General features: G+C 43.7%; 1 protein-coding gene across 1 annotated transcript; it reads right to left on the bottom strand.

Annotated features, from left to right (window-relative positions):
- Positions 1 to 38927: 38927 nt before the first annotated feature.
- On the bottom strand, positions 38928 to 95690 carry Npr3 (natriuretic peptide receptor 3). Its single transcript, XM_038323250.1, has 6 exons — positions 94421 to 95690; positions 84004 to 84126; positions 74144 to 74310; positions 46968 to 47103; positions 42446 to 42540; positions 38928 to 39056 (listed from the first exon to the last, which is right to left on the bottom strand). Exons 1-6 carry the CDS (start codon positions 95172 to 95174, stop codon positions 38928 to 38930), a joined length of 1404 nt encoding a protein of 467 aa, XP_038179178.1. The 5' UTR covers positions 95175 to 95690.
- Positions 95691 to 144179: the final 48489 nt, after the last annotated feature.

Raw genomic sequence — 144179 nt, 5'->3', positions numbered from 1 at the left:
TTCTTTCCTTTTTGTTAAAAAAAAATGAAACTCACTGGCCACAACTCTGATACAAATGATGGGATGGTTCCTTTAAGTGAAGACCAAAAGGAAAACAAGAAAGCTGCAGAAAGTAACTCAGAAGTTCTGGCTTCCGTACTTCCCCCCACACTCACATATATACACTCATGCCTATGCACACATGTATACTCATGTACTTGCACACCTACACACTCTTTCTCATACACACACTCACTGACTTCCATACCTTTCTCCTACACCCTCGTACACACACATGCATCCAGTCACAACACTGGATTCCATACCTATGCTTCCACATAAGCACGCGTGCACACTCCTATACATATAGACAAATACTGAATCCCTCCTACCCCCACACCTTCACACATGCGTGCATGCATAATGTACACAGGCACAAACACATGCACACATAATGTACACACACTGGCTTATGTGCCTTCTCATGTACTCAAACATTGCACACATATACTCTCACACAAACACACACACACATGCACATACATTTACATACACTGACTTCCACAACTCCCTCTGATATCCCCCCAGCAGTTACACACACTGGCTTCCATACTTTCTTCTATGCCCATACCTGCACACACATACACACTCGCATACACCCATACATGTGTATATTCACATATATTGACTCCATACTTCCCTCTTACAGCCTACTACACACATACACTCACACACACTGGCTTTCATTCCTCCTTCCTCCATGTAAACACACACACACACACACACACACACAAGAATGTACTACAGACGGGCAATAATTCTCAGAGCCAAGAATCGACGTCACTTTCTTCTAGTGTGGGAAAAGCCATAAACTGTCCTGGGGACCTCTGTGGACATTCTCTCCCTTCCTGGCTGGATTCCTGCAGCCTGAGCTAAAACCTAAAAGGAGGCATTTTCCTTCTTCCTACTTTATCTTGAGTAATTTCTTGATGAAGCTGTGTTGGGTCCTCCCCTGGGGCCTCTGAATTTTATCTACTTGCATTTTTCTCCCAATGACTGCATAGTTTATAAGTCCTAGCTTGAACATGAACACGTGGGTTCCTGTCGAAAACAACAGGGAAGGTTTTTCTCCTGCTGAAGGTGTTGTTTTATCTTGAGAGCATTGGGGAACTCCAAATAGAAACCCTCATAGGTGTCTGGGCCCTCACCCAGCAATATAAGGACATAGTCTGGACCTCACACTGTCCTGCACCTACTCCCATGCCCCCAGGAGAGGCAGACGATATGAGCAGAGAAGGAGGCAGCATACCCACACGACAGTGGTAATGGGATTGAGAACACAGTGGGTCGAGGTTGCAACCCTTGTGCCAAGCCGCTGTTCCCACTACATAGCACAAACTCCAGAATGGCAACCACAGCACATTAGACCTCAATATGAAGCCCATCTCAGAGCACGGGGGATTAGGGGGAGGCTTGCACAGCTAGAACTGGTGGCCCTGTGTAACATTAGTTTTGTTTCCCTCTACTGCAAAATTTATTTGAGCATAAAACAATTGGGACATTTGAATGACTCAGCTGGCAAAGGTACTTGCTGCTAGCTATGAGAATTTGGACTTGATCCCCTGGACTCACATGGTGGAGAGAACCAACTCCTACAAGCTGTCCTCTGACCTGCACACATGTGCCATTGCCTGCACATACATGCATAATACAAACACAATGAATAAATGCTTTAAAATGGCTTTTCTCAAAAACATGTATAGGTTTAGAGAAAGAGATGGACATGCATAAGAACAATTAGCTGTGTGTAACGGGATCTTGTGTTGTTAGGCTCCTTGTTCAGATGAAGGATTACTGGAGCAAAGGTAGAAACATCCTCAGGACTCTTGATGGATGCTAACAGATTGCTTTCTCAAAGACATGACTTCCATAGCTATTAGGAAGTCCCAACAAGACACGTACCACAGCTCTGTAAATGCTGCTACTCCTCACAGCTTATTGCTATACCTATAGATCAGAGCATTGCTCAGCCCACATCAGAGAAGTTTCTTCTTGCAGTAGAAGATAGAAATCCACAACAGGACAACATAATGGGCAGAGAATGGGACTATCACACCTCTTTCCCCGGGCTCAGGGATCTATGCCAAAGAAGAGGCGGAAAGATTAGAGCCAGGGATGCTGGACAACTCAGCATCCAAACACAGGCTGGTGCACGTGTGAGCTCCCAGAGACTGTGACAGCGGGGACAGGACCTGCACCAATCCAGACAGAATCTCAGCCTGGATGGGCACACGCTCCTACCCCTCATCCTACCCCAAATCAAGAAGCTCTTTGCAATTGGTAACTGCTGGGAAAGAGAGAACTGGTTTTCGTCAATAGGTCTATCCGTCACACTTCAGGGCCAAACCTCACACTCAGAATTAATGGCCAACAAACAGATTCCACGAATTTTGTTAACTTGTGTGCCTTTCTGGTGTTTGGTTGGTTGGCTTTGTTTGTTTACTTGTCTTTTTGAGAGAGAGAAAGAAGTGAAGTTGGAAGAGTATCTGGAAAGAGTTCAGGAGAGGGGAAATAGTATTATCAAAATGTATTGTATAAAATGTTTTTAAAAATAAAGAGAGAAAGTTTTCTGTATTTTATCTGAAAATAAGCATCTAAAATGAAAAATTATTTTACTGTAGGCTAAAATATTACTTTATATACTTTTTGTATGTCTGAAATATTTTACAGCTTATAAAGAATTTCTAAAATGTTAGGTATGTTTTCTAATATTGTCATGCATGGGGTAGTATTTTAAAATGTGACCTTTGGGGTTGATCTTAATGGAAAAGGCCATATTCATAAAGAAAGAAGAGAAAATAAGAGTTTTCAACTTGGCAAATATAGATTTAAAGTATGCAACATATTATATGTTCACAAATATGAAATAGTGCAAAATTAATAACACCTATATTAAATTTTTTAATTGAATGCAATTTACTTCCTTTTTTGTAGTGATTAGCTGTGGGCTGGCTTCCCCGCCGCCCTATGCCCCAAAAATAATTACACGGAAACTGTATTCTTTTAACACTGCCTGGCCCTTAGTTTCAGCCTCTTACTCACATCTTGACTAACCCATATCTAATAATCTGTGTAGCACCACAAAGTGGTGCCTTACCAGGTAGATTCTAGCGTACGTCCATCTTGGGCTGGAGCTTCATGGCATCGGGCATCTCTCTGAGGAGAGGCATGGCGGTCTGCCTCACTTAGGAGAGGCGTGGCAATTGTCTGAGCCACCTACCTCACTTCCTTCTTCCTGTTCTGTCTACTCCACCCACCTATATTCTAACCTATTAGGCCAAGCAGTTTTCTTTATTAATTAACCAATGAAATCAAAAGATAGATAGAAGACACACCTACATCACTTTTTTCTTTTAGAGGTCACTTTACTTTTTGTTGTTGTTGTTGTTGTTGTTTGACTGGGTCTCTTAATTTGAACTCCTTGTGTAGCCAAGGATGACCTTGTACTGACCCTCAGGCTCCACCACCCGAGTTCTGAGATTATAGGCAAATATCACCATCCCCAGTTTATGCAGTGCTGGGAATATAACCCAGGGCTTTGCCCATGCTAGACAAACACTCTGCCAACTGAGCCGTGACCCTAGTCCCAAGGCTGACTTTAATATGACCCATTAAACCCTCCTGCCAGGTGTGTCATATCTTTGAACTTATTAGCACAGGAGAGAGCATTCTGAAGAGAAACACCATTAGCACAGGCTGTAAGGATCAGCAATTAATGAATAGGATCTCATGAAACTGAGAATTTTCTGCACAGCAAAACACACCATCTTTCTGACAAAGCAGCAGCCTACAGAATGGGAAAAGATTTTTAGCAGCTACACATCTGATAGGGGGCTAATATCTAATATATATGAAGAACTCAAGAAACTGGGTTTCAAATAATCCAATTTAAAAATGAGGTACAGATATAAACAGATTTCTCAATAGAGAAATCTCAAATGGCAGAGAAATACTTAAAGAAATGTTCAGCAATGGATGAGTGTACCCCTTACCCCACAACCTCTCAGCAAAGGTTATCATTGGTGTTTTTGATTTTAGCCAATCTGACAGGTGTAAGATGGTATCTCAAAGTTGTTTTGATTTGTATTTCCTGGCGATGGATGAAGAAAATGACTGAGCCCCACATTGGAGCACCGGACTGAGCTCCCAAGGTCCTGATGAGGAGCAGAAGGAGGGAGAACATGAGAAAGAAAGTCAAGACCGTGAGGGGTGCGTTCACCCATGGAGACGGTGGGACAGAACTAACGGGAGATCACCAACTCCAGTTGGAATGGGACTAATGGAACATGCGACCAAACCAGACTCTCTGAATGTGGCCGATGGTGGAGGCTGACTGAGAAGCCAAGGACAATGGCGCTGGGCTTTGATTCTTCTGCATGGACGGGCTCTGTGGGAGCCTTGTCAGCTTGGTTGATCACCTTCCTGGACCTGGGGGGAGTTGGGAGGACCTAGGACTTAACATAGAGTAGGGAACCCTGATGGCACCTTGGCCTGGAGAGGGAGGGAGGGGGGGGATGGGTGGAGGGGAGGGGAGGGAAGGGGGGAGGAGGAGGGGAGGAGATGGAAATTTTTAAATAAAAAAAAAATAAACCATGAAAAAAAAAAGAAAGAAATGTTCAGCATTCTTAGCCATTGGGGAGATGCAAATGAAAACTACTTTGAGATTCCATCTTATACCTGTCAGAATGGCTGAGATCAATAACATAAGTGACACCTCATGCTGGTACGGATATGGAGTAAGGGGAATGCACTTCTATTGCTGCTGGGGAGTGCAAACTTGTGCAGCCACTTTGGAAATCTAACTACATTTTCATTCGGAAGTGGTTATCAGTCAGAGACAGCTTCTGGGTTAGGGATGGGGGCATGTGTCCACTTTTCTTCTCTGCTCTAGGACTGGATCTGGTGAGGCCCTGTGCATGCTTCCCCAGTCTGTGTGAGTTCACTGGGCACTGGTCCTGTTGTGCTTAGAAGCTTGCTTCCTTAGTGTTCTCCATCCCTCTGTACATTCAGTCTTAATAAGATTTAATCTCTTTGCAGTTAAAGCCAGCAAAGGCAGAGAGGCATGGCTACTCTAGCTACTGAGAAGAAGTGACAGTCACATGCCCAGTAGTATCTTCATACCACTGTCTCTAAGGCTCCAAGAACAATGAGCAGGATGGGGTGGAAAGAATGGATGAATGGATGAGCCTGTGGATAAGAAAGAAGAGCTGTGAGATGCTATCCTCTGGCATGATGTAACCAGGGCAATCATGGTGTCATGACAACGGTGACTGCCAACAGCACCTGCACAAGACTGGTCCTGTTGCTAGCCAACCCCAGATCAAGGAGCAGCCCAGTTGCCCCTACTCCTTCCTACTAAAATGCAAACCATTGATGGATTCCGTGGAAGGAGCAGATGTTCACAGAAGCCACTGATGAACTCACCGTGTTCTAACAAACAGTATCGCATGGGCGCACACAAGCCCTGGCAAAGCACAGAGCATCACAAGCAAAGCAGAGAAGTGAATGTGGGAGAAGTCCTTGTGGAAGGGAGTGGTGGGGTGAAGGAATAGGAAATAGGAAAGGAATTGACGGTAATGATAATCAGAATGAGGGTCTGTGTGTGCGCGCGCAATTCCGGGAATGTTTCCCTTTTAAAGAAAAGCTTCCTTGAGTGTCATGAAACCAGGTAGACAATACGATTCTGCTTTGTGATATGAACTGGAAACAGTTGGCAGGCAGAAGAGAACCAAGCTAAATCAATGAGTCTTGTTTCTTTCCCCTTCTGCCCTATAAGTGTTACTAGGCAGCTTTCAGGATGAACAAAGTGGCATCTCAAGTTCAAGTAGCTGGTTGCCTATGCTCCTCTGATTGATGTCTTGAAGGTCATCCCACCCTCATGACACACTTGCTGGAACTGTTCTATGGATACAAGTTCTGCTGACATCAGTCTAACTTCCTGTGAGGTCATAGGGCTTAATAGCCCCCTTTGTGGGATAATAGTGGTACCAGTCCTCAGTCTCTGAATTTGCAAATCTTCTATAAAACATCGTGATAGTGTCAATGGATATTGCTTAATTGTGTTTGCTGAAAATTCAGAAGGAAATCTGCAAAAGTTCATGCAATCATTCTCAAGAAAGTGCAGGTTGCTGACAGATATTTGTATGTGGATGGATGTTCGACAGGAACCTCATTCTGCCGAACTTAAAATTTTTATTTTGTAATTAAGGAAAAATATACAAGTGTTGATATCTATAGACTCTTAGGTTAAAATATTCACAAGGAATATTAAATTCGTCATATGAAGTTGGAGGGCATAGGGGACGATGTCATCAATGACATGATGAATCTGCCACACTCAGAAGAAAACGTTGGCTCCTTGTCCCTCTCTCCCTCCACCCATAGCTGTGCTCTCCTCTGAAGAGGACTTCACTCCCAGGCAGAACGAAGAAGCCAATGATGCCACATCACTGCAATTCTCCCGATGCTCACAAGGTCAGGAATAGAGAGTTCCTCCACCAGAGGGTTCACATTGTTCTCTGTTACCCCAAAGAGCCCCAGGGCCCCTCTAATAGCCTGTGAACCATCTCTCTACCCAGAAAGTGGAACACTTTGCTTATCCACTGGTAGCAGGGGGAGCAAGATCCTTTCATCTGTTCCATCTAACATAGATGTAAGGGGAAAGTAGATGGTCCCTAAAGTCATATCAGATAGCCCAGGCTAGCCTTGAACTTGAAGCTTGAATCATCTCACCTCAGCCTTGAGACTCTCATTTATTTAAAAAAAATATTTTTAATCTATGCATTTATATTTACCTGTATGATTATCAGTCTGCATGTAGGCACATACATCACATGTGTCTGGTGCCCTCAGAGACCAGAAAAGGACATCCGATACCTTAAAACAGGAGTTGTAGGTGGTTGTGAGCCTCCATAGGGGGCTAGGAACTGAACCCGGGGTCCTCTGCAAGAGCAAGCAAGTACTCCTACACAGCCGCTCCATCTCTCCAGTCCCAGAGGACCATGTGGTCCCTGCACACTAGGCACAGAAGATCACTGGAAACCTATGGTTTACCACTGAAGTTTTTCCTAGAGGGAACTTCAGAGACTCGTGACACAATGTGCAATAAAGCTCAGGGTGGATGTTTCTTACACAGGCATCACTAAACGTCAGTGCACACTGTAAATGTTTGAAGGGGCTACTAAAGCACACATTGCGGCCTAGTAAGTTTGCACAGGGCACTAAAGATGCATGTTTCTCACAAGTTTCTCAGACGATGCTGATGTTGTAGGGACCATAATTTGAGAACTAATATCAAAGGGATTCATGATGGCTCATTAGATAATATAACAATGTGACTACTAGGAATTTGAGTCTCAATTCGGTAACTTTATTTCATGATGGAGTCTATTCCATTTGTACATTGTAGCCAGTGGTATTCCCAAGTATAAGCTACCTGAAATCTATCAATGTATCCTGATTAGTTATCAAGGGTTTGTTGTTCAAAGAGACTCAACCAATGGCCCACGAGGAGAACGGTGAAGTTCAGTGTCAAAGGCTTGTTCTCTAAACCAAAGCAGAAGTCAGCAGCAAGTGGCTCATCCTGACCTGGCCTCACTGCCCTCCCATCTTCTGCAAAACAGTGCAAGTCACAGCCAAGTCAAGTGCGCCCCTGTTAGAAAGATGCCAGCAAAAGCAGACAGAAAAGACATCAACTTTAAACTCACTCTGCTTTCATCTCCCAAACAACACGTTCTTTTTCTCTGGTTCTTTCGGTGTGTTTCTAATGGAAGTGAAATTCTTCTCTGGCGTCCAAGAAAGATTTATGACTGAAACAGAACAGGTTTACCTGGCAGTGAGTGCAGGCGGGACTTGTTCTCTCATACCAGGCCCAATTGCGCTTTATTTTGCAGATTACTAATATTAGGCCGGTTAATCATCACACATTTCCTTTTATTAGGTGAGGAGTTACATTCTTGAAACCACTCTCAGGAAAATAATCCTTTCCTTCCAGACCACCCTGAGCTGTAGACTTGGGTTTCGGCAGTGGTAACATGGCTGGGCCATGTGGGCAGACGTCCGGGCAGCCTGAAGACATCTGCTGAGCTGTAGACTTGGGGTTTCGGCAGTGTAACACGGCTGGGCCATGTGGCAGACGTCTGGGCAGCCTGAAGGCATCTGCTCTTCAGCCTCAAGCCCTTGGAAGTGGTTGGGGAACTTCCTCTTGTTTTGTTCAGTTGGCCCAAAGGTCGTTCCCACTACAAACACCATGAAAGTGTTGGTACCACCAGAGTACCAGTCTTTATTGCTTCCCTCCCTCTGCACAGAGCCACCTGGGCAGGCAAAGCCTACAAAATAGGATGCATTCAATAAATTTTATTGGAAGGCACTGATTCAGGCAAGTTAGAGCCAAGCCGAGTTTTGTACAAAATATTAAATTGTTACAATACACTAAATTTCATTCAAATGTATCTAATTTTAATAGATCTTCTGTAGGTTGGTTGTTAGCAAACTAATAACCAGTTTGCCATAGAAACAGTTGTGGTCATATTGTGAGCCTGTCCCTGATGCCTTTTCAACTCCCACTGTGCCTGGAGAGTTAGTACTACACCAAGAACTACAGGGAAACCTCTCAGGCTTTTCATCAACTTTGCTTTAAACAACAGTCACCCAAGTTACAGACCAGAACTTCAGGCTACTCAGGCCTCTGTTCATTGATTCATCTCATCCAGCCGTAGCGGTCGTTGGCAGGACTCCCAGCAAAAAAGTAGGGGAGAGGGTACCAGAGGTAGCATGGAGACTCCAGGGGAGATGACACGAAGCCATGGTCTTCTGTGGGCCGTGGCCAATAGTCAGATGCTCACACATTTACGTTGTATGGTTCCCGTCTCTGCAGGGTGGCAATGGTTGGAAGAAGGACAGGGGGTGAGGAAGACAGAGGAAATAAAGGTGCTCTGCCTTCAGAAGCAGTGATGCCAGTGACAATGAGCAAAGCCTTTGACTTGGTCCCTATCCACCAAAAGAAAGAAGAAAGAAAACTTCAGAGTCTTGAAATAGCAAGTGGGAAAGGGCAGATGGGGCTCTAGCCTTCCTAGTAGCTCAGGGCCATGCACCTCCCTTGGAAGTGGAATTCTTCATTAAGAAATTCCCTCTGCTTCTGTTATGGATTCGGAAAGGGAAAGAGGAAAAAGAAGAGAAGAGAGGAAAGGAAGGAAGGAAAGGGGAGGAGAGGGACGAGGATTATAGTAGGAGGTGAGGAGAGGGAGAGGAGAAAAAGGAAGAGAGGGACATAGGAGAAGAGGGAAGAGGAGAGGAGAGGAGGAAGAGAGGACAGAGAAGAAGGGAAGAGGAAGGAGAGAGGAAGGAGAGGGGAAGAGAGAGGAGAGGAGAGGAGAGGAGAGGAGAGGAGAGGATGAGGAGAGGAGAGGAGAGGAGAGGAGAGGAGAGGAGAGGGACAGGAGAGGACGGATGAGGAGCAGGACAGGAGAGGAGAGGACAGGAGAGGAGGGGGAAGGGAGGGAAGGGGAAGGGAGGGAGGGGGAAGGGAGGGAAAAGAGACAGCACGCTTCCCATATCATACTCACAATGAAACAAAGAAACAAATACATGTGGCCAGCAAATCCTTACAGGATCAGTTTCACCAAGAAACTGAGATAATCTGTACATCAATCTGAGACCATAGAAGTGGGCACATGTTTTGAAAACCACCTGAGTCTAGTACCCTGATGCTCTGCAACCTTAGACTCTAACTAGACCACAACTAGCAACTGTTTGATCAGCTCCTACTTTATGCCCGTGCCCCAAACTTAGGGTGTGTAATATTGGTGCAACCCCACAGATCGTGAAACAGTGGTAGATCAGAAAACTCGTTCCCCAGCATGGAGCCTCTGGGAGCTCGCTTTCCTCTTACTCATTGGACATAGCTAAATGTGCTTCAGCTGATCAGTCCTCAGAAGGAGCTCCTGGGTGCTGAACTCTCAGAATCCCCCCTCTCATCCTCACCCCCAAGCCAGGCAGAGAGCTCTCCTGCCCTAGGACACCACGCCAGTCTCAGCCTCACACTGAGAACAGGACTGAGATACCTGTCCCTGACTGACTTCTGACTTCCAGAGAGAGAAGAAAAGGAAAGATGAGAGAGAGGGAGGGAGAGAGAGTGGGAGGGATTCTAATTCAAATTGCTTCCCTCCCTCCTTCCATTCCTCCTTCCCTCCCTCCGTCCCTCCCTCTGTCCCCTCTCCCTCCCTCGCTTTCATCTGTCCTTTCTCTTCTTTCCATTCTTCCATCTTTTGCTTCCTTTTCTCTCAGTTTTCCTTCCTTTCCTCCTTCAAAAAATGTCTGAGAATCACATGCGTTCTCTCAAGCGGGTCAGAGAGGGACACTATATGTAGCAATTTCAGCATGCAGAGAGCCGCATACTCTAAGCTTGCAGACACTGAAAACTGCAGTCTGGCATTCCCAGCATAGTGCTTGGGAAGGAATCCTTACAGACAGTGGTGGATGGCTCCGGCCTCCGGCCTCCTTAAGCTCCGTTTACATTTCATAGTTTTTCCTGAATTTTCTTCAACTGCGTCTCTATACATACTCTCTAGTCCATAAACTGTTTCGGTGAAACTTGGATCACATTTGATTTGATTCCTGTAACTGCGAGAATCTGAGACAACCCATTCATTTCGAAGCAACCCTCTCTATTTGAAAACCTTCCTATGCCAAGTCTCTGTCAGGATCCTCAATCACAGCACCCTGGTGCCCTCTGCTAATCATGGTGGCCTGCATCTTCCAAAAATAGCAGATGCTGAGACCCTGCTTGCGGCTGCTTGGTTTCATTACTCCTTAATAAACCCTTGTTCATTGAACAAGCCAACATGAATCTCCTATAGCTGAATCTGAGAGGAAGGCTAGTAACACTGGAAAGTCCGAGCCTTCCCTGACTATTCTTTTTAATAATGCTTTATTTGTTTTATTCTTTTTTTAATATTTTTGGGAAATTATAATCACACCATTTCTACCTTCCCGTTTCTCCCTCCAAACCCTCCCATGTCCCTTCCCCCTCCCCATCATGATCTTGCACATTTGTGGCCTCTTATGTTGTTACATTTGTGTGTATGCGTGTGTTTGTGTGTGTGTGTGTGTGTGTGTGTGTGTGTGTGTGTATCTTCCTAAACATATAAATACAACCTGCTCAGTTTGTATAATGGTACTTTTATATGTGTTTTCAGGGCTGACCATTTGGTATTGGATAACCGATTGGTGTGTTCTCCGCTGGAGAAGATTATGTCTCCTGCTCTCAGCATTCCTTAGTTGCCTGTAGCTCTTTATGTGGAGCTGAGGCCTCTTGAGCTTGCCCAATCCATGCAAGCCTGCTTTTGGCATTAACTTTGTTCAGTCCGTGTTTAGGCAGCCATGTCGGTGGGACTTCATGGGTGTAGCTTCTAAGAGACACAATGTCACAGCTAACCCTAAGTTCCTCTGGTGCTTACTAGACTTAGCAGTAACTTCGTTCGTTCGTGTGTGTGCATATGTGTGTGTGTGTGTGTGTGTGTGTGTGTGTGTGTGTGCCTGTATGCACACACAGTGTGTGTGTGTGTGAAGATCAAAGTACACCCTCAAATGTTGGTCCTGTTTCTGCTGCTTGTACTTCAATCTTGCCATTGCTGGGATTATATGTGCAGGCCATTGTACCAGGCTTTTGTGGGGGTTGTAAAACCAAATTTAGGTTGTATGCTTGCAAGACAACTGCTTTATGAACCATGCTGTCTCCCCAGCCTTGACGTTTACTTGGTGCTAAGTGAGTGTGGAATTTCATGAAGGGAGCATCAAGACTATGTTTGAATGCTCTTGCCTTGTAGTATTATGACATCTGCTAACGGTTGTGAGCCCAGCCACTCTCAGAATCCTGAGGAATTGCTCACTGGCCCACTGCTCCCTAGAGTTCTACTTCAGAAATGATGGGGATGTGACCAGGATGTAGTCGCACCTGTGGGAACACCTAGCACAGGATTGGTTGCCCCCCGGGAGGAAAAGAATGGCTAGCTTCTCAGCTCTCTTTGGAGTGAGGAGGGATACAAAGGCCCTGGAAGCCACCTTTCAGAAACAGTCTTTCCTCTTAGGCATTGAGCCAAGGCGAAGAACATTCTGTGAATCTTTACTCCTTGTCAGCTTGGCCAAAAGCCACGGCTGTGGGCTAGAGGAGTGTTTTCTGTTTTGTTTGGTTTGTATCTGGGTGGGCACAGGCCTTGCAAATCTCATGACACTAGCGAACCAGTTTTGCAATCCTGGGTGGTTTCTCTGGAGTAGAAACTCTCCAACCTGTTCCATACAAACTTCCAGTAAGTCTGTCTCATCTCAAACTTAATCAGTTGGCCTTTGTAACCAGCCACTCAGCTAGTTGAAAAAGAATTCTCTATACCTCTCTTCAGAGCTCATAAGGTGGCTGTGGTGAGCAGATTTTTCATGAGCGCCTTGTGCCCAAACTGTAATAGTTGGTCAGTGAGCAAGTACGGGTGCATTCCTCTGAGCTCACCCCTCCTTCCCTGGACTCAGGAGTCCAGCAGTGACATTAGTACCTCCTGCTTCTCTTCCTGAAGATAACATCTTCAGACAGTAACCTTGTTTAACTTAAACAAGCCTTCTGCCCTCAGCAAAGGGAAAAGTTCAGTAGGAAATCCGCATTTGCTGTTGGGGAGGGCAGATAGGGACTACGGATGACTCTAATTCTCAAGGCTGCTTACGAAGCCTGCCTGAGCCAAGTTTTCATAGAGGGGGAGTAATCACTAGCAACTTCATTCCCTTGGGTCAGTAACGAGTGCTGGTGTTTTGTTTCCTGAGATGACTTGGAAAATATGAAGAGCTTTCGCTCCTCTCAAACAGAGCCCTCCAGCAAGCTGGACTAGTGAGGATTACCTGATTCTATTTAAAAAAAAAAAAAAAAAGCCTGAACACCAAATTATTCTATAACACTTTTCACGTATTTGTCTGGATAATCCACATAAAAAATGGTTCACATATAAAATAAGATTAAACACATGTAATAAACTATATAAGTATAATATATTGCATACATAACCCAAGCACAAAGTATTTGCCTGAAACAATTCACCCTTACTACAATTCTATTAATTTTGTTTTATTTACCCTGTTCCATTCTATTAAATAATAGTCCCTGTCCTATAAAAGCCACCAGTGTTGAGGTGTGTGGTTTCAGTGGAAGAGAGCCTGTCTGGCATGTGCCAGGTCCTGGGATTCAGCCAGAACAACCACAACAAAGGCCACAGCTTGTGACCCCACAGAACTGATGTTCTTATCCATGACCTAAATATGAAAACACTCTGGAAGGGGGAAAGGGTACATGTATCACAAGCCTACAAACCTCCTACATTCTGGGACATTCAAATACAACTAAGGATGTCATATTGCTCAAAACATTCTCATTAAATAACTCTATTTATGAGATAAATATTTATGAGTGCCAGCACAGTGTGCCTATGTTGCGTCTGGCATGTCGTATATTCCACCCCAGTGCAGAGAGGAGAAGAGATGATATGGATGCGGGAAGGGGTGATGAGCTCAGGAAAGCTCTCCTGGAAAGGGGGAAAGGGTTGTCAATGCCTCTGTGTCTGAGGCTTTGGTCCCATTCCCATATGGAAGTGGGGCACATCCAGGCTGAAGGCTTCCTCAGCCCACCCAGGGATCCTAGCTGTCCCCTTTCCCATTCCTTGTGGCCAAGGGACAGGAACGAAATTGCTCGGGACAAGTGAAAAGGCTAAGTCAGAACCTCTGGGCGGGCCTGTGTGGATGCGGGCCACCACCTCTTTCCCTCTGTAACCCTGCTCCACATGCTGGAATGTTCTCACATTCTCTTACTTCTGCTTCCCTTCTACTTGGCCATTTTATTTTAAATTCTACTTTAAAGAAACTCCTTTTTGACCGCTCGCTCTCTCTCTCTCTCTCTCTCTCTCTCTCTCTCTCTCTCTCTCTCTCCCCTCTCTCTCTTTCTCTTCAGGACTATAGACGAGAAAGGGCTCCCATCAGAATTCTCACATAGATCTTTCCGGTTGTATCTGAAATAGACAGCCTCTCTCTAGCCGGAAACATACATCACAGAGGAGGGGAGACCTTAAGCAGCTGAGGACCGTGACCATGAGCTGTGCAGACAATAGTTGGTGTAAGAGATTAAAACCCCCGAGAGAGAAGGACCACCCAAAGAGACGCTGGTGAGACTTGGGATGGAGTGGAGAAACCCTAGGCAGGGCTGTTGTGTCTTTTGTCCCACTTATCCCTAAACCTCAGTGGATTCCCTTCCCACCCCTCAGACCAGTTATTCTTGCATTCAGAGAGCCAGTAAATTCCCTATTTGCCTTTTGCCTAATTCCAGCTGGGTTTCTGTAAATTGGAAAAAAAAAAAAGTCTTGACTAATACACCCCTTAATTTACGTGTTTTGTTTTGTTTTATAACTCAAAGGTGGTGTCTTCCATTTATGCTGAGGAACGGGTCTTGTTTAAGCTGACTCCTGGCTCTGGAGTGTCTGGTCACCGATTTCCACACACCGTTGTCGGTCGTGGGGAGAAAACACGACTTTAGTCAATTTTTGGAAACAGCTAGTTTCTCCATGACAAGAAAGAGAATTGCAGTGACCAGATCTCATTCAGAAAAAATAGATTTTTAAATTTTAAGAAACTGACTCACATTCTTTTGAGTAAATTACCAATCCTTTGGAGAACTTTAGGCCTTCTTGTCCAGAATATTAACTGGCTAAAAGAGGAGCTGATTGAGACCTCAGGAAGAGCAAAAGAGAGCTCCAAATCTAAGTGACATTGTCTGGTTATTACTGGCCCATTCCCTGGGGCTATGTCCCTGGTGTCAACACGGCTGTAGATGCCTCTTCTGAAAGCATGCAGGCTTCGCACTGTCAGCCACGGCTGGACTCAAGAATCCAGCCATTTGCCTCAGCACAAACTCACTACACGCTGTCAGGAAACCAAAACAAATCCGGCCTTAGTAACTATTCAAAATATTCTTGTAAAAAGAGGAAAGAAACATGCCAATGATCAGAATGCTGGCATTAGACCTCCTGCACAGCTCAGAACTTAGGCCAAGGGTTTTCTTCTATAAAGAGAAGTGAGCAAGGCTGACAAGACCGGGGGATGTGGAAGTGGGGTGGGAGTCGAGTCGGGTGGTAGCCAAGATGACCAGAGCACGCCACATCCCACAGCCAGATGATTGTGGGGGGAGGGGACTGACTTTAATGCTTCTTCTGACTGAAGCAGGTCAAAGTTCAGAAAACCTAGGGCTAGGAAAGAACCCTCGGTATAATGATCAAGTGTCATGCTCTAATTCATCAGAGGACACACAGGTTGGCTCATTGTGGCCAAAGAAGAGCTTGGAGAGTCTGTCTGTGGCCCTGTTCTCAGTGAACAGACAGCATGCATGACTCTTAACCTAAGCCATAAGGGGCAGGGTGCTCCTTACCCAAGAACTTCTTCACAGTACAGAAGATGGGCAGACTTCTAAAACAACCTCGTTTTCTGAAATCATAGGACTCTCCAAACCTCACTTGTGGCTCCAGGAGCTGTCTGCATCTGGCACCTCCCTAGGTAACATGGGCATTCCCAGGCATGGAGATCCGTGAGGTCACAGGGATGGTAGGAGTGGCACCTTGTACTCTTGATCTGCCTCCCTGGGAGTGATACACCATGTTGGAAACTGCAGATGTGACCAGTGTCGAAATGCATCTGTGACATTTGCTAGTTACTCCCAGCTCCACGCAAAGAAACAAGTTCATCAGTCCAAGTGCAGCCATCTGGATACTGCTGCAGCCCTAAAATATCATCTCGATGGGGTCTCTAAATCTCACTCCCATATCCTGCTCTGACTTCTTCCTCCTTTCCACCGCCCATTGGCATTTAAGTGGTAAGCTTCCCCTCCTTGGCACAGGTTTCTGTGTATCATAACTAAGTTCTCTTTTCCTTATTACTTATACTGAAACTCTGTAATTTAAATGGTATTGATAAACAGGTACTTATATCATCTCCTCTAAGGCTTAGGGAACATTTTAGAAGAGGGAACCAAAAGAATGTAAGAGTCAGACGACTGGGAGAAAGACTATGAAACACCATCTTCTGCTCGTTCACAGCTCCCAGCAACTGCAATTGGCTGCACCTGACCTGCAGAGGACCTCCTCTCAATAATCAGTAATGGATCAGGGAGGGGCTCAAAGGGCCGTGCCCCTCCCTATGGAAACTATTGGCTATCGTTGCATATCCAGGGAGGGGAATCGTCCTGCACTGTGTATCCACTGAAGAGTCCACCAGATTCCCGGAAATAGTTACACACCCTGGTCATATAGACTATCCTGGTTAAACTCAGTGGGACACACACAGAGACACACAGACGCAAATACAAAAGCCATGAACACACATAGGAAAGGGAGTTATAGGAAGGAAAAGAGATTGCAAGGGTGGAAGAAAGATCAAAAGAAGGATGGCTAGGAATAATCAGAATGCATTCTATAACTATATAAAGCTTTGAAAAAAATAACTTATATTTTAAATTTTTAAATTTTGAAATCATAATAATTACATCATTTTCCCTTTTCTTTTCCTCCCTCCAGATCTTCCCATGTACCTCCACCCAGTTGTCTTTGAAATTTATGATTTATGACATCTTTTTATTTCTTTGTTTTTATGTACATGTTTATGTGTACATATATTCCCGTATACGTAAATATGACCCGCTCAGTCTATAAACGTTATTTGTATGTCTGTTTTCAGGGCCGACCACTGGTATTGAACAGCTAACTGGCAGGTTCTTCCCTGGGGAAGCCTATTTCTCTAGCATTTTTTCTAAGTGCCTCTAGTTCTTCGCCTAGAGTTAAACGCATAAAAACAAGGAAGCAATTTCTATTCCGCTAGAACATGTTTATGCGCAAAAGCCTAAAGAACAGAAGAAAAAACCTCTCGAAGCAACAAAGTGCAATGCAAAAGTAAAGACAAACAAACAGAAAAACCAAAGAAAAAAGAACGGCCCTGAAGGGCTGGGGATGACAGCTCAGCTGGTGGACGGGTGTTCTGACCATGCCGGAGCCTCAGGCTTCTGCTCCAGCAACCGCATGAGCGAGGAGTGGACGGCTCATGCCTGGAGTCCCAAGCACATGGGAAGTAAAGGCAGAAATACTGGAAGTTTCAAGATCACCCTCCACTACAAAGGCAGTCGTGACCAGGTTTGGACTAGCGGAGGGATGCAGCGGGGGCTGAAAGGTTGGAAGAATCAATTCTCTCACCAAACTCTAAACTCGAAAAATCTCAACTTTGCAAAATCTTGTAAGTCTAATAAACACAAAAATTTCCATTTATAATATAAAGTCAATCAAGTTAGCAGTTTTGCATTTCTAGTCTAATAATGTTGCGTTGCCACTCTAAAAATGCAATGAATGCCTTTTGGCGCAACAGAAGAGACTAACTCACACAGAGAGAAGTTCACTACAAAGTCACCTTACTATATTTCACAGAATTTCTATCCCCTTCACACTAGTATGTGAAATAAAACTGGAGCTAATTGAGCACCCAAATGACTTGCTAATACTCTGATTACATTAGTCAAAAATTTGAACTATTTGCTGGTATAAAAGTCCTAAGGATGGAAGACAGAGTTCTAAAGACAGCACCAGGAATATTACTTTCAACCTAACAGTGACCCACAGTGAAATATCACCTGCCTGGATCTTACTCCTGTGAGAGAATTTAGTCCTTTGTCGGGGTCCCATGGACAGATCCTAAAGCAACTGTCCATGAGCCTCGTCTTTGGCATCTGTATCCTTGCATTAACCTTCTCTCCTTGGGTTTTGGTAGTTGCCTAAATCTGCGGCTTCTATAGAGTGTTGCTGGTGTCTCTCCATAATAAGTTGGGAAGAACTCTGTCTCGCCAAATGGCTTGCTCCCTCTCTGACTCTGAAGAAGGAAGTGGGCATGTTATAAATCTAGAGGGCAAGGATGGGAAGGGGACCTCTAGCCAACAGCAGGATGAAGCTAAGGGCACTCAGTTTTACAGCCACTTGGAAAGACTCTCTGCAACAGCATGAGTAAGCCTGGAAGAGGATCCCTCCTCTCCATCAAGATGGAACACAGCCCAGCTGCTACAACTGATTGTTGCATCCTGAATCCAGAGACTGTGGACAAGTCCTTGATCAGACTTCTAAATCTCAGAAATCACAAGATACAAGCATATGCTGTTTTAAGGTGCCCGTGTTTGTGGCAATTTTTGCATAGCAATGACAACGAATACAGGGCATGTCCGTAAAAGAACACACTGTCCAGACATGTGTGCTTGTTCTTATCCCTGTGACGTAGTATGCTGGATCAGCCAATTACTCAGCTGAGCTGAGATTCCAGGCAAATCCCATGGAACAGTTTCATGTCCAGGGATGCCCTTTGCTTCTCTGCACCTAAATTTCCTCACCTGTTAAATGAGGTGTTTGTGACTGGGAAATACCAAGGAACTTCTCAGGTCAAGAGGGCTTAGTTTCTCTGCTTCCAAAGGAAAATGATACCCTTGATAGCTAGCAGGGAATTAGCCTGCAAGTGACGGAAGAGAACTGAACACGTACTGAAGATTCACACAAACTTCTGTTCTGGAGAGACAGTCAGAAGACGCACATATGGACAGCCCTTAGAATCCAGTGAACAGCCACAGGCCTATATTAGCCTATCATCCAATGGTCAAGAGGTGACAGCAGAACTTCCAAGCTCCTTTTTATTTTTTTTATTTTTTTTATTTTTTTTTTTTTTGGTTTTCGAGACAGGGTTTCCCTGTAGTTTCTAGAAGAGCCTGTCCTGGAACTAGCTCTTGTAGACCAGCTGGCCTTGAACGCAGAGATCCGCCTGCCACTGTCCTCCCGAGTGCTGGGGATTAAGGGCGTGCGCCACCAACCCACCCGCCCGGAAAACCAAGCTCCTTTTTTAGACAACACTCTCAAAAACCTTTTGTTGGAGGAGGTCTACTCAAGTTTGGGGTTTTGGGGTTATTTTTCTAGTGAAATTTTTAAAAAAAAGCTACCCTCAGGTCCAATTCTGAGAAAATGAGTGTGGAATCCCACTTCACACACACACCCCTTCCCTAATGACAGGCATGGCTTCGTTATTAGACCGCTGTCCTGACTTCTGGGCTGGCAGGAAGAGCAGAGCCAATGTTCTTAGAAGTAAGGCCGGAGCAGCAACACTCCTGCGAAATAGTTTTGTGGGTCTCCTTTTCCTGATGCTACATAAAGAAAGGCTTTCAATGGAGCTGTGGTAAGAAGGTTGTAAGATTTCAAAGTCGGTGGGGGGGCATAAATGACAGCATAAATTCTCAAACCATAGTGAGCTGAATGTTGGAAATAGAGACATGTTCTTTGCAGTGTGAGAGGAAAAAAAAAAAAAACTCCTGCTCATTAGGGCCTTAGAATGAATCTACTCTTACAAAGCCTAATCCATGAATAAACTAAGAAATAGAACTTTGCTGAAAAAATTCCTCATGGATTTACAAGTTGCTATAAGTCCCTAAGGAGCAGAATTTGACCTATAAAGCCGCCTGGGGTACACAGGTCTGTACAGTGTAGAGTGAATTTGGGATCTGACATCTTTCCACACAAAAGAGTCTACTGATACCAAATCTGGCTCTCTGTCCCCTGTGTTAAATAGCACTTAGTGTGGATTTAAGAGTAACCTGATGCTGATGGCTTAAGAAAAGGGGAATTTTAAGAGACTGCTGGAAATGAAGAAAACAGAAAAGGCCATCTCGAGTTCTTAAAACCCTGGGACGTAAAAAATCATTGAACTGAATTTCTCCTCATCTGAAATTCATAATTATTTGAAACTACTCTATAAATATCCAAATTATTAATTACTTAGAAATATAAATATAAAAGATATATAATACACACACACACATAGATTATATATATATATATATATATGCCTTTTCCCCTCGTGTCAAATGAAAGAAAAAGTGTCAAAAGGCCAGTCGATAAAGGGTTTAATAAATGTACATTTAATTTTATCTCCCACTCTCTTCTTCATTCAAGTGACACATAGGAAGATTTGGTCAACTCTTTGCCAACTCTTGGGATTTTGTTATTAACTCAGTTAAATGCTGAATGCATTTTTTAGGTTGAACATGCCGAAGCACAATAGCAAACTTAGCTTCCATTCCACCTTTAAAAGGTCAGGATTGGGTTCATTATAGTTTTGGTCATAGCGAAAAATATTTCCCTATCATCAACACTATATTGAACTGTTATCTAAAGTGCCTTTGTTTTATGCTTTAATTACAGTGGGGATTTTTTTCAAAGCAATTCTTCAAATGTGAGCACATACATTCACAGGTTCAGCTGCCTCAGTGGGGTGCATAATTTTGAGAACAGCTTGCCTCCTGACGTGACCAAAAAGTTGTCACAGCCCTATACCAATTTATTTTCAGAAGACAACAAGTTTCAAGATCAGAAGCATTTGGCTGTATTTGACTGAACTATTTGCTTGTTTTAGTCAAGCGTGGTGTGACCCACTGTGATGCCTGAGAGCTCTCTCCCAATAAAATAAAACTACCATCGATCATGAGTCTACATTCACCCTGTACTTTCTGTGTCTACCCAGCAGGTAGTGAGGAAATAGAGGAGCGTACTAAAAGTGTGATTGTCATGGTTTAGAGCCACACAGAGGAAAAGCACATGGAACTGACTGGAAACACCAGACAATCAGAGGCATGCCCCTCTCTCCTTCCTTAGGAATTCCACAATGCTGATGGGAACATGAAGTTGCCAAACTAAACATACCACATTTTGGATTCGATGGTCAACTGCAAACAAAATCAGATAAGTAAGAAAGTTATTTGAGATGAAATGTTTGTGGTCATTCCTTAAAGACCCTAAAAATGGTCTTTGTGTACCCCAAACTAAGCTAGCCACCCGAGCAGGAGTGATGAGCACAGGGATCGGGAGGGACTTGGCGACTGTAGCTCTAGTCTAACCTGGGAAGATGAAAACCGTGGCATATGAGTCTCCAAAGGACTTGGAGATGAAGTGGGCTTCCCCTCACTGGGGATGCTAATAAAGAGGCGTGTAAGGACAGCTCAGTGGCTTATGCAATGAAACCAGGCAGAATTCGGTGATGAATGTTAGCTGAGTGGCAGTGTTGGAGAGAACCAAGCATGAATATTCTGCAGGCTTTCTGCTCCTGAGCAGAAAAATTTAATTTGGCAAAATGCCTTTGCAACCTGAGTACGATTTGAAACCTCAACACTGCCTTTGAAAAGTAGAGCAGGGCTGGCCCACGGGTGACTAATTGGATTACTTGTACACAGCCTTAATTCCAGGGATTATATGGAGACATGTGAGAATGCTCTCACTACCCCGCCCACGACACTCAGATGCCCACCTTTGAAACAATAATAGAAGCAACAAGCGGTAAGAACGTGGAAAACCTGGAGTTCTTGTGTGGTGTTGAGAGAATGGAGAAAGGTTCAGCCTCTATAGACCACAGAGTGGAGTTGTCCTGAAAATGTCTGAAGTAGAACTGCTCCGTGACCCTAGAGCGACCCTATAGCGACCGATTATTGAGAATCCATCCCAAGAACTGAAGCGAAAGAGGTCTGAGAGCTGTAAGTGCAACCTGTGTTCACATTTGCAACCGTTCATGACAACCCAGAGATGGACTAGCTCAGATACCAAGCAAAGATAGAGTGAGAAGAATTGGGGATATATGTATGTATGTATTTGTATAATATATGAAGATTAATCACTTTTGGAAAGAGGACAGTCCTGTCAGTTACTGTGACATGGATTAATTTGTGAGCATTGTTGACAGTTTAAGTCAGGCATAAAAGAACACGTGCAGCGTGATTCCACTTAGATAGATATTTAAATGAGAGAAAATGGGCCAGGATATCTCTTGTGGGTGACTCAAGATGACATCTTGCTCCCTGCTGGGAACCAAGCCCAGATTTATCTCCCGAATGAGGGAAATACAGTGGGATTACCTTGATGCTTCTCCTAGCCACTTTTCTCTTTTGGAAAGTGTGGCTCCTTTAAGCCCCAGTGACACTCTCTAGAGACCACTGGTGCCCTCCAGCATTGGCAGTGTCTGGGTGACCTACAAATAAATATTCATATCTCCTCAACTGGTCCAGACCCAGAAAGTTTAAAAGTAAATCTTCTGCTCTCTTTGCCAATCCCAAATTATTTTAGATTCTAGAATCCATAGTCTATAAGCTACTTTGCAATTAAAAGAAGCTTCCTGTCAAGTCTTGGATGTTCCTTCTGAAATATCACTCGATTTCTTCCTTTAGAAGGAAGGAGTTGGCCTTTTATTGAAACAAACTATTATTTCTTTCCTCCAAGAAATCTCAAGAGTGGTAGTTTGGGTCATGGGTGTGTCAAGCCTGGGGCCAGCAAGCTGGAAGAATTAGAAGTCTCATGAAATGACAGCAAAACCAGTGGCTAAGTCAGGGGAACTGGTACACATGCAGAGGGGAAAAGAACCCATGCTAAGTGCAAAACAGAGTTGCTTATCGGTGGCATTCATCCTCCTGAAGCAAAGAATTCCATGTTTCCCTGAGAGGGTAAAGAGGAGAAGGGCAGTTAGACCGAGGTGACTCACCGCAATGCCCTCAGAGGCTCCTCTGAGTTCACCGGGAGACCCTCGCTGACATTCGTGGCTGTGAATTATGGTCATTCCTCAAAGGTAACAAGAGAGGGTCTGTCAGCTGTGCAATTCCTTTGCTTTGGCAGGACACTTTGGAGTCAAGAAAACATTGGCTGGAGTTCAAAGGCCAAGATTTTGGACCAGCTGCCACTGTAATTTTTCAGAAATGTGATGACTGTTCCTCAAGAAATAGTTTCCTAAGGAGGCTGCAGGAATGCCCCCCGAACATGCCCGACTACAGGAATGCCCCCCCGAACATGCCTGACTACAGGAATGCCCCCCGAACATGCCCGACTACAGGAATGACCCCTGAACATGCCTGGCTGTGGGAATGCCCCCCCCCGAACATGCCCAACTACAGGAATGCCCCCCCGAACATGGCCGGCTGCGGGAATGCCCCCCGAACATGCCTGGCTGTGGGAATGCCCCCCCCGAACATACCCAACTACAGGAATTCCCCCCCGAACATGCCCGGCTGCGGAATGCCCCCCAAACATGCCTGGCTGCAGGAATGCCCCCCTGAACATGCCTGGCTGCAGAATGCCCCCCAACATGCCCGGCTGCAGGAATGTCCCCCAAACATGCCTGGCTGCAGGAATGCCCCCCAGATATGCTTGGCTGCAGGAATCTGCCGGAATGCCCCTCAAACATGCTCATCTGCAAGAATACCCCCCAAACATGCCCAAGGGGGACTTAAGGAATGAAGCCCTTGCGACCTCCAAGCTAAAGGGGAGAGAGCTCCAGGTCGTATGTGGAATCTGACTCATCAAACAAAGTGGTTGTTTCGAGACACAGGCATGTGCTCTTTATCTTCTAAAGGACAGATGAGCACAGCTGTGTAAAACCCTCCCTATGTTATCTGTATAGGCCTTCTCTTAAAGTCAAGCTCTGTGCAAAGTGTAACAAGCTAAGCTTCCTATACTGTCCAGTAAGGTATGTATGTAAGGCTAGGAGAAGCGTGTGAACATCTGAATGGCAAGCCAAAGTGCCTGATGGTTAGTGAGATCCAGGGTGGATTCTTCTCACTTTCTTAACTAATCCTGGACTTGCATGTGTATACCGAAAAGCATTTTCATATTTAATAATTTGGGGAATCATTGAAATTTGAACGCCTAAGTCTATGGCTTGGCAAACAGCACAATCTCGGTCCTTTTTAAATACAGTGTAACACAGTATCTAGACAAACAACAAAGCCGTGCCAGGGTTGTCGAAAGAAAGATTACAGTGTGCCCGAGTTGCTCAAGCAGAGAAGATAGGGTTTGAGGCGGTGAAAAGCTGGGTTTTAAATACAGTGTACTGAGTCAGAAATACCATCGTGGAGGCATATATGCAGAGCAGTGTCTGTGACGAGTAGGGAATCAACCATCTACAGAAGGCAGTGGGGCATGTGTATGAAGAATGTCACGACAGCACTATTTTGCTCACCGAAAAGGTGTGGAAGGACCATTTGCCTACATCTCTTTAATAATACTAACAAAAATGCCAATGTTTTGAGGACATTAGCTACACTACAAAATAACATCCTAAAAATATGAGGTAAATCATTAATTTGCTGTCAATTAATTTGTTAACAATTTTATATTCATTTTACTAATCTAATAGAAATAAAAGTAAGTATCTTAAAATCCTTCTGCTCTTTAAGAAATGTTGATGGTGGCTGGTTAATTCACAATAGTTTCCAAATGGAAGTTAATGCTGAAGTGTTTTGTTTTAAAGAGAAATCATTACCATTAATTTCAGGGAATCCTGTAAAACAAAAAAGGCCCTGCTCAACAATGCACTTATATTCGTGACATAATATAAACATAATGTTTAAAATATCCAACAGTAATGTTCAAGTGGTAAGGACTAAGGCTTTACTTGGAAGGCCTACTATGCCTCAATTATTCTGAATTTTTATTTTCCTATATTTTTATCACATTTACAACCATGCTTTATATGTGGGGTATTGGCTATCAGATGGGAATCTTTAGATTGAGGAAGAGGTAAGAGACTTGAGCGATTCATCAGTGGCATTCCAATTGTCATTTTCCAGGTAAGCTCAGGTTACTCCCCTTCCTATCCAACAAGGGCTTCTGCCAAGACAAAAGTTTGTGACTCTTAACTGAGGCCATAAAAACATTTTGGTGTTTAAAGATATCTGTTTAGAGAATCAAAATCTCTGATGTCTTGGCAAAGCCCTACAACAGAACTCCCTTTAGAGCGATTGCAGAACGAGGACATTCCTCCTGACTTTGGAGATTCTTTTCAGAGTTGGAAGAACCTCTCATTCCTCAGCTCACTGAGCGGAAGACGGACTTTGAAGCTCTGTGGCGTAGACCTGACTTCCTGCTTCCTAGTTGAAAGCCTATGAACAGATCACTCAACATCAAAGCACACAGCTTTCCTCCTCTCTGAAAGATGGACGTTGTCAGCATGCCGAGTCAAGCCGGTAACAGGAGGAGGAGGATGGACGGCAGTAATGCTAATCCCCCCATGACCAGGTGTGAGAGGAAGTGCCATGATTTTCCGTGCTGATTCCTGTGGTGTAAATATTGATATGATTGGCCATTGTAGAGATAACAAGGTGATATGGCTGGCATGGAGTTGGGAGGGGATGTACTGTCACTTACTATTCCTACTGTAGATATTGGAAGATGGGACTCTTTCATACAGCAAATGTAATAGAAAAAATGGAAATTAGAAAGCAATGTGTTTTGAATTTTTATTACCTTAGCTTTTCATAAAACTTACTTAATTATAGGTATAATTTCAATACCAACCAGCTCACAAAATTCCTAAGATTGTAGTCATTTGTACTCATAAGGCAGTATGATCAAAACCAACAAATTCTCAAAGAAATTCTGAATAAAAAATAGCTTGGAAACACAACTTCCTTGGATGTGAGAAGGTTGGATGGGTAGAAACAAGGAGAAAACGCAAAAGGCATCCACTCCGATAAGCAGGAAAGTAGAATGGGGGACTTACTTTTTGACTCTTAAGTCAAGGAGCCAAGTTTAGAAATGTGTCCATCTGTTCTGTGGTTTGAAAAAACCTGCAACATAGAGATTGCTGGTGTGTTTTCCTTGGTGCTATGATTCAAATGAGCTCAGTCATGATCTGTTCTGTTAAAGAATCTGCTTGGAAATTGTGGTTAAAATGTCAGTGTTTGGGCTGGTGAGACAGTTCAGTTAATGAGGATTTGCTTTGAAAGCGCAGGGACCTAAGTTCAGATCCCTAGGACACACAAAAAACCAAGCACGGTGGTGTATGTAATCCTAGCCCAGGGACAACAGAGACAGAAGGATTCCCTGGGGCTCACTGGTCAACTATTCTCGCCTAGTCAGTGAGCTCTAGGTTCAATAAGAGACAGAGGTGGTGGGGAGAGGCTGGTGAGATGACAAAGACTCCAGCTGCCGAGCCCGACAACCCGCGATCAGCACCCTCGCCATGCAAGGAGAGAGCTGATCTCTGCAAGCAGACCTCTAGCCTTCACACGTGTCATGGCGTGTGCATGCAGATACACCCACACACACACACCCAAAATAATAAATCATGCTTTTAAAATGTGGGGAGAAATTGAGGAAAACACCTGGTGTTGACCTGTGCCTCCACGCTCAGGTAAAACGCATGATGCCCAAGTCCACACATGTCCACATGAAAGCATACACCTCACACACAGCCACACAAGTTAAATATTTTGAAAATCCGCTAAGAACTTCGCATGAAAGGGGCAATGACCTGAGATGGTTTTACCTCTTCAGCATTTGGATCAAAGGCTTACGTGCGGCTACAGTGCTTCCAAGCCTTGCAACATCCTCATTCCCTTTTTGATTGCACAAAGAGGGAAACTGAGGATCTGAAGTAAGCTATGCTTGGGAGACCACCACCTAATAAACAGAAGGAGAAGAAGTAGAACTCACAAGCCCCTCTGCAGGGACGGGGCTCACAAAGCAAAACATTATTGGGTGCATGTGTATGTGTGTGGGGGGTGCATGAATGTGAGTGTGTGGGTGCATGCACCCATGTACATCGATGCAAAGGCCAGAAAAAGATATGGATAGAATGTCTTTCTTTTTTAAAAATCATTCTCCATCTTGGCATCATGGGTCTTTCATTGAACTGGAAGTTTATCATTTCAACCAATCTGGCTTTCTGGAGAGTTCCCAAGATCCACCTGTCTCTGTGCCCCAATGCTAGAGTTAAAAGCATACATACCCATGCCTGGTTTTGTGTGTGTGTGTGTGTGTGTGTGTGTGTGTGTGTGTGTTTGACAAAAATGTCCTCACATTCTCCTACTTGCATAGCAAACACTATTAATCCCGAACCATCTTCCCTGTTCCCTAGGTTAAATATTAGCGTTACAAAAACCATATTGGACTTTCTTTGAGTCATAACTCCCCACTCATAAGAAGCATTTTGTTTTGGAACCGGTACTTGACTTGACAGAGAAGCTGAAGGAAGAGAAGCAAAATCAAAAAATTCTATGGCAATTGGCAGCTTGAATGCTGAGAGGATGCTTGGATGCTCAGCAGGATGCCAAGAGAAAACTATAGACAAGAAGGATGCTGTGAAGGCCTGCAGGCTTGTCTTATTTATGCACTCAGAGATGTGAGCCCCAAAGCCCTAATATAAATAAGTAAGGAAAAGTGTCAGAACATTAAAAGAGCAGGGGTTTTAAAAAATTGGAGAGCCCTGACTCCATCCATAGGCATTCCTCTCCTTTCTAAGAACTGTCTTTTCAAACAAAATGAATCCACAGACCATCCATTCATAGCCCTCACTAGAGTCTGGGCGGCAGGGAAGCTTACAGAAGAAATTCAACTTCAGGTGAAGAATGAGCTAGATTAGGAAGCAAATAGTTGCTAGGCAGGAAAAACAGTGGGAAATATCATCTAAACAGGCATGGTGGCATAGGTCTGCAATTCCAAGGTTTGGGAGGTGAGGACAGGAAGGATCAGAAGTTCAACGTCATCTTTGGCTATGTAGCAAGTTTACAGCCAGCCTGCATTCGGCCATCTCAAAAATTAAAATGTCTCACAAGAAGGTAAAAGGGCATTTTCTGGGCAAGAAATAAACCAGTTCATGTAATCGAATACAGCACAATTCGACTGAATAGAGAGACGATGAATCGGTAAGTGCCACAAGGCACGCGGTATCAGAGTGGTGGAGTACGCAGTCTGACCGCGGTATCAGGGTGGCAGTGTACAGAGTCTGACCGCGGTATCAGGGTGGCAGTGTACGGAGTCTGACCGCGGTATCAGGGTGGCAGAGTACGCAGTCTGACGGCCGAGCACGTGAGCCAGGAGGCTCCTGGTATCAAATGCAGCAAGTATTTTAGGAATGCCAATGCAGCAGTGGTGTGGGAAATAAGAGGAATGCTTAGAAAGGGAGAAATAGTCTTCTTCCTGCTTCTTCGGGATCAAGAGAGACAAAGATCTCACTGAGTGCTGGTGAAATGAGGGGGCTGGGGTCCTGACTGAATAGAGAAGGTGACAGAAAGGAAGAGCGGTCACTCATGGAGAACAGAAAATAACCACCGTTTAGTAGACTAAACAGATTGGCCAAGCCACCATCTTGAGCCGTGTGCCAGACTAAAGACTGTAGCTCTGGCCACTTAATCACTTGAAGACCCCGAGAAGGTGACTTCACTTTCCTGAGCATCAGTTTACATATCTCTGAGGTGAGAAAAAAATCGATGTGGCCCTCCACCTTACTACAGTGCCGAGCACCGCGCCCCCGTGTCTGCACTCTGTGCGCTGGCACCCAGTTACCGAGCTTCGGGCAAGGGGGCTGGAGGTTAAAATACACAGGCACACACAGACAGAGAGACAGCGACACGGGTCATCCTTGAATTCCCCAAGAATGCCCCCTTTATTGTGTTCAGGGGCAGATTAGATAGCCCCGCCCCAGCCAAATCCACCAGAAACCACTCTCCTGCCATCAGGAACTCCTGAAGGCCTCATGCGCAGAACAGCTGTAGGCACTCAGATCAGGAGATTACAAGAAATTCAGGATCTGGGGTCTCACTGCTCCCAACACTACAGAGCAAGGGAAATGAATGAGTGGACACAAGTACTCAGCCCAACCCCGGCCTGCAGACAGTCCTGGGTAGAACATTTAGCGGCATCCTATAGAGAATGGCAAGTGCACTACACACTTTCTGCTTTCCTTCTGAGTGAACGGCTGAGAAGAGTCTAAGCCAGCAGACATGAGGTGGCAAGCTCTGTTCAATACGCTCTCTCTCTCTCTAGACATTTGCCTGGAAGCATGACATACCTTTAAAATCACCCAGGACACCTCTGGTTTGGGGATGTCTTTCCTGATGTCCTTCTCAAGCCTCCCCCTGGCCAACCTCTGTACCACCAGAGAGTGCGTGGCATGGCCACTGTGCTCATGGCAGAGGGGTTGGAATGGCCTGGAATGCAACCTCACCCTAGACTGCTTCTAGAAGAGTAAGTGTCATCACCACCCTGGCTTTGGAGCTGCTGGATTTGGGAATCGAAGGGCTCGCTGGCCACCAGAAATCACACGGCCTCCCCTGTAGAGTGGTCTCTCCCAGCCTGCATACTGCTTCTCATCTCTTGGTCCCTTGGAATGTAATATGTAAAAATTAAACCCTTTGTCTACACTGAGAAGCCTACTTTTTGGTAAGACTCTTCCTTATTAACATTTTTAAATATGTTTTAATTGAAACAGAACTATATCATTTCCCCCCTCCCTTTCACCCCTCAAGCCCCTCCTAGACACCCTCCATAAAATCCCCCCCATGCTCCCCAGCTTGTTGATAGCATATTTATCTTTATTGTTGCTACAGGTACGTATGTATAAGCATGCGTGCATATAAATGTAACCTGCTGAGTGATCTGTTGTTTGTGTAGCTAGCAGGCTGACCACTCTGCACAGAACAGTTAAATTAGGGGCCTTACTTTTCTGAATGAAGGGTGTCGGCTACACTTAGCAGAACTTTGCAACATTCACATTGCTGAGTCTGAGTGCGAAGGATCATCAATAGAATCAGGTTTGGGAGTCTCATTGCCAGATGGTGGCCTTTTGCGATCGATCGATCCTTGGTGGCCTCAGAATATGGTGATGCTATAGGGACCTAAAAGCAGGAGGTGGAGTTTAGTTGGATTAAATAAGTGACTGGGTGTGTGTTTGGGGTCGATGGCTCCCCTTGGATCCTTCTTGTATTCCTCTCCTCTGGTTCCTTTGAATGCCTATCTCTTTCTCCCATACGTGTCCTCTGCCATGATGTCCTCCGCCATGATGTCCTCCCTAGCGCGTCTAGGAACTGGACTAAGAAACAATGGGCCGAGCCCTCTGAATCCACAACCAAAAGAAATCTTTCTTCCTTCCATTTCCATCAGGGAATTTGGTCACAAATGCACAAGCATTAGTCTCACAGAAGACCTGTAGCAAATCATAGCTTCCCGGGAGTGAATTCTGACAGGCAATCCAAAACTACCTCAGCAGCAGTGGAGGATGGGAACCGGAGGCAGAAGGCAGGTGTGGCATGGCCCATGCCTTCAACATTGGCTCCTTCCCTCTGACGAGAGAACTCATGTTTGGATGAAAGCGTTCTATCCCTCTCACAGTGTATCGTTACCACCGTCTCCCCTTTCAGTTCTTTCCCTTGCCTCCTTCAGAGGTTCATCTCATTCATCAAGACATAGAGGCTACTCGTCATCAAACCAGACCGAAAAGAAGAGCAACTGACTGTGACTTTTACCAGAAGGGACCCTCCTGGCCTTGAAAGCCTTCCAGATTACTGCTGCTTCACCTAATGTCATGGAAACAGACAGATAAAATAATTTTGCTGAATGTCTTACAGGATGCCAGGCTGGTGTCTAAGTCCAAAGTCACGGCAAGCTGGTGTCAGTATTGAGTTCACTTTTCCCACAAGATCACACAGCTCAGGGGTCTGAGCCAGGCTGTGAAGCAGGAAGGACACGAGTGGCCCAGAAGCCAACAACAGCTCTAGCACAGAGCGTGTTGCACACAGGCCTTTGCTCACACCCACTTCTGGGCTTCTTCTTCTCCGGTGCTTGGGCGTTTCCACCTCTGGTGATTGGGAGAATTACAGCAGGCCAGAAAAAGCAATTCCTTTCCTTGGCTCTATTCTGATGCTAAGAGATGATTCGGAAAGACGCTGCTTCTTAAAGGTGTGCCACCCGTGGTACCTGTCACATTAGTAGTTGAGACTTAAGTCAACACTAGATGCTCATGGTTTAGGGTTGGGACACAGCCCTAAAACAGTGGTGTTTAGCTCCCCTTCAGGCTCCTTGATAAGACATAACTCCATGGTCCCAAGAAGGCATACTTGGCCTATCTAGAGTTGTTGTCTGCATATGATGTTTAGAGAAGAGTGAGTGGTAGGGATACAGGGAAGGAGTCCAAGAATCCATGGCCCCAAAGTAACAGTTTCTGTTTCCTAGAGAACTTCTCCCTGCTTGCGCTTCACTCCTACCACGCCTTTCCACACTACCTCACTCCAACCAACATCCTGCTAGAGCATCACCTCAAATGCACTGCCAGTGTGAGTAGCGTCTGTGGCACCATTCAGGGACCTCACTGGCCATGGTATCAGAACCAAGGGGACACTGCTCCAGTCATGCCAATCGCTATGGTGACTTCCCAGAGGCTGAGATAGCCCTTTTTCAGCCCAGATGAAGCTAGAGACATTAAAGGGTGGTCACGCTGCCTAGTACACTGGACCTAAGAGCCCTTTGGACAACAGAATTGAAGGTCTCTGTGGGTGATGGGCATATAACATGAGTCCGTGACATCAGTTGGAACACATGATGTCTCAAAATGAGCAGGTTCAAAAAGCCTGGTTATTCTCCATGCCACCTTCTTCCTGTACTGCAGAGTCTATGTATTCAGGGTTTGGCACTCTGATGCCATTCTATATATGTGAGTTTCCTCTTGTGGGGCAGAAATTCTTGAGTCCTTTCATGAATGTCGTTCAAACATTATAATCCATCATACCCATTAATTGGTCTTTTACTTCAGCTTATTCAAGAAAACAGAAAATTCTCAGAAAACTTGAATATATGCAATATATGTTAGTCAAATTATAGACGGACAACTGTTTCTGTAGAGTATATTTTTAATGAGAACATATTATTATATTTGGAATATGCGGTATTCTTGCTCAGTAGAAACATTTACAAGAACACATACACATTTATATCCAAACCCCAAATGAAGTAGATTGTTTAAATGACCAGTTTTGCACCAGAAATAAAATATATTATACAAAACAGGGCTATGTCCACAGTCATGAATTCTCACTTTCTACACAAAACAACAATAAATTAAATCACATTATACTCAGAGAGTTCTACTTACATTAGATAGTAAGCTGTATGTGGCTAGTGCAGCTATCTACCAGACTCAGGGTAGGTTTGTATTGTTTGGTGGTCCTGTATTTAAATCAACCATGAGTGACATAGCTCAAAAGACACGGGCTCTGGGATTAACCTTCTGCAGTGCCTAGCTTGTGACCCCCTGGTTTCAGCTATGCACAGGGAACAAAGCTCTTATTCTTAGAACCACAGCACCTCCAGCCTGTTGAGAACACTTCATTGCTGACTTACGCACTACACCACACTGAACATTTTCAGACACCGGCACCAAATCCTGAATAAGATACTTCATGTCAAAATCCACATTTTCTTCTCTCTTTGCAGAAATAACTTTCTCTACCTGATAATTGCTATATACTAGGACAGCTTTGTTCTAGAAAATAAAAAATGAATTTGGTAGGCTGTTATGATTCATGCTTGGTAAATAGATCCCTTTGTTCCTGTGCATATAAATTTATGTCTTTAACTATGAATCAAAGAAACATAACATGTTTTTTTTTTAACTCTGAGGTCTACGTGTTCAAATCTCTCCACTAAGAGCCATCTCACACCTGATACACCAAGAATTTTTGTAACATATGGATTTTTAACCTCCTAGATGCATCCAGTAGGGATCTGAGTCCTTTGTGTCTCAAGAAACATAGGCACTAGTATATTCCAATTTATAAACACTATTCTTTCTCTTTTATGTGTGTGTGTGTGTGTGTAAAAGAACTGCACAAGTAACTCAGCTTCAAGAAAGCAATGGTGTCACTGGAATCGGCTTCCGAACCCACTCACTGTCTGTCTCAGGTATACAAGGCCTCCCCTTTCACTCCCACCACCTGCCTTCCATTCCTACAGCCAGTCCCAACCAGAAGAAAAGAGGTAAGCTAGGGACAGAAAGGGTGCATTGTGCCTTCAGGAACAGCACAGGAAGCTGGTAAGCAGAGCAGGAAGTGACTTGGCATTCCAGAGCTTTTCACTCAAGGGAGAAAGGAAACAAGGCCACCTGCTCTCCTTCCTGAGGATTCTCCCTTTCCTCCATGAGTTAGTTCTGAGGGTAAAGAACTATTTTCAGGTCTGTGGAACTAACTGTAGCTCTGGTTCAGGAAAAGCTGTGCTGGTTGTTCGTACAGACAACATAACATTGAAGGGATTCCTTGTGAAACCTCTGTTTGGGAGGAAAGCACGACTCCACACAGAATGCTTTTACTTCCGACTCCATCTCTCTCCCAATTCTAAGACAATAATATCAGCTACAAAATTGTGTTTACTTTCCAACACCATAACTATATTGTTTCCTTTAGCTTGTTATGACTACATTTTGACTAGGTGAGAAAAATACTATTAAGATATCCCCCTTTGAAATCTTAATCATTAGATTTAGGAGTAAAATGCTATAGACTGACTTAAGAACTAAAGTCCCATTGAAACTTATTACATAATAGTTGGCTTCCTGGCCGTTACGAATGACATAATGTCAAAGCTGTGGCTTTAGCAGTTAGGAATTTAAGTCCCACAATACAATACGGAGAGTTTCTTACCCCAGGGCCACCACAGAACCGACATCTATATGCTCAGCAAAGGTTTACCAGCTCCGTGGTGTTTTCAAAACTTACTGTCATTTGGGCAACTCATATGAAGATTTTTTTTTCTGGCACAGAGTCTCACTGTGTAAACACAGCTGACCTGAAACTCACAATGTAGATCATGCTGGCCCGAAACCACAAAGATCTACCTACTCTGCCTCCCAAGCGCCTAGCCCATGTAAAGATGTTTAAGGAAGAAAAACTACATAGCAGACATGTAAATGACCTTAATCATACTAGAATTGCTTTGAAATGATAAGAAATGACACCGTATTCCAGAAATGCCAAAAGTCACCCTTTTCTCAAAGGCTAACTCCCTCCTCATCTTTAACATCCTACCTGGGGAAATGCTATTAAACTTGGAACAAGTCCTCTAGCTGAAGTAGAAATAAAAGGTATTTGCTGTAACAACACTGCCATTAATGTACCACTATATAAATTCAAGAAAGGTCAGAAATATTTACACCAAAAAGAATATAGCCATGTAGAAGACTTTCCCCAACACCCCCTCTCCCGTAACTAATACGCAGGTTCAAAAAATAAACCTTAGAAAATGAATATCTCTGAAATATATGGAAAAGATTATTGAGAAAGTAAAAGAGGGAAATGAGCTCTCTGGTTCAGATAACTGAAGCGGTTGCAGTCGTAATGTGAGTTCCCAACCATCGGACACCGCTTTCCTGAGTTCTACCTCACAAACTTCACAAACTCTCGTCCTGCATTAGAATTTTGAAATCTACCTTTTCTTGCCTACTTTTTCCACTCTTTTTGAAGTCGGCACTTTTCCTTTAGCGGGCCTAAATGAAGAATCGCAATGAAGCCCCCCCACCCCACCCCCGTTGTTCACGGCTAATTCTTTCGTCACGTGGTTTGTATCCCATTTCCTGAGCCATAAGAAAGAAGCCTCACACGGAAACAGCCCGTTCACTCTGACGTGAGACGCAACCAGCTGTGACACCGCCATTCCCGGGGAAGCAAGCACGAGCAGCTTCCAGAATTTTGCCCCCACTCAGCTTTCCTCTTCAGTTGACCTGAGTGAATGTGGCCTCCAAGGAATTATGCTATTTCTCCCCCCTAAACGGTGCTTACCAAGAGAGGCATGATTACCAGATGGTACCCTTGCTCTCTCCTCAAATGGTAAAGTGGGAACCCACATTTAAACCTCTGTTAGCACACAGGACTGAGTGCGAATCGGATACCCAGCAAAAGCTGGCTCAGTCCTTCCTAGGATGCACTTGTTTGTCCTACCGCACTGTGGGTAATTTGTGGTGGCTGCAAAACTCTCTGGGGCTCAGGGAACAGAGCAGATATCAACACTCCCTCTTCCAACCACGTTTCGATAAACTGAACTCCTTCTAATTTATCATTTCTGTGCTTCGCTGTCAAATTCTCGCCCTCGGTTTCTTCTGGAGGGAAAGATTGGCATGTCTGGGTATCCTCCGCTATACTCCACTGCCTTCCCTCTCTGGATTCTGAAGTGCATCATTTGGCCACAATTAGAAGGGGTGCAGCCCTCCAGAATTTAAAACCATTCACAATGAAAAATGGCTTAAAAATCAATGTGTTCCTTTAGAGTTTGCAAGCTGAACGTATTCCTAGATGTCTGCAGTCAAAGCCGCCATTAGCAATTAGTGCTTGTCCACAGCCACGGGAAAGAGGACAGTAGAGAAAGAGGCCATCCCTGTGCCACCATGGGTTTATCACACATTTTCTTTTAGAGTACAAGTGAAATTTAATCTTCAAAATGAAAAAATAAACACATTTCTAATACCAAAATATAAGATTAAAATACTTAAAAATAAAATGTTAGCAGGAAGTAGGGCTTTTTTTTACATCATAAAAGAAACATTTAGACTTGCTTTTCTTATATAAATCCTCCTAACTCACTAATATTTACAATTTCCAGAGTAGTTTTTCTGAGACACTGAAAGAGACAGGGAGGATCATTCTGGAGACACAAGGTCAGACCTGACCCTGGACACCGCACGCAGCCCTTGTCTACCGCAAACCTGTCCGCTGGCTCCAGGGAGCAGCCCTGCATTCTGAGGCTTGAGATTTTTTTCATTATATTGTCCTCTTATTGGATGTTAAATTCTTTCCAGGAATATTCTATTTGTAAAAAGTGTTTTATTCTAGCTACAAAACATTTAATTTCAGAAAAACCATATCTTTATATCCTTGTGTGAAAGGCTCCCAAAGCCATCAAGATATGGTGACGCCAGATTTTTCAAAACATAAATCTAATCCTATGCCCTTCCAGCAGTCAGAACACCTAATAGAATGGCGTTATAGCCTCAGATTTGTTTGCCATGAGATGAAAGGCTGGGAGGCAGATAGTGATTAATAATCATTCCTGAGCTTCTAAAGAAAATGTAGAGTGAATGACTACAGCTTAAAACAAAGGATTCTCCACGAGCGTCCTTTCTGCTCCTCTGATGTCTTTCCTTCCATCTATCTCTCAAGCATGACGAAAGTGAGGGATTTTCGTAAGCCACCGTAAGAACTACATGAGATCTGATGGAGTTCTTCGCGTAACTCCGATGTTTTCCTCCGTATTCCTCTTCTTCTTGCTGATTTCGCCTCTCAATGGTTATTCTGTATTTCTTCCTGTGTAAAAGCAGAATAAATGCAACAATAAAAACCTCACTTGGCAGCAAAATACTATGGTTCCTCTTACAAAGAATGCCTTCCAGGGACATCTGGGTTAGGGTCTGATAAATTAGAAGTGACCACAATATGAAACCCTGGTCAGAGATTAAAGTATGGTGCCCTGAGGCATCATTGTCTTATTCAAGGAGGAGAAAAATTGGCAAGCTTTCTTCCGACATACTGTAGAACAAGCCTTCCCCTTCTTCCCTAGAACCCTGTGGGTCCAGTCTTATCTCTTCTGCCCCAGAAGCTCTGCTTGACTCCCAGGATATGCCCCCAGATAAGATCAGATTAAGTGTACTGTGACCAAAGGAACAGGAACACAATATTGTTTCCCACAGAGAGCCACATACACTCAGACTCACATCTCCATGTGAAAATGAAGAAACCTTAGAAATAAGCCATGAATTCAGCCTTTGAAGATGACTAAAGAGGACCACCACCACCGCAACAAATGACCAAAACCTTGAGCACATGGACATAGTACCAGTTTATGAGCCTTGAGGTTGAGCCACGACAACAGCTAAGCACTTGACTTCTCCAAACACAGAACATATCCAACAGCCTGAATGAGAGACCACTGGGTGCTCCTTCCAGCCCTTCAAGGTGAACATGGCCACTTATTTCTAAATTGAAGGAAGTGTGAGGATAGGTTCATTCTTTGTCCAGATTTCCTCTTCGTGTTTACATTTGGTACATAATTCTCATGAATGGATTCCCGTGAATGGATCTGTGGTCCAGAGATCCTGGCAACTCTCTGGCCCATGGTGGCTAGAGTACAGTAGAAATCCATAACCCAAGATGACCACCAGACCCAAGATCACACCAAAGAATGGCTTTGATATTTAACCACCATCCTTCTTCTCTCAGAGAAGGGTGTGGGGCAAATCACAGGGAGTATTTGTGCAAAGACAGTAGACAAAGGGCCAAACATGCAGAGAGAATTTTAACATCATGAATGGTCCCTACCTTGAAGAAGTAGAAGGCCATTAGCAAACCATTCACCAAGTAGGGCCCCACCACCACGATCCTGTCACTGCTGATATTCGTCTAGGGCCACCTGCTTGAAAAAGAGACATCCTGGTCAGAGCTCATTTGGGGAAATAAGTAGAAATACTTGGTTTGGTGTTCATCTCCCAGTTGAAACAATTTTTTTTCCTCTGTGAAATACATACATGTGTGTATGTGTGTTGTGTGTGTGTGATGTGTGTATGCAATGCTTTCCAGAAAGCACTAGACCAATGCATTGTCATGTGACAGTGAAGAGAACAGCAGCAAAACAAGTTCTAAGCTAAGTTGAGACTGGGACAAATGACAGTCATCCTGGGCATTTGGGGAGATGAGCAAGAGGATTGCAAGTTGAAGGCAAAGCCTGAACTACAACAGCAGATCTATGACAGGGAAGGGAAAGAGGGAGAGGAAGAAGAAGAGGAAGGAAAAGGAAGGTTAGAAAGAATCACAGACAGAGAAAGAAGCACCGATCCGAGCAGGATTTGATGAGTCTGGAAGCTGGAGATTTCAGACACATCCACGTTCTGCTTGAGCTGAAAGTCAAGGAAGCTGCGGGGATGGACAAGGCACTGCCCCACGCTCTTCTGTTTCTCATGGGGGATGGTGACACTCCTAAGTGCTAGAAGGTCTGAGGAAATTGTACTGGGTCGGTATTCTGTTTTTAGATGTTTCTCCGTTCTCTCACCAAAGCCATAGTCCTCCATCTCCAAATGGCCTACATAGCTTTGTGAAAAAGCAAACCGTTTGGATCACTCCATTGGGAACTCAGTTCTAGAAAAATCAGCCTCTCCTGGTCCTTGCGAGTTTAGAGTAAGCCTGCAGGTCACGGCCTCATGGCTCCTCAGACCAAAGATGGGTATATTTTACTTTACATGTGGGGAAAGGGAGGCTTGGTGAGTTGAAGTAACTCTCCCCGTCCAAACAGGCAAGAAGCAAAGTAAGACTTTGGATCCATGCGTGGAGGCTACGTGGTCAATAACCTTCTCCATTAATTCTTTCGCATAACTAGTGTATAGACATAAATCCCTCAACATTAAAAGATGGTCCTGAGACACAATGACCATTCAATATAGTCACCTAAAATCACCAACTGGCCTGCAAGATTGATACTGCTTGTTCTTCCTCGTCAGAAGCCCCTCAGAGACAATCACTTCGGAAAATGTTCCTATCTCTGAGGAATATACACCTGCTTCTCTTTTTTCCATCCAGAAATTGGCTATAAATAATATGTTCAATGCTTATTTGCCACTTTGTAAGTTGCCAGGTATTTAAGAACATTACCTGTCCCATCCTGAAGATCTGGAGGTCAACTGTAAACTTTGAAATCAATAATGAGATTTGTTACAGTAGATGAATAAGAACAGTTAATAATATTTTTTCCTCAAAGTAGAAACCTCTAATAACTGAGAGATTGTAGAAAGAGATATCAAATCCAGATAGAATATATTATCATCTGGAAGAAAAGAATAAAGGAAGAAATATGGACACTTCTGATAAGGGAGGAAGGATGGCTATTTTGAGTTGTTCCCACAGGTTTGAAGACATCAGAAAAAGACATGGGAGCTTTTCCGAACACGAGTTCTTGAGAGCAACATGTGCTGGACCCACATGACTGAAGAAGAGGAGGAAAAGTGAATTAAGTCTCTGACTTACAATGATTTCAAGGAGAGCTATTGGTATGCTCCACAATTCTGGTTTCATCTATTCTCAGTTTCAAAGGGCCCCAATGGGTACTTGACATTGGATCGCATTTTGAACCGGCCTTCTTTCCAAAGTAATCACCAATAACCTATAGGAGACAAAAGTCAGACCATAAAAAGGGAAAAGCCAGCCGGGCGGTGGTGGCGCACGCCTTTAATCCCAGCACTCGGGAGGGCAGAGGCAGGCGGATCTCTGAGTTCGAGGCCAGCCTGGTCTACAAAAGCTAGTTCCAGGACAGGCTCTAGAAACTACAGGGAAACCCTTGTCTCGAAAAACCAAAAAAAAAAAAAAAAAAAAAAAAAAAAAAAAAAAAAAAAAAAAGGGAAAAGCCAAAGTTACCTGTTCCCTGCAAGCAGAGGCTGCTCATTTATTTTCTGGCTGCCCAGACAGGGAAAACTATATTAATTACAGCACTCTGGCATATGGCTCAAGCATATTTCTAGCTAGCTCCTAAATCTTAAATTAACCCATTGTGTATGGCCACAATGCTGTGGCTTACCAGGTAGTGTTCCAGATGTCTGTCTCCTTTGGCAGCTACATGGTGTCTCTCTGACTCCACTTACTCTCTCTATATATCCCTTCCAGCCTGGCTATATTCTGCCCTGCCATAGGCCAAAGTAGCTTTATTCGTTAACCAATAAAAGCAACACATGTACAGAAGGACATTCCACATCAGTTCCCAAAGGAGGCACAAAGCTCGTAGTCTTGCATGAGCTCCCCAAAACACGGCCTGATCTACACAGGCTACCTCTACGCATCATCACCTGCAGGAAGTGATAGCAAGAGCTTCAAAAAAGCATGAGAAACGGGAGGGGGCAGGGGCTTTCCTGCTGTGCACACGGACTATCACAGTGGCTCCTCATGGCAGCAAAGAATCAGGGTCACGTAGACTTGAAAAGGTATGGACATGACAGAGACAGTGCCTGGTGAGGCCTGTCTACACGGAAGGCTGCACCCTACCAATGCTGTCCCTAGGTATTCAGCAGCTGCTACAGCATAATGGGAAGGGTGGATTCTTTTCACTTCCCTATGAAACAATAGTCTATAGGCTCACAGATTCACAGCTTTTCCCTGGCTAATTCCACAGGGCCCCTGTCTGGCCTTCAGCCACTAAGGAGTCCACACTATCAGTCATGTGTGAGGCCCGTTTCCCTAAGGGATATGTGACAGAAACCATGTCACTGCATACCTGCTTAGGTTAAGCATGTGTCAGATACACAGGCCCCCTCACCCTTCAGTCAGATCGACATATAATTATAATACTAAATAATATAATTTAGAGTGATAGAAAGATGGCTTCAGAGGTAAAGGCCCCTGCCAATAAGCCTTAAGACCTGAATTGGATACCCAGACCCACATGTCAGAATGAGATAACAAACTCCTACAAATTGTCCTCTGACCTACACACACACAATAGACAGACAGGTGTAATTTTTAAAATTGTATCTTTGAAGAACTTTTTGGTTGACCTTTTGGCCAGTGCTATGTCCTTAGAGGTCACATTCATCTCTGATGAACTCACTTCTTGTGCTCTCCCATTATCAGACTGAACTCTGTTTCAGCTGTCACCTTAGTCCCCTGGATGATACAATTGCAGGGTCACGCTCCAGTTAAATGACTATTAGGTCAGTCACATGAGCCAATCTGGCAGTGCCTTCTCACACAGCTCCTAGGGGTTCTCCACTTTTGCCTGGGCACAAACTTGTGCCTCCTGGGTAGCCTGTGACATTTCTCCTCCCTCCTCACTGAGTGACAGCAGGCTCTTACAGGCTATATCAGCTCAGGGTCAAAACCAATTCTAGGTCCTCATGAAACACGACAGTGACTGGTAGGTACCGAGCCTACCCCAAGTGCTTTGCATGCAGCAACCTCACAATGAGATGGGATGAACCATCACTCCCCACTTCTCCAGAGAAGGAAGCCAGACTGCAGACAAGCTCTAGAACTGGGGCAATATAAAAATCATTCGGTGACCACAGCGAGAGGGCTCCTGCTCCCTCACAATCTGTCCCATACAAAGGCTAGGCATACCCCACAGAGAGGAGAGGTATCTTATGCAAGTGCCCACCAAAGCAACAGGAGTGATGCTGATCTTCAGAGTGGGAGAGCTGTGTCTGCAGCTGCAGCACTCGGGGAAGTGGCCCATGCATCTTGCCTGGGCAGCACAGTAGAACACAGTGGTATAGGTGTGGGTAAGCCTACTGGTCTACCCTGAGAGCATGAAAGCAGGAGAACCGGCCCTGCCCCTTGCTCATTGCCACATAGAGTGAACTAGACAGAGCAATGTCTGAGAGCTCACCCTGGTGATGAAATGGGAGGGGGAGTTGGCAGGCTGAACAAACCTGCAACCACCAGAACCAGAGCTATGAGTTGACCAACCCCAACAACCACCCCATCTATGATATGCTGGAGCACATGAAGGGCCACATCCTTCAGATTCAAAGCTGCAGGACCTCCGTGACACAGGGCAGCAACAGGATATGCAAGAGGAGCCCCAGTGAGGTCCCAACAATGACTAGCAACCTCAAACCAGACCAATGGCTCTTTTCAATGAACACTTACAAGTAAAGATATATGGACAAAGGATTTACTGTGTGACTCGCTGTATCACATTGCAGCTCCCATGACAAGATTGTTCTCTCTCTCTTTCTCCCTCTCTCTCTCTCTCTCTCTCTCTCTCTCTCTCTCTCTCTCTCTCCTTATATTTTATTGTTTCATTTTATTTTATTGGAGGAGTACAAGGGCAGAGAGTGGATAGGAAGAGAAAGGGAGATGAGTGGAATTGAGATGCGTGATGTGAAAGACACAAAGGATAAATAAAAAGAAATCTTTTTTAAAAAAGAAAAAAGAAAAAAAGAGTGATGGCCTTGACCTTGCAAGGAAACAGGGCAATCATCATCTGTTGAAAAACTATTTTTCAGCAGAAACACTGAATATTAATTTAATACCTATTTCTTCCTCTAAGAAGTCATGTGTTACTTTTCTAGGTTTCATGTCATATGGTTCTAATGATGTCATGAGGCCATCAAGGAAAATATTACAATTCCCATGTTATCGTTGAAGAAACTAGAGCAGAGAACCCTGCCCAGTGACTGCCACAGACTCATCTTCAGTCCAGGCAGACTTCTGTCCTGAGGTTCCATCTTTTGAAATAGTAACACCTGAAAATCCGAAACAACCACTAGGGGAAAAAAAAACTCTGGAAATGCAGTGGCAAGCAAGTTGCACTTCCTGTGCCAACTGGTGTCTTCATTACACAAGGCTAAGCAGTGACTCCTGACTGCTTGGAAGGTAGGGCTTCTCTACTGAGAATTCACACGGCAGCGTGTCCTGCCTTCCGTGTCCCCTCAGTGAACAGTGAGCGCTGCCTACCCGGAATGCCCATTTGTGTTTGAAGTTGCATTGGACACCAGGGCAAATACACCCTCAGAGTCCCCACTTGCCAGAGTGACCAATGTAGAAGTGTCCTTTCCTCACCTCTTGGGTGCCGGCTTCGACATCTGTCATGGCAACCACGGAGAAGTCCCCATACCGGTCCCCGTTGGCATCTATGGACACCTGCCCAGCGATACCTGCAGGAGAGGCAAAGAACTCTGCATTAGTAACTTACGGTACCTCTGCCTGCCAAGAAAATGGATTGATGGGATTTTTTAAAACAAATTCATGCCACAGGGAATCACATCAGACTGGAAGCATTTTTGTTGGCATTTGGAAAGACATTGTAATTTCATCTGTGTCTGCATTCCTAAATTCTTAACATTTCTCCATTTAAAAAAGAAAAAGAAATGATCTTTGGGGAATACTTCTGGGAAAAAAAAAGAACAGAAGAAGGCTAATGCTGAAGTCAGTGTGCTTACTCTAGAGTTTCGATTTTTTATTTTCTAAAATGTAGCAAAAAGGTAAAGATGTCTTATCACACATAGGTTCGGGTGCTCACTGGACAACTCTCATAAGGAAAGTCACTCTGGCCCAGGATTCAGTAGTATGCTTCATATAGGCAGCAAGAGCGGCTGGGGGGTCTGGTTGCTGGGTCCCTGGGGCCAGTGTCTAAAGAGCAAGTCTTCCTTGCCCAATGTGTGTTCATTCATTGCTCAATGTGTGTTCATCCATTGCTTATGCAAACACTATCCGGAAGATTCCTGGGTGCTGAGTTAGCACTACGGGGAAGGCTAAGTTAGAGCAGACAGATTCTTTGCTGGAGGAGGGGCCTGGACTGAGGAGTCAGCTTTTCCTAGTGGAATCAAACAGGTTGGGGCCAGAGAAGTAGGTGAGCGTGCTTGACACCAAGCTGAGCATAGGTCTTATAGGTTTGAACTCTGGGACCCACACAGTAGAAGGAACAAACTGACTCCTGGAAGTTATCCTCCAACTAACACACACACATACACACACATACACACACACACACACACACACACACACACACACACACACACACGATAGATAGATAGATAGATAGATAGATAGATAGATAGATAGATAGATAGATAGATAGAATAGAATTTTAAAGTGCAATTTTGGGTTGTTTTTCTTTTTTTTTAACTTGAAGAATCAGAATATTGAATTGCCATTTTGTCTTTCCCCACCTCTGCCACCGTGGCCAAGGCATTGGTCCCCTGAATCTCAGCCTCTACAACCAGCGTAAACAAGCATAAGATCACGTTCCTACCAAGAAGCGGTAGAGCTGAGATAAGAACACATGAGGTATCGCCAACAGATGTTTAAGCCACGCCAGCTGTTTTCCTCTATCTGTCGCTACTGCTATTATTATTCCTACAGGTTGTGTAGCCCTTAGCCAAAGGATGTGGGACCAGATAGGTTTCAGATTTCAGGTGTTTTCAAATTTCTGAATATCTGCATACACATAATGAGACACCTTGGGGATAGGATGCAAGTCTAAGCACAAGATTCTTTCATCTCTATACATACTTATACACATAGCCAGAAGGTAATCTTAATACAGTATTTTCTGTAATTTTTTGTATGAGATAAACATCCATTATGGGGAAGTTTCCATTTGTGGTGTCATTTTGACATGTACGATGTTCCAAAGTGGGGGCATCTTGAGCTTGAGATCTGGGGCTGGGGGATGCTATTATAAAGTTCTCATTATCATTACTGTGCCTGTGGTATCACAGAGAGTACTTGACGATGATCTACCATTCAAAGCACGACTCAGCACAAGTTAAAATGCAGCTAAAAAGAAAAACAAAAGCAGGGATTATGGGATTGTAAAATCCCATACACAGGAGGAAACCTGTGATTCAAAACACAATCAAAAGTGTAAGTTACTGACCTGGTTTAATTTACCAAGACCCTAAGGCAGGAAAGAACCAGAGAACCGTGAAGTTTCCAATGAAGTGTTTATGAACAGAGCCAGTGGGATAGAAGGCTGGAACAGAGCAGCCAAAGCACAGAGGACCCAGCCACTTTGACAAGCAATAATGGGTGCTCCCAGCAGCTAATCCCCAAAGGCCACCAGAGAACAGAGGCTGGTGCTAAACAGTCTGTATTTGCATCTTCCTTCACTAAGTAGAAGGATATATGCACCGGCCCTGTTCTAATCAGCATATTTGTTTCCTTTGTGGGAGAATTCTGTGCTGTTCTTCCTTGGTGCTGCACTCAGTTTGCTTCTCCCCAGATGGAGTGGCCACCCCAGGGAAATGTCCACTGAGGAGCATCCCAAGGGAAAGTTCCATCCTCTCGTGTGGTTTGGAGAGGACAGGCATTTGGATTTACTGTCCTTTGGGCTGTGGTTTGAAGGCCCACTGATTTTTCCAGACTTTGGGTTACTTTGCTGGAAACAGAATGGAGTTACCATTCATCTTGGGGTTTTTTTTTGTCTTCTTAATACAGGCAGGTTACAAAAGATGCACCTATCATAAACTTGTGCATCCATGAGAGGCTATAAAACTTCAAATTATATATATAGTATGTATATATGTGTAAATGTGCGTATGCGTATACATATATGTGCATATATGCATATACATGTGTATATACATATACATATTCATTCTCCAAACATTGTGGCTATCTGAGGTCTCTTGTCAATCTGCCCAGCAGCGTTAGGGAAGTGTGCCCTGAGGGATTTACAGAGTATTGTATATGATGCAGTGGTCCTGGGAATCCAGCACCTCATTACACCTTTAAGTGATTGTAATTCTGCCAAGAAGTGGGGTGAGAACTCTCAGGGTAGCTGCTTTGCAAAGTGAGACTTCACCTGAGAGTATCAAGCAGAAGGTGAACTCGTTAGGGTGACAGCAGAATTTTCCTGTGTATCAGCAATGGGTCCTTCTAACCCGGTTTTTATTTGCCCAGGCCTGAGCCACACACAGTCCTGTTTACCTTGCCCCTCTAACCTCTCACACAGAGGAAACACCGGCCTCTCCTTGGACCATTTATTGGAAGTCTGAGAGTTGATCATAGGTTTCACGGCTATAAAATCCAATTTGTCAAATAACATCCAGGGTATTTTTTTTTCTCCTGACAACTTAATGGTCACTTACAGCAAACCACTAAAATTAAAATTGTTTTTAATGTTAGGGAGGTTGAGTTTTTCTTCCACTCATCCACCTTAGAGCTCTTTGAGGGCTGCCTTCAAATGGACTACTGCTTAGCAAATAACATAAGCTCTCTGAAACCATTCAGACTCACGTGGGCCATGGTCTTTACAGTTTGGACCACATAAGATCCTAATTTTAGACTCAACTATACTATTCTTTATACTCTTGGTACATACTGACCACATAGACCTGACCCTAAAATGGAACCATGAAGACTGGCATCTGAGAAAAGTTAGCGCCTTGTCTCAGCTCTAAACAAGCTGTGTCCCAGCCATGTGGACACCTGCCCTTCTCTCGCCAACCTCTCTCAGAGGTGCCTTTGAGCATCCCCAGCTCTGGCTTCTGTCCCGCTGTCAGAAGACCCACCAACAAATGACCACACCGCGCGGTGAGTAGTAATAGCTAAGAATGGGATGTGCCTGACCAAGGTTGTGTCCCCACACACCAGTTTTCTCGGTGCATTGTGCACACATTCTGGGAAATTTGACTTTGTCCTAATATGCCCCCTGAATACCCTATTGATTTCTGCCCCTCAGTTGAAGCCGGAAGAGCCAAATGAGTTCATCCAGGGAGCTTGTTTACCCCCAAACAACTACTTGTCTAAAATGGAAGCTGTCACTCTTGTCTAGGGTAAAACATGGTGTTCACTGAACCACTTGTAGAGAAAAGAAACTTACCTGGGCTGCCATATCTACTACCCAGACAACCCTAGCTGGAGCACCACTCCTCCTTACTGTCCTTCCTTTTAATATCTGAGGACAAGCTGAAGCCATGGAACGTAGAGGGGACCATCCTATACTCCTCTCTCAAAGCTAGACTCGGCTTTGCTCTTGGCATTGAGAAGTCTCACTCACGTAAACACAAGTACAGGCATACTCCAGTCCGCAGAAGGGCTCACAGAAACAAATTAGCACAATGAAGAACTGGAAGGGCTCTTTCAGTTAGTTTACCCAGTCTCCCTTACAGAGCAAATTGGGGTACTAGAGGTCGCAGGCTCCTGTTTCCCGCATTCCCAGTCTGCACTCTGTGTTAATGGTTCTCAGAAGATGTTCGCCAGCATGCTACAGGTTATGTGCTACAGAGCAGCCGTAAGGCACACCATCTCCATGGAAACTATTTCAGCAGTTTCCAGGACCATGGGTCTGGTCCCACTGCATCTTGAGCTTTGTGTCCCTATCTCACTGCCCCTTATATTCAGTCGTCAGCCACATAAGCAAGGAGCAGGATGGTTAATGAAGTAGAATCTGCTCAACGCCATGTTCGCATGCATTGCATTGTTCGATCTTATTTTTACAAACCAGTGAGGTGAGTTGGCTTATTCTCCATACTTTCAAACTGAAATAAAATCAAGTCTGTTGTTGTAGTAGATAGCAACTACAGAAGCAGTGACTCACTTGGCCGCAGTACTGCTGCCATGGAAACTGAATCCCTACCTTCAAAAGTCCTGTTCCAGGTCTGCTGGATGATTTTCCCCCCATCCTTCTTGCTGTAGCCAGCTCTGAGAACTTCATGTAAAGCCAGAACGTAGAGGAGGATGGCATCATGGAACCCTTCAACAAACATGTTCACCTGCAAAGGAAACCCATTGAGTGAGCCTGAGAACCTGATGATTGATGTTCGTCCATGATGCAAGCAAACAAAAATGGTCCAACCTGGGTCTGTAGATGTGAGATCAAGGGAGGAAGTGGGCAGAATTATCAAAAGTAACTACCAAGAGTCTTATCACGTTTTCCTGGCACTAAGTAGGAAAAAACACTTCCTGAGAATTTACAGAGCAAACAAGAAATGCAGAAGTCAAAGAAACCATTCTGTTGTTCAGGTTAATTATCCCCCAGAACTTTGACCCTCTTTCATGCAATTACCCTTCTGCCCACATCCTTCCATCAGCCTCAGCACGGCATGAGTCCGACACCCCAGTGAAGTCTGCCTCCAGCTTCCACTGCCCATGTAATCCCTTTACATTCTGAGTATAGGCACACAAACAGAACAGTAGTAACTGGGCAAGCTGGGGCAGAGACGTGGGATTTAGGCCAGCCTACACTACATGTCAAGACCCTCATCTCAAAGGATCAAAATGAAACAAAATGTAGGTATCCATTTGTTCGTGCTCAACAAAACTGTTATCAACTGCCAACACATAACAAAGATACAAGAATGGACAGAGTGCTTTCTGCCTGCCTTGGGAGGGGGCAGCAATGTTTGCTCCTGCATTGGCAACAACACATCTGTCTCTCTTCCACCCGCTGCCAAGCTCCCAGGCGACAAAAATTGATTCAGTCTTGATATGTGATACATTTTATTTGATCTTTGGCTCAAGGAAAGGTATCCTTACTCTCCAAAACCTGGTTCACAAATGCCACAACACTGGCAATAAACTTAAGGGAAGTTGTTTCTCGTGTTGAGTTTTATTCTTTCATCTGTACCCATGTAGGTGGTGTAGAACCTTCTTTAAGGGTAATTGCAAGAATCACATGGCAACACAGCATAAAGTGTCTAGTGTGTGTCAAGCATTCAGCAACTTGTTTTATGGGCCATATGATGCTCTTGGTACTGTCCTGGAGTCTCATTCAGATACAGTAAGTAGAGCAGTTAGTGTTATAAATTGGGGGAGGATGATAAAGAGAAGCTCAAGAGCGGTGGCCAAAGCTGACCTGAATTCTGAAACTGAACAGATGTTTGGAAGGGTGGAAGTCTGGAGAAAGCACTCTGGGTTGAAAAACACGGCAAAGACATACCCTGACCACTACTGCATTAAAAACAACAGTTCTGCTCAGCTGAAGCGAGACACAGCTGCAAGAACAACCAGCAGAAACTTGGAAAATATTTTGTGCCTTTGATACAGAGTTTGTAAATTACCCAGTATTCCAAAATGGCATTTTCTCATTTTTTTTTCCAAGAGTCTGAGTCAATGGCAGAAAGCCAAGGCTACAGGAAGAATTGGGGATTCCTGGGAGGATGCTGGCCAGCGCTTGTGTGACAGACTGCCTGCCCTGTCCCTCTACAGAGGAAGAGTGCCTCCACTGACTTTCTGTATGGCCCGACTCAAGGGCGTATGGTGTCACAAATTGTGTCTCCCAGTTCAAAGACGCACACACAAATGGCGTCACCTGTTTCAAGGGCACACTCACAGAGGGCAGCAACACCCAGTTTCATTTGTCCCCATCACAACTCTTGCTGAGTCCTGTTTTGCACTATGGGAACAAGTATTTCAGATTTGCCAAAGCTGGAACCTGGGCGGCTCCAGTTCTGCCTTTTCTAGCTATGTTCCTACTTCTGGGCCTTGGATTCCTCATCTAGAAAGTGAAGGAAATGACAGTGCCTTCCTCCTCAGGTTGCTATCGATTTTCTCTGAATTGAGAAGTGTAAAGGACTTCACATAGCTTCTGCCACCATCTCCCCTTGTCAGCTATCATTGCTGCTACTGTCTAGAGATGAGGGATTACAAACCCAGCTGTTCTGCCTAGCTTCTAATTCTGAATAGCAGCATCCAACAAGCGAGCTATCTTATTGATAGCTCCATTTTATATCTGATGGAAAGTAGAGCTCCTTGTTCACACTCTGGTGCCCCAGACAGATCTCTTACGCCATCATGGTCATAACGACACCTAGTAGAACAGCACTGTCCAGGCTGGGCTATCCCACTAACCCTCAGGGAAAGGCGGACTATAGGACAGATTCAAGTTCACAGAGATCTTGTAGTTAGCAACTAGCTGGATCCACAGTCCACGCCTAACCCAGATACCTTGCTCAGTCTCTTAGCCTTCCGAGTCCTCATTTGTAAAGACTCGCCACAGCACTGGGTCGCCTCACAGAGATTTTTCTGGGGTTTAAATGAATTAGAGTATTAAAACACCAAAGAAAGTTCTGGAGGCCATGAAAGCCTTGGGCAGAAGTTGGTTCTTACTTTTAGCTGTTAAACTTAAGTCTCTGAAATGCTGTTTTCTTAGGCAAAGAATGCCTATAGCTAGATAGAAATAACATCTACAGTCAAGATTAATTTTCGCCTGGCCTTTGAATATGCTAATTTAATTTTCCAAAGGAATACAAAATTTTCACTTAGACCATGAAGTCATCATGATTCGAGAAAGCATGCATGCTGATGAATTTTAATAAGTATACTTTAGCTGTTAAATTTAATTCTCAATACACGATCATTTTTCCCCCACAAGTCTATCTTCTCTTTCGTAACTTTATAGAAATCATCTTGGTTTCCACCAGAGTGGAAAGTCATGGACTCATAGCTGTGACATGTGGGAAATGTAGGTGACTTCAGGAAGCACTAGGGTGCCCATATTTCCCTGAAGCTATTGGTTACTAATTGTTGGCTTTGGGAGAAGGAGTCATTTTCTCCAATGGCATAGCCACAGTCCAGTTGCCCGTGTTCCAGTAAATAACGTCCTACTCATGCTCATGAAGTAATCCTAATGAAATGTAATGGCTTACAAGCTTCAAAAGGTGTGGAACTAAAAAAGGAACTTATTGGGTAAAAGGGGGAGTTTAGCATCCATGGGAGGGGAAATAAGAGGGAGTAACAGTGTAGTTGAAAGTGACCAAAATACATTAAATATATGCATAAAATTGTTGGACTGATAAACCCTGGAAGGGGGGGGGGGCATTGTTTTGCTCAGTCTTCCTGAATTTCGTTCTTGCATGCCATGCTCTATAATTGCATGTTTCCTAGAGCATCCCTGCTTAAAATACAACACGAGCCCCTGGGCCTCATCCTTCTTACTTTGTGGATGCCATCATCTTCCTCCTGCTCTTTCATCGTCCTCCTCTCTAAATCCTCACCCAGGGACACCATACTGATGTTGGCCATTCAGAGTACTGGTCATGCTACCAAGCACCGTGCCTTAACTGGCCCTTCCTATTCCTTCCTTCTTGATGCAACCTCTCCTGTCCACAATAGGAAGGACAATTGTCTGCCCAAGAAGGATGAACTTGTGCTGCTTCTGTCCTAGCAAGTTTGGTGCCAAAACAGGACAGACAGGCTCTGGACATAAACTCTGGTCTGAAATCCCCTACTATCTCAATTTGCAAGTGAATCACAATTACCTCCTGCCCTGTCAGAGTGGCTGAGTATCTCCCTCTCCCTCTGGAGGAGGATGCTGACCCCGCTGAAGCTGAGGCACCCCGGCCTGCTGCGGAGGAGGCTTCATCGCACCTGCCTCATAGGCAAAACCCCAGAGACTGTCTTTTCTCGAGAGAACATTCTCACTCTCACACGTATCTTTTTTTTAGTGGGAGGGAAGCCCGTTAGCACATTACAACACCTGTAAATTGGAAGTGCAAAGGAAGGAGAAAAAAATGAGAGGGGGAGAAGAGTCTTATTTGTATCAGGAACAGTTTTCTTTGGACCTCCAGAGAGAAGGAGCCAGCTCACTTGATCTGACTCCCTGTCACTGGACAGAACAACCCTTGGACCTCCAGGCCCTGGTTGTGACAAATCACACTGTGGTTACCAATCACAGGAAGTGGGACTCCCTTGCCTAAGCAACTCATTGGGGTGTTCATCATCTGTTTTAGTTACTTAAATTCCCTGACAAAAGCAACCGAGGGGAGGAAGTTTTTATTCTGCCTCAGAGTCGGAAGGATCAGTTCATCATGGAGGCCAAGTCCTGGTAGCAGCAGCTTGAGGCTGTTAGTCACGTTACAGGTCCCCAGGAAGCAGAAAGCAATGAGTGCTTGTGTTTAGCTAGCTTCTTCTTTTGGATGTAACCCAGTGCCCAAGTCTGGGGAAGCTGACACTCTCCTTTAATGTGGCTTCGCCCACCTCAATGAGATAACCCTTCACGGGCATGTCCAGAGACTGGCTTAACCTAAATCATCTCTCCCGGGTGTGCCCGGAAGCTTGTCTCCTCGGAGATTCCAGCTCCACTCAAGCTGACAATCAAAACCCACCATCATGGCATCCTTTAGCCAGAAAATCCTCCCTTAGCATCACTCGCTGAGGTCTTAAATTCCTAAACGCAGTCACTCCCAGGCTAGATAATGAACAAGTTGGATTAAGAAAACATGACTGTTCACAGTCTCCACCAGACAGAATCACTGTCCCCCGCAGAGAGGCTGTACACATGGAAGTCATGACAGGGCCTCCTCTCTGCCAGCGCTACTAGCCACATTCCCTCATGGAGAAAGCCGAATGGAAATGATCATGTTTGTCCATTTTCAGATGAGCATAGATAGACTTAGTATTCACAGCACGACTCCCTCTGTTACACTGCACAGCATCTGCCCCGTTTCTCTCTGGAGGGCAAATTCGTGGGCAGGTGAACTCCTGGATGCTTATGAGTAAGTAAAGCATGCCGCCTGCCTCAAACACTGTATGTATCATGAGAGAGGCTGTAAAAGCAGAGTGCCTGAGCCAGGCGGTGATGGCCTTTAATCTCAGCACTCAGGAGGCAGATGCAGGCGGATCTCTGTGAGTTTGAGGCCAGCCTGGTCTACAGTGAGAGTTCCAGGACAGTCAAGGCTGATACACACAGATAAACCCTGTCTCAAAAGGAAAAAAACAAAAACAAAAAAAGAAGGAAAAAAATAGTGTCTGGACACAAAGAAAGCCCATAAAGCTCTCAAGTGGAGGCAGCTGGAAGAAGGCTCCCAAAGCGGAGCACCAAGCTAGACTGTCCTGGGGTTTGGCTTGTGGCATTCGCCTGAACTCAAGCATGCCACACGGTGGTTCTGTCTTCCTTACCACAAACCTTTGGTTCCCAATGCAAATGAGGAAAGCTGCGGGTGCTAATTTCTCTGGAAAAAGAGATGCCTTCTCACCTCTCAGTCGCTGAAGATCACATGGGGGAAAGTGGAATTTTGAAGGAGAGCAAGTAAGAGGTCAGCCATGGGCTGCTCTTCCCCCTTCATCTTCAACAAGGACAGCATCACCCTGTTGAAAGTTAGTTCTAGGAAGGCCCTGAAAGTGAGTCTTGTCCAATGCCCATGTGCCACTGATACGGTAGACATCGGGAGCGGCTTGGGAATGCTACGTGGGTAGCTCAAAGGCCAAGGATAATTCTACATTTGAGAAACACTTAACACATACATCACTTCGTTATACTTTATCTACACTTCGTATTTCAAAAATGAATTACCTAGGGCTAGGAAGATGACTCAAGGGATAAAGTATGTGCTGCGAGACATGAGGACTGGAGTCTGGATCTCACCAAGACCGTCTCTGGCCAGCCAAACCCTCCTTTCTGCTGCAACTACGCTAAGTACAAATTTGTCACGTTCTACTCATCATTCTCATCTGCAGATTTGCAGAGCTATGCACATAGGCACTACACAGCCACAGAGCAGAACAGCCATACCACAAGCTTGTTTCTTCTTCTAGGTCCGAGGCCCAGCATCTAATATGGAAGCTGTACTCACTTGGGTTGATACCACTGTCACCTGCTGCTTCCTGCTGCTGCCACCTGTGCCTGCCTCTGGCATGCCACTACTCCCACTTGTGCCTGCCTCTGGCATGCCACTACTCCCACTTGTGCCTGCCTCTGGCATGCCACTACTCCCACCTGTACCTGCCTCTAGCACGCCACTACTCCCACCTGTGCCTGCCTCTAGCACGCCACTTTCTTGGTCGCTTGCTAATACCGATGTTCTGTAAACGAGAGGGAGGAAATCACCATGTCTGTTACAGTGGAGTTTGACATGAGGGTAAAGCAGGCAGTGTGCTATGCACCCATAGTCCCTGGGACTCCAGAGGCTGAAACCCAAGACTGCTAAAGCTCACATGCTTGAGGCTAGCCTGGGCTACATAGTGAGATCCCATCTTAAAATCAAAACAGACATGGAATAAATGGTAAGAATTTGAGGGCCTCTCTTGTGATCAAAGCAATATATCACATTGTGTTTTAGCTGTTCAAAGGCCTTCTTTGCACATTGTTGGCTGAGATTACCGTAATGTTGGTTCCACACCTACTGCTTAAGGGAGGGGCTTCTAGAGCAACACAGGGAGGCTTGTACTGAAAGTAGCAATCTCAACTGGTAAATTAGGGAGCTAGATTTTTGTTAAGAGATCTTGTCCATCAAGTTTGCTACCAAAATAATAAAACTAAATAAACTATCACTGCCTTCAAAGAAAGCTCAGAATTCTATATTTTGAAAAATATGTATAAATGAAGTTAAAGAATTACTGGCATCTTTGGGGCATGGTATATATGTATATGTGTACAGTGTGAGAATCGTATATAGCTAGACACAATACTATAACAAAGTAATCTAAAATACACACACACTTACACAGCCATCTGAGTTTGACCAAGACATCTGAGCAACTCCACAGGGGTGGAGGAAATCTTTTCACCACATGGCAGGACTTTAAAAAAAAAATGGGAAAAACTAAAACTTGACTCTCAGATCACAGCAGATAAAAGAATATTTGAGATGACTCATAGACGCAGGTATGCTAGGCTTTTATCAACTCAGAAAGAAAATGGAATATCATTGTGATTTTGACACTGGTGAATTTTTGTTAAAGCACTGAACATTGAAATATGTCTTCATGAAAGAGGTGGGTCTGGGGATACGGCTTGGTGTTAATGTGATTGTCACACGCATCTGAGGACCTGAGTTCAGATCCCCAGAACCCATGGGACCCTGAGTATGTACCTGTCCTCCCAATAGTCCTGCAGCCAGCAGGCAGAGACAGGAGAATCCTCAGGATCTATGTCATTGGCCGGATGGCCTGGAAGACACAGCAGTGACCCAATAAATGACCCTGCTTCGGACAAGAGGACAAAGACCTACACCGGAGGTTGTCCTCTGACCTTCACGCACACACAGCAGAGCACATACATACAAGGATTCACACATGAACATACCCCGTACACAATGAACAGATAAATAAATGCTTAAAAATTAACACTACCAAAAGGCAAGTAGAAAACAGAGACAAAATAGCCATTAAAGAGACATCTGACTTACACCCAGAATATTTTAAGAACAGCTTTTTAAGCCAGGAACAAACCGAAACCTTTTTAAACAAGCAGCCCACATGAACAGACAGGTCATGCCTGAAAAGAGACCCCACATCTCATCATCAGGAACAGAACCAAAACTCGTGAGAAACAGCTTTAGACCCATCAGATAGCTAACGTTGAAAGGCTGGTGTTGCCGAGTGTGGATACAGTGTAAAACAAATGCATCTCTTACCCTGCTGCTAGGAATGGGAAGCGGTACTACTTTGTCCCTTTCTTACAGAGTTAAGCACGCATCTCTGCTATTAATCCAGCAGTTTCATTCCAAGTAATTTATACAACATAAATGAAAACATAATTCGCCGAAAGACTCATAGAGATGTTCATTACTGGTGCAGATAATGTCCAATTGAAAAAAATATGGCCACTAAAAGAATAAACAAATCCATGATATATTCATATGAGAGAGTGTAACTCAGCCATTAAAAGGAGAATAAAATAGAAATACTTGTGACAGGATGCAAAACTTCACAAGCACCGTATGGCACGGGGGAAGCCATACATAAAAGCATACATGATTCCACTCATACAGTGTGTGCTATGTGAATGTAGAAACCAGCAAAACTAAATCATGAAAATAGTGGTGAGGGGAGGCAAAGAAAGGAACATGAAGGAAGTGTGTGTGCGTGTTGTGTGTGTATGTGTGTGCACGTGCATGTGCACACAGACAAATGTCCTATGTGTTCAAATGGAGTGGTAGTTGCATATATATGTGTATATCAAAAGTATATTATAGCCGGGCGGTGGTGGCGCACACCTTTAATCCCAGCACTCGGGAGGCAGAGGCAGGCGGATCTCTGTGAGTTCGAGACCAGCCTGGTCTACAAGAGCTAGTTCCAGGACAGGCTCTAAAGCTGCAGAGAAACCCTGTCTCAAAAAAAAAAAAAAAAAAAAAAAACCTATATTATATGCTTATATCTGTGGATTTAGCGTCACATGAGTTTTGACAAAGTACTAGCTTATATTCTAGACTCAGACTAAAATATGCACAGGTGAAAGGCTGGCAATGCCTTAGCTTCTCAGGGGCTGAGGACGGGTTAACACTGCACGTGAAGGTGAGTGTCTGATCACTGTGATGCATGCTAAGTGGTGAGCACACAGAATTTCACATTAGTGGGCTCTATTTGTGAAAGAACTTTCCTCTTTTTGTTTTGGTTCGTTTATTTGGGCTGTTGCTGCTGCTGCTGCTGCTGGCTGCCATTGTCATTGCTGCTATTAGAAGCAGAATGTCACTCTGTACCCAGAGCTGGCCTTGAACACACGTGTAACCTAGACTGGCTTTCAGCTTCGGCAATCTTCCTTCTGCCTCAGAGTTCCTACTGCTAACATTAAAGGCACTCCTAGCTTTACTAATCAATTCCCTAAATGGAAAAGAAAAAGGCCCAGAAACTTCTGGACGTTTTTTCTGCAGGCGATGAGTGTTTTTAAAACATTTGAAAATCCTAACAATAAAGTCAGCACTTTTTGTTCATTTCTGTGCTTTTTCCTTATCGTTGAACTGAAACATTTTTAAAGATACCTACAGATTTCAAGTATCAACTTAAAATAATAGGCCAACAGACCAGACCGCATCTGAATCCACTCTTTTGGATTATATTCAAATTCAATCCATCATTATTCATTCAAATGGATAAGTAGACATCTGTAAAGCAGTAAAATAACTACAGAGTTCCAAATGGCGCCATCTCACAGGAACTAAGTAGTGGATGAATGATATTCAGGCCCCACTGGCAACAGGAAACTACAGGGAGAAGCCTGCCACTCAGGTAACAGGTTACAATCAGACACAGAAATTAGGTGTCATCCACAGAGAAGCTGTCACCTCTGCCTAGAGATGCTACACACACACACACACACACACACACACACACACAAAATGTGTTTAGAGAGAAAAGACCCCAAAGAAGAAACTTGCATAGTAGCAATATTAGTGGAGCAAGAAATAAAAAAATCATCAAAGAAGACTTGACACAAGCATATGATTAGAAAACTTGCACACAGTAGAGTTTGGGCAGCAGGGGCAGAAAAAAAAATCCCAAACGAGAGAGCTATCTTTCCAAAAATGATTCTTCTGAGGAGGCCCTCCACTAGAACTGTTGTCATTGTCCCCACGCCATGTCTAATGCATCTCTGCCTCCAAGCTTGTGTTCCTTTTGTCTCAATTAAAAGGCTCATGGGTCCTCACCCATCAAAAGCCACCTGCACAGGCACCAGGCTGTCCTCAGAGGACCTAGGACAATACTGTGTCTCAAGGAGGAGTTAGGTAAGTGCTTGAAGGTGTTCCGAGAGGCTCAGTTAACAAATATCTCAACTACATACTCCTGGTGGCACACAGGTCAAGTGGTTGGTCAGTACAAAGGTACATGCACTCAGAGGCCACCGAGTAAATAAGACAGCCCTCAGTCTGGCCAATTCAAGGAGTGGGCAGATGGCTGTCACAAATATATGTCACCGCTGAGTACAGAAAAGGAGAAACACCCAAAGATTAAGGTGAATGGAGTCTATACTAGTAAACAGCTCAAATTAAAATGTTAATATGATCCAGGACTTCTAAATAAATAATTCCAATCTCTTGAAGATCTTTAGGCTAGAATAGAATCACAGATGTCTGACTTCACTCCCCATAGAGACATCAAAGTGGAAGAGGTAATTGGTAAAGGTCTTGAATTAAAGCCAAAGTCAAATTTTTATACCAAAAATAAAAATCCCTACTTCTAAATCACAGCCATGGGGCCAGCATTTTTAGAACATGATCAAATGAAACAAGCTTACTTCAATGGGGGAAAGAGGACATACAGACTAGCTCATAGTAATCCTAAAGCTCAACCCAGTGTCTAATAGCAAGCTAGTTAAGAGGGTTGACTCTTCAGTAGTATGGTATTCTTTTCTTCCTGTTTAACAATTTAAAACGGCCCCTACATGCTGCTTGAAGGACCCGGGGATGTTCTACTTACAGCTGCTGGGCTGTTTCCTTTGGACACCCTCACTCGGTGCACTTAAAGTTATAAAATCCCTTTCCAATCATGTTTCATAACTCCTGAGAGTAATTTATTATGATTTTATCCATTTAACAAATTAAAGTCTCTGGCACACAGGTGCCCTTATGTCATTGATTGTGTTAATGCCATTGTCTTAATTTCATTTCTGCTGCTGTGTTTAAAAAAATACATGGATCTAATCTACATGGGAAGTAGAAGAAGACAAGAGCTCCTGAGTAAATTGGGAGCATGGGGACCATGGGAAAAGGTAGAGAGAGGAGAGGGAGGGAGGGGAGCAGATAATAATGTATAGCTCAATAAAATCAATTTTTAAAAAAGAAGAAGAAAAAATACCCTAACAAAAGCAAAATAGGGGGAAAGGACTGTTAAACTCAGAATTCCAGATTGTGGTCCATCTGTATCCAATGGTTCATCAGTATCAGGGATGTCACAGTGGCTGGGGCTTAAGAAAACTGGTCATGTTCTGTCCACAGTCAAAAGAGAGCAATAGATGCATGCACGGTTGTGCTCAGCTCAACTTCCTGTCTTAGCTAGACAGTCAGGACCTAGGGGATGATGCTGCCCACTTTCAGGCTGGCTCTGTCCACATCAAATGACACAATTAAGAAAATCCCTCAGAGGCATGCCCATAGGCCAACCCAATCTAGACAAATTCCTCACTGGATTTCCCTTCTCGAGTAGGTCTACCTTGTGTCAAAATAGCCATTAAAAATGGCCATCACACCCATCAACTAACTTCTCAAAGTTATTTCTTTTGTTTTTTGAGATTATAATATATTCCATCATCAAACCCTCCCATATACCCCCTGCTCTTTTTCAATTCCAGGGCTTCTGTTTTCATTAATTGTTGTTACACATGTACGTATGTATGTATGTATGTATTCCTAAATACATAATCACAACCCAGTTGATGTGTATAATGTTACTTATATGCATGTTTTTAGGTCTGACCATTTGGTATTGAAAAGCCAATTGGTTTGCTCTTCCCTTAGTAGCTTATAGCTCTTTGTATGGGGTTGAGATTTCTAGATTTCCCCCAAACTCTTCCATGTTAACATGGTTCAGGGATCATTGTGGAAGAAGGGGCAGAGAGATTGTAAGAGCCAGAGAGACTGGGAGTTTGCTGCGAGACTGTGTCTCCTAGGAGCTACACCCATAAAGTCTCACAAACATGATGGTCTAAACAGAAGCTGAGCAAGGTCAACCAGCATTATTGAGCCACAACCCTGGGCTCCCCCACTACATTATCCATACAGACATCAGCATCAACAGTTAGGCCTCGTGATCTCTTTGGCCTGTAGCTACAAACCCTGTGGATGCGGTCAGCATCCAAACTCAGAGTCTTCTGTTAGGCAAGTGGCCAAAGAAGCTGGATGTAGCCGGTCAAATTCAAAGTCTGAACATATGGCATTCCCTTCTAGCTCCTGCCAGGTAATTTGAGGTGCAGAGTTATTTTTGCTGTGACACTGAGTTAAAATCAAACTTTTGTGTAAGAAGGATTAAATTATGAAGATGCCATATTCCTCTTGCCATTGGGTGGCTCTATGAGTAGTTCACTCCCATAGGGGAGAAGCCCTGACATTCAAAGATCATCACGATACCACCTCTGGATTCATTCGCCTCAGACCTTCCTTTTCCAGAGTCCCCCTTTAAAGGCAGTCTCCTGGAGAAGCTAATCTACAGCCCTGACATCTGGTGTCAAGAATCCTCACCAAGGGAAGAAGGGTTACAAGACCCTGGAGTACACAAAGTCTTTAGAAAAGATAGGAAATGCGGGAAAAAAGAAAGCAAGCTGAGCTTCATCCGCTAATATTTCTCTCCAAGTCCTTCCCACACTCAATTCTTCAGGTTGATACACTTCTTCCTACAGGTCAACTGTCTTGGGTCTACAGAATGGGTTTGAGGTGATCAGACTTCTCTAAAAAGAATTAACATTGTATTTCATTTGTGAGGAAGTTGTCCAGATGAGCTGGCATGCACTTTTAAAAGAAGAAACTCAGCCATTCAAGTCCTGAATAGTTTTGCACACCACAATGCTATGTCATTTGAGCCTTTCAGTTGAAAATGGTTTTGCACACCCTGATGCTAATCCATTTTGGAATATTTGAGGGTGGTGTCACCACTGCTACAAGATGTCTCTGATGCTCAAGTTAGTTGAATCACCACACATACTAACAACGACACAAAACAGAGATTGCCCTTCAAAGGGATGAAATAGGACTTTTGGCTTGGAAGTCCTTTTGCATAAGTCCCATGCTTCTTTGCTAAACATTTTCAGAGTATGCTAGATCAATAGCGTTTTATGGTTAGAAAGCCACCGATGTGTAATAATCACAATCAAATGAATTCTTATTTGTACTAAAAAACACTACAATCCAGATATTCCAATTTCTTCAAATAGTCTATTAGCGTTATTCAATGCTATTTCAAAACTGCCCAGATAATTTAAAACAAATTTTTAAGAAAACGAAGGTGATTTTTTTAAGCTCAATATATCTTCATTTAAAGGCTTTGAAGGCCAACCAATATTTCTTTAGCTAGAGAGAACCCCTCACAATGCCTCTGTCCTCCTGATTACATTTCCCTAATAAGATTAATCTTATTAAAATGGTGGCATGCAGACTCATCATTCTTATACTGTTAAAAAAAATTTGAGGCTTGATTTTATTCTCACAAATAAAATTAGCAAGGACCTCTTGTGTCTGAAAAGGCCTTTTCATTGGGACAAACTATTCCCTGGCTGACTGTGGAGAAAGGGGTGAGAGCAAGGGAAGAGGGCACCCACTGCTAGGGCACCCCCTTCTATTCCAATCAACCCTTGCGGAAAGGCTGGAGAGTGCAGAGCATTGCCAGAAGTGGGGTAGATACATCTTGCATTGGCTGCATTTTTTTCTCTTTTATGCGTTTGGCTGAGGACCTAGCTTTTTAAATCTTCAATTAAGAATATTCAGATCTAGTTAAGCGATGTGAGACAAGAGGCCAGTTTGAAATGTCTTGTCAAGATTTTTTTTAACGATCTGATAAATTTTCAGCTAATGTCACTTCCTGCACAGCTTCTGTGTGAAATCAATGTCAAAACACAACTTATGTCAAATACTACAGTGGCTAGGTCTTCCCCTCAGAGAAATTATGGAACTATTTTTCAACATCCTGGACATCCCAAAATGTCACACCTAGCCTCTTTAAACAATTATTTATTAAATTCTGCCTCTTTCAAACCCTGTGCCTAGATAAGCTTCCCATTCTCCAGTCCCACAATGCATTTGTGAGCACCAGAGGGAGACCTGGGGTAGGAAGCATGCCCCAGGACACCCTACCCCTCTCCACCCCACCCCAAAACACTACCAAGCATCAGACTCTCCCACCATGTTTGTTTAACTAGTCAAATTTTTGGCTTTTAAATAAGGAGAAAAAGCAAGCTCTGGGTAGCCTGCTAACCACGGATGAGCAAATACCCGAGGTCATTCTGTCACCTCCTGCCCAGAATGCCTGGTTAGAAATAAAAATAGTATTTACCGAATTCTACCCCAAGTTAAAGACAGAGCACACCGAAAACTATAAAGCTCAATCTGAACCCCAAAGCATTAAGGATCCATAATTGCTTTGCTTTAAAATGGATACTACATATTCTTTTATTATTTTTTTTCTTTTGATGTTCATTTGTTTGTTTGTTTGTCAGGGGACACACACAAGCCATGCTGCCCATATGGAAATCAGGACAATTTGAAAGAGTCCTTCCACCAGGTGGGTTCTGGGAATCAAACTCTGGTCTCCAGAAGAAGCTGTGGCTGTACTTAACCAGAGGACTCCTGATCCAGTCTTTAAAATTAGGCTTTCATTCTACATCTGCAAGCCTTGCTGCTGTGCCTTTGCAGATTCCAACTAGACAGAGAACATTGCAATTCCTTGATACATGTGTCCGATACTGGGATTTGCCTTCGCAGTTAAATAGTAAGGGCTGGCGGCCAGCTTTGAGCTAAAGAAAAGCTGGTTCTGTATACTTTAAATCCAGAATAACACTTCCAAGAAGCTTTTCAGATGTCGTGTTATAGACAGCAGAGCGCTCTACCGTAATAAAATTCTCCTGCAGTGGTGTCTGTGGATGTGCAAGCCTACAGTGACTTGTGCATGTGGTAACTGCAAGAAAAATTCTACAGCGGTGTGTGTGTGTGTGTGTGTGTGTGTGTGTGTGTGTGTGTGTGTGTGTTGTACAAACCTATAATGCCTGTGAGTGTGGTAACTGGGAGGTGATTTTACAATGAAGAATAAACAAATTCCATACTCAGATAATGACAAAGATACAGATTTTTAAACTAAGACTAGTTAGAAATCACTTTGGGCTTTAAATGGCAGAGATCTGAACATGAGAAGACCCTTTGAGGTGACTAGGCCTCCCCCTCCAGGATATTATGGTACTATTTTTCAATATCTTGAATATCCCAATATGTTACACTTAATCTCTTTAAGCAATTATTTATTAAACCCTGACTTTCTCAAATAGTGCCTAGGTAAGCTTCCCATTCCCCAGCCCCACACTTATCCATGAGCATCAGAGGGAGACCTGAGATAGGAAGCATGCCCCAGGACACCCCACCCCACCCCATACCCAAAACACTGGCAAGCACCAGACTCTCCTGCAGTATTTGTTTAGTTAGCCAAATTTTTAACTTTTAAATAAGTACATCACTTGCCTTGCAAGCATATGGACTTGGGTTTAATCCCATGAATGCAGGTAAAAGAGCCAAGCATGACCCAGAAGGCAAAGAAATCTCTAGGGCTTTCTGGCTAGCCGGTCTAGTCCACTTGGCCAGTTCCAGGCCAGTGAGGAACCCTGCCTCCAAATACCAGGTGGATGGCATCTAAAGAATATCACAGGTTTGCCTCTGGCTTTACATGCAGCTGTGCACATATACTGCACCTGCGCACGCGCGCGCGCGCGCGCACACACACACACACACACACACACACAAATCAGATCCTTCCCCCAAGCTTACACAGGGAAGAAACTGTTCCTCCCCATCCTGGCAGGAGACAGGTGTGCCACTGATGAAGACACAGGTGTGGAAGAGCGTGCTGGAGCAGATGGAGGCTGGGGAAGGACAAAGTTGAGAATTATGCTAAAAGTTGTTCAGCCTGGGATCGTAGGTGACACTCCTTCCTGGCTCCCAGAAGGTAATATGGCCTAATGACTTTCCAGAAGGACTTAGAAGAGAATTCTTTTAATGAAATTAAAATGAGAGAAAATGTACCCAGAGTGGTACCATTTGGGATAATTTTTTGGAATAGCTAAGCTATTCCATGGAACTACAATACTCGTGGAACTACAATACAGTCCACTATTACACAGGTTGATAGATATTTAGAGCCCTGGGGAGTGCTGAAGGTGGTACTCAGAAATAGAAGCAGAACAGTATCTAAGAAATGCTTCTGATATGAAAGACAAAAAGATAAGTGTTTAATAAGATGACAACATATTAGAACCTAAAAGAAATAGGCAATGTAAGATTACTAAAACAATGAAAAGGACGGGAAGAATCCCATCTCAACAAATGTAAAACACTATAAGTTATACGAAAGAACATCATAGCTTTCAGGGAGGCAGATGCCGGTGGATCTCTGTGAGTTCTGGGCAGCGTGGTCTACAGAGTGAGTTCCTGGACAGCCAGATCTACACAGAGAAATCCTGTTTCAAAAAACCAAAAGCAAGAAAGAGCGTCATTTAATATGTTTATCTAGATGACCTAGTAAATTATGACAGACCATCAATTACAAAATAAGCCCATCTTAGACAACTAAATAAATAAAACATATGCTCTAGAATTGATGAAGGGGATACTAGGGAGATGAGCTTCGGTATACAAGAATCAAAGTCAAGGCACTGTTTTGAATTCGAGAGTCACTCAGAAAACAAGAGAAAAGAATGGATGCTTTTGCCAGTACAACTAGGACAGGTGTTAGCCATCCATGTTTTCTCCTAGCAACCTGCCTTCTCAGCTCCCTCAAGAAACAGATGCCTGATGTCTCCATGGCGACAGTTAACTGAATGCTTCTCTACCCACACCTCCTCCTGAGTGAGAGCCCACTGACTCCTGTCTCCCCTCCCCACATAATCCCTTGTCAGCAGGAAGAAGCCAAATTTGAACCCACACCCCTATAGGAGTCTGGGACGTTTATGTGGGAGCTCTATTGGCATCCATATCTGTCCGAAAAGGTTGGGATGTGTGGGATCTTCGGCATGGCCCGTTATGGATCCCACTCTCAGGGTGCTAAGCAGTGGGCCCCTCCCCGGAGTTGCCTCAGTCCAGACTCTGACCCTGAAAAAGCCCACCATCAGTGGCTCCACCTTAGAGGACATTAACAGTCCCCACCTTGTGGGTTCCCCTCATGGTTCTCTCATCTTCCCCTGGGGCCACCAGGAATGCTTTGTTCAGATTAAACCTGGATTTATTAATTCAATTAGATTGGCTTATTACATTAGCAGTGGCAGATTCCCAATAACCAGAGCTTCAATTTAACAGTTTTTCTTTGTCTTTCTTTTTTCTATTTTTTTTTTTTTTTTGATTTTTGCTTCTTGAAGACAGTGTCTTTTACCACAGTCTTGGTTGGCCCAGAACTCACTACATTGCCCAGGCTGACCTGGAACTTGTAGTGATCCTCCTGTTTGGTTTCTCAAGTACCAGGATCATGGACCTGCACCACCACACCCACCTAGAAAACCCTTGAAAATCAAAAATAGAGCAGACATTTTAAAATCCAGTAGTTTGGAAGATAAAATTAAGATAATCCCTCAGAAAGGAAAAGAAAAAGGCAGAATTGGGAAATAACACTTGCTTTGAGAGAAAATAACAGAACCAGCTAAAGCTGGCTAACACTTGGTTCTAAGAGGCACAGAAGGAGGGTACTAAAGTCACAGAAGCAAAATTTTGAAATACCCACACCAAGCCCAGCATGGTGGCTCACACCTCTAATCCCAGCACTCAGAGAGCTAAGATGGTAAGCTTGCCACAAATTCCAAACCAGTCTAAGCTTCATAGAGAGTTCCAGCCCAGTCAGAGATACAATGCTAGACTCCATCCCCAAACAACAAAATATAGAACATCAATAGATAAATAAACAAACTCACCCCAGAACCCATCATTGTAAATTTTCAGCTCACCCATCAGTCCCATTTTCTCCTTATGGCTGCATTTTACTGTCATATGACTCCAGTTACCTCAGTCAACATGAAACACAGGCAGGAGAACAGAACCAGGAGGAAGAAGAAAGCCAGGACATGTCTCCCCTGCTTTCTTAGCCTGGAGTAATACCTCTGTCAAAGACTGCATTTATTTCATTCTTCTAGCTTTTGTAGGCAGTCCTAACTTTGAGAACCTACTAAAAGTCTCTCTTCCTTGGTTCTTCTAGCTCTAGGGATTCTAGTGATTTTTACTATTTCTAATCTCTGACTTGCTTTACTATTCCATTTGGAATCTCAGCTCTTCTAATGCCTTAAACTCTGTTCCTTCTATTTAACTCCTGCTGAATTGCCTGACATAGGCTCTGTTTTCCTAACTAGATCCTCACTGATACAATCAATCGTTCAGAGAAAATACTAAAAGCCTCTAAAAAGAAGAAAATAGCATTGAAAAAAAAGAATCAGAATGGTAACAATAAAAGCTAGAAAACAATGGAATGATTGCATCAAAGTCTTGTGGGAAAATAACCTTCAAACTATTATTTTATACCCAACTAAAATGTCAACTGAATGATGCATTATTATTATTATAACACAAAACATTTTGTGTTGTGAAATGTATCAAAAGTTTTTACCATTAATGCCCTCTTTCTTCAAAACAAAAAAGAATCTTAAGAACAAGAAAGGAGATGTGATATCTAAGAAAAGGACCACACAATGCAAGAGAGAACTGAAGAACAGCTCCAAACAGACATTTAAAAAAATTATTCCAAACTGGAGTAGAAAAATAAGGTTAAAAGTTTAATATCATTACATAAAATCTCTTACTGAAGCAATAAAAATGAAATAGTGAGAACTCTATGGGAACAAATAAGAAAACTGTCTCTAAACTTCAGAGAAGGTACTGGAGAAGCAGCAGGTGCTCATAAAACAACATATGATTATGCTGTAAGTATTTATATGGACTTAATTTTAAAAAGCCTCTGAATAACATTTTTTTAGCTTTTCTTCAAACTTTATTTTGTGAAAACCTCTTTAACAAGAAACTGAATCATAAAATATTGATATATAATATCATAAAAATAGTGTAGAAGGAAAAGAAAATACTAGCAGAGAAAGAGTACATCAAATAACTTAATCTTTTCTCCATTTCAGGATTCAAAATATAAGAAGAAAATTTTAATGTCAAGAACAACATAATCTATTTTTAAAAGCATGCAGGCAACATCACAAAAAAACATTAACTATAATCATCTCTGTGTAGTCAAAAGCACAGAAGGGAGAAATGATGAGGGGAATTTGTGTATGTCTATAATTCTTATGGTATTACAAATTATCTTTAATTAAATGCATTACTTTTCACTCATTGTTTTGTGTCCTTTCAATTTGTAAAGCTACATGTTATTTTTATTTAAACAACAGCATCAGGGAAAGAAGGGGAAGTTCACCCAAGGAGAAAGCCAACTCTTAAAGGGCCAGCGGGTGAATAGGTCTCCAAAGTGCCAAACACAATAGGAAGAATGGATTGAGGCCAGGAGTGGGATTTACAGGAAGGAGAACCCAGGGATGCTGCCAGGGCCAAAGAAGAGTCTGCAACTCTGGCTCACATCATCCGAAGAAACAGTAGTGAGAGCGGCTGTCTTGGAAGGCAGCTGACTCAATAGTTCAGAATGAATGAAGGAAGAGTGAGTGAGGAATGCGTGAACATCTCATCTCAGAAACAAAACTAATGATTTCTCTAGTAGAATAGTACATAGTACTTGAGCATTTTCTCCACTTTTCTTCTGCGAAAATGATTTTTATTTCAGTGTAACCCTGCACAAACATTCTTCTTATCCATGTGAATAAACAGGACTCAGCGCAAATGATCTACTGACCAGCCATAGCCACCGTCTGACCCAGTACTTTTTCACCTTTTTTTCTACGCAGATCCCATAGATGAAACACTGACTCCTCTCTCCAAATGTATACCCTGTTCACTTCCAAAGTCAGATACGCAATTACCAAAGGTTAAAACACCATAAGACAGGAAACCGTCATCTCTTTAATGTGCTTGCGGAAACCTGAGAGCCTGTGACAGGGCCCACTGTTACAGTTGTTCTTCTGGGGAAGGCTGTCCAGCCCACTGCAAGTGACATCAGTATGTCACAGTGCTAAGGTGCATGACATTTGTTGTTTACTGACACAAGGAGGTACCTCTTCTGGGAACTCCAGAGCTCAAGGCTGGGGATATTTTATTCTCACTCACGAATTTTTGGAGGGTCGGGATTCCATCTGGGAGCACTCATTTTCTGGGAACAGGTTCACAGTTGTGCTCCCCAGAGAACTCAGTAAACAGCCTCTGATAATCAAGTAAATGATGATTTACTTTTCAGGAAAAAAAGGGGGGAGCAAAGGGTGACTGCAGCTGAAGAGGGTACCGAATCGTAGCCACACTTTGTCAAATGTGAAAGAGTAAAGAAAATTGATGTTAAAAGTGTGTGCTTTGGATTGTGGGTGCAGAGAAAAGAAGGCAATGCTTCAGCCTGTGGGCCCGGCCAGGCTCACACAGAGGGCCTGATACACTTAATCTTTGGGTCATAAGTTTGCCTCCTTATTGGGCACAGCGTTGTTAAAAGGATCAGACTGATGTAGTGGAAAAAGAAAGTCACTGACCCAGGAGTCAGGGGACAAAACTAATCTCTGCTTGGCCACTACACAGCGCATTCTAAAACCAAATACCAGCACTCTGGAATTGGAACCACTCCTAGGGCAGAGACCAGGCAGCTCCATTAAGATGCCCTTGAGTGAGAGCCACTGCACACATAGGTGACCCAACACAAACCAATGGAAAAGCCAGGCAGGCGCTTGGCAAAACCTTGTCTGAGCGAGGTCTTAAGCCGCAAAGGCTTCTCCAATGGGACATTACTTGTCAGTCTGGGTTACTAGTGACCCCAAGGAGTCTTCAGAACGTCTTTGGTGGACCCTTTTACCACCCTGACACCATCTCCTGTAGTATTAGTGAAGCTTTGTATTCCTAAGGAAGTCAATACACAGAACCATTACTGATGAGCATTGCTGTTCTAATATATCTAGTGGGAAAGGCTAACGCACATCCCTGAGCCTTGGTATCGGCCATTTGAATGAGAAGAGGTTGGGGTTCATGTTCAGTAATAACAAAAATGGTAAGCATGATACAGGTTGAGTATCTTTACCTAAAATGTTTAGGACCATAAGTATTTGCAGTTTCAGTTGGGTTTTTTTTTCAGTTTTGGTAAATAGATATATTTTTGCATGGTCAGCCCGTATATGGTAGTTCTATTGAACTTGTCCATATTTGGTTTCATAGTCTAAGTTGATGAGGACGACTGACCAGGTCTCTTCCTCAAGAGGTCACCAGATCTCATTACAGATGGTTGTGGGCCAAAAAATGTGGTTGCTGGGAATCGAACTTGGAAGAGCAAGCAGTGCTCTTAACCCCTAAGACAAACAAACACGTGCACGTGTGCACACACACACACTATTTGGGAAGTGGAATCCAAGTATAATTACAAAATACAATGATTCCTATACGCCTTATACATGTGGCTTCAAGATAATTTTGTACATTATCTTGACCACCCCTGCATTTTGACTGCAAGCCACCACAAGATGTGAGCCATCCATTTATGATGTCATGCCAGCACTCAAAGTTTCAGATTTTAGACAATTTCAGAGCTGAAATTTTTTTGCACTGTGAATGCAAAATAGCTTATACCAGTCACCTTTGTCACCTGCTTCCTATGTGCCACACATACAAGGAGAGGAATGCAAGCATGAGCAAAACCAGGCATGGCTCCCACTAAGTCCACCAAGAAAACCCCACACACGAGTGTGTAATCACACCTGAGAGGTGTACTCTGATGGAAGGGAACAAGGGTATGGAATGGCTGTCAGGACAAACCATGCTGGGAAAGTGGCATTGGGCTTGAGATCTGAAAGGTAAGTAGAACCGCTGAGGGCGTGAGGCGTCAGGAGCATTGAGTTAGGAATGTAAGGATGGCACAACAGCAGTTACCGCACACTGAGCACTCACTGGATGCCTAGCGCTGCGATGCATATTACTTACATTAGGTCTTCGGTCTTTGGACACCTTTACCGGTTATTTTGTTCATGTTCTAGTCAATAAACTAAGGCAGAGTTCATGAATATGTTCGGGATAAGAACTGTTTAAAGGCAAGGCCACACCTGGGCAACTCCATGTTTTGCTTGCTTCATTTCGTTTGAGATAAGGTCTCACCATGTAGCAAAGGCTGGCCTCAAATTGAAAATTCTCCTGCTTCTACCCCCTAAGGGCTGATATTGCAGACAAGCTCCAAGCCCTGGGACTCAAAGGTGCATACTTAACCACTGTTCCATACTAACTTCAGGGATAGCCACTGGAACCCATTAAAGCATGACACATGGAAATGGTATAGGCTTCCACCAGGTTCACAAGTAAGAGGACAATGTGTGCTTGCAATATTATGTTAACCTAGAATACATATGGGATCTAAGTCACATGCAGTACTAACTAAGCAACTAGCCAGGTGCTCAGCCCCCACACTCCCAATGGCAGCCCAGCCTACACACATGTGTGTGTCACACCACACACGCACTCTTCAACCACCCACCAGAGTTCGGTAGATCAGGAAGGGACATTTGATCCAGGGGGCTCATTTCTAGGCTCCCAGTAGCCTTTGAAAGGATTAGGCTTGAAAGGTTCCGCCAAGCCATTATACTTCTCCAAAGTGTGAACCAGGGAAGGAAAGACTGGAGTCACTCCAGGAAGGCAAGATTAAGACAAGAAAATTCTAGTGATGTGATTCATCACTTTTAATCTGATTGATACAGTCTTCAACAGAACCTAGAAGTACCTAGGGGATAAGCCTCTGGACATACTTGTAAAGCAGTCTCTCTCTAGGTTGAGTTAATTGAGGTGAAAAACACCCCAAATGTGGGAAATGCCATCCCACAGCCTGGGTTCCCCAGAACGCATAACAAAGAAAACAAATTGACCACCAGAATTTAATGATTCTTCTGTTCCCTGACTGTGGGCACCATGTGTCCAGCTGCCTCGCCACGCTCCCACAGCCTCACCACACTGCCTCGCCACGCTACCTTACCATGCTCCCACAGCCTCAGCATGCTCCTGCTGCCTCGCCGTGGTCCTCCTGCCATGTTTTTTTTTTTTTTCACTATAATGGACTGTTCCCATGAGCCAAAATAAACTTTCTTTCTTAAGTTTCTTTTGCTGGATATTTTGTCACCATGTCTTAGTCACTGTTCTATTGCTGTGAAGAGACACCATGACCAGTGAAAGTCTTAAAAAGAAAGCATTTGATTGGGAATTTGATTACAGTTTCAGAGACTTAGTCCATCACCATCACAGCAGTGATGATGGCCACACACAGGGTACTGGAGCAGTGACTAACAAAGAGTTACATCCTGATCTGCAGGCGGGGGGGCGTGGAGGGACAGAGGGAGAGAGGGGGGAAAGGGAGGGAGGGAAGGAGGGAGGGGGAGAGAGAGAAAGAGAGAGAGAGAGAGAGAGAGAGAGAGAGAGAGAGAGAGAGAGAGAGAGAGAACAAACATCTCACCTGGCATGGGCTTTTAAAACTGTAGATCCAACCCCAATGACACACTTTCTCCAACAAGGTCACCTCTACATCAATAAAAGCACACCTCCCGATCCTTCTAATCCTTTCAAATAGTGCTGCTCCCCAGTGACCAAGCATTCAAATATATGAGTCTGTGGAGGCCATTCTTATCAAACCACCACACACAGCAATGAGAAAAGCAACTAACATATAACTTCACAATAGAATAAAGAACATGATTGTCACAGCAGTCATAGAGCCCAGTATGGTGGACAACACCTGTAATCCCAGCACTTGCAAGGTTGAAGCAGGGATATCTGGAGCTCAAAGACATCTTTAACTACATAGCAATTTCAAAGCTAGCTTGGGCCACATGAGATCCTGTCTCAGACATTAAAAACAAAATCAAGGGATTGGATGGAATTCAAACATGAAAATCCACACAGGGGACAAAGCATAAAGCTTACCACACACAGTAGCATAAGTAAAACAAGAAATGATGAGGATTCTGAGTGAGTTTCTCAGTGTCAGTAAACTGGCTGTCATCTTGTACATAATCTCCCCAAATGTCACCATGGAGAAACCAGGCAGTCTACGCAGGGATCTCTCTGTGTAGCATCTTACACCCTGTTTATTTTTCACTGTTTTCCTTCATTTTGTGAATTTCATACACCTGCACAATAAAAAATGATCCTACCTGCCTCCCACCCACCTCTAATCTCCTCATGTCTCCAAGCATGCTTCTTCCCAACTGCATGTCTTTTTCTATAACCCATTGCATCCAGTTATGGCTGCCTGCATATACACGCTCTCCAATGGATCATGGGAAACCTACTCTTGGCCACATCCTCAATAGGAAATGACTCTCCTTCCCCTGTTTTTCTTAATTAAACTGTTAATATTTTTAAGAGGGAGCAAGCGATGGAGACGAAGACCAATTTTACAAAAACAAAGTTGTATTAGTTGGAGCTATGGAGATGACTCATTTGGTAGAGTTCTTACTGCAAAAGTTTAGGGCCTGAGTCCATCCTCCAGCCCCCATGTAAAAATCCAGCCACAGGTACCTATAATTCCAGATTACAGAAGGCAGGGACAGAAAGACCCTTGGGAGTTACTGACCAGCCAGTCTAGTTGAATCAACAAGCAACAGGTTCCGTGATAAATGCTGTCTCAATGACACAAAATGGAAAGTAAGGAAGACATCCCACATTAACCGTTGACCTCAGCATACATGTATACACACAGGCACACATGCTTGAGCACACATATGCCCACACACACACACATAAAAAATGAACTAACCCGCCTAAGTTTAGTAAACAAAAATATAAATCATTGTACCATTAAAATAGTCCAATCATTTTACTATTAAAAGAAATCATTGTTATTCTGTCCTTCCAATGTTGAAGTACAGCTTGTCTAAAAAAAGTTTAGCCGGGCGGTGGTGGCGCACGCCTTTAATCCCAGCACTCGGGAGGCAGAGGCAGGCGGATCACTGTGAGTTCGAGACCAGCCTGGTCTACAAGAGCTAGTTCCAGGACAGGCTCTAAAAGCTGCAGACAAACCCTGTCTCGAAAAAGACCAAAAAAAAAAAAAAAAGTTTAATCTCATACATTTCCATTTTTGAAAATATTATAACTTTTGCAGGGGCTCTGGCGACATGCTAATATGAATGTGACTCTAATAAACACAAAATCGGGGATTTCATTCAGCTTCCAATGCTGAGACAAAACTTCAAAGGCACACGTCCTTTCCTCACGCTGGACAGTGCAATCCTTAATGCTTGTGCCATTTTCTGCTTCAGTTGTCCTAAGAAAGTGTGTCATTTAAGAAAAGCAGAAAACTGCCACCAAAGAAAAATGAAAGAGGATCTCTCAGTCTAGCTACCCTCTCAACCCCCAACAGTAAGCACCTTGCTTTGTGCATCCGCCGGACAAAAAGATGCCGTTTGTAGCAACACAAACAGATAAAAATCTGTTGCGTACTCTTTCATTATAGCTGTTCAGACAACTCTGGACCATGTTGGGATCCTCGCCAGTGCCATAGAACTTATAATTTAATATATTTTATTTTCATTCACCATACTTAATTTAATAATTTAATTCAACTAAATGCAATTTTAGTTCAGCCGTGGACACATTAGCATAAACATTAAGTAATAGAAGCATTGAAAGGAAACAAATCAGACCCTGCTCAGAGAACATATGATTGTCTGGGCAGGGGTGGGGGGGAAGCATAGCGCAGATGAGAGCTAATGGGGCCACCAGACTTGCTGGGTAAGAGATAAAGAAAGAGCTGCAGAGCCCATGCTAGGCTCTGTGCAGTGAGGTTCTGAACACACAGATAGCATAGCCCATGAATGCAAATACAAAAAGCTAAAGGACCTGGAGGAAAGCTGAGTCTGCCTGAGCCTTCAGACCCATGAGGCGTCTCCCACGGCACTGGGCTAGAGTCCTTGAGGGACTAGGCTCCTGGCTCTGCTTCTTTCGCTCTCTCCCACAACTTAACCTTAGGAGCAACTGGTACTCAAAAGCACTACATGAAAAAGGAAAGTGGAGGGCTGACTGGTGGAACACACACACACACACACACATGCACGCACACAACCCTGGGTTTGACTCAGAAAAAAAACAAGACAAGAAAAGGAAAAAGTATCTTCAAAATTAGAATAAATTATTATAATTATCTCAATCTCTACTTAATTATAAATGTATTTATTTTAAAAGTTAAATACAGCATGGAGAGGCAGGACTATAATTCACAGATGCAAACACTTTAGAAAACCCTAGAATCAGGTTTGAAAATATGAAGGACTGCCGCAGTACCAATGTCTCCTTAGTGAGATTTTGCTTGGACTATAATTGAAATGAGGTTTAGTTTTCTGACCAAGGGTAAGTGACAGTACAGAATATTCAAGAGGAATATGGAGAAGCCAGCTGTTGTCCAATGAGTCTCATTAATGTCAGATGGCATATGATGAAATAATTGAACTTTAACAACTTCAGGGAGGAATCCAGACAAAACAACGCTGTCATTGAGTTTTCAATAACAAAGCTAATATGGACCATTAAGTAAAATAACACAGAGGCAAACATAAAATACCTTTATGTTTTCATTATTGGCAGGGAAGACAGACCAGCACACACACCCTAGCCTACTAACTCGAAAGCCTGCTATTCATCTTGCCCCAAGAAAGAAAGGGTTCGCCATTACAACACTGTGGACAGCTCAAAAACATAGTTAAAAGTGCCAAAGACTGCCTGAACAATAACACCCAGGGAGGGGCTTGACCCTTAGCCTAGGAGTTAGCTTCTTTAAAATGACTTAGCAACAAGAGCCCACTGGAGTGGGAAGGCCTAGAACTCCCAAGTAGGAAGCAGCTTGCCACAGACAGGAGCAGACCAACCAAAAGAAAGAGCCTCCAAAACCTAAAATATCTCTGCCACCAAGGTTTGGACAAATTAGGCGTGCAAAACTTGGGCATGCCTTCAACTGCCTCCTCCCAATACCCTCCTTGCTTAGTAAATGCTGGGAGTCTACAGACACCCCGCTCTGAGTTACAGGTCCCCAGGAAAAGGCAGTTTTCCATCCTGCAGCTGTTGCAAAGGAGAAGTGTAAGTGAATGGCAGGAATGATGATGGGATGGGGGTGGGGGAGAGGAGAAGCAGCCAGGAAAACACACACATACACACACACACACACACACACACACACACACAGATACACACACACGGCAACAGTGACATTCAGACTTAAACTCGGAATTTCTGAATGGCTCAGAAATGGGATACTTTGTCACCTCTGGTTTAATTAGAAGCCTGTTTTCAGGATGCTGAAGGGCGAGGCTCATAATCAAGCACTTACGTAATCCTCCTCATTGAGCCCTTGTTTCTCAACAGAACTTTTCACCTCCATGGAAAACTTCTCAAACTCAGGTTTCACGGTCCTCAGTAGGGTGACTGTCTGGAGGGATGAGTATGCCTGCTTAGCTTCAAAGTCGTGTTTGTCTCCTCGCTTCCACGAGCCATCTCCTACGGGGGAAATAAAAATATTTATAATTCCAAGCCAGTCACCATAAAGAGACCATTCTCTCTTTTCAACTGCACTGTGTCCCTACGTGGAACTTTGGACAGCTGAGGCAAGAGGCATTGTCATAGTTTTGCACTTAGGTCTAATGTGACAACGTCAAAATCATTAAAGAAGAAGGAGTCTCTTCGGACACATGTTCCTTTGAAATGTGAGAGACAGACAAGCTCAGTTGATGCAATTGTCTTAGAATAACCACGGAACTGCAATTGTTATTGTGCCCCCGGAACTGCGGCCCTGCAGAAGCAAAGGGAAGTTCTTGTTCCTTTCCATTCATACTTACATTCAATCCCACACTCCACTATGGAGGCGAGCCAAGTCTATTTATTATGCTATTCGGGCCTGAAATGGCAGGTTACAGTAAGGCATGAGGATGGACTACATGCAGACTAAATTAGCATGGTTAGAAGTTGAAGGTTACTGATACTTCTGTCCTCTCTCCAGAATAAAAGTGGTTTGCATGGACTTGAGGGCTTATATCTGTGTGGTATTGGCAGCAGCATCAAAATTACTCATTAAACAATGCTAAATCAGTATGCAAAGTGTAATGAGTATTTTGAGTATAAATAACAAAAGATAGATGATAGATACATTCATAAATATATAGATGATGGATGGATAATAGATATCTTAAACACTTGTTATACATAAACTCAATCATCATTGTATCCTTTCTATTTGACAGGTAAGGAAACTGAGGCACAGGGACATGAGCAGCCTTCTGCTTCACAGCTCTTGCCTCACATAGTAAATGTCAATCATCTGGGAAGGTAGCATTGTCTTTTCTTGATTTCATCTTTGTGGCTTGAAGACGAAGTGGACCTCTGTCTTATGATAATAAGCTGTGTTTCAAAGGAATCCTCATTATAAACCTTGGAGCCCCCTGAAAACAGTATTACAGCCTGACAGAGTGCCATAAAGTTAACTGTACACCTCAAGCCCCAATCTGCAAGGAGAGCTCGAGCCTCACAGCTCAGTCATGAGACCGCTGGGAACTCATGGGACCTCTGGGCACATGGACAGGTCTATGGTACTCACTCTGCAGTCCTAGAAGGTCAGTGAAGAATGAATGATTCTGGGATCTCACCCCAGCCTGAGCCATATGCATCTGAACTATGTGCACGGTACAGGCACAACTCAACAGCCATAGAGAACACTGGAAATGTCTTCAACAGTCTCCACCAAATTTGAGAAAGAGATTTAAACCATGTAATACCCATAGGGGTGGGGTACAGAAGAACAAAGAAGAGGAAAGAGGCAACAAACTCCAACCAGGAGCCATCTCATGTGAAGACAAGATATTAGTCTGGTCCTAAATGTGTAAATAGGATTTTAATAGGTGGAGAAGAAGGTGGAAAGGCGGATCTGGCAGAACTGACACCACTGGGCAAAGGTGCAAACGTGTATAGCATCCAGCAGGAAGATGGATCTCAGTCTGGAAGATGAGGAAAGGCAGAAGTGGAGAATGTGTTTGTGGATTCATCAGAATCCTAATAATAGCAACCAATATTAATTGCTTACTATGCCCGGGGAGCTACTAAAGGTAAATAAAACAGAGCTGAGAACATAGTTTGTCAAAGACCAAATCTATGCTCAATGACCACAAAATTAAAATTTCAAACACTACCAAACAAAATTTGACAAAAGCCATCCTCTTCCTCCTTTACTTGCTCTTCTACTTCCTCTTCCTCTTCTGTGACCTCTCAAATCCTAAGAGAACTCAGGCCTGGCTCTAGAGCCAGTGGACTGTGCTTCCGTCAAATGCCGGGGAACCCAGACAGGTTCTCAGTCGCCAAGACCCGGACAGCACAGCAGTTGCCAGTGGGAGACCCTGAAGTCCAAGAGTCCCCGTGGAAAGACCCACTTCCTACAGACACACAAGAAGCATTTATTAAATAATGTTCTTGTTTTCAGTTGTGTTTCTCTTTAATGATGGGTATGTGTGCATGCACCCATGCCTGCAGAGACCAAAAGAGAGCACTCGTCTCCTCAAACTGAAGCTACGGGAGATTGTTGAACTGCCAAATATGAATGCTAGGACCCTAACTCACATCCTCCACAAGAGTAGTACACACTCTTAACTGCTAAAGCTACTTCCCTACCATACCATAATGCCTGAATTTGATCCCCACACTAGGTTGAAGAGGGCTAAGTAGGCGTGCTTATATGAACTGATTTTTCTAGGCAAAGAGAATTAGAGTTTTTCATCAATGGATAAGAGTTCAGTTTTCTCTAGGAACTTAAAAAGGGAAATTCTTAACCTTGTGGGGCCTTATGCTATGATAGAAAAGATATGTAGAACTATAACAACAATTGTCGCAGCAAATGAAACAGGAAGAACGTATGTTTCATACGGTCTAATAATGCCATCAAACAGGACCTAAAATTAATAACCTTAAGGGTTTCGTTTTCTAAAATAAAGCAATAGAAATTATAATGCTGAATAAATTCAAACAACCTAAGTAGGTATCACAACCATAACTTCTTCAGTGAGCTCTTCTCCCACACCCCGAGTAAAGCAAAGACCGATGTGGTATGGTGTTCCATCAGTGGGGACAAATCTGATTCAGCAGACGACTAGGTGCCTCTGGAGATTTACGAGCGGAACAGAAGAACAGCAGGATGAGGACCGTGCCTTAGGAAATAGCAGCGGATTAGAATGGGGAGACACAGCATTCGCAGCCACAGTAAACCAAGCAAGAGGGTAAGAGAGGTCATGTGTGGCAGGTCACATGCCAGAAACACAAAACGGGCCTCCAGGAGGTCAAGCTCACAAGAAGTTTCCTTTTCTTATATCTTTTTATTTTATTTTATTAATTTTCTGGCATTTTTGATACAACAGCAATTTTTTTTTCAAAAATAAATATTGTTCTGCTTTTATAATCACAAAAAGAAATAGAACCCATGAGAATGAAAAGAAGACAACCGTACGGGAGGAATCCCAAACTCTACAGTGGTGAGGGAGGGCAGGTCAACAGAGAGGAAACTGCATCTCAAAGGATGCCAAGGGAAGAAGAGAGACAGTGACAGGCCTTAGGAGAGAAGCTGAGTGAAGAAAAGGATGGGGAGAAACGGTGGTGTTAATGTCACTGCAGATCCAAACTGACTGCAGAATGCCTACAAGATACTGCCAGGCTAAGGTTAGAAACAAGTCTGAAGCCAGAGGGAGTACAGGCTAGAAAAGGCATTGGGTGTCATTTCTACCCAGATCAGGGTTGGAGCCCAGGGGCTGTCTACCCTAAAGAAGAAACTGTAGGAGGAAAAGGAGAGGGCTGAGCACAGCCTGTTGTTAGTGAACAGAAATAGTTGGGAGGTACAGAGGCACTAACAGAACCAGAAAGTAAACAGTGGCCTCCAAGCCAGGAGCATAAGATTTCCAGAAAGGAGTAGTTAGAAACCATCCCGGGCTGTGCTAGAGCTACGTCATCCCATGGAGCGGCCACCGGCTGTGCGTGTCACCATTTAAATCCAAATTAACTGAAAATTCTATTCCTTCACCGCATGTGCCCCATTTCAAATGTTCAATAGTCCGCCGCGTGTGGCATGTGACCAGCGACTACCCAGGCCACACAAAACAGAACGTCGCGAGCCCATGTAGAGGTGCATACCTATATACCTGCTAGAAGATGGCAAGTCTGAGGCCAGTCTGGGCAACTAAGCAACACCATGTACCACAAAAGGGGGATGGGACATGACAGGGAAGGAAAGAGGGGAAGAGAAGAAGAAAAGAACAGAGGGAGGGGAGGGGAGGGAGAGGAGGGGGAGGGAAGAAGGACAGATTTTAATATTACAGAAATTCAAGCTTGCACTGAGTGAAGAACATCCAGAACATGTATGAAAGGGAAGACAGTCTGTGTTTAGCAAGTCTGTGACATCCTGCAGCTCCCAGCACCTACCAAGGACTGAGCACACAGTAGACCTTCAACGTATGTCACCTGACATGAAGGAATATCTGGAAACCATAATCTGCCCATTCATCTACCCTGCCTGCCGACCACTGTAGCTCTTCAGCTCCAGTGACCGTAAGGGAAAGCAAAGCACCCATCGTGCCTCGTCTTACCCAGTCTACACAGGCCCAGTGTCCTACAGTGCCAGGCTCCCAGACACCCCCAACAGCATGGCTCACGGTTCGGTACAAGCCGCGTTGCCTGTAGCATTGCGCGCTCCTACTCTCACAGCAACCCTACGGAAAACCTTGAACAGTGATACCTTCCAGATGAGGAAACCAAGGAACTAGGAGATCAATCACAGAAGTACGAGCAAATGCAAGCCAGGCCCAGATCCCTGTCCCATCTAGGCTCGGCTCCTCAAAGCTGAGGCACTCCAAGATTTAAGACAACATCTGTAGTGCACAACACATGGATTCAAAAGAAAATGGTAGCCCAAGAAGAAGAGAAGACGTCCTGAGATGCTGCCAGGCAACCACTCCAGCCAAGGGATTATATGAGAATCCCTGTCTTTTCCCTCTGCTCCAAACTGACTTTCGTGTACATATATCATCTTTGTGGCAAAGCGTTATAAATTCAATCCCTCCTTTTATGTCTGCGTTTGACTCTCTGCCTCACCTGAATTCCTGCTGAGTTCTCAGGAAGGCGAGGTGAGTGCAGCCACAGTTGCGGATGGGATTGCGCTAGTAGCTTCCCACTCTACCCCTTCGGAGACGGCGGTGAGGAGGGTAATACAACTAGAGAGAAATGCCAGTAGATGCTGTGACAACATCTGTAGGGCAATACAACTGTCTACTCTTTAGGGTTTTTTTTTTTTAAGTTCAGTTTTTTAAATCCCTTCAAACACTTTCATTCCCCCATGTTGTATTATGCGCTGAACTCTTGTGGCCATAAAATTTGGGCAAGTCTGGGGATAATTCTGAGGGCTCACCGAGACTGAGACTTTTAGTAATAAGAGAAGAGACACGCTCTCAACTATGTTTTCTAAAAGTACCAGTGAAAACGGATGCGGGGCCTCTACAGTTCGCAACATGTGGGTCATGACCCCTCTTTGAGTCACATATTAGATAGACATCCTGCAAATCAGATATTTACATTGCGATTCATAAGAGTGCAAACTTACAGTTACAAAGTAGAGACGAAACATGCTATGGTTGGAGGGCCCCACAGCATGAGGAACTGTATTAAAGGGTCGCTGCTGAGGAAGGTTGAGAACCCTTCTCTAGAACTGGTATACAGTTTGTGTGAGGGGCTGTCGGGAAAGCTGGATGTTGAAGAACCTTTTGGAATTACAGCTCTGATTATGGGGGTTTAAATTATCAAAGAAGACCCTCATAATGATACTCGCGAATGCTGGTTTAGGTGAGTCTGTCCACTGTATGATTCCATTGGTCAGTCCTGCTCTGAGGAAGAAGACACTTCAGGGTCTGTGGAAGACGCAGAAAGGCACCACACAACACCCCCCCATCCCTCCCACCTCCCAGAATCTCTCACCGGTTTTGATTTTGGGGAGTCCAACTGAGAACGCAGTTTCTGACCTGTTTTTATCCAGGGGTAGCTATTCTCAAACAACCGGAAGCTCTAGCTCTAGCTTCCGGTTGTTTGAGATTGTCTACCCCTGGATAAAAACCAACAAAAAGAGCAGAGTCACCTGGAAGGATCTCATATCTGCTGTCTTTGACCTAGCTTGACTAGCATTAAGCCATGCCCCTGCAGCCCCGGCCACAATCTTCCATAATTGAAAATGGACACAGAAAACGTAAGAAGCTTGTAACGGTAATGTCCTTCTTGACAGATCCCTAATGTGAACCTTCCTCCTCCAGAGCTCTTTCAGGTCAAAGAATTCTCTACATCTGCGCCACTCTAGTTGAGGGACTACTCACTCGCAGGTGTGATTCATAATGCACGTAGCCCTGTAGGGTGGATTAGCTGAGAGTGGGTGGCCGCAGCAGCAGAATGTATCACACGAAATAAAACTAGCATCAGAGAAAAGTTCAAAGCTGTACAGTTTTTAAAGTCCCATGTCCAAGCAAACTAAGACTAACAATCAGAGTGTCAAATATTTGTTAAATAGTTATTATGTTTCCTAAGATGGGGGGGAGGGGGGCATTTAACATACATTCTCTCCTGTGTTGACTTGTTGCTCAGCCTGGTGTATCATTCGAACAGACTAAGGCTGCAAGGGAGGGCAGGTTAACTCACTGTTAACTCTTAAGTCTTAGCAGAAAGACAGTACAGGGGTCAGTCTCTCAGGATGACTGAGATTAGAACTCAAAGTCTGAGAAAATGTACGGTAACATGTAAAATAATGCAGATTTAATCAGAAACATCGAGAATTCATTGTGATTTGTGTGAAATCATTTTGCAATTAAAGAAAACGAAACTGGAGGTAAAGAGATGCTTGGCAGTTAAGAGCACTGGCTGCTCTTGCAGAGGACCTGAGCTTGGCTCCCAGCATAAGGTGGTTCACAACCAGATGCCTGCTGCCCTCAGTGGGCACATAGACTCATGCCAGGCAAACACCCGCACACATAACATTTAAGATGTAAATCTAAAACAAAAAAAATAAAGAGATAACAAAAACTTGGATCCATAGACTAAGGTTTTAATGTATAAATACATAATTTAAATATTAAGATATATACATGAACTCTATGATTTTTGCAAGTTTTCTGTAAGTCTAAAAGTCACCGGTTGCTCAAGCTAAAGTAGTCAGTTTTGCCCAGGCAGAGTATCATACACCTTTAATGCAGCACCTGGGAGACAGACCAGCGGATCTCTGTGGGCTCAAGGTCAGCCTGGTCTACAAAGAGAAATCCAGGATAACCAGGGATACTCAGAGAGACTCTGTCTCAAAAAAAATAAAAAGTCCCCAGAACTCACACAAAGATGGAAGGAGAGAAAAAGCTCCATAAAACTGTCTTCTGAGCTCCACACACACACCACAACAAGTGTACACACACACACACCACAGCAAGTGTATACACACACACCACAGTAAGTGTATACACACACACCACAGCAAGTGTATACACACACACACCACAGCAAGTGTACACATACTCACCATAGAAAGTGTACACACACACACACCACAGCAAGTGTACACATACACACCATAGCAAGTGTACACATACACACCATAGCAAGTGTACACATACACACCACAGAAAGTGTACACACACACCACAGCAAGTATACACATACACACCACAGAAAGTGTACACACACACCACAGCAAGTGTATACACACACACCACAGCAAGTGTATACACACACACCACAGTAAGTGTATACACACACACCACAGCAAGTGTATACACACACACCACAGTAAGTGTATACACACACACCACAGCAAGTGTACATACACACACACACCACAGCAAGTGTACACACACACCACAGCAAGTGTACACACACACACACTTAGAATAATAGATTAAAAATTAAACTACAGAAACTTTTCTTATGAACAAAAATATAAATCCTGATAAAGATATATTTTGCAAAATTGATAAAGGATATAGCAGTACAGAAAATTTCATCATTGTCCAAAACTATAAATTGGTAAAAACCTCTGTATGAGGAAATTTGCCAATTACTGTCAATGTTTGCATATAACAACTGAGCCAGCATTTGCTCTTCTAGGAATTTATATTACATAATATATAATATATGTCTAACTGTGTGACTGTAAGTGTATATATGTCTCAGACTATTCAATGTGATGTTCTTAATAACAAGGGGCGGGAGTAGTGTTAAGAAATAGTGATTAATTAAAGATGTACTAGGTAGTTGTACCATAATATGATCATTTTTTGAGAAATATTCTTGTGAAATATACATACATATAATAGACAAAAATATGTATTTCCTTTTTCTTTAAGATATATACCTCTAAGAAGTTGCAATTTAACTTTTTATCTGAGTGGTAGAATTTTAGCTTATTTTCTTCCAGTTGTTTTTATAGAGTTTCCAAAGTTTCAGCAGTGCTCGCTTATTATAATAACAGGGGAAAGCAGCACAAGTTTTATCCACAGATAAAGGAATCCTAGTTGTAGCCTTTATTATTAGAACTGTGTGCACAATGCATGTAAATGTGCTTGTCTGTTTATAGCATGCACTCTTACACATCACTTTAAATTCTGTTTTTCATCTTGTAAGAAAGAATAGATGTTTTCCCTTTAACCTGTTTTTCCCCCTGTGTTAAAGAACTCAGTGTTGCAGCCCCTGGGATTATGACATTCTGGCCTTAAGTCAGTAAGTGAGGACAACATCCTGCTTAACAGAAAAGAGGGACGGAAGGACCATAATGGTAGCGTGTAGCATGCAATACTGCATTTATCCTGCAAGCACCACATGGCCAGGGCTATCCATTACAGGAAGCAGCGGTTAGTTCTGTTTCATCAGCTTTTCTTTATTCCCCAGAAGTGTGTTATATTATCTGTATATACACAGTGATCACTGCTTAAGTAAGCCAGGAAATGGGGGCAGGAAACCACAGTGAATGTTTAAAGGCTTGGATCCTATCTAAATAACTATACATCATCAGCAAGCTCTCGGAAGAGCTGTGTGGCCTTGAGCAGTCAGTGTATATGTTTGTAAAAAAGAAAAAAAAAATCCTCAAGTGTCGACTTCCGAGATAGTCCTAACTACAGTGGGAGGAAAGGCTTTGTATTTGTGATCATAATGAGCCCCTTAAGCTTCCTTCCATTACGTGGGGGCTGGAGACATGACTCAGTGGTTAAGAGCCCTGGCTGCTCTTCCAGAGGAGCCAGATTCAAAACCCAGCATCCATGTGGCTTACAATGGTTTGTAATGCTAGTTCCCAGGGTATCCAATGCCCTCTGTTGGCCTCTTCAGGCATCACACACATGTGATGCACAGACATGCATGCAGGCAAAACACCAAGATACAGATAAACACTTACTTTATAAAAAAAAAATTAGTCCTCTATTACACAGACCTTGGGAGTTTCCCTAAATCCATTATAAAGAATCCAAGATGTCTTCACCCTATATGTCCGTAGCTCATGAAATTCTACTTAAGAAAGAATAAACATGCAGTAAGCTACAAGAAGGGAGGGTTAGGAACAAAGACTTCCAAATGCTTCTGTCTCAAACCGCAGTGTTCTTTATTCTATTTCCTATTGTAGCCTATAAGAAACACACACATAATATGAATAAACAATATATTTACATATTATTACTAAAAGTTTTATGATGCAATAACTATGTGCTATGTGCTAACTATAGCACACCTTGGCATATTCATATGAATATTCATATGAATTCAGAATTCATATCCTATAGTTCTAATCTGTTCCTGCTACCTAAAATTCTATCCCAAATCACACTTAAATTATTCTGGCAATCCGTCATGACAAGAACATCTGGTGTCTGCATGTATGTTCCTGGGGAGTTAGGAATGGACTATGCTGACCCACACAAAATTTCCTTCACACCCTAGGTACATGGTGTCCTTTGCTCCCACTGGGTTCTTGGAAAATATGAAAAGCTTGAGAAACTATGAAGCACCGTGGAAGTGCTCAGGATCATGAATTTTCAAAACCAAATGCAGTTCCCATGGTAACTGAAATCGCATCTACGGACCTCGCTAAAGCTTTTGACTCTTCCTCACTCCTCTTTCTGACACTTGAGCAGAGCTGGAGAAGCTAGAAGCGGTTACCGTAGGAAGAACTGTTGAAGAGCTCAATGTTGAAGAAGGCGTAATCTCCGCTAGTCATGCCGTGTCTGTGCACTGCCAACATGATACTCCGAATGGTGTCGCCACTGGCACACATGATAACCACTGGGGAGAGAAACAATGTGTGAGTCACCCAAGCACAACAGGCTGACAACAGGCAGAAACAACCAGGCGATCGCAGATGTAGACTGGACAGTTTATATAGTCTTGAATATTTCCTTGTAAACTACCTAATTCATGGTCGCCACTTATCCACAGGAGGTACATTCCCAGATCCCAAAGCATTCCCAAAAGTTGGGTAGAAAAGCATAAATATACATACTTATGATAAAACTTAACTTCTAAGTTAGACACTGTGACAGATGGACAACAGTAATAATAATAAAACAGAACAATTATATCAATATACTACAACAAAAGTAACTTAAAACTTAAGAATTGTTTGCTTGCGGAAATTTTCATTTAAAATTTTCAAACCACATGGCTGTGGGTAGCTAAATCCCAAGATGAAACCGTGGATAAAAGGGAAAGGCACAATAATTTTAACTTAGCGAAACTTAGCAAACAACACCCCAAGCAAGTGATAGGAAGCAGCATCACTATGAGGACACAGACACAGCAGCCTCCTGATGGAACACACAGAAGGCCAGAAATATACAGACGGGCAAAGTGCATCTATCTGGTAAGGAGGAAGCAGCGACAGATCCAACCCAGGTGATGGTAGGATGCGTGACCCACCCATGCTCTTTAAAATACAACTGAAAGATCTTCTGTAAGGACATCAAGAGACAGGTGGTGACATTTCACTTCAGGACTGTGGTTAGATTAGATAGCAGCTTGTGTTTGCATTAAGACTCTTGTTTTCAGGCCCACTACTGCAGCTGTTTATGTAAACACCCTTGTTCTTAAATGTTTTAAGAAAGCTGGGGATGTGAGTCTGTCTGTAGTCTTTGCCTAGAGTGCCCACAGCCGTGGGTTTGCTCCTCAGCTCCACACAAAACTGGGCACAGCGAAGCCGGGCGGTGGTGGCGCACGCCTTTAATCCCAGCACTCGGGAGGCAGAGGCAGGCGGATCTCTGAGTTCGAGGCCAGCCTGGTCTACAAGAGCTAGCTCCAGGACAGGCTCTAGAAACTACAGGGAAACCCTGTCTCGAAAAACAAAAAAAAAAAAAAAACTGGGCACAGCGGTGTACACTGGTAATCTCAGCACTGTGTGGGTCATCCTCAAAATCTGAGTCCAGACTGTGTTCAATGAGACTTTGTGGCAAAAAAAAAAAAAAAAAAAAGAAACGAGTTTAGTGATACAGAGCATAGTTCTGTTAAATTGTTCTCAAATGTTTCATAACATAATCTTTCTATTGTCTTTGTAATTTTGTACGTATGTATGTTTACACAAACACATCTCAATAGTGTTCAATCCCAGACAGTCAAGGGTAGAGGAATCAAGTCTACCTTGGGCTATACAAGGGGACCTTATCTGAAAATTAAATAGATATAGATCGACAAGGGATGAATGGGTAGAAGGATGGTTTATTGATTATTAATACATGCATATGTACATACATACATCGGAAATCAGAAGCGATAGGAAAGAGAGGGGAAGTATGTGAAATGTTAAGAGAAAAAGACAACATATCAACAATTGGTGAAATCTGAGTGAAGGCTATACAGCAGGAAGAGCTGGGCAGGGTGGTTTGTGCTTGTAATTCCAGTGCATGGGAGACTGATGCAGGAGGATTGCCATAAGTTTCAGGGCAGCCTGGGCTACATAGTGAGCTCTAGGCCACCTGAGCTGCATTGTGAGACCCTGCCTAAAAAACAGACAAATGGAAACAGACAGGGGACAATGATGACTGCTTCTCTTTCTTAATAACACAGTAAACACCTTCTCCAGGGAAAGCAGTAGATGGGATCAGAGAGAACATTCCTCTGGCAAATCAGCCATGAGTACACACCTTCTTCTGTGCTCATTTACAAACATTATTTTGAAGGAGGCCCAACACACACACAGAGGAACAGAGACTAAGATCCCAGCGCGCGCGCACGCGCGCGCACGCGCACACACACACACACACACACACACATTTGCTTTTCATGGTCTTTCATTTTGTAGTCATGCCGTCGAATATAAGTGGCTTTACACTGCTTTAAGAGATTGTTGCCCGTGACCTAAGGGTGTCACGGGCTGCAGTGACATGGGGACTTGGCCACTGCCCAGTCGATCCGCTGGTTCTTGGCTTACAGAGCCCCTGATCAGGAGAACTGTATTTGCCTCTTACACAGACTGCGAGGAGAACCTCAGAAGCCTGGGCACTGTAAACCGCCTTCTTGTGATGCGTGCCAGCCCTCTGAGATATGTGTGCTCTTTGTAAAAGTTGAGGTGCTAAAAGACATAAAACAAATTGCAGGCTGTGCTCAAACAGCCTTGCCATTCTGCATGGCAGCCCGGCCTCTTGTTGATTTGCCGTTCACTAGGCGCATTAGCTCAGGGTGTCAGGCTGTGACGGACATTTCTAAAACTACAGAAAGGCTTCGTGCACAGGGTAGCAGCACCTTAGGAAACATGGTCTGGGGACACAGCAAAATTCCTGAACCCCATAACAGTGAGAGTAGGTGTTACTTCTTTTGGAAATGTAATTATACATTTGGGATTTTAGAAAAATCCCAAGATGTCTCAATAAAGAAGCTCTCAAAGAAACTCCTAATTACTAACTTGAGCCCTCATTGTAGATCAAGCCCCTTCAATGGGAAAAATCACAGGCCGAGTATCTCGTAAAATAGCCAACAAGAGGAGAAGGCTGGGCAAGTTTGAAGAGCATGGATTCCAAGAGTGGGCTTCTCGCGGGGGGGGGGGGGGGGGGGGGGGGGGGGAGCATGGAGCTCTGATTGGCTGTCTACTAAGGATCCCTTATCAATTTGTATCAAGTGTCTAGAGTTCAGTGTGTCTCAACAGCCATATGTAGACAACCCGTTTCTGCTGGCACATTGGGCACCGAGCCTACAAGGTGTTTATAAACAGATTGTCAGAGCCGTGAGTGGCTCTGACATATCTCCTGCATCTAGGCATGCTAACTGGGGAGCCAAATTATAAGCAGTGGGATGCTACAAAGGAGGAAATAAGAATCAGAGAAGTGGGGTGGGGGTGATTCAAGCATCCAAAGGTACTGGATGTTGGACCCTAAACATCCTTTGCAGAGCCATCCCTGCCCTAGGATAAAACAGACTGCACCCTGAAGCCAAAGAATTAGCACCCCAAAGTCCTGGATGACCTGGTTTTCATGGTCCTTATGCTTTTACATTCCTGCTTTGCCTCTTTATCTTGCTTCTCCCCCTATTTCTACCACTGCTTCTGATTAATTTTTCCATATGTGGCTGAGCAAGTGTGTCAGAGATCAACACTCATCTACCTGTTTAGACTTTGGTTCTTTTCAGTCCTGACCATTTTATGTCGAGTATATGGTTTACTCCCAAAAGGAAATCCTCTTGCCCAAGGTCAGGTGCGGGGCATTGTTTCTCTCAGATAATCGAAACCCACAACACATGTTGTCATCTAGTTCTAGTTTAAGCTGAAGCAAGAATTTAATACCACCAACAAAGCACTCAGAATAAAGAACCCTAGCTTTTCAGGGTGTTCCTCCATTTTTTAGGGTTATCTCATTCATGCCTAACTGAACTGTGGGTATGTTTAGCAAACTTTCCTGTGTATGGCTTATCAAAGACTTGAAATGGTTTTTTTTTTCCTGAGATAGTTTTCTGTTCTCACTCATATTCCATTGTTTTATACAATAACCAAATTACACAGTTAATAAGCACAGGTGACAGGCACAGATTCAGTGCAACTGCGGTGCTAGCTCCCCGGACCTCCCAACAACAGGTAAGATGTACAGAGAAACAGGGTCTGCCAATCCTCCTACACAAATGGACGTCAATGCAGACAGCTTTTGTGATATCAACATGCATTTCAATACATAGACATTAACTGGTTTTCTGTTTGTTTTAGACAGGGTCTCTCTGTGTGACCCTGTCCTGTCCCAGGACTCGAACTCGCTGTATAGCAAAGGCTGGCCTGAAAACCACAGAAGTCCACCTGCCTCTGCCTTCTGAGGGCTGGAACTAAAGGTGTGCCACCAAGCCTCGCTTTAATACATAGATATTTATTTGAGAACAAAATATTAAACCAGAAAAAAAGGGATAATGATATGATGCTAAATGTTCTCAGTAGCCATATTTTTTAACCTATCCCCACTTTAGCTTGTGACATTAGGTGTCATCCTTTCCCTTCTGGGAGCCACACTGTCCCCCATAAATAGTTTCTCATTATTGCAGCATGTTCTTATAACCAAAGGGGTTAAGTGTACAGGAGTGGCTTCAAATGTTAATTAAGAAAGACAAGGGGAATCCACACATACATTAGGGGAATCTCCTTTCCCTATTCTTGGGTTTCCGTTTAGACAACTACAATGAATTAGCACTCCCATCTCTCCGGGGGCTTTCATTCGTTCTCTCACTAGCCCCAGCAAGACGGAAAGTAGTGAATTATCTTACTGGTGAGTCTGGAAGAGCAGGAGAAATGGAGAAATGTGCTGGGCTCTTTCTTCTCCTCCGAGATATCTCCACTCGCACACAACACACTGTAGGCTACAGTAGACATGTGGGCAAAGAGTTGGCTCTCCCGGAAGAGGACTATCAAGTAAGCGATGCTCTTTATGATTTACGGCTGTCCCTACCTACAGCTCAGCGTGAGCAGACCCTTTCGGCAGCATTTTAAATGCGTGCTCTCCCACTAGTCCAAAGGAGCAGTAAAAAGGGCATTTCTCACATTCCCACCTGACGCTTACACCCATGTTCCATGTAGGGCTCTACCTAGACACAGGAGAAAGGAGCTGCTGCATAGAGGCAGAGCAGACTACGCCATGAGCTGCACACTGAGACCGTGGTCCTAGAATTGAAAAGGGCAATGGTACGGGCTGAAGAGTTGGCTCAGTGGGTAAGAGCACTTATTGCTGTAAAGGACCCAGGTTTGATTGCCAGCACCCACATGAAGGCTCATCACCTCCTCGGCACTAAGGCACCAGGCACACATGTGATGCCCAATATGCATGCAGGCAAAAATGCATCCACATAAAATAATAGGAATAAATCTAAAAAAAAATAAATGGGATAGTAATTCTGGAGAGCAGCCAAAAGAAATCCCCAAACAAAAGGCATTTTGGGGCAAAAAGTAGGGGACAAGATGCATAGAGAATCAGCCAGGTGGTCTAACAAGTTTAAAATGCACAGTAAAAATGAAGGGGATAAAATCATCAAAGAAATAGCTTAAGAAATTTTCTTAGAATTAAAAGACATGAGTTTCTGAGGAAAGGGGCCTCCTAAACCCCAAGGCAAAATACTGACAGCAATGTGTACTGCGGTGAAATGCTAGACCACAGAGAGCAAGGAGATTCTAAGATTTTTCTGGGTGGGTGGGGAATTATAAACACTACGTCTGGAATGTAAATCAATTCAAACGAACAGCAACTTCAGAACCCAGAAGACAATGGGGTCATTCTATCAAATTTTGAGGAGGAAGGTTATGTGTAGCATGAATTTTACCATTATCTATGAGGGCAAAAATGAATAAAATCTCAGCCATGAAACATTTCAAAATGCATCTCTCGTCCATCCTTTGTCAGAAATGCCCTGGAAGACGTGGTCCACCAACACGAGAGCATCAATCAAGAGAGGAGGGCACACAGGGACCAGGCTCAAAATGATAGGTGATGGAAGCCTTGGGAAGACACTAAATAGAGAGCTCAGAAGGATAATAGCACAGGATGCCAGGAAAATGACTAAGCTGAAAGAAGTCAGGAGCTGGAGTGAAGAATTTGCAGACGATGTTAGCCGTCAGTCCATAGGAGACTAAACAAACAAAGGGGCTTTTTTTTTTTAACATAGCCCCAAGTGGATCAACTATGAACAACATTTAGAAGGTAATATAAATATCAGTTATGACTACAGAGCTCAGCAAAAAAAAAAAAAAAAAATGCTGACCAGATGCTATCAGAGGAACGAACAAGGGAAACTCTTGCTTGTGTAGTTAGCAGATAGTAGATGTTAGCGGAGAACTCCACCGTTCTCCACTGGCATTCCTAGAGACAAAACCTAAAACCAAGGGAAAAAATCAAAAGTAGCTTATTATTTGGAGTTCCAAAGTCAAATTGCTACAGAACATCCACAAGAGTCAGAAACGAGGCCTCTGGTAAGTCCGAGACAGGGAGGAAGTGACAAGAGACTTTCTCCTGATAAGACAAGTCATTTTCTGGTCTTACATAAATAGATATGTACCTAACTTGGATAAAAATAAAAATCGAATTTCTTCCTAAGGCAGGTTTTTCTGCTTCTACATTACAAAGCAAGGGATGCTGTTCACAAAAGACAGACCACACCCTTATTTCTCCTGCTTGCAAAGCTCTAGCCACCTCAAGGGCTCTTGTGTTTTCTGTACTATGGACTGTAGTACTTCTCTATCCTGCTACTGTGAGCTAGGTAGCTTTATGATGGGTTCTTGGCTTAAAAATTCTGCTGACAAATTATTTGGGCATTTACACCAGACTGCTAAAAATAAGTTGTTCTTGTATTCATTAACTATTTCTACCTCTGTAGTCATTATCCAGGCCCAAATAAATAACATAGCCTTAACTGAAAGACTAAGACTAGTTTTCATGCAAAACCATTGTGTGTAGATCACTTCAAGTGCTGCATCTTCGAACAACATAAACAAAAGAACTATAACCTTTCATTGCTTGAAACAATGTATTTCTCTCTGTCCCTTTTATAGTAAATGTATCATTTCATCTGATATATTGAGGTCAGAAGTCAGCTGCATAAATGAACCCAGTAATAAATAAAAAAGCATTTGTCTGCTGTTTGTTTGTTTGTACTTTGGGACAGCAGGGCACATTCTATAACCCAGGTTGACCTTGAACTCACAATCCTTTTGACTCAGTTTTCTGAACGCTGGGATTACAGACAAGTACCACCACACCCATCTAAGATCTCGTGTGTGTGTGTGTATGTGTGTGTGTGTGTGTGTGTGTGTGTTTATGTCACAGACATCTATTTCCTAAAGTGTTTTTAGAATATTCTTAGTAGTTGGAACAGACAAATCCTGAGTGGAAAAGGCTAACAAGACTTAGCCACCTGCCTAAGGTATCATCTTGTCCAGTTTCTGCTGGAATTTCTGGTGAAACAAATAATAATGTCTCCTTCACACTCAAATTTTTATCTGGAATTAAACACAGAAACTTTATAAAAAAAAGACTTGGACATTCAAAATTTACTGTCCAGTGCTCTCTGCCACCCCTGTGTAGATAAAAAAAAAAATGGCCACTATCTTGTAATAAATACATGATCAAACAGCCCCTTGTAAAATCTCATCTCCTGCTCCCTACTTCTCAAAGCTGCCTGCAGCATTGATAAACTCTCTCTTGTCTCATGCCTGGGAGCTGAGATCGACTCTGTGTCATTACCTTAGCCACTAGTATAAATGGATGCTATAAGAACACTTAAATCACACTTGCCCAGATATATCTATTTTAAGTATATTGGACTTTTTAAAGTTTTTCAATTATTGACTTAGATGGTAAACCCTAGGAGATAGGATTGGGGGAGGGTATGTTTGGTTGGTTGTTTGGTTGGCTGGGTTTTTTTTTGGTTTTTTTTTTTCTGAAGTGCATCATGTAGCCAGAAAAAAAAATCAATTGCATTATTACTGAGATGGTCACATGTCACTTTCTAACAGTTAACATATTCAGATATCCATAATTTGATTTTAGAGTTAAAATGTTCTTTCTAAAAGAGGAGGTGGGAAGGGTTCCTCGGGACAGAAGATGCTCTGCGGCAGAATGCGATCGGCTTCATTTTTACATTTGGGTAAATACACTCCAGACCTCAGACATCAACTGGAAAAGCCCTGATTCTCATCCAGCTCCTTGCTTCACAGAAGAAACAAGTTCCGAATTCAGTGCCTTGCAAAGTGGAGGAGCTGTGTCCTGAGGTGTGTGCTTCTCAGCCAGGAGTGCTTCCCAGGACCGCAGAATGCAGGACGTGGCTTCCCCTTCTGGGTGAAGGCGATTGTTATCATATAGAAAACAGCACCCACTACAGTGAAGCCACACATTTATTGCACAGATCGGTGTTGTTTCAGGGCATTCTGGGGGCTTAGCTCCTGAAGCCTTCCCAGCATCCCCAAGATGTGGCTGTTTCAGAAGCCTGCTTTACCTCAAGAGCGAGCCTGGGATACAGTTTAACAGCCCAGGATCCTGCCAGCTAGCATGTGGCTGAGCCCCAAACTCTACTAAAGCCCTACTTAACACCTTGGCTATCCCAGTGAAGGAAAGCTTCAGATCCACAGGAAACATCCTGAGAGCCTTAACTTTCTCTACAAAGAGTAGGAAATTGAAAGGAGGAAAACCTGGAAAAGAAACTATTTTTATTTATATTTTGGAAAGTCTGCCATATCACTGTTGGAGACAGACTTTAGAGAAAGAATCCATACGATCATAACCTTATCACCTGTAAGATGGCACACACCTACCTGTCTAGCAAACTTTCACCGCTAAACTGGAGGGGGGGGAACGAAGAGATCTGAGTGTATTTAAAAACAATAACGGGCAGCATGCAAGCTGGAGTCCCTTTAAACCAGGACACACCACACTCTCTCTAGCCCTCTGGGCACCACGGCTCCAGGAGCCCAGTGCAGCTCCTGGAACACACAGCAGACAGACGGCTCTGCCAGGCTTCTCATCCCAGGCCACTGTGCCAAGGTCACCACCTCACTGGGTTCGACTAGGCAATGACAGGGTTTGCAAACCTGGAATCTAGCCAGGAGGGGGACACACCCCCATTCCCTGCCTACCCTGGGTCGTCTCCAGGTTTTTAGTGCCAGCACCGCAAGAGGAGGCTGCAGTAGCCTGAGGACTGAGAATGGAAGGAAAGCAGACGTGGGTTTCTCGCCTAGAAGGGACAAATCTGCCACCACGGGACTGAACTTTCTTTTCTTTTACACATGAACTTTCTTTTCTTTTACACAACCAGTACCCTGCCGGAGCACCTCACAGTGATTCTGCGCAGACAGCCTGGAGTTCTTACGGTCAACATTGTCCTGTCCACAGTCTACAACACCTCTTCACTCTGCAGGGCGTGCTCACTCGAGTTCAGAGTGGCCAAGCTGGAGAGAGAGGCCTCTGTGGCGCCACTCGGGAAGCTTTTCCTGCCCACCTCACCTGTTCTGAGTCTCCAAGCTTCATGCTACACTGTTCCCCGCGATAGGCAGGCCCAGTCCCCGGCGTCCAAACTGCGGACAAGCCTGATGCCTTGCTGTCTCGTGTCCCCTTAGGTCTCACCCGGACAGCAACCAGGGACATTGGAAGCTTTGAGGAGAGGGGGGAAAGGGGAAATACCACGGATATTCCGAGCGCCTACGTACCAAGGGAAAGCAGAGGCGGGATTTCCCGAATGTTGTGAACCCCAAACAGGACACCCCAACTCACTGCCCTATGCGGAGATCCCGGCTCCTTCAACTATCTATGCAACAGAAAGGCGGGCAGCAGCAGAAGCTTCACACGCACCCAGTAGCCACGGTAGCAACCCCCATACTGAGCTCTCTCTCTCTCTCTAGTTTGGCTATTGTTCCAAGCCCTCTGTTACTCGGGGAGAAAAGCCCGGGGAGGGAACCCGTGGGAAGGAGGCTCCGCACAGGATCCTGCGCGCTCTCGGGTCAAGCCCAGCTCTGCGCTCTTTCCGAGTCTGGGAAGCCAACGCGCCGGGGGAAGTGAGTGTCGCCGGAGTCCAGACACAGCGACGCACTTTGGTGGAAACCACAGAAGCTTGTTTATATGAGACTAGAGGGGGCATGGAAGAGTAACACAAAGAGCCTTTAAAGGAGATCTGGGGTCTGGAGAACGAGCAGACAGGGAAGCCAGGGGACCCTCAGGTAGTTAATAAGCTGCGCGCCGCTGCTGGGCGTCGCCCTATAAGGGGGGGCGCACGACAGCAATGGACAGAGTAACATGTTCCTTGAACGCTTGGGACCCCGGAGCTGTCGAAGAGGGAAAATCCTTGGTGTTTGACAACACCTGTCATACTTGAGACCGCGCTAGCAGTAGGCTCAAACGTTCCCTCGGTCAGATCCACTTCCCCAGGACTCTCTAGGCACACCCCTTCCACCGCGATGAGCTACCCTCAGCCCGCCCCTGGGTCAGGCAGCTCACACCTGAACAAGTCCCCGCTTACACCCTCCTCGGGTCCTCGGGTTTCGGGGGAGGGTGAGATCTGCAGAAGGCTGAATTGATGGGGTTTGGGGGTAACCACCTATAACCGCTGGGACGGAGCCAAGGACCCGGGCGGCGCTCCCGCTCACCTCGCTCACTGCTCTGGATGTAGCGCACGATGTCGTCCAGGTCCAAGTCTTTGGTCTCGTCGAAATTATAGGCAGACGTATGCAAACCTTCCTCCTGGAAAACCTCGTGGACGCCCTCGAGGGTAAAGTAGCAATTCCTCTCCAGTTTGTCGTCGCTGTAGACCAGGGCAGCTCGGCTCCAGTGGTGGTGGCGGAACAGGGCAAGCATCATCTCGCCCATTTTGGCATAGGCAGGCGCCACGCGCGTGAGGTGCGAGTACTCCGTGTCCTTGTGCTGGAAGCCGGCGGCCAGCGCTCCTGCAGACAGCATCGGCAGGTCCCAGTGCGATGCCAGCCGGGCCACCGGCGCTGCGGCGTACTCACACACCGGCCCCAGGATGAGGTCCGGCTTGGCTCCGCGCGCCGCCGCCACGCGGTCCACCAGGCTGAAGAGCGCACGATTGCCACAGTCCGAGTCTTCGTAGGCCACCTGGAAGCGAGTGCCCGGAGGCAGTAGCCTCCTCCCGGTGCCGTTGCCCTCCACGCTACGCAGAGCATACTCGATGGCCGGCTTCACCCGGGCTAGGGAGAACAAGTACGAATCGTCCCGGGGCAACAGCACAAGCACCTCGATCTTTTGAGCCGCCAGCGCCTCTCTTTGCTGGCGCCCGCTGCCTGGCCCGTTGTCCCTACCGCCACCACTCGCGCCGCCAGCCAGCCGCGCCCGGGCCAGCAGCATGCACGCCGAGAAAGTAAGAAGCAGCAGGGACTGCATCGTGTTGCCAGCAAGCCCTCGCCTTGGCTGCCTGCTCGCCCTCTGCCCCCCGCCCACCCTGCCTCTTTCCTCCCGACTCTTCTCTCTCCTCTGTCCCTGCGCCCCCTTGGGCGCTCCGAGAACACAGAATACCCCCTTGAGTAAAGCGCCAAAAGAAAGAGGAAGACTCCTCTTCAGTGTCCCTAGGTTATCAAAAAAAGAGAAAAAAAGCAAAGAAAGAAAAAGAAAAGTTCACCGAATGTAAACCTGTGCGTCTGTAATATACATATAGACTTATTATAAATATATAGATTCTCCCTCTCTTTGCACATAGACTATTTGGCTTAGAGGTGGCTTTCTATTTGGGCGTTGCTAAGGTTGCTTTTGAAGGCGTTATTTGTAAAAGAAAAAAAAAAGTTAGACTTGTCCAGGTGCTTGTAATTGACGGTGCACCTCCTTCGCGTTTGATCCCATTGATTCGCGCGGGTTCCTGGATCCATAGCCGGTGTTTAAATAGCGTGGCAGCGGCGGAGCGCTTTACCACACATGGCGAGCCGAGGCCGGGCTTGTCTCTGCAGCGGGTGGGGTGGGTGGGGGTGGGGAGGGGTGGGGGCTGGGCTGGGGGAGCCTCTCATTAACATTCTTACATCAGGGCTCCTCCCCGCACCCCTGGCCTACTCGCGGTTGCCCGGTCCCTAAGCCCCACTCCTTGCCGGTGCTCAGCTTTGGCCCAAAGCCGCAGCTGCCCACGTCTACACCCGCGGGAGCCCTCGCGGCGCGGCGCGACTCTAAGGTCCCCGCCTCTCGCTGGCTCCACTCTCTCTAGCCCCCATTTAAAAAAAAAGTATAGATATTTGAAAGAAATGCGCGCGCGCACATGCACAAACGCACACGCAGACACACACGCTGCAAAAGGGGGTGGGGGTGTCTCCAAATTGGTGGCTTCGGCGCAAAATTCCATAGGTCTCACTTGCTCTCACCTCTTTTCTTGCTCCCGCCTCGTTCTGTCTGTACGCTCCCAGTCCTGTCCCGCACCTGACCTTCCGGATCCCCGGAGCAAGGTCGGAGAACAAGGAACAAGGTCCGAGTGCCAGAAGATTCATTTGCGGACCTAGTATGCCCATCTGGCCTGGGCGGTTTCCGAACCCGTCCTTCCCCCACCCGGCGTGGCTCCCCTCCCTCCGGGCTGCTGGGGCATGCTAGAATCACAGCGGCTGCAACCGTCGCCTTGTCTCGGGGCACAGACCCCTCCGCAGGGTCACCGAGGCCAGGAAAGCGAAACTTGTTGCTTCCAATGGTGGATAAATGATTCTATTCCAGGAAGTGTCACGGAGCTTGAAAAGCATCCCCCAAAAGTTCTGTTTACTAAGCCCCACGGGGTGGGGGGAGAAAGAAAGAAAATCTTCCCCAGAGAATCCCTAAGTGCCGAACAGCAGTCTGCTCCAACCCCAGTGCTGGGAGATCCAGCCGCTTCTGTTCCAGAATTCCTGAGATTCTGGGATGGCCAGAAAGGTCCTGCCTGGGAGATCCAGTTTTCCCACTAGTCACAACTACCACAGCGATGCAGACGGAATGGAAACGCTTGTGGGGGTGTCCGAGACCAGAGGCGCGGCGCGCAGGACGGCGCAGCCGCGCAGGTCCAAAGGGCCTGAAACCTCTTTTCGTGGTCACGCAGCAAAGACATTTGCGGTGGGAACAGGCTGTTGCACAAGGTAGTTCTGCTCACTAAAATCCCGCAAGTGAAAGTTAATTTTTAAATATTTTAAAATCTTCTTTCATTTAGCTGGGCGTCGGTGCGTGCACGAATTCTATTAGTCTAAAACGTACGCCCTCTTTCGGCAGAAACTTGCACGCGATTCTTCACTGCCCAGGACGCTTTATTATTATTATTATTTATTATTATTATTATTATTATTATTATTATTATTATTATGAGACTCCAAAATGTCTTTGCTGTCATCTGTAACTACGAAATGGCAAATTGAGGCGTTCAGGGACATGGCAACTCCTGACATCAGCACTCTCTCCATCGTACTTTCTAGAAGTGAAAATGTAATTCTGGACAACTTTTCGTGCCCAGAGCCATTTAGATATTAGTTCCGCATTGTGGTCCCTAAAACTTTGCTCTAAGTATGACTTTCTAAATCCTGGGTGAGATTTTGTTAATTTAATTAGAGCTGCTAACCAGTACTAAAAGAGGCTTCTATATAAAATTTAATTCGGAAGAGTTATCCACACACATTGGAAGCTGATATTTAGCGCTTCACAACAATTAAATCCTTCCTGAACTCTTGGGAAAGCAAACATTTGTTTATAGGCTCATAGCTATTTAAGAAAAAAAAGACAACAGCTAAATCCTGAATTCCAAGGGTCTTAGTGGATTTCAACTGGTTGCCAGGAGACATGAAGAACCAAGGTTTCCTGTTACCAACCGGTATGCCCTGTGTCTGGGGAACTTGGGCCAATGGTGATACGATTCTGCAGTGTGTGGTGTGGGCTCACTAGGATAGTCTGAGGTTTCAGTGGCACCCGTGTGAGTGCCTCTCGCATCTCAGGCCTCGCCCTTGGGTCAGCAGCAGGGCAGTAGGATTATGTCATGGCTAGGACCATGGCCTCCCTGTGGCCTTTGGGTAGGAGCGCTCAGCTTCCAGCCAGGAACAAGCTGTGGAACTGCCCAGAAACAGCGGGGAGGGGGTCACAATGTTGCTGCCCTTCTGCTTAACAAATCCATGCAGATTTCAAATGAGCAGAAGTTGGGATTTAAAATAAATGAATAAATAAGTCTTCAAACACAAACAAGCACGAGACTATAAACAGTGACACAAGTCTATGGGACAATTTTGTTAGCTGTCCATCGAGAGTCCTTTAGGCACCCAGCTGAAACTATCATGTGTGACTACCACGCAGCCTTGCCATCTTAAGCTGGGAAAGACATCTCTGCTTCTACAGTTGAAGAACCATGGCCCAAAGAGTATACATGAGATGTTCAAATGCCTCTGTCCCCCGCGGACACTTTTTATTGGGAAAGGTCACCTGGAATACTATGTAGAACAGTAACCAAGCTGATTCCCACTGGAAGTGATATTCTTTGTATCACACTGATAACTGGACCTGGTGACCCAGGCATGAAAGGCCAGCTCCTCGGGGGGATATCGAATTCTAAGGCTGCCTGGGCTAGTGATTCAGGGCCAACCTGAAGAATTTAATTTTATAAAGTACTGTCACCAAATAAAAGGTTTAAAAAAAAAAAAACAAGAAAAGAGGGCTGAAAAAGACACTTAAGGTCATGCTCAACCTCCTTAGCTATCAGGGAAATGCAAATCAAAACAACTTTGAGATATCATCTTACACCTGTCAGATTGGCTAAAATCCAAAACACCAATAATAACCTTTGCTGGAGAGGTTGTGGGGTAAGGGGTACACTCATCCATTGCTGGTGGGAATGCACACTTGTGCAACCACTTTGGAAAGCAGTGTGTCGGTTTCTCAGGAAATTCGGGATCAACCTACCCCAGGACCCAGCAATTCCACTATTGGGAATCTACCCAAGAGATGCCCAATAATACTACAAAAGCATTTGCTCAACTATGTTCATAGCAGCATTATTTGTAATAGCCAGATCCTGGAAACAACCTAGATGCCCTTCAGTGGAAGAATGGATGAAGAAACTGTGGAATATATACATGCTAGAATACTACTCAGCGGTAAAAAACAATGACATCTTGAATTTTGCATGCAAATGGATGGAAATAGAAAACACTATTCTGAGTGAGGTAACCCAGACCCAAAAAGATGAACATGGGATGTACTCACTCATAATCACTTTCTAGCCATAATTAAAGGACATCGAGCCTATAATTCGGGATCCTTGAGAAGATAATAAGAAGGAGAACCCAAAAAAAAAAGATATAGTAATCCTTCTGGATATTGGAAGTAGACACGATCGCCAGGCAAAAATTGGGAACTTGAGGGTGGGGCGAGACGTGGCCAAGGGAAGATGGGGAGAGAAAAGCGTGAAGGGGAGAATGGGGGGAGCTCGGAGGAATGGGATGCTTGGGATACAGGAAGGGTGGATATGGGAGCAGGGAAGCATATATCTTAATTTAGGGAGCCATCTGAGGGTTGTCAAGAGACTTGACCCTAGACCGGTTCCCAGGTTTCCAGGGAGACGCCCCCAGTTAGTTCCTTGGGCAGCTGAGGAGAGGGAGCCTGGAAAGGCCAGTTCCTATAGCCATACTGATGAATTTCTTGCATATCACCATAGAACCTCCACCTGGCGATAGATGAAGAAAATGACTGAGCCCCACATTGGAGCACCGGACTGAGCTCCCAAGGTCCTGATGAGGAGCAGAAGGAGAGAGAACATGAGAAAGAAAGTCAGGACCGTGAGGGGTGCGTTCACCCATGGAGACGGTGGGACAGAACTAACAGGAGATCACCAACTCCAGTTGGAATGGGACTGATGGAACATGAGACCAAACCAGACTCTCTGAATGTGGCCGATGGTGGAGGCTGACTGAGAAGCCAAGGACAATGGCGCTGGGCTCTGATTCTTCTGCATGGACGGGCTCTGTGGGAGCCTTCTCAGCTTGGTTGATCACCTTCCTGGACCTGGGGGGAGTTGGGAGGACCTTGGTCTTAACATAGAGTAGGGAACCCTGATGGCTCCTTGGCCTGAAAAGGGAGGGGGGTATGGGGGGAGGGGAGGGAAGGGGGAGGAGAAGGGAAGGAGATGGAAATTTTTAAATATAAAAAAAAACAAAAAAAGAAAAAGAAAAGAGGGCTGAGGCTACAACTCAATGGAATTTGCCTAAGATAAATTCAGTGCCTAGTAACACACACACACACACACACACACACACAGGTCACACACACACACTTTCATACACACACTCACGCACAATCTCTCACATACACAGATTCACATACACACTCACACATACACACAGAAACACAGACTCACACACTCATACACACACGCACATGTGTGCACGCGCAAACACACAAACACAGACTCTCTTATATAAAAACAAATTTTCAAGCTTTCCAGAAAAGTAAAACTGAAAATAATAGCACTTGATATAACTTCTGTAATATTTTAACAGAAATACTAGCAAAACAAGGAAAAGAGAGCGGGAGGGAGGAAGGAAAGGGAAAAACAGAAAGAGCCTTGAGCTCAGGTTTTAAATATTGTTCCTTTCAGGGAAGGGGCCGTGTTTTTCACATTCAGAATTCGATTATCTACTTCAATTGTCAAAGAAAACAAAGGAAAAAGATTGGCCAGTTAAAAGCCAAAACATGTCGGTGTTGAATGCAGTATTTCAGAAACTCGGAGGCTTTTGTAGAATTTAGAAGTGCTTTCATCAATATCCGAGAACTGTTTTGTTTCTAGTTCTGTCGAATGAAGTTTTGGTCCAGATGTTTTGCAGCTATCGCCAAGAAAGACTACCAGGTGGAGAAGTTACCACGATTCTTGGAAATGTCGGTTTAAAAAAAAAAATGCCTGGGACTTTTTCTCTATAATCCCCCTGCCTCAGAACCGTGGCTAAGACCTGAGGGTCCTTGCAGAGTTTCAAAGGTCTCTCTCTCTTGTCCAGCCAATCCTGAAGTCCCATTAAAGAACCACAGGGAAGCCTCAACCCACAAGAACATACCTTATGGAGGCAGAATTGTTGAAAACACAGCTCCCCCTAGAGGCAGAAAAAATGAAAGGACAGGACACATAATCCAAGAACCTTTCTGTAGTTTAACAAGTACCGAGATTTTCATTTTTAAACAGGCAGCTGGTGTTTTACAGGAAGCTATTCAAGAAGTGAGAGAGAAATCAGTGCACATAGAAATGCTTAAATTAATATTCTGCCTCTGGGTCTCAGCTCTTCTTGGGGGACTCCATTAACTGACTCCTTTCTTCTATTGTACAAATCTGTGATTTTTTTTTTGCCAATATTACAAATAATAGTAACTATGTATTTTTATTTAAATTTATGACTCAATTTATTTAGAAGCTATAGTTAAATGTGGTTCCAAGGGCTTCTTTGAAAGTGCAGGCCTTTCTGTCTTTTACAAAATTGTTTTCCTTTCTCTGAAGACGTTCTGAGCCGTGATGAAATCTGTATCCTCCATCTGTGACTTGGCCTGAATACTGACATTAAAAAAATGCAAACAATATACTGTTGTTACCTTTTAGACAACTAGTCTAATGTAGTAAAAACAGGTATGTGGGCCAGGGAGATGCAGATAAAGGTACATGCCACCAAACCTGATGAGCTGAGTTTACTTCCCTTGAACACATAGTGGAAGGAGACCATGGTCTCTTAAGAGAAACTTAAGTATTCCCATGATCTCCACGCATGTTCCATGGCACACAACACCCTCCTACACACATACACACAAAATACATAAATGTACAAAACTTGGAAAGTATCTTTCTTTACATCCTTACATAGCAATACTGACTATATTTGGTTGGGGTGTTCACTGGTTTTGGTTTGGTTTGGGTTTTGTTGTTGCTTCCCTTTTTTAGCTGTGTACTGTGCTTTTTAGGAAAGACTCTGAGAAAGTGAATAAATACATGAAATGGAATTAAGGACCTCCTTCTCCTTAAGCCCTGAGAGATGTTAGCTCTTTTATCTGAGTTCCACAGCATTCAACAGGTCTGTGACCACACTAGGCTGTATTGCTATCTACCTATCTATCTATTTAGGTAGAGGCTGGGATTCTCTCCAGGATAGTTATTGTACTGTGGAAGGAGCATGCCCTCAGAAACCTCACAAACAGACCTGTATACTGTCATTCAACAGATTAAACCTTCAGTTTTCTCATTTGCTTTTTATTTGTTTGTTTCTTTGAGATGGGATCTCATGTAACCCAGGCTGACCGTGAATTCCCTATGCAGCCAAAGATGACCTTGAATTCTTGATTCCCCTGCTTCTGCCTCTCAAGATCGTCTATTGCACCACGACGCACAGTAACTTTCTTGCTTTTAAAACACAGGTGTTATTCTGATGTTGTATAAGTAAGATTGGGGAAAAGGAGAAATTAAGTCGATGTACACTTGGAAATTATTAAACCTTCATTCTTGTTATGATTTATTTTAATGCCTTAATTAGTGATTTTGGAAGAAATAAGAAATCAGTTCAAAACTCTAAAATATCTAGCCTGTGTGGAACTTGATTAAAATAATCCACGGCTACCAATGGCCTAATTTATAATGGACGGAACTGTTTGGCAGTATCACTTTGATGTTGGCCCCGGATTCCCAACCTCGGATATTCCCTGGTAAGCTAGACAGGAGCTTTGCTTTTTATCCCTACTACAGGAGCTCATCTGCCCTCCACCGTGCAGCTTTCTGTAACTGGTACAACTCTCCTCAGAAATCCAGAGAACTGGAGAAAACAGGGACTAACCAAAAACAATAAATGTCATGGGGGAGGGAGTACAAGGCCCAGGATTTTGAGGATGGAAAAGAGTTCAGAAAGAAGATTACACGAGATGCAAACAAGATTATATTGGGAGGCCAGGCGGTGGTGGCGCACGCCTTTTAATCCCAGGAGGCAGAGGCAGGCAGATCTCTGTGTTCGAGGCCAGCCTGGTCTACAAGAGCTAGTTCCAGGACAGGCACCAAAACTACAGAGAAAACCTGTCTTGAAAAATACCAAAAAAAAGATTGTATTGGGAGGATTTACTTTGTACATCATAGACATTGCCATAAATAATGAGAGATCTCAGTGGAGAAAAACATTTGCAGCTGAAGCCTGAAAACCTGATTCCAATGCCCAGCACACACATGGCGGAGGGAAACAACTCCCACAAATTGTCCATAGACCTACACACATGCCAAGGCATTCCTGTGCATACAGGCACATGAATACACACACACACACATACATACACATAAAATAAATGAATGCATTTAAAAATTTAAATAACAATAATGAATGAAGATTGGAATGTATCTCAATGTATTAATGTCCAAGCTATAAAAATTTAGGGCACCAAGCTTTTTGCTCTTATTCAATGAAATGTGCACCTTCACACATCTTATGGACATAAAACAAAAACTGCCAATGTGCATGGGGGAAATTTCACATGGATCCATTCCCAATGATAATTAATGACTTCTAAGTGAAGGAGACTCAGTCTTCTCCAGGGATGAGACCCCTGATAGGTGGCTCAATCTCAGATGGTCAGCCTGAAACAAATACTCATAAAAGCAATACTAAAAAAACCCACTGAGTAAAGTGTGTGTGTGTGTGTATGTGTGTATAATAATAATAATTAAAGAAGATGAGGTCAGTAATTTAAGAAGTGGGAGGGGACATGGCTGGAGTTGGATGGGTGTTGGAACTGATGTAAATATAATACTCATATGTGGAAATTCTCAAGAAATGGATTTAAAAAATAAAGAGGCATATGAACCACAACAAATGCCTGCACAGCACAGTCACTTCAAGGGTGCGGTGGTGGCTCCACACTCTGGCAGTAACCAACAGCTTCCTAGCTGGGTAAGGCCCAGCAAGCGTAAAATCCTGTCTGATAACAGAAGCCTAGCCAGCTCCCCGGGGCTGAAGAACCCTTAGATCTGGGAAGAGAACCTACAGCCACCACTTCACTGAAGCAGCACCATCTTTAACTACATTCCAGATATTTATCCTTATTCCCACAGATGACTGGAATCCTCACCCCTCATCAAAGGAATTTTTACTTGCAACAGATGGAGACCATCATGGAAAACCACAGACCATCAAAATCCAAAGAACCCTAGACCAAGAGCTCCAGGTAACTCAAGAAAGTGGGAGAAACAGTCTTCCCCAGGGAAATCCTCCAACTTGCTATCCCATACCAAGTAATCAGCCCTGGAACCATATGCATGCATACACATACAAGTAACATTATACAGACTGAGCAGGTGGTGTGTGTGTGTGTGTGTGTGTGTGTGTGTGTGTGTGTGTGTGTGAAAATGACTGAAGAAAAAAGGTCATTAATTTGAGAGAGAGCGAGGGGAACATATGGGGAAGGTTGGAAAAAGGAAAGCAAAGAGGAGAAATGATATAATTATACTATAATTTCAAAAAATATAAAATTATTATTAAAATAAATAATAATAAATGTCAAGGGGCTGGAGAGATGGCTCAGTGGTTAAGAGCATTGACTGCTCTTTTAGAGGTCCTGAGTTCAATTCCCAGCAACCATATGGTGTCTCACAACCACCGGAAATAAGATCTGGTGCCAACTTCTGTCTACAGGGACACATGCAGGCAGACCATTGTATACATAATAAATAATTAAATCTTTAAAAATAAATAAATAAATAAATGTCAAAAACTGTTGTATTCTATAACTTTACTCTATTTTTCCAGATACCTTTTCTTTTGTTTAAAGATATTATTTGACCCAAATTATATTTAAGTCTATACGATTAGCAGTCATATAACAACAGTTAAATACTCCAAGGTCCAGACTAACAGTATCAGAACAAAAAATTTACCAAATTTCAAAAGTACCTTATAAAAATGATTTTTCTGATATTATTGTATCATAATAGTAAACATTTTATACTCAAGCCTAACCACAATTAAGACAACAATATATAAACTCCACAGGGCTAGGAATTCTTTTCTTCAATCCTGCATCGTGCCCCACTCAAGAACAATTTGGAGGCACTTAAATTTTCATTTTAACAGTGATAAATCTGAAGACTCCAAAGGCCGCTACACAGAAGATTTTGGAGAGAAACAATGAAGCAATTAAAGAAAAGAAGACAATTTGGAGAGAATTTACCTCCTATACCACAAACTACATAGAAGTCTAAAATTAAAGTTTTCAGACGATTTTGACAGTGTCCTGTTGGATTTTAGATTGTGCAGATGACATAAGGAGTCAAAGATCCTAAATATCACCTTCAAGTGGTCTTAGTGTGTTGAGCCATCAGCACCTCATCACTCAGATTGAGCTCTTGACCTCTCTTCACTAATGAGAAAAGTTAGCAGGCATATTTTTTCAACTGTGCACTATCTTTTATCATGCTCTGACCAGGAATTAGGGGTGATATGGAAACCATCTGTTACTATAATGTGTAATATTCTCAGATTCTTTTTTTATTTCTTTCCAGCAAGTACATTCCACTTGGCATCAACCCACGGATAGCTGATACACGAAACTAAAATAGAACAGAATGCCATGAGGAAAACATCAGGAAAATTCTTGACCTTTGCCCTCTCATATTTTTGGTAATCATGTTGTGACATCGAATTTCACCCCCGAGTTATTAGAGAGAATTGCTTCACCCAATGGCCCTACCTTCTATTCAGTTCAACATGAATCCTGTTGCCTTGCACACTCTTGGTTACCTTGAAGTCTGACATGTAAATCGCTCTTTGCTTGGGAAGTTACTCATGATCAAGTGAATGTCAGGGCACAAATTGCCTCAAATTGCAAATAGTTCACAAATCATGCGTGTTCTCAAGTACCCTTTGGGGCTCTTCTTGAATTTCAGCTACGAACTTCCTAATCAACCACACCTGCAATTACCAGCGTCCTCAATTACCACAGCTCACTGTTCACACCTTATTGTGACTTCTTCCCTTCATTGGTCTGTTTTCCTCATATCTCTTTCCCTTTTAAACATGCTTAATATGTGCCACAAATCAATCAATATTCTTGAGAGGGTGTGCTTCTAGTTTGCATGCATCATTCTGATATGAAAACTATACTGCAGTATTTCTTATTTTCACACTAATGTTCAATGTAAAAATCTACATCTTTATTTGGAAAGCACATAACATTCTATCATAGGTTACTCACCCATTCTTTAGCAGATGACACCCACATTAACTTTTTGCCACCAAAAACTGCCCTGATGAAGACTTCCCTGGACTCCTTTATGTACTTATGGGAACACTTTTCTGGAACAAAGGTGTACCACCACCGTCACCACCACCACCACCACCATCACCACCATCACCACCATTACAACTATCACCACTACCACCTCGAGCTCCAATAACCCTCTCTTGCCCCCCCTCCTACTCCTGCCAATCCCCTTTCTTTTCCAACTAGTCCCTTTCTATTTTCATGTCTTTCTGTTTAATGAACCTATGTGAGTTTCGTTAGGGTTGATTACAGAAGTACAGTAGAGGTTATTTACAAGAGAGCATGGCCACCTTACCAGTGGCTACACCACTAAAAAGAGAGGTCTCTTACTCCCCCTGTCTACTGTTAACTGCCTGTAAGTCCTTGGGGAAGAATGGAATCTCAAAACCTCTCCCAACTCTATGATGGGGTGTTGAAGGGCCTAATCTTATACGGCTCTTGTGTAGATCATCACGGCCACTGTCAAGAGTGCAGAGGCCCAGAAGACCGTGATCCACAACAGCCCACCCCATCCTCTGGCTCTTTGCATCGTTTTCATCTTCTCTTCCATAATATTCCCTGGGCCGTGAAGAGGACGATATGGATGCCTCGTTTATGGCTGAGTACTCAACGGTCACTTATTCATAGAACCAGGTATGGGTCTCTGCAGCTACCTCTGTCCCCTGGAAAAGGATATTTATCTTACCAAAATTGACAACCACAACCATCTACCAGGATTAACATCATTGTTTAGACGTCAATTTGATGGACACAACATGTCCATTTAGCAAAGCAACAGCTGGAGCTTCCTCCCTAGGCTCTATGACCTCATTGACTTTTAACCAGGTTTAAGGTCCTGGATGTGAACTCCCTCCTGTGGAGTGGGCCTTCGTCCCAATCAGAAACTGGATGCTTCCTCCATAGACAGGTTCCTCTGCAGACAAGCACAGCGGTTTGCACACCCTGAGCTCTCTGTGACCATTTGCCACATGTTGCATCTAGGGTGTCTCTGATTTGAGAGTGTCTCCAGGATCAAAGAAAAGGAAGGAACCCTTCTCCTGAGATCCTTCCTAACCCCAGTGTCTGTATCCTGATGAAAAGAGTCTTTGTGTAAGCACCACATGCTAACTGACTGCACCATTTGAGGCTCCAATGAGAAGAGAATTTGAAGCTGAGTCTTGGGCCTGATCTTTAATTGTTCTGAACTAGGTCAGCTTCCTCTTTCTGTTCATACACTGTGGCCAAAGGAATTCCATATAGTAATTAAATAATTGATTGCCCTAAGTAGTTAAAAAGAAAAAAAAACAAAGAAATTAATGATGAAAAACCAAAGGCTAACTGTTAAGTACAGTGGTCCCTCGATAGCCACTATTAAGGCTTCTGGGACTTCTCAAACTCCACAGCAAGTGGTCTAGTACTGTCACCTAACCCACACATCCATGCACGTTAAATTATCTCTTGGTTCCTTGTAGCATATAAAATGTAAATGCTATGCAAAGAGTTTTACAATGCACTGTTTAGGAGATAACTACAAGGAAAAAGTATGTACTCCTTCAACCTGGATGCAGTATTTCCCTGCATATATTTATCTGTTGTTGGTTGAATTCACGGGTACAGAAGCAGCAGTAGAGAATGCCAACTGTCTGTTTGTACCAACAAACCATAGGTTGTACTCAGGCATATGACTAGCCCATAACCTAATCCAAACCATAACTTCTCTGAACAATATGCAAGATGTCTCCATTTCCTGTTCATGCATAACAAACCACCTCAACATGTAGCACCTTAAATAGCAACAATCTATTCTATCTACTTACACGCCTTCAGTGGAGAAGTTCAGCTGTCCATTTCTTCTGGAGTCTCCTCTAAGACTGCTAAAATGGCTAAAGCCAGTGTTCAAGAGAGCTTCATTTAACTGCCTGGCGGCTGCTAGGACTAGTAACTGAAGAGTTTCAGCTCTCAGACAGGCTCCATCTGGTTACCCAGGGTTTCTTACAGAGAGGTGGCAGCTCTCTAGTAAGGCCACATACAGTGCACAGTGCTTCTCAAGCCTCTGGGATGACACTTGCTGGTGTCTCATTGACCACAATACATCACATGGCCAAAATGGAAAGGTGTCAGGAACCTGATCCAGGGGAGAACGTTATCATAACAATATGCCATGCCAGAGGACAGTTCCACAGCCCCCTGCACTGAATGGTAGGTTCCACTGTGGTAGTAAATCTTGATTATTAACTTGGCAGGATCTAGAATTACCAAGGAAATAGGCCTCCAGGTGTGTCTACCAAGGGTTGTCTATATTAGGTTAATCTAGGAAGATCAACCCTAAATATAGTGAGCACCATTCCATGGGCCAGGGTTCTAACTGCATGTACAAGGGAGAGTTAGTTTAGTACCAGCATCCTGTGCTCTCTTCTTCCTGATTGTGAACACCATGTGACTAGCCACTGCTTTCCTCCTGCCACTGTGCTCTCCAGCTCTGGCTGACTGCACGTCACAATAAACCCTCCCTTCTTTCCTGGAGCCACTTCTGTGGGCATTTTGTCATGACAATGAAACACATAATCAGTCGACAGAAAGTCACCAGTGATACTGCATACGGGTTTTAAACCAATAACCGAAGACAGCGGTGGCAGTCCCAGAAAGACATGTGGTCTTCCCATTCTGAGACAACACATAGTATTAAAAGGAAGCCACCAAGGTAATGGTTTCTAAGGTGATGTAGCCACATAGCTACTGGCAAAAAAAATTCAAAACACAAAAGACAGTGGGTGGTTTAGTTTGGAACTGTGTTTTAGAGCTGGAGACATCTGATCAGCAAGGCTTCTTGTAGACATGGTCTGTACTAGCAGAAATGGCTGGTTATACCTCCAAGCGATATCCATTCTCCCCTTTATTCTTGTTGAACAGAATCCCACTTTTTTTTAATCAATTAATTAAAAACAATTACATTATTTCCCCCTTTCCCTTCCCTTTCTCCATATCATCCCATATCCCCTCCTTCTGACACTCCCCATGCCCCCCCTACTCCCTCTCAAATTCACAGCTTTTCCTTTGATTATTATTGTTGCATACATATGAACACATGGGTACATAAACACAGCCTGCTGAGTCCATTTGGTATAACTTGTATCCATATGATTTCAGGGCTGACCACTTGGTATTGAATAACCAATTGGGGGGCTCATCCCTGGCAAAGACTATTTTTCCCTCTCTCGGTATTGAATAACCAATTATGGGGCTCATCCCAGGCAAAGGCTAATTTTCTCTCTCGGCAGCCAATAATTGCTGATAGTTCTTTGTGCAGGGTTAGGGCGCCATGAGATTCCCACCTTTCATGTTAGCGTGTCTGTTAGTGGTATCACTATTCAGGTCTTATTTAGGCAGCCATATTGTTGCCGAATCATGTGCGCAGCTTCCTTGTCATTTCTAGAAGGCAATCCCACTTTTCTCGGGGCAACAATATGCTCTGCTGACAAACTTCAGCAACATGCCCTCTTGATACTAAGTATGACTAAGCAAACCAATGAATGTTCGTCAGGAAAGGCCTACAGTCACCGAGGCCTTTTGGCCCTATTACCTTCTTCCTTCCTGGAATGTGTATGTGATAGCAGTCATATTATATCCTGAAATTATTGTAGGGAAACTGCTAGTTAGTTCCCGGCACTTAGCCCCGAGATAATACACAGAAACTATATTATTTAAATCACTGATTGGCCCATTAGCTCTAGCTCCTTATTGGTTAATTCTTACATCTTAATTTAACCCATCTCCATTTATCTGTGCATCACCACAAGGTCGTGGCCCACCAGCAAAGTTTCAGCGCGTCTGTCTCCGGCGGCTCCATGGCTTCTTTCTGACGCCATCTCCTTTCTCACAGCATTCAGCTTAGTTTTCCCTGCCTATCTCTGTTCCCCTATAACATAATTACAAGCTTGACTATTATAGATGATTAGCTATTAACCTGTATTTATTAATTATACATTACACTTTTTAAATGAGCTGCACAAACACAATACCTTAATCAAGAGCAAAAATAAACGTATAACAAAATTGACCTTAAGTTTGTATCAATAAACCAAGATCCATACCAATGCAAATCTCTATAGCGGATCCCCCTTTAAATGTAAAAGAATATTTATAAACATTATTTGGGAATATGGGCATAGTTTTTTTCCAAACTGCCTTCTGCTGTTTATTGGAGAAGTGAATTTTTTTTTACCTTCTTCCTTCCTGGAATGTGTATGTGATTGCAGGAACCATAGCAGTCACATTATATCCTGAAATGACCTTGAAGCTTTTGCCCCATGGTGGCTAAAGTTATATTTTAAATTACCATACTTAAGAAATCTATGAAGCAGAAATTCCTCTTCCATGTAATCGCTGCCCAAAGATAGATGGCTTCCTGGAATGCCGGGGTGGGGTGGGGGGGTGGGGAGGCTATGGTTAATGTAAAATAATAAACCATGAGTTTTCACTTCTGTTTAAAGGCTTAGCTGCCTCAACTGCACGGGATGTACTTGATCATATACATAGGCAGGAAGTACGTCAGGATGTGTGCTCGCCTCTGATTCAACAAAGACAGGAAGTATATAGCCTTTATAAGACCCTGACTGATAAAATTCAGCACCGTACTCTGGGAATCCCAGGTATGGACTGGCCAGTATCCTTAGACCTGGCCAGAATTTAATATAATTTGCTTCAAATTTGGCTTAAAAATCATGATAGTGGTCTTATTCTCACCAGATTACAGACCATAAAGAAGAAAAGAAAGTGTTTTGATCCCATATTGATTGATCTACAGTCGTCTTTTACAAGGATGAATAAATTCGTAGATTTTTATGCTGTTCTTTGAGTTGGATGCCAACACATCTGAACCTAACCCTGACTGATGCATGAAGACAGGATGTTACTTGTACTGTACAAACTGGGTTGTTTGTGGCTTCTTGAAACTTGGTGCTTACTTTCTTTTGTTCTTTCTTGTTACATAGAAATGTCTTTTGAAATTCTGCAATTGTTTCATGGTAGCTAGGGGGTGCAAGGGGGGAGAACTTTGCCTCCACAACGAGCATAGCTTGTCAAGGGGTCAGTGGAGGGGTGGGAATGGCGGTGGCAATAACAAAATGAGAAGACATTCGAGGGAACATAACGAAGACCACAGAGTGAACTCTTTCTTTTCACTCGAAGGCTCTGTGGGACAAACACTGGGCATCTGAATTACTAGAAGTAACTGCTCTTTATGGACTCTAGGGAGTCATCAGATAAGCCTCTGAGCCATTCTTCAAAAGACAGACAAAGCTTGAAATGAGAAGGCACAGAAACTAGGGAACAAAACATGCTCCAAATATGGTTTTTAGCATAACATTAGCGTAACATTGAGCTTTGTATTGGTGTGGTGTGTTAGTTGGACACTGAAGAATGGAACTCATTAGGAGAAAAGGTTCCTGTTGGGAAGTCATGAGACGCTGGTATGTGTAAAAGAACAGAAAGGAAGTAGAGAAAGCACTCGGTAGTATTTTAGAGCTTGATTCTTTGTGGAATTACAGATCAGAGCCTGACAATTTCTGAGCAAAAAGATAGAACGATGAAACCAATGACTTTTAAATATATTAGTCTGGTACTAGCGAATTGATTGCCGAAGGAGCCTGACCATAAGGAAAAGCTTGCTTTTTAGAATATTCAAAATATAAAACAATATTTTCCTAGATGGACTAAAGTGACGGAAACAGCACTGGTGGACAAGGGAGGAGCACAGAAGAGAAAAGTCACCAGAACAGGGTGACGATGGAACGGAGACAGGGCATCAGGGGCTTCAAACTACCCAGTAATTTTGACTCTGCTGTGACTATATGGAACTTTTATTCATTTTTAATTTTTTTAAAGGTACTAAAAAGATACTATGGAAGTCGTTACCAGATCTGAATTTTTATATCAGGAACCACTGCTGTGGAAAATCCTTGTGTACGCTGTGAAGATTTGTCTCTGTGACTGATTTAATAAAAAGCTGATAGCAGGAAGTCAGGCAGGAAAGCCAGACTCAGAATGATGGGAAGAAGAAGGGCAGAGTCAGAGGAGTCGTCAGTCAGACAGAAAACGATGGAACATACAAGATGTGATAGAGGGAAAGGCCATGAGCCTGGGGCAGCTCACGGATTAATAGAAATGAGCTAAGTTGTAAGAGCTGGTTAGTAATAAGCCTGAGCTGTCAGCCAAGCATTTATAATTCATATTCAGCCTCTTGAGTTGACCTCCAGGTGGTCGGGACAGAAGAAAATCTCTGCCTCTGTTTACATACCACAACACATATCTGAAAGCTATTCTCAGTGAAAGAGATTTAACCTGAAAATCCCTGTGCCGCCCATGTCTTATTGGTATATAACACTGTTTTGTTGGTATAGAAGCTGTTCTATGGAACAAACCAAGAATAATGAAAACTGTAAGCCCTGCTAAGCTAAATGTAGTATCTTGAATTGGGTCCCAAGATGAGAAAGGTGGGAAAACTGTTGAAAACAAGTAAAGTCCGGGATGCGTTAATAACGGTGTAGCAAGCCAACCTCACAGCTTCGGCAAGCGGACCACTGTCAGACCGGATTTTAGTATTCAGAAAACTGGATACAAGTGCTCCCTGAATTACTCTTGGAACTATTCTAAAACTAAAAGGTGGGGAGTTGTATAAATGGGAGTTGTTTGATTAATTGGTTAGTTCAGTTTTAGAGTTTTGTGTTTTATTTTGGGGGGGGGGGGACAGGGCCTCACTGTGAAGCCCTGTCTGTCCCGAACTCGCTGTGTAAACCAAGTTGGCCTTGAATTCACCACACCCAGGCTTTAAAGACCAGTGCTGTTGGAGTCAATCAGATCTCACCAAGGTCAGTCTTGACTGATGAATACACACCTGAAAGTACCTTTGTAGCTTTCTTCATAATCCACAACCCCAACATAGTCACGAGAACATAAGAAAACTAGAAACTAAGGAACATTCTACAAGATAATTGATTGGGTTTTTTTTTTTTTTTTGATCAGTCAGATAAGTAAGCATCATGCCTTTCCCGAGCCTTAAAACATTTCACCTCCTGCAGGTGAAATGGCTGGCATGCCATGCGTGACGGTTTCCAGTGCACTCAGCTTCGTTTCTTAGGGTGTTAGTGCGACCAAAGTCCTGGTCAACAATGACTCAAGGGTGGCAACTTAATATATCAGGGGGGACACAACTGGAATGTGACTCATCTAAACCAGCTGTTTAAATGGTCACTTTTATTTCTCATAAATTCTATTTTAGCATCTTCACATATTTACAGAGAAGCTCCAAGCATATTACAGAATGTTCTTAGAGTGCCCACACCATTTCTCCTACTGTAACATCTTACACAGGTCTGGCACACATTACAAGAAATGGATCTATATGAAAACATTACTATTCACCAAAGAATGAACCTGTATCTATACAACATTATTAATCTAAGTCCATACCACACTTCGAGTTCCTTATTTTCTACCTAATGTTTTTTTTTTTCCTGTTCTAAGAACCCATTCGGGGTGCCACAGGCCTTTGCACCCCTGTCTGCTTAGGCTGCCCTTCACTGTCACCAAGTCTCATTTCCTTATTTTGACGACCATGACGGTTTCAAGACATACTGGTCAACTGTTTTGTAGAGAGCTCCTCAGCTTCTAGTTTCCTGATGTTCCCGTGACTCTATTGGAGTCGTGGGTTTCTGAAGAAAGCTGCAAAGTTACTTTCAGGTGTGCGATCAGCCAACATGACTCACCATGGGAAGCTCAGACAGTCTGCCAGGTTTCTCTGAAGGAAACTTAACTCTTTCTCTGCATCCTAGGAATTTAGTAAATGCAATTGTAGCCCCTAATCACAAAGGTAATGACCCTGCCCAATAAGAGGGAGACCTTTGTGCACAGTTCTCAAGAGCACAGCCTGCAGTGTCGGAAAGCAAATGTCAACTTTGTGAGGGTTGTACTGGATGATCTTTGAGTTACCTTCTGTCCTGGTTAGTGTTTTGTTTTGACAACTTTACAAGTTAAGGTTATCTGGAAAGAGGAGCCTCAACTTGGAAATGGCTGCATAAGATTGCCTGTGGGCAAATCTGTGGGGCATTTTCTTGATTAATGATTGATGGGTGAGGAGCCAGACCATTGTGGATGGTGCCACCCCTGGTCAGGTAATCCTGGGTTCTATTAAAAAAAAAGCATCTGAGCAAGCCATGGAGACCACGCCAGTAGGTAACATTCCACTATGGCTTCTGCTGTGGTTCCTGCCTTAGGTTTCTGCCCTGACTTCCTCTCAGGATGGACTAGAAGCGTAAGCTGAAATAAACTCATTCCTCCCCCAGGTGCTTTCTATCACACCAACAAAAAACAAACTACAATGCCTCCTAAGTCATCAAAGATACAACCCAGGAGAGATGACTCAGTGGATAAAGATCCGAATGGATTCCCAGAATTCACATAAAAACAGCACTAACAGATAATCCCAATACTGGGAGACAGAGACAGGTAGATATCCTGAGGGTTTCCTAGCCAGTCGTGCTAGCTACTTGGAGGAAATGAAGGTAAATGGGAACCTGAGGAACAACAGCTGGGATTGCCCTCTGGCCTCCATATACACATAGACACACACACACAGGCATATTCATACACAAAAATAATTAATTGATTAAGGAAAAGTTATAACCCTAAAGCGTCAAGTCGAAAGCGTGTCACCAAAACCAATAACTAGGGATAATAGAGTTGGATTAGGTATGACTAAGGAAACTTGTGGATCCTCTGGTCAAGGCAGGGTCTGGAGAAAGATTTCATTGTTGGAAAACAATCTCCTCTCTAATAAGCCTGAAACAAAATACCCGCCAGCCCCTCCTTTGAAACATGGAAGTTTCTGCAGTGGAGATAAATGTTCATCCTTTGCTGGCCTCTGATATGGCAGGCAAGGCCAGAAATGGGGAGAAAGAGTGGAGGCGTTGGCTGGCCATTTCGTAGAGTTGGTAGACATAAGAGAGAGTATCAGTTAGACCTACGCTCATGATTTCTTCCTCAGACCCCAAACCTTGGAACTGAGACTATGGGTCTCTAGGATGGAAGCAGGAACATGAAAACCCTAGTTTGAGGTATTTCTGGCCACCCCACCCCCCACAATAGGCTCTAAGTTTCCATTTCTTTGTCTTAACTATATAGTGAATTCCAGGCCGTCTTGGTGACAGAGGTGAGATGCTATCTTGACAAAAAGAAAGAAAATATTCCACTGGATTCCCTCTTCCGCTCTACAGTGACTTCCTCGTCCATTCCGCATTCGCTTTCCCATCTCTACGGCAGGCTGAGGTGCTACATTCATCCAGTTTCTGAGACGAAACAAAATAAGCCTGAAACAAAATACCCGCCAGCCCCTCTTTTGAAACATGGAAGTTTCTGCAGTGGAGATAAATGTTCATCCTTTGCTGGCCTCTGATATGGCCATAAAATTTGACCTCCTGGTTCTTTCCCAAGGTTTCCACCGACCGTATTCCCAAAAAGAAAACTGAGCTTAGGATGTATAGGTCCTCAAGCCAAGTTTCTCCTCATCGCTATCGAAAACAAAAAACAAAGCTATGGTATTTCCCACATTCTACCCCTGCAGGTGTCCGGAACGCACAGCCAAAGCTACTGCAATTACTGCACAGGCCCTCTGGGGTGGCAATAAAACCGGAAGCTATAAAAACTAATAAGTGTGTCTTCTTTCCAACCTTCCCCTCTTTAAGGTTGATTTTCCTCCGTGCCCTGGTTATGTTTTGCTGCAGAAAATGGAAACGCCACAGGTATTTTAAACACAATGGACTTCTATATGGATCTGTGTACTTTCAAGACTGTCAGAAATCACTTTGTATTTGAGTATTAAACTTCCTCAATGTCCCTCCAACATTTTTTCACTTCCTAGAGCCATGGGTCTGTTCTGACTTTCGCCAGTATGCTGTTGCTCGGTGCTTACCGACTGAGCCCTTGATTTGCATCTGGCATTGGGCCAAAAACTTTCCACACCAGTAAATTAGAGCAAGCAAAAGTCAGATTTCTAGACCGATGCTGTCCCAGCCCTTGCAAAACAGACCAACTTTGGTTGCATTTTCCAGCCTGTGCTACATTTAGCTACTTAGAATTAGTGTGCCCACTTTGATGCCATTTAAATTATAAGTGGTTGTATTGTTTAAAAGAAATTATTTCTACTCCAACTTAAAAAAAAACAGTAATATTGGAGGGACTAGAGAAATAGCTTAGCCTTTGGCCCATATTTCTTTATTATCCTAAACAGTTGGTAATAATAATTTTCAAGGACTAGGTATTTGTACTACATTGTTAAATGAACTGTACAGTTATAATGCCTTGAATAAGATTAGAAATGTATGTACAGTATGTTTTAACAAAATTAACCTCAAATTTGTATCAATATACAAAAGTAAAGCTAATGTAAAACACTTAAAACTAATAGTTGCTTTTAAAAAGTAGACTCAATAATCTCCCTCTTTATCTTATCTATATCCTCCCTTTTTCTTTTCAGTAAGCCAAAAGTTCACACCAGCCACCTGAGCTGCAAGTGTTCTGACCTCTGCCCTCACTCACACCCACATCCATGTGTGGGGGTATATATATATATATATATATATATATATATATATATATATATATATGGAGAACATGTGGCTTCTGTCTTTCTGAGTCTGGATCACCTTGCTCACTGTAATAATGTCCAGGCCCTTTGTCTTCCTAAAATGTTCTTTTTTTCTTTACTAGTTAATAAATTCTACTGCATAAACATGCCACATTTTCACTACCCACTCATCCATTGATGGGCATCGAGGCTATTTCCAATTTCTTGTTATTGTGAACAGAGCAACAATAAACAGAGCTATGCATGTATTTGAGGTTGGTTTCTCATTGATAACTTCACGATATAGTCCGTGAATTATGAAATAGAATCACTAGAAAAATAGAGAAATAATGACCTTACAAAGAAATACTGACCCAGACACTGTTTACAAATGTTTAGCTTTGGATGTCCTCCTTTAGGAGAAATGGTTAATTCGTTTCTAGTGATGGAGGAATGCGCCATCTTGGACATGTGACCTTTTATCTGGCTGTATAGTATAAATGTAAATGAAAAATGAGCTGTCAATATGACTGCTGTAACGGCCAAGGCTTCCCCTGCTGTGTCCCAACTCTTCTTGTCCAGCTTCAGAACGACGGCAGAGAGGTTCGGAGCCCCCATCCCACTATGCACATCACAGCAGAGACAACCTTCCCTGTCCTTTGCCCTGGCAGCCAGCACACAAGCTAGATGGTCTGTTCTTACTCGGAACCAGGAGCCTAGAAAAAGGGATGCCTAGGTGAACGAAACCATTGGAAAAATGTGGAGATGCCGGGAGGCAGTCACCGTGTGGTGTCACGGACATGGCGGGCCTGCCTGTACTTCTGCTGTGACTTATATGTCTTATAGTTCTGGCTCTCCAGGACCTCAAAGCAGCTCAGGCCATGTGGACGACACTTTCCCCTCCCAACCACGTCATCCGGGCCCACCGATCTCTGTTGCCAGGCAACAATCAACTGCCAGAACCTGCGTCTTAGCTGAATGGAGTCTTTGCTCACCTACGCTACTGGAGGCCACACAGGCTGAACAGTAGGCAAGCCAAGAAGCAGGCCTCAGCCCAGCATATACAGAAGCCACTGCAGATATGTCTGGTGCTGTTCAACTCCAGTAATATGGGTCTCTAAGGTATGGGTCCCTACAGCGTTCCTCTTCAAAACTAACCAGAAAGGCCACAGTGAGAGCCGCGATCAGGCCCTTCCTACCCTCCTCATCATCATCTCCTTTCTCTGCTCTCAGAGACCCCAAAATAAACTTCAAATGATTTTTCTCTGGGAGGAACCAAACTCACTATGTTCTCTTTGACAAAATGGGAGGACACTAGAGCTTGAGGAAAACAGGCCACCCACGCACACTCGGAAAGGCAAGCCTGGAGAGACGCTGGAAGAGCTCAGCTGGTGGGTCAGTGGCCTCACAGAAAAGCATCTGAGCAGCATGTCCAGGGGCAGAGTCCAAGCCACAGCCTGCCTCAGGATGTGTGTGTAATTGGAAGAGAGAAAATGACCCTCTTGGCTGCCCGGGGGATGCTGGATACCATATCGCATCAAGACCGTGTACTGGGGAACACTTGGGGTGTCAGCTGAGAGCTGTTACCAGGAAGCGTTGGACTCCTACATGAAAAAAAAGGAAAGAAAAATAGCACTTACCCAAGCAGAAAATAATATAATTAGTGCCTTAGTATTTAGATGTGGATATAGAAGAAATAGTCACCAGCCCTTGTTAAAGCAGAGAAAGGCAAAGTATATGCAAGGCATTGCAGAGGGTACAGGAATGCAAGACCAGAGATCAGAGTAGGGATGTGTGGACAGACAGGGAGTACCTCAGGGGAAGGAGAGTCTGACTAAACTGGCCTAATGGCATCTTGCTGAAAATGGGCCTAGGTGATCAAACATTTCCTGGGGGGTAGGGGTTAGGAACTAGATCAAAAGGGACCTGAGGGATCAGCATGAAGGGGAGTCACTGACTTACCCGGGCTCTTTGCTAAAACTGGATTATACAAGAGAGTGCACAGATGGGCACCTAGAAGCTCCAGAAGCCCAACTAAAGTCCATCCATGCCAAGAACCTTCGTCATCATCAAGAGGATAATGAAGCCATCTGGCTCTTTTCTGTTGATGCCAGCAAAATGATTCTCACAACCTCTATCCTGAGCTTAGCAAGGTAGCTGTGGTTTAAAGCTTCAAGGGAATAAAAATGCTGTCTTCTTTCTCAATAGGACAGTGGTTTATGTCCGGTTTTTGTATGCTGACACTCCATCTCTGCCTTTGTAAACCCAGCCATGATCTGTTTTCTCCATTTGTAGAACAGCTCAGCTTTCCCCTTTATTGGATCTTGTTTTTCTTTCACTCGTTCCTTTATCTTACTTATCAAACAGAGTTTACATTTTCTTGAGTTTTTTCCTAATCCTGCAAGATTATCAGAACAGAAAGCTGAGATCTAAGGAACTAATTTGCATCTTCAGAGTACCTAAAACTTCTTGGTACTGAAACTTGTCCTTGAGCTATACCTCCGGCCCCTGCTACTTCTTAGGAATTCCTTTACTAGGTAGAAAGCCCAGTGAGATAGTCTGTATCCGTTATCTTTCAATTGTTAGAGTTGCTTTCTGAAACAAGCCTTACTATCAACTACAGTTCAGAGGTGCTGTAGCCAAACATTCCACAACCTGAATAATTTATCTGTAACCACCCAAGCAGTGTGTGGCAGGGATGGGATCTGGACCGTGTCCAACTCTAAAACCAATTACCTAAGAAAACGGTCCACAGGGTTGGGGGAGGAGGGTCAATTCAATCGAAACTAGAATAGAATTCTCCCACATCAACTGTCACTCCTGCACTGGAGAGCAACTCAAGCCTCCATCTGCCTGCCAGACAATGTGCTCCCTTGCTCATCACTGCTCAAGCGGGCATTTTTCTTCTGTGGTTTGGAAAACCGTTGTCAAGGATCTTTTCATTTATATTACAAAAAAACAAGTACTTGGCTCTATATGTATTAAAACTGCTAAGAACATTGTCTGGGAGTGTAGCTCAGTGGTAGGGTGCGTGCCCAGCAGGCACCAGGCCTTGGACTTGAGACCCTGGCAGACCAAAATAAACAACAAAGGTCTCAGTCAGTGGGGTTTTCTATTTGAAAATCAAAAGGGAGCCATTGAAGGGATTATATGAGGAATCCCAAATACACTATTCACAATTAGAATGGGGAGAATTAAGCAGTCCTGTCTATTCACAAATGAAGAGGGACCTGGATAGTTAAACAGATGCTCTCTGACACCAAACACAGACAGGCCAGAACCAAGACTCCGTGGGCCCATCACAATCCAACATATGCAGCTCACGGAGTTGTCCCTCATTACATTTTTAAGAACTTCGGGGACTTTTGTTCTGTGTCTCAAGTGTGTAGACATTTGACCTCTGAACAGCAATGAAAGCAAATCTCCTAAGCTCAGCATTCTACCAAGCAAGTCAGCCTCAACAATCTACTAAAAAGAGTCCTCAGGAAAACAGTTTTTTAACACTTAGTCCCTTGAACTCTGATGTTTGAGGTACCCTTTGCTAGTAAATCACTCACTGTCTGAGGAATGGCGCTTGGAGCCGACACTCTTCTGTTTCTCGGTGGGAGTTATTTCTGAACTGCCAAAGCGTGAGGAACCAGAGAGGCATTATGGGACACATCTTTTACACATCCAGTAATGACCCACATCGTGTATAATTTACATGTGGGTGGCTGCAGACATAGTTTCATCATTTCAAATCCAGAGGACCGCTCATTTCAGGCAGTCATTCAAAGATAATGAGGCAAAACGATACATTGTTTTCTTCTTTTGAACAAAGCAACATTATACAGACCCAGTTAAAGGCCAACCAAAACAAAAATAAATCACAATACTCCAAGGATGGTCTATATTATGGAAGAAAACATTGTCCACACAGTACACAGAACCACAGGCTGGGGTCCATCGAAGACCTCAGATGCATACCAGCCCAGAGTGGTTATGGCTGCACGCTGGGAGACCATGAAAAGAACTGGCAGAGGGCTGCGAGGCCCTCAGAAGTCTTCGTGTTCACGCTTAAGGAGAAAAACACAATGCTATAAAATATCCCTGGGATTTGTTTAGATTCAAAGACAAACATGTCTGAAAGAATTCTTTACATTTCCCAAGAAAAAGAGACACAGCGAAGCATCAAACCAACCAAAAGCCGAAGGAACAGTCAAGAAAGCCAGCCTGAAGTATAGGCAGATAGGTAGGTAGACAGACAGACAGACAGATGTAAATATATCAAAGATGTGTTTATTGGGATGGTTTCCTACTCGTCTTGATCCGGGTACCTTTAGTGATGCCTACTTCCGGAGGAACATTCTCCGTTGGCCCTGCTTTCCCACCTGTCAGCTGACAGAAGACAGTGGTGCTGTGTGGGCAACACACAAGACTCCCTCTTGCGCACAGCTAAAGATGGTAGTGTTGTTATAGTGGCCTGGGAATCATTTTCTAAATGCTGAAAAATACCAGAGTGAAACGCGGTAAATACAATAAACATTATTAACACAACTATCAAACAAGTGTTCTTAGGCAAGATTAACCAAAAATAAAACTTCACAGTGAAACTATCATTTGATTTGTCAAACCTTACCAAAAAAACACAGGGGGATGTTTGTGTCAGTGATGCATGTTCTGTGTGGGTCTGTATGAGACATGAGGTGTTGATGAGTCGGCTCACTGGATGAATCACCTAAATACCAGAAGGGAAACTAACTTTGGAACTTTTACATTATTATAAAGATCGATGATAGATGGAATGTCATCGCTGTCCTCCTCCTCCTCTACTACCCACTAAAAGGTGGGGAGGAAGGCATCATAGACCTGCTCCCTCAGGACGACATTCTACTTGGCAACGTCACTTTTCCTTCCATCTCCACTTGTCCCTTAATGAGGTCATTGTCCATCCTTGACTCTTGCCCACGTTGATCAGGGACTTCTTGTAAACTGAGTACCAGCATTCTCCTCCCAGACTGGGCATTACAACTGATACCTGAGCCATCTGAGCTCTTATCATGGGCACAGAGGTGAGTAATGGCACCGTCATCAGGGAGCTCTCTGTGACGTAGAGGTGGTGAGTGGTACCAACAGCAACGAGACAAATGCCAAGTGTCCTTGTTTAGAGGTCTTCTGGGGGAGGAGTTTGTTCCTCTGCTGACAAGAAAGTTGAGCATGTGTATCCCCAACAACCTCAGCCTTGTCCATGTCTGTGTAGATGTCCTATCCAAGGTCCCATGGTGCCTCAATCCTAGGGTAAGAAGTCTAGTAGGTTTGAGTGTTCACTTGGTTCTCTAACTCTTCCCTTTGACTCCTTGGCTGCACCAATCCTGCACTGACAGAAGATGAAGGTATCTGGAGACCCTCTGCTTAAGGAAAGTCTCTTTATACATTGCTAACTTTGTGTTCACAGCTTCACATGTCTCTGGGACTGCTTAGGATCACATTAAATATGGCCAACATACATAACAAACTTGGAAGAAAGTGTCTACCTGAAACCGAACACTGTGCACACTCTTTATGAAACGTTCCTATTGCTGTACTGACCAGGTCCCGCCACCATGGGCTCTCCCTGTGTCCTGCCCACTCCTTTACTTTACTTCTCTGTTACTTGAATAATCATGATGTCACCACACGCCTAAGGAGACGTAGGTCCTAGCGAGACGTTGCCACATCACCGGACCATGTCTGTGAAGGGAATAACAAGATGTAAGGCTTTTTGTCTTTATTGGCTCCACATTCAGGAGGTTGTCAGTTACGACACACCACACATCCCAGTACTGATGTGCTACTCGTCACAGATCCAAAAACAAAAGCAAAGGGGTGATTGCGCGTGAATGGAGGTTCTAAAGCTGTGTGTCCAAATAAATATTTTCTCTTTGTAAGTCAGTTACATTGAGTATTTATTATACTAACAGAAAACTGACTGATAAACCTATATTCATCTTCCTGGATATATTAAATCGCCTCTATATCACTATGTCACCTAATATAAAATTATTTTCATGTAAATAATTGTTATCATTAAAAAAATGATGACAAGAAAAAAGTCTATACATATTGAGTACCAGTGTCATTCTTTGTCCAAATATTTTCAATATGAACTTTCCTGAACCCAAGAACACGGAACCTGATAACACAAATGGCCACCTGAATTCTTATTCTCCCCAATATTATGAGGAAACCAACAGCAACTGAGGCTTCAAGAGCTGATGTATTTTGTTCAAAGTTATATTCAGTCACTATCAGAACCAGCTCTGTTTGATTCTTAAGCTGTGGGTTCTGAAGCTTCTTTCCGCGTTGTTATGGAGAATGGTGAGGGGAGAAGCCCTTCAAAGGGCTACAGATCTTTTTAAGTTCTTATGACCTTGCTTCCAAATTGTTTTATTGCCTCAAAGCTCCACAGTATCATCACTTAACCCTTCCTGCAAGATGTCTTCTCTTCATGATTCAGTCAATAGTGGTGTGCAATATCAATCAACCCTGGCTAAAATAATCAGAAATAAAACATTTGCTAAAAGATGAAAAGGGACTCATAGAACTAAAGCAACAGTTGGTCAGCATGCCTCGAAAAGGACAGAATCTGTGCAAAGCCAGAAAACACCATAGCAAGAGCTGCCGGGCAGGGCTCGGAGCCGCCACTGGAAGGAATCAGCGTCAACTATTTTCAGTTCCTATGTCACCCTCCTTCGAGCCTCACATTCCGATGAGAGTCTGACTGACACCATTTGGATGCCTGTCCAGCTCTTACCCTTGGACAGGACCTGGGGTGGGGGTGGAGGTGTTTGTGATTGACAGGTCACTGAGACTGCTTTCCATAAAAAAAAAAAAGCAGGGGGATTAAAAACCAAGAGGTTTTATGGGTGCTGGGCACACAAACCCAAATATCTGTTGTCATTGCTTTAATGTGTCCATGATCTAAGAAGCCAAGTTTATACTACCAAATGCATTCAAAGGAAGGCACTATAGAGACGATCCTAAAGAAAAGGCCCAAAATATGCAGACCCCTTCATAAATGGAAAAATAAATAAATCTAAAGGAAAAAAAAAAACCTCTCACAGACATCTAGTATTGTCTTAAATTACTTTTTACTGCTCTAGTATTTTAGTGTGTATAAATGCGCAACCAGGTGGGAAATAATCTTGGATTTATAACACATAAAATTTAAAGCCACGATAAATTTTAAGATGCAATTCAAGCTAAGTGACAAAAACTGTCACTCAAATCGCTTGCATAAGCTTGGCATGACAGGTGATGTGGAAGCCGAGGGGCTCCCATCGAGCACGGACAGCAACAGCACAAGTATTGTGGAGCTGGGCTTCACTGTGCCGTTGTGTGCAGTGATGACTCCATTTTCCCACCAGCTTGCCCCATCAATCTACCTGGAGCCTTGCTAATTTCAGGGCCGGGTCATTATTTAGTTTAATTTTGTTTTTTTTTTTTTCTCACCACCTCTCTCCCCTTTTCTTATTAGCCCCTGATAATTAGGATAGTATTACTTGATGTTGAACTGAAAACACAAAAGCAAATCAGGGCCTTAAAAATTCTCGGCAAGACTCAGTTAGGAAATGGTCACTCCGATAGTTTACAACATGCTTACATTCCATTTTTCAGATTGACTTAGAACCATTGGTGCAAATAAGAAACAGTCACAAGGAGGGTTCACCAGTGTGGAGCCTCTTAAGGGGAACCCTTTGAAGGATATTAGAACCATTTAGAATTATACGCGCATAGACACGTGGCTGTTGTAAAAATTCTATGCCCTGGTGTTCTGCATATCATCAGCGACAGAGGAAACACACCTTCTCAGCTCTTGCCAGTCTCTGTTAAATGCTTGAAACCTCCTGATTCTGTGAGTAAATCCATTTGTGTTTTATTTCCACTAACACATTTGTATGTAAAATAACTTCACTGTCAAATGGTATGAAAAACCACATAAATTGACTTCATGGTACATACCCACATTCAAATAACCCTTTCAGTTGTAAGATACGTAATATATAAAGATAGCCAGGCGGTGGTGGCACACACCTTTAATACCAGCACTCGGGAGGCAGAGGCAGGCAGATCTCTGTGAGTTCGAGGCCAGCCTGGTCTACAGAGCTAGTTCCAGGACATGCTCCAAAGCTACAGAGAAACCCTGTCTCAAAAAACAAAAAGAAGAAGAAGAAGAAGAAGAAGAAGAAGAAGAAGAAGAAGAAGAAGAAGAAGAAGAAGAAGAAGAAGAAGGAAGAAGAAGAAGAAAGAAGAAGAAGATAAACACACTAATAACAATCAACACCTAATAATTCTCTAGAGATTCTTATGAGTAAATGCACATTTGGGAGAACTATTGTTTCTTAATTAAAATAGTTCTGAAGGCTTAGGAAAAGTTTTTGCTTTATCTTAAAAAGATGAACTCAACAAAATCATACATTTCATGAATTGACTTTGTAAATTAATTCAAATATTATTCTAAACTATAAGGCTGGGTTAGATAAAGAACTGTAGCATCTAGTAAACCGAGACAGAAAACTTACAATTGAAAAGAAAGACTTTGTTAAAAAAAATAAAAAAAAATACTTTCTTGTATGAAATAAAAGTAGGAATTCTGTAATAAAGTTAAAATTTTCATTTTGTTTCTAGAAGAATATCCACTTTTTTTAGCCAGCATGTTATAGACTAATGGAGGTGCCCATTCATAGTATAACAATAATAACTACTTTAAAAAACTTTTTGTGAATATATATATATATATATAATCATTGAAAATATTTTTCCAAACAGTGTATTCTGATCATGTTTCCCTCCCCCTCCTCTCCTCCATATGCTCCCCACCATCCAATCCATCCAACTCCATGATTTCCTTCTCTCTTTAGAAAACAAACAAGCCAATAAAAACAGAAACAAACCAGAATTAAAAGGTAACAGGTTTCCACAGGGAATTTCTACACATATTTCATTTTGGTTAATTTTCCATCCCACTCCCTCAGCTCCTTGATCCCATTTCCCTGCAATATCTTTAGCCCTCAGGTATTCCTCTTCTTCTCCACCCTCCCCTTAAAGCCTTTTTTCCCCAGTCTCAAATGAGAACTATTTAAATTATCACTGGTAGATTCTTAAGTAAGTCTTGTTTATACAAACAATGGAAAAATGAACACATAATACTATGCTGTGGGATAATGCTCTTGTACACTGTAGAGATGTATTGGCACTGTGAAGTGTCAATAAAACACTAATTGGCCGGAAGCCAGGCAAAAAGCATAGGTGGGGTGACCAGACTAAGAGAATTCTGGCAAGAGGAAAGGCAGAGATGCAGTCACCAGCCAGATGCAGAGAAAGCAAGATGAGAATGCCTCACTATGAAAAGGTACCAAGCCACATGGCTAAACATAGACAAGAATTGTGAGTTAATTTAAGTTGTAAGAGCTAGTTAATAATAAGCCTGAGCTACTAGGCTTCTTTGGGACTGAATGGCTATGGGATCAGGCAGGACAGAAACTTCTGTCTATAGTACTAGGAATGTTTCAGAGAAGAATAGTTCTTATACCATCCTTGAAAAAAAAAAAGCAACCTTAAATATATTCATTCCAATACCAAGATGATTCTGATTGGATGATGTGGTGGTTTGAATAAGAATAGCCCCCACAGGCTCATAGATTTGAATGCTTGGTCATGGGGAATGGCACTGTTTGAAAAGATTGGGTGTGACCTTGGAGGAAGTGTATTACTAGGGGTGGGCTTTGAGGTTTCAGAACTATGTGTCAAGCCCAGAGTCTCCCTTTTCCTGCTGCTTGTGAATCTAAATGTAGATCTCTCTGCGACCACATCTACCTGCAAGCTGCTATGCTCCCCACCATTTTGATAATGAACTTAACCTCTGAAACTGTAAGCAACCCCAAACTAAATACTTTCTTTTATGAGAATTGCTATGGTCATAGTGTCTCTTCACAGCAATAGAATACTGACTAAGAAAGATGAGTGAATGTATTTAGTTCATAAAGGCTGGCTTCACAGAAACCTTTCTGCAATGTTTAGTTTCATCTGAAATAAAATATAATTATCCTTAATTTCCATGGTCATAAATTTAAAGAATTTTTCTTTAATAATAACTCATTTAGAATAAAATGCTCTGTCAACATTTTATATCTCTGTGTGAAAACTCCCAGGAAGTTGGTCATACTGAAATAATATGGAGCTGGGCAAATCTGTTTGCACAGTTTAAAATGAGTTAGTAATTGTGTTATAGCAAAAACTACGTATTTATGCATTGTCTCTCACTTTAAAATGTCATCTTTTGTAGTACCTCATATGAGAAAGATTAGAAAATTTCAAAAATATTATGGCTTGAGCCTTTGTTGGTATTAATTTATGGGTAGAAAGTTCTACAGAATGCCCAGCAGGCCATGGACTTGACTGTCTGAGCGTAGGGAAGCTTATGGGGACCAAGTGATGGGATGAATTAATGCACTTTGAAGCCAACCAGGTTGAGGGCTGAACAGAAGCTTTGTCATTTACTAACTGTGAGATTTTGAGTGTCATCCTTGTCCACACTGACCCTCAACTTCTCTATTAGTAAGTGTTTACCAAACAGGTTATCCAGTTCTTCACAATTTAGGATGAACCATGACCCAATCCAGTCCCTTTGCTCTGAGCAGTATTCCTTGGCACTGTCTGTCTTCCAGCACAAAGAAAGAGAAAACTATGTTCTTCACAGTTTGTGTTTGAGGCTCTTGGGAGTTTCAGCTTCCCGTTTTAGGAACAAGGACTTCCATGGTTGTAGTGTCCAGAACATGCCCGGGCATTAGTGATATAAAAACTTCCTCTGAAGGAAAGACACCAAGGTGCTCTGCTCTCAGAAATGACCCCTGTGTATACAACTAGAGAAAACACCCAGCCCACAGTGCTCCATTCCAGAAAAGGGCCTTTCCTCCGCAGTTCAATACCAAAGGTCTACGGTGACTGGCTTCCTGGTACAAATGGACTATCTTCCTTATAAACAAAAAGTCATGAGCCTGAAAATCATATCTTCTCCAGTTTCAGCTCATCAAGCATCCCATCATGGGGAATGGCACCAGTTCAGACCGCTTGTTACAGTGCACTCAACATTCACTCATTGTCTGTTATAAACCAGGGGTGATGCCAAGTTTAAAAAATTTAACAACTCCAAGAGCAAACAAGCAACCTGTTAGCTGAGGAGTGAGCATGCGTTTCTATCCAGTCACGAGTGCCTGAGAAATTCTAGCAGCAAACTTCCATGGCTACACATCTCCTTGGAAAGTCTGAGAGTCTTGGTTCTAGCAAATCCAAGTCATTCCTAGGAGGCGGATTTAGAACACAGAGAACTGAATGGGAGAGCATTAAAAGGAGAAAATGAAGGGAAATTATGAGGCATTGTTACAATGAAGCCCAGAAGCATAAAGAAGCAGAGAGAAGCCTATCTCTTTGGGATTATACAGAGGGAAGAAACTATTAGGTACACGAGAGGTTGTGTGACAGCCAGGGCTGAATGGAGACAGAGATGTCGTAAGTGGTGAGGAATGTCTTCCAATCGATGCATTATTTCTAAGTGACTTGACTCCTATCTAGAGAGGCTGGGGCTTTATTTTTTTTTCTTTCCTTTTTTTGGTTTTTTTTTTCAAGACAGGTTTTCCCTGTAGTTTCTAGAACCTGTCCTGGAACTAGCTCTTGTAGACCAGGCTGGCCTCGAACTCAGAGATCCGCCTGCCTCTGCCTCCCGAGTGCTGGGATTAAAGGTGTGCGCCACCACTGCCCGGCTCTGGGGCTTTATTTTTAAAGAGTACATGCAACTCTTCTTCTTCCCCTCCCCTTCTCTTTCCTCCTTGAACCATTCCTTCCTCATGCTGGAGGAGAGGCTGCACTTACAAACATTGCTTTGAGCTTCAGGACCTGGACAGAATCACGGCTTACACTGTGTGGTGTTGCAGAGGACTAAATTACACACTTAGCAAGTGTGCCGGTGCAGAAGCCCCTTCTGAGGTCTTTAATGGGTCTACAGATAAAGTTTCTAGATGAAACAGAAAAGAGAGGTGTCAGCATCGAGGTGAATCAGAGTCGTGACAGCCCAAAACAGTGGTTCTCCATGAACACAGTATCCACTGGTAGGGATATCCCGCTGGCATCTAGGAGCAAAGCACTGAAGAGGAAGGAGGCACCCAGTAAGGGACTGTGGAAGCAGTAGAAAGATGTCTTGGTGGAAGGTCAGCCCAGCTAGGAATGTGCGCACCAGGAGGATGGAATATTTCTGTGGAGAAGGGATAGGAAATTGGTTACATGCGGGAAGGTTGGACAAACGATGTAGGCACAAGAGGCAGATGTGCAATGCATGAGAGAGGTACAGATGTGGAAAAAAACAAGTGAGCCTAATAGTGTTGGGTTAGACTCTGAGGAATTGCTATGGAAATCAGAGTTGTCAAAAAGTAGACACAGGTATGATGATTAATGTGATTTATATGCATATATTCATATTGTATATAGAGTATATATATATGCATATACTATACACACACATACATATTGAGAGAGTTCACCAAATTACTAAAGGCAGCCCTACCCCAAAAGCAATGAAGCCTCTTATAGGTCAGGTACTGAATTCTAAAGAAAAGCAGAGAAAGGTGATTGTGGCTGTCAAATGGCAACTAAAGGAACTCACAGTGGTCAATGTTCTGAGCCTTAGCTGCGTCGGTGTCAGTGTCCTGGTTCTGACATTGCAATGTCATTGTGCAAGGTGTTGCCATTGCAGGGAGCTTGGTAACATAGAATCTCCCTATGACTTTTTTACAACCAAATACAAATCAACAATGACTTCAAAAACAATCTCAATTTGAGGGTACTGGGGAAGGAACCAGAGCTCCAAGAAGGCACAGTGGATCCAGAGATGAGGCTGGGAGGAAGGAATCCTTGAAGAAGAGAGGTCCTACCTGAAAGGGTACCACAGCAGGGACAACATAACTATAGAAATAAATAACAGTCATAATAAATTACAGCCCAAGCATGTGACCTTATATTAACACTGATAAAACAACGAATGAATTAGAAATTTAATGAAATGTAGCATATTTGCCTAGCTTCAAAGTCTCAGCCCACAAAATGCTTATTAAATACAGAGAGAAGAGAAGCCTGGGGGCGGGGGCTCTCCATGTTGTATTTGTAGGTTTTCTGTGTTTGTGCTTGGATTCACATCTTACGTAAACATTAATTCTAATGCCAGAATCTATAATCAGGAAAAAGAAAAAAAAGTAGAATTTTCCATTCCTTCCCTTCTGAATTTGCTGATGCTAGCCAACTGTTGGGGGTATACGGGATAACAAAATAAATCATTTCTAACAAAGTTGTTCATGCCATACTTTACTAGGTTTCCAATTCCAGTTTTCTGGGGGCTTTGACTTACAGCCCCTTGTGTAGACTACATAGGACCACTGCAGAAGCGATTGGGAGGCACAGCTTGGCACTTAAGCTATTAGGTTCCCACTTACGGGTATTTGCAGGACCAGCTTACGTGGGCCACTGCATTCTGGTGTCTCGGAGCATTCTATGACTTGCCTCCCTGAGTAGATGCTTGCTTCCCCAGACTCTGCGGGGGACATCGTATTTGGAGCCACTCATCAACAGAACACGTGAGACTGATATATATATATATATATATATATATATATATATATATATATATATGTGCATGGTGGAATATTATCTAGCCGTGAAATCGGAGTTTTCATTTGCAGACACGTGGCTCAGCCTTGAGAGGAGCATGACGCTAAGCAGAAGGAACTCAACACGGAAAGACAAATCCCACAAGTTTCCACTCATCCATGGAGGTTCAGTAAGTTGGCTTCATAGAAGCCGAGAGTAGTAGAGTGACCAGAGTCGGGAGGGAGCGAAGCGGTGAGAGACCCTGAAAGAGATGATCAGGTATGGAAACACACTTAAGCCAGGAGACATCATTTTGATGCTTTACACTACTATAGGGAATTGTAGCTAATCACGATTTAATGTATATTTCAAGATACCAACCAAAGAGGATTTTGAGTGTTCACAGCATACAGTGTGATTGAGAAAGATACCCTGACTACCCTTATTTGTTTGATACATTGCACATTGTATTTATGTATCAAAATATCACCATGTGCTCACACATAAGTACAATTATTATATGTGAATTTCATTTTTAATGCTATTGGAATCATCGCAAAGCCATGCGTGGCTAACACACCCAACCAAGAGTAGTGGCCCACGTCTTTAATACTAGGCCTTAGGTGGCTAAGGCAGGTGAATCTCTGAGTTTGAGGACAACCTGGTTTATCTAGTGAATTCCAGCCAGAGTTACATAGTAAGACCCTGCCTGGGGGTAAGGAGCATGCCCAGTTAGGGTTATGCCAGCTCAAAGAAAGAATTAACTTCCAAATTTTACATAGAGGAGCTATATGACCCAACAACAACTCAGATCTATTATTTGTGTTGCTCTAAGGTAGTTGGCATAAGAACTGTGCAAGACTTTCCTAAGCCCAGTTATCTTGACTCTACCAAGTGCTGGTTTTCAATTATAAGCTCTCCTACCCTGCAGGGCGTCAGGAGCCTCACACTTGTTGTATTAGAAAAGACTATATACATCATGATACTGAAGGGTAAGCACATGAAGTGCTGGTGTGTTGGGGTGGAAAGGGAGACTGCATTAAATGTATACATGGCAATTAGCTTTAAAATTGCCAGTAATATTTCAAATAAGGCATAAACGCAGAAATGATGACACTAGATTCTTACATCATTTGGATAGCTACTATTCGGCACTGTTACAGTGAAGGCAGAATTCAGTACACCTCAAAAGATTCCAACAAACATTTTTTTTTTCTGTCTAAATAGAAAACTGATGTTGTTGCACAAGCCCCTGGGGAAATACTCTGAAATGGTTGACTTTATCCTGATAAAGGAAGCTCACGCTGGAATTATCAGAGATAATTACTCAAAAAATATTTTTAGTAAAAATTAGTACTGGTATAAAATTCACATCCTCTTTTGAAGAAGAATTTTACTTAAAATACAAGCAACCACTGACCGGGCCATTGAGTAAACAAGTGGGAAAGTTACTAATTTATTAATTGCGTACTAATTGAGAAGCCTGGTTTTTATGGCAAATTAGTTAGGTTGGTGGGTACGGTGTTGAAAATTGTGAGTCATGGGTTGGCTCTGTATGTGGTCCATAATGAGCTTTTCAAAACTGTTAACATCTTATTACAGTGTATAAGCTTCATTTTACTGCAATAAATCCACGTTCTAGTTATAAAGACAAGAGGTTTATTTGGACTCACTAGCTGAAGAAACAGGTCCTTAGAGGTTAATCTTGTCCCCAACCCCGCCTCTCTTTCCCACTCTCCCTCCCTCCTTTTCAACTGTCATGAAGTGAGCCGTGAGCCAGCTCATTCTAGCACACCCGCTGCCATCCTCGACATTCTGCCTCATCAAAGCCCATCTGTGCTGAGGCCAATGTCCCCGTGGACAACGTCCCCATGGTCAGTCCACCTAACTCTGACACCGAGTTCACACCTTCCTTCCTCTAAGTTGTTTTACCTCAGGTTTTTGCCATAATGATAGAAGATCAACTAACACAGAAAACTTTCAGCAACAGCAAATGCCTTCTAGGCCCACCCTCCTTCACAAAAAGGGAAAATAGGACCCGTGAAAGACAGCCCCCATCCTAGGGGTGTCTAGACAAATGCTTAGAAAATCTAGGACAGACCAACGGAAGCACTGAGTAAATAATGTGGTACGTGTCAAACGGGTAAAGCTATTTGGAGTTTAAATTAAACATGCTAACTGTGACGGGCTGATTAAAACCCTCACCTATAGATTGCCATACTCAAACCTCTGAGACCCGTGAGTCTTCCCCATGATGAAAGTTATTTCACATGGGACTAAAGCCCTAGAGCCGAAGTTCTTGTTCTCGATCACCCAAGCCCAAAGTGGTCAGAGCACAGTCCATGACTGAAGCGCGATGAAGACATTTTTCTGAGCTTGTGAGGCAAATCTTGTAACCTCTGTTTCTCCATCACATGAATTACTCCTGGAATGTGCTTTTGTGCCCCTCCTCGGCATAGTAGAGAGGAGTGGGTTTGCTTTGGATTACCCATCGACTTACTTTTGTTATTCAGAGATATTCCCAAGCATAGGTTGTCCTCGTGATTGTATGCAGCCTAAACTCTTGCGAATTTTGTTCATGGCCTAGCTTAACCCTCAGAGTATAAACTGTCTGATGTTCTGAATAAAGTTGGCTATTGCATGAGACTTGGTTTAGTTCCCCTCATTTTTAGGCTCTACTCTCCCAGGTTGACACTGCCAAGTAGCATGGTAAACGCAAGGCAATCACAAGGACCCTTGTAAGAAGGGGGCTTGGTTATCTCCCTGTTGCTGCCATATAATACCTTGACTAAGGCAATCTAAGGAAGGAAGGATTTGTGCTGGTTCACAGTTATCCACAGGCTCTCATGAGGGGAAAATCATGGCAACAGGAGCTTGAGGCAAGTAGCCCCAAATCGTCTGTTGCTCAAATAGACTTCTCTTTGTTTGGTCCAGGATCCCAGCATAGGGAATGGTGACACGCAGTTAGGGTGATTCTCCCCATTGTAACTTAATAAAGTTAGTCTTTTGCAGGCACAGGGCGGGGAACAAGCTGAGGAAGACAGCCCAAGGGGACTTTTGCAATGCTTAGTGCATGGCCCTATTATGAGACTTGAGAATTCACTTCACTTTTGTGGGCAGTCGATAGTGACCTTGCAAATGTGGGTGCAGTTGGCAGAAGTAAATCAATGTGTGTGGTTGTGGACAGACATCGTCCCTGTTTAGGAAAGGGAATTAGCTCCCCATCAAATCAATGTGGTATACATACAGCCTCCTTATCCCGATGTCTGAGGAGTCTTCAGTCTCCCTGTTCTACATCTGACAGCTGCCCCTGACTTCCAGCCACCTGGAAACCTTCACTCCAGGCCCTGAGGGTCCCTCTGGACCTTAATTTAAATTGGACCTCTGCCTGTATGTCCCTGCACTCTCTCATGTAGACTGGGCCTCTGGATGTTGGCTCCTGGCCCGCTCCATGAATATGTCTCTGCTTTATGACATCCGTGGCTCTCACAATTCCTTTCTTGGATGGTCTTCGCATCTTCCAGCTTAGGCTGACTCCTCAGACCTAGGCTTCTGTGCAGTACTCAAAGTCTTGTTTTACCTCTCAGACCTGCATAAAAGGTAGCACTCATAGCTAGTTCTTATGCCTGCCGGGGTTAGCTTCCCCACATCAAAAGAAGGTCTCTATCGTCTGCAACCTGAATAAAACAAGAGACACAGGTTGCTGTGCCAGGAACCATGCTTGTGGCTTTGCAAATATACATCATCTGATTGTAAAAGACCCCACAAGAAACAGCCAGACGCTGTGGGCTATAAACACAGCATACTCCAGGGGCAGAAGCAACTGAGTGAGACCCTGTCTCAAAAAGACAAAAACCAAGCAACAAACAAAAGGGTCCCAGGGAAGGTTCGAGTTCAGAGCACCGGCACCCTAAACCTTGTATCTTGAACACACACCTTCCTCGTTTTGGTTAACTCTTCTCCGCAGACCATGACCATGCTGATGTAGTGAATGTGGCTAATCCTGGGCACAATAGTAGAGCTGATTGGTATGCTGGTCTCAACCCCAACCTGACAACAGGCCCAAAAATCAGACACATGACCCAAGACAGGGGCTAATCATAGAGTAGCCCGTTGCCTGAATGTTTTCCACAGAAGTTGGAAGAGGTGCACTTTCCCAAAGGAGAGCAAGATGAAGAAAGCCAGGTCTCTGATCTCAGGAGAAAAGCTTGCTGAAGAGAATCAAGCAGACCAAAGACCAAAGAGTCGCAGCAGGACAATGAGCTTTGACAGCATTAAGTTCTATGAGAAGCAGGTGTGGAGTGACATAATGACATCTGAGGGCCCAGGTAACCATGGGGACTTGCCTTCTCTGAAGTCAAGTTTCCTGATTGTAAAAGAGATGGTCACAGCAGTATTAGCTCATGGAGATGTGAGGACGAATTGAATCCATACATATAAACCATCTTGAACAATGCCTGACGCATGGTCACCTCACAGTTAATAACAAGTAATAGGGCCACAAGAGGGCCCAGAGGGGAGAGGTGCTTGCCACCAAGCCTGAAGATCTGAGTTCAATCCCCAGGACTCGCGTGGTGGAAGGAGGTTACTAATGCCTGAAAGTTGTCCTCTGACCTCCACAAGAGTGCCATGGCACTCAGCATAAATAAACACAACAAAGAAAATAGTTTATAAATATAAACTGTTCTAGTTGCCCACAAGACTGTCCCTACCTGGGTCCTGCTTTTGATTCATTTCCCAGAGCAAACAGCTTCCACGTTTTGCCTGAGCTAGTAGCTGGCCTCTGTCACTTGTGACCTGAAGAGTCAATCCTGAGAGATATAGATGCTTCCCTGAATTCCTAAACCCCATGAAATACTTCAGTGAAAGAAAAGTTTCATACTTGGGCAAGTTTAGGCAACATTTAGCTATTTGCTGAACTTTAATTTAGACATCCATCCCTCTTTGAGCACCGCATTCCATCTTAACATACAAAGGCTCTGAGAAACCCTGCAAGTCAAAAGCCAGGGGAATTTTCTTCAACAGAACAACTCCAAACATATCTGACTGCAGCGGTCTTCCTTCTCGTGAACTCCTCATGTTCTACATAAGCAGCTCTCCAGAGAGAACACTTTGTTGTCATGGATGGGGCATCCAGAAAAGGAAACAAAGACGTCTTCTGGGCCACAGTTTGAATCCAGATCTGTTCGACTCTGGGATAGGCTATGCTCCTCCAAAAACTCTTCTCACACAAGCACTTGAAGGGTGTGTGCTGCACACTTAAATTCAGTTTGCCTTCCCAATTTCTGTTGGTCCCAAACTGTGTTACTGCCACAGCTTCAAGAGCTTGTCCTTGAAGATACGCATAATTAAATGGTAGAATTAAAGTGATTTTTGTGGCAGTTTGAAATAAGTTATCTGAGACGTATAAAGAATTACAAGAACACTCACTTTTATTTTCTAATAGGCCAATGGGAGAGGGGCACAACTCAGAAGGCTTTCACTCTCGTTCAGAATCTCAGATAGACACCCTTGCTGCTATTTGTAGAGCAGCCAAGTCATTGCACAAGTCACCCCCATGGCCCCCTGGGCTAAATACTGATGCCTAATTATGCAAAGCTGTGTGTATTAGCCTGTTAGGTCAAATCTGGGCAGTGGGCACCTTTCTTATGGTTACTAAAAATTGCAATTGATTGTTGGGCCCAAAGAATTGTCAGAGGGGACTTTTGGTCAGAGGGAGACTTAGGTCCCTCTGGCAGCCTTACCTTCTAAATTAGACTGCGTTGTATAACAGTGTTAGGCATCTGATACGGGACTTGCCAAATTTCATGGCTTCAGGCTCACGGAATGTACATCCCTGTTCCAGGGAGGCTAAATATTTTTCCAAATCAGTAGATAAAACAAACTCCCTGACCTCAACTTACTTCCTGGCGCCTGGAGTCCTGAGTAGCTCCTGAGGAGTGTCTGTCTGCTATCAAGTGACAGGACACATTCAGACTGGCTCCTGCGCTCAAGACCATGTGGTACCTGATCCCGTCTCCATCTTTGGAGCGCAGATTTTGGCCACAACTTAAGTTCTGAGTCCAGAGGGCAACAGGCCAGAGTTAGATACCGCTATACGCCATTGAATCAGGTTTGAAGGACAACTGTGGCTTCTTAGTGTATGAGGCCATGCGCCGCAGTGAAAGGCCACGGAGGGCCAGCCGTCACAGACCCTGGCAATGACGTCACACCTAAGAGGGAAAGAAGGCTCCAAGTCTGCCCTAAGTCTATGCTACGCCCGGGCTTTAGACCTTATAAAGCAAACCAAGAGGGGAACTAAGCCATGAAAGGGAACATGAAGCTTCTCACCCAAAAGCTCTCACCAAATGGACACCTTGACTCTGACCAACATCTACTGACTATGTTAGACACTGTCACCTTCCAGATGACACAGGGCTAAGTGTTAATGACTCCAAGGATATTACATGAGAGAGGGTGGTTTCCATGGTGATCTAAAGATGGCATAAATTAATAGCCAAGGGAAATGGCAGAGATTAGAAAGCTCGTAGAGTGTGAGGGAGAACGGAAGCTAATTTCCTAATGTGGCAATGGCCCACTGTCCTTCAGGAGACCTAGCACCACACTAGAGATTTCCTATAAGTCCCCCAACACGATCATCTTGAGATTTTCCTTTACCAGTGGATTCCACCTGCCTTCTAGATTCCTCTACATTTGTGCTGGGAAGTGCAAACAAGCTTCCCTTACACACACATTTTCCTCTCCCCGTTTCCCTGTCAATAAGCCATGTTTAACCAGGAAGCATAGATTCATTCCTCATCTTTCCTAAATCATATAAACAAAACAATTCTGCTTCTTCACACTGAACATGGGGACCTGTGCAGCTATGTTTTTCCCATTCACATCCTATCTCAAAGGTCTGTGAATATCCCAATAACTCACCAAACCCTCCCACATACCCTTCCCCACTCTCCTTCAGATTCATAGCTTCTCTTCAAACTAGTTGTTAGCACCTACATATATGTATATACACATACATGTTCCTAAATATAACCTGCTCCATCCACAGTATGCTACCTGTATTCTGTTACCTATATGTTTTCAGGGCTTACCATTTGGCACTGGATAACCAATCCATATGCTTTCCCATGGGAAGGTCACTTTTCCTTTTCCCAGGCTTCCTTGGTTGCCTGTGGTTCCTTGTGTGGGGTTGAACACGTGGTTTTCTCTTCCTCCAGTCTGGTATCTGCATTAGTATCCTTCTTGCTAATCTCACATTTGGGCAGCCATGTTGGTGAGACTCTATGGGTGTAGCTTCTGACATTACTAGGAGATACAACCTCGCAGCAAGCTCCTCGGTTCCTACAGTTCTTCTGCCCCCTCTCTGAGCCTGGAGGTGGGAGTGTTTCATGGGTGGATCCTTTAGTTCTGGGCTCCACCATGCTGCATTTTGATTGGTTGTGCTTTTCTATAATGGTCTCCATCTGTTGAAGAGAAGCTTCCTAGAGGAGAGGTGAGAAACACACTTTTCTTTGGCTATAAGGACAATGTTTGATTGCTTGGAGGAACATAAAGGAGTGTGTCTGTCTTCCTTGCCTCTTGTATCATCATCTGTGAACGAGTATAAAATAAAGCTTTCTTTTGGACATTTGCCTCATTGTCATGAAATCTGTGGTGGCTTGAACAAGGTGCAGTGTATGCAGCACATCTCCAAAGAGAAGGGGACCCTATGATCAAAGAGGGACAGCGTCTGTGTGGCTTACTGCCGTTTCTTCTTCCAGGAAATATCAGCATCCTGAGAAAGAATTTAGTTCCCGCACCTGCAAATACATTGGTGGTGTCCTTTACAATACTGCTCAATAAGCTAGTTCAGTTTGTAGCCTGAAATGAGTCTCAAATGCCTAACCTGGAACCTGGAACTTACTAGCCCCTGGGTCATCGTTTGTCAACTTGATAAGCAGGTCAGAAAAAAATGCTAATGGCTCTATTTCTGATGCACAACCTCGGAATGGTTAAGAATGAGAATGTGCTGCCAGGTGGTAATGGCACACACCTGTAATCCCAGCACTCAGGAGACAGAGGCAGGCGGATCTCAGTGAGTTCGAGACTAGCCTGGTTTACAAAGCGAGTTCCAGGACAGCCGGAGCTGTTACACAGAGAAAGCCTGTCTCAAAAAACCAAAAAAAAAATAAAAAATAAAAAATAAAATAAAAATGTGGTGGAATTTATTTCTATATGCCAATGTGTGTGCTCATAGCTGAGGGCACACAATGCTCACTCAATAAATGTTGGCTATTGCAAAGAAATTTAACAAAACAGAAATCCAGACTGTTGCAATCACTGGTGAGCACTGCAAGTTCCTTTTGCATTCAGATGAAACTTGCTGATGTTTGCCTCAGTTTGACTCAAGTTTCTCAATCTGCTTTTTTTTTCTTCTAACATTCCTGGCATCATGTCAAAAAATTTGTAAAAACAACAAGTTTAAAACAGTAAGCAGAACATCTGAGTCATAACTAAGACATAATTCAGAGATTCAAAATGCAGATACACCAATTTTCTCAAACTATTTGAACTAACAAACAAATAAATTTAATATAGTGATAAAAATGGTATAAAATTTCACTGAGATATATCGACTTTAGGTCTAACTGATTTTGGTTTGTTATGTTTTTGTTTGTGAGTTCTTTACAATGCAGTTTTAATAACTATAAAAATAACAGCTAATGAACTTGAAGATATAGCAAGTTCACAGTGCTAAATTCTTAGGTTAAAGGACTTCTTCTCAGCCGGGCGGTGGTGGCGCACGCCTTTAATCCCAGCACTCGGGAGGCAGAGGCAGGCGGATCTCTGTGAGTTCGAGACCAGCCTGGTCTACAAGAGCTAGTTCCAGGACAGGCTCCAAAGCCACAGAGAAACCCTGTCTCGAAAAACCAAAAAAAAAAAAAAAAAAAAAAAAAAAAAAAAAAAAAGGACTTCTTCTCAGTTTGGTTGTCCTTCTTTGAAACAGGATCTCATGTAGCCCAGGATGACCTCAAAGTCCTCTGTAGTTGTTAATAGCCTTGAATATCTGATCCTCCTGCCTCGACCTCCCCAGTGCTGGGATCACACAAATGCACCGTCATGCCCTGTCTATACAGTGCCTGGAGTCTAATCTCTGCTCGACAATCTCTTGTGAACTGAGCTTCACCCCAGCTCTACAGCAGGTACGTTCTCTTCACTAATGGATGATCACGTGACAGTTGTCACTGACCCACTAAGTCAGCTCAGTGGATGGACTTGGCTATGTAGTAAAGTTCATCATTTAATAGCAATGTAGGCTGGAGATGCCGCTCTGGAGGGGTTTGAGTCCCAGTACTGCAAGCAAAAGATGAAACGCTCTGGGTGGATGGTTCGCTGAATTCTATACAACAGCAGGATGGATGTTTACTCATTAAGATGAGCTGTGTCCCTGGAACTTACTTTCCCCTCAGCACAGTGTCCTTTACCTCAGTATTTTTCCCGTGCTGTGATCCTGAGGTTTTGCAATAAAGACTTGGGGAGCACCTAGCATCTGGATGCTTTGGAGCACAAAAATGATTTTGCTTTTCTGGGGTCACAGGGAAATTACTGGCTCTGACGGAAACTCCTCCATGTTGGAGGCTTCACTCCGCCATAGCTTCCTACCATTCTGAATGTCCCGGGAAGTTGACTTTGAATCTTAAAATAAGTTTTAAGTTTTGACTTTTCTGTTGTTGTTGATGTTTGGGGTTTTGTTTTTCCCTTACCACAATGTCTTTATTTAGTCTGACCGCCTCTGGAAACTCAAACCCAGACTCTGGCCTCCTGCAGTTAACATTCCTCCAACTGCCCTTGCTTTTCCATGGAAGTGGAGTTGTTTTAGGTGAAGCAGTTTTAGCCCAAAGCAGTTTGAACTTTGGGGACTCATGAACTGCCTCAGGGCTTCACTGTGGTTAGACTAGGGGAGAAGAATTATAATTTATATATAAAATATTAGTGCCTTTAAAATACTTTACAAATGGGAGTCTGGGGTGATGGCTCAGCAAAGTGCCTGCCACAGAATGGTGAGGACCTGAGTTCGGATCCTCAGTACTCACAAAAAAAGCTAGGCATGATGACATATCTGTAACCCTGGCACAGGGCAAGCACACACACAGGGTCCCTGAGACTCACCGGATAGCCATTCTAGCCTATCAGTGGGAGCCAGGTTGAGTGAGACCTTTCCTCAGAACACAAGGTGGAGAGCAAGAGAGGAAGACAGCAAATGTAAATCTCCATTCTCCACAAAAACATGCACGTGCACACATGAATACACAGACGCACAAGCGCGCGCGCGCACACACACACACACACACACACACACACAGACACCTCGGCTGTAGCTCAGTAGCAGTCCTTGTTAGCACAAGGCACAAGTTCTTCAAGCTGGCCAGCCCCCCACAACACACTTGGGGCCCACAACTTTCCTTCTTTCCATGTCTAGCTCATGGAGGCTCTTACATCTCTGACTTCTTGTCTATACCAGTATATAAACTATTGATCCAGAGAACACAATAACACCATGGCACATTGCAGAGTTGCCATGTAGACCTTTACTATCTAATATAGTAGCCACAAGCCATATGAATGTGATGGCTATTCTTGATTGTCAACTTGACTACATCTGGAATTCTCTATAAACCCAAGTCACTAAGCGTATCTGTCGTAGATTTTTATTTAACTGGATCATAGACATAGGAAGACCCACCTTGAGTCTGGATCGTTTGTGCTCAGAAGACCCACCCTAAACCTGAGCTACACCTTCTCATGGCAGCCTATATTCAGCAAAAGGAAGAAAGAAGCTTTTGTTCTTTGCCTGCTTGCTCTCAATCTCAAGTAGAGCCTACTTCTTCAGGATCCCGACATACAGTCAGGACCTGCTGAGACATCCAGCCGGGTGGGCTGAACAACTAACCACAGGATTCTTAGACTTTCCCACTGGGAGACAGCCATTCTTGGACTAGTGGGACCACAGCCTGAAAGTGACTCTAGTAAATCCTTGTATGTATGTGTGTGTGTGCACACTCATATATGTGTATGTGCATATATATGTGTGTGTGCATGTATGTGTGCATTTATGTATGTGTGTACTTGTGTGTGTGTGTGTGTGTGTGTGTGTGTGTGTGTGTGTGTATTCATTCTATCAGTTCTGCTCCTTTGGAGATCTCTGACTAATACATGTGGCAACATGAGGATATGACTGATAGCATCACCCAGTGAATTGATTTAGTAAGCTGTTTGTCATCCAGAGTCATCAACTTGTGCTGGTTTAACTTCACAATGGTGAGGAAACAGGAATTTAATAGAAACTGTTTTTCAAGGATATTACCATTATGGTTTTCATTTTCAGTCCAGTATTCAATAACTTACATGGCCTAGTCAAAATAAAATGCATTTGTCTTAGATTTTGTTTAGTCTCATGAAAGTGTTCTGAGCAAGTTATAGATTCTGTAGTAGCCCTTGGACCCTCATATTGCAATGTAAATCCAAGAGCCACACCTTCCCATCCAAACCCCCGGGACATCCCTGCAACTCAGCTACCAAGCCTGTGCAGCTTCCTGAGTCTTCCGGTGAATGATTTTCTCCTTCCCTCTCGGCAACCCCCACTGCTTAACTGAGAATTCATACACCGTAAGTTCACAGGTGCCGAGAGGCATCCTTCATACTCGATTCTCCTTGAGACATGAATCCCCATGCCAGGTGCCCTCTGCACCTCCTGGAAATTGTGCCATAGACCACAGTTTATTTGCTGAGTATTTCCATGAAATGTCCAGACTCTAAACCAGTGGGACACTGGACACTGAAGCTGTTGCCAGAGGAATTTGTGGAATTTTATTCTGTGGAAACTGAATTACAGAATTTTAAAACTAGTGGAAAGCTTCCAAGTCCAGTCCTGCCAACAGTCAGCAGAACTGAAGCCCTTGCTGAGGGGCACTGTACTGGACAGCACGATAAACAATCGTCACTACTGCCCGCAGGTTATGGGCTGTACTTTATTTCTAGTGTCTTAGAGAGTTCTTCTAGGCAGCGCTACACCCCAATATATTCTAGAATATAAAATAGGGTCTTTATTTGTCTCGATCAGTATCTTAAACAATTAAAAGAAGGAAGGGAGGGAGGGGACATTGCACTAGGTGGGTGACAGAACGTAAAGGAATGATGGAAATCTGAACAAGAGAGAAAATGGCAGAAAGAGATCATTTTGATCATTAAACCTTAGTGTCTTACTTATGCTGGAGAGGTTGTGGGGAAAAGGGAACACTCCTGCATTGCTGGTGGGAATGCAAACTGGCACAGCCCCTTTGGATATCAGTATGGTGATTCCTCAGAAAATTGGGAAACAACCTTCCTCAAGACCCAGCAATATCACTTTTGGGCATTTACCCAAAGGATGCTCAATCATACCACAAGGACATGTACTCAACTGTGTTCATAGCCACATTGTTTGTCATAGCCAGAACCTGGAAACAACCTAAATGTTCCTCAACCGAAAAAAAATGGATAAGAAAAATGTGATACATTTACACAATGGAGTACTACACAGCAGGAAAAAATGACATCTTGAAATTTGCAGGCAAATGTTTGGATCTAGAAAACATATTGAGTGAGGTAACCCAGATCCAGAAAGACAAATATTATATGTACTCACTCAGAAGAGGCTTTTAGACATAAAGCAAAGATAACCAGCCTATAAATCACAATCCCAGAGAACCTAGACAACAAATAGGACCCTAAGAGAAACATACATGGATCTAATCTACATGGGAAGTAGAAAAAGACAGGAACTCCCAAGTAAATTGGGAGCATGGGGACCATGGGAGAGAGTAGAAGGGGAGGGGAAAGAAAGGGAGGAGAGTGGAGAACAATATACAGCTCAATAAAAACAATTAAAATTAAAAAAATAAAACCTTAGTGTCTTCCCTTTGGGAAAATAAGTTGAATGATTTGACGCAAAGTGGCATACTATTGTGAAAACTTACAGAACGCTAGGAATCTCTCAGTTGGCCATTAATTCCATTTTTTAAGTCCATCTCTTCAGTAGGAAGGACTATTGAAAGAAACTTTAACTTAATAAAGAGCCTTTGACTCGGTGTGAGTCTGACGCCCAAAGGAGAGTTGTTGGGAAACAGTTTGGAGCTGTCTATCAAAGGCCACTGGCCACCACTGCAGCTCTAACGTCCATAATCAACACTGTGGACAGCTCCCATGAGCACAGGATTCCTTCCTGCTGCCTGCCCTTGGAGCACGGTGACCAGGGACTCAGTGGCATCCAATCCGCAACCTGCTCCTCAGATTGGGTCTCTTCAGTGCGCTCAAGTATGGACAGATCCTCAAAGCCAATTGCAATGATCATGAGAAAGCTGTGTGTAAAATAGTCTGGGTCCTTTCCATGACTAACAATCCTCTGGGATCATGCCTGACCTTGCAATCAGGAAATCGTTATCTGGACAAAGGACAGTAGTACCTGGGAGATGCATGAGCACTTCGGACATGGTTCTTCAGGGAACTCTGTGTGCTGGGCCTCCCACACTGTGGTCTGACCTCTGAGAGCTGACCTACAACTAGTAGGCCAATGGAAAGTCCAGATTGGCGGTGCTCACACCACTGGCTCTGATGTTGTCAGTGGGGCATCCACCATGTACGTGGAGAGCTCGTGGACTGGCAAATGGACCAGAAATACATCAAGAAGTTTGAGTCTGGTGCTGAGGTAAGAGAAAGACAAATAACGGAAGGAGGAGCAGACGCTGAAGGCCTGTAACTCTAGTTCAGTGTGGCCGGGGTCCACCGTATTTGTCATCCCACCAGGACCATGGCCAGCTGCCCCTGGGGTGCTGGAAGTGAAGCCCTGGGTCGTATGTCACCATCACGGTTGCTGTACATAGTGGCACATG

The sequence above is a fragment of the Arvicola amphibius genome, chromosome 3, assembly GCF_903992535.2.
Source record: "Arvicola amphibius chromosome 3, mArvAmp1.2, whole genome shotgun sequence".
Lineage (NCBI taxonomy): Eukaryota > Metazoa > Chordata > Mammalia > Rodentia > Cricetidae > Arvicola > Arvicola amphibius.
This window is presented reverse-complemented; position numbering and strand designations above follow the sequence as displayed.

Bases quoted from the DNA above. Each gene is read 5' to 3' on its own strand.
- Npr3 (XM_038323250.1), bottom strand. From the start codon at position 95,174: ATGCAGTCCCTGCTGCTTCTTACTTTCTCGGCGTGCATGCTGCTGGCC. The intron at 42,541-46,967 runs GTAGGGATTCAG...CCTCTCCTGCAG, and splicing joins CTGGAACAGGACTTTTGAAG to GTATCGCTGGGCAGGTGTCC. The intron at 39,057-42,445 runs GTGAGGAAAGGA...TGTCTCCTATAG, and splicing joins TCGAAGCCGGCACCCAAGAG to GTTATTGGTGATTACTTTGG.